The sequence below is a fragment of the Excalfactoria chinensis genome, chromosome 11 (genome assembly GCF_039878825.1).
Source record: "Excalfactoria chinensis isolate bCotChi1 chromosome 11, bCotChi1.hap2, whole genome shotgun sequence".
NCBI lineage: Eukaryota > Metazoa > Chordata > Aves > Galliformes > Phasianidae > Excalfactoria > Excalfactoria chinensis.
Genome location: NC_092835.1, coordinates 2,852,952 through 2,979,236, shown reverse-complemented (window position 1 = coordinate 2,979,236; position 126,285 = coordinate 2,852,952). Strand labels below are relative to the sequence as shown.

Genomic DNA, 126,285 nt, shown 5'->3' with positions numbered 1-126,285 from the left:
AACATGCTGATTCTACGAAACCAATCCCCCACCACCCTGCAATGTGTCAGTTCCACTTAGCATTGAAGAAAACAGAACAAAGGATGAGTGGAATGGTTTGCATTTATTTGATTTCTTGTTTGTTTCTTGATGAAATAGCAATAATAGAGATGTCGCTGGAAAGACACAAGTGTTACATCTTGTTATAGGTGTACTTTTTAGGATCCTGCACTATGGGACATGGCTTAGTGGGCACGTTGGTGATGGGTTGATGGTTGGACTGGACCTTGGTGGTCTTCTCTTTATGGTCTTTATGACTCTGTGAATAACCTGAACTCCTGAGTCAGATGGGCAGGTTGTATTACAGTCAGGCCCAGTCAAGGGATAATTATTTTGGGGCTGATAGGGAATACATGAGCAGAGGTTTTGGGCTGATAGAGAATACATGAGCAGAGGGGGTTCTTTGTTAAACTAGTGCAGACAAAGCAGGTTCCTCTGTTACCTTCAAGGAATGCAGGAAAGCGGATGTAATGGCTGAAGCTTAAGCCTCAGTTCTTCTTGTGGCCCTTTAGCAGACAAAATATGTTAGAACTACCCATGTGATGGGGTCAGTGGCAAGGATGTGGAACAGAATAATGAAACTCAGGCTCCCCAGATGTGTCTCAGTGATTGCCATTGTCATATATCACGCACCACAGCTGCACCTCTGTCGGTTGTGTTTTGAGCAGACCATCTGGAGCCCTACCTCCTTCAGTAATGAGAAAGGGACTGTGATGATCAAAAAAGGTTTTCCACACTGAACTTCTCTGACGCTATTTCTTTTGGAAAGGAGTATTGCTTTATTTCCATGTTTGTAGAAACATTTTATCTTAAAGAGATTCTTATTAAATGGCCTCCTACTGGGATTCAGTCAGAATTGGGTTATCTGAGCGCTCCAGAGTGATGAAAACAGAAGAAAAAGTTTCAATGTGGGAAAAAATACATGTCTGTTAATAAGTGTTAATATTAATTTTCCTTGAGTGTTGGACACACTGAGAATTGTGGCTGGTGAATTAGTTTTCTCACTAGCAATCTTCTCAGTAACTCTAAGTAGTCTCTCCATGCATCTGTTCCTCAGGGCCTTCTGGACATTTTCTCTTTGATACCAACCTTCCTGCCATCATCTACCCGACCACCTGTGGTGATGCCTTTTGGGGTCAGTTATTTTTAATGATTGTCAGGCTGGCTCACATTGCTGTGCCTTCCACTGAAAATACCTATCATTGTAAGAGCATCTTGTGATCCACCCACAAACAAGGATTCCTTTTTTCTGTAAAGCATCAAGGACCCATAGAAAAGTAGTTCCCCCACCAAGCAGCTCAGCCCTTGCTCTGCTCTATCTGCCCTAATCCGAACCATGTAATCTAAGATGGAAAATGAGCCAGGAGATGAGGAGGTACGGGAATTCTGCACATCTTCTCTTTTATCATTGGAGAGCAAAGAAGTGTGGAGAACCTGGTCAGGGACAACCCTGCCCATGGAAGAGGAGTTGGAGCTCTATGATCTTTAAGGTCTCTTCCAACTTAAGCCATTCTGTGACTCTATGATACTGGTCTCCTTTAAAGCCTTTCTCAAGGGCACTGCAAAGATCTACGAAGGAAGAAAACAATCGTTTAATCACTTGTGTATTCCTAAGGTAGCCTAAAAAACTCCTTATGCACGCGGGATAGGTTTCAAAGAGCTGCATTGTGGAGTTGGTTACAGCTGCTGAGGAAATCATATCAGTGGGGACAGACCACTGCCGGCATTAAGCTGCTCCTTGAGTCAGTGTGAATCCATAGCACAGCAAGGAAAGTGCCAGTGTGCACCACACAGCAGCAATGAAGCTGTCAAACTCAGTGCATGGCAATCCATCCCTTTTAGTGATTGTTTCTTCCTGAGCTCATCAAGTAGAACATCTTGACGGGCTGATCTTGCTGAGAAACACCATTTAAATTTAATAGAGACCCAGCATGACGCCTAACCTCCAACCATCTCTTTGTAACACTCTCTGCTTGAAAACTAGTTCGGGACACCTGGCCCCATGCTCTAGATTCATCTGCTCTTGTTTTCAGCTGGCATAGAAGGGAAACTCTGAGCATCACAAATGTATGCTTGATGCACTGAGTGGTTGATTTATTATGGCAAAACCAAATGTACCTTCTGGTGCGAGCCCAGGTAGAGGAGAGGTAATGTTACTTCTGAATCAAATTATCTTTCCTTTTCATACTTAATTAAGAACACGGTCTTGCTAGAGGCTGAAAAACATTGGCTTCATTTACAGACACATTGTGTCTGTCTTCCTGCCCATTACAGAGAGCTTTCATGTCTGATCATATAAATATTGATGGTAAAAAGCCTGTGGATTGCAGCTGAGCTGGAGCTGGTAGGTGCTGATCTTACCTGGGCAGTGTTCTTTAACAGATGCAGCTCAGTAATAATTCACATCGTTGAACCTAACATAAAACTGAATGCGCAGTGAAAAAGAAATCACAGCTCTGAGCTTGTTCTGTTCTTTTCCACTTAATCCAAAGGAACAGAAAGTAAGACTGGATGAGCTGTATCAAAACGTCGCTATTGTTTCTTCTGTACTTCATTGCTGAAATGAAGAGCATGATCTTTAGCTCTGAAATGGTGGGAAGTAACACAGAACCTGATCACTGTAAGACATTTTCTTTGATGTTGCTCCATTTGTAACTGCTGGAACATTACCTGGATCAGGAATCCTGGTGAAGTGGAAAAGCTTCTTGTTCTGTCAAAGAGAATAGCAAGGCTCCATCTCAGTGCTGGGGTATCAAACAAGATCTTGTATCCATCAGATGACAGAGGGATAGGAGGCCCTGCATGAAGAAATTGTGGAAATATGTTTGTTTCTGCCCACAGCAGCCTAATGATGCCTGGCCACATGGAAGCTGCAGGTATGTGACAGGTCTGCTGAGAGCTCACCAATTCTGTACCTGGAAAATCTGGGAGCTCCCTGGGTGGATCAGTGCTCTCAGCTCTGCCAAGTCTTTCCAGGGCTTCCTGAGCCCATCTCATATGCCAGTTCACAACCAGGCTGCTGAATCTGGAGCTCTCAGGTCCTTTCTGAATTGGTCAGTGGCTTCTGAATGGGTTCAGAAAGAAAACTGCAGAAGTCTCCTTACTCCTGTTTTGAAATAAGCATGGAAGGTTGAATCCGGCTGTGGCTTCAAATACTGAACTTCAGGATGTGATGTATGCTCTCTGTCATGCTTATAACACGAAAAGTACTCTGTTTAATAAGAAAGTGGACTGTTCCCATTCCAGCTTCCATATCCCTGATTCAATCTAAGCAACATTTCCTTCACAAAGAACCTTTCAAAAGGAAAGAATTTCAAACATGACCGCTATGAATGGTCCAAGAACCTACATTGTAGAGAAGTGCCCAAATGATCTACCCTCCTTGCACATTTGTTTGTTAGCTTGGGTTTCTTGGTCCAGTGATGGGTCAACTTTCACACACACACAAAAAGATCTTTTGTTGTCCTAAGTATGTGTGAGTCTTATTGAATCCTTTCAGAATGGCTTTAGTTTCAAAGTGTAAGATGCCAGAATTGGTTGCTTTGAAAACATCCTTGCCTTTGACATGTTTTGCATTAGGAGGATGCATTCCCAACCTAAAATTAATGCCAGTTTTCAGGAAGAACCAAAGTGTGTTCCTGCCTCAACATCTGTTGGTATAAATAATGTAGTAAAAGGTGAATTTGGGAGAATATTTGTGAATATCTGAGAAGGTGACTCGTTACTGGGTAGTAACTTTGTCAGCCTTCTTATAAATGCAGAGCTGCACTCAGTTCCAGAATCAATACTCTTCATGTGGGAACATCCTGGATCACAGCTGTAGATCGGTTTTACAAGTTGCGAGCAGATATAAGAGAGAAACTGCAGACTGCGTGGAAGCATCAGCAGGGAGCAACCTTGGAACTGGTTAAGCTTGGAAAGTTAAGTTCAAAGTCAGAGCTGTTTTTTTTGTTGTTGTGGTTTATATGACCAGTAAAGCTAAATTCTGGGAGAACTCCGGCCTGTGTGGGGTGTTTGTGAGCTGGTGAATGCAGAACATGGACTTACTTTCTCCACTCACCATATTTTAAAGCTCACCAGAAAAATACCCTTGCAGAATGGGAGGTTGTAAGCTGAGCATCAGTGGGATATCAGGGACAGCTGCATTAATGGAGCATCAGTTGCTTGGCAATTGCCCTAACTGGACTCTTCAAACTTTAAGATCTAATCACTGTCATTTCTCACAGTGCTTTGCAAGCTGATTTGGGGCAGCTCTTGGCAATGCATCCCATCCCTTGTTTTAATCTGCCCTGATGTTTCTATTGGAGCTCTTCCCCAGCACATCGTTCAGACTTTTACATTTTGGTCCAACGTGCACCAAAACCAAACTTTCATTGTTTCTTGTCTGGTTTGGATTTAAGAGGATGAACTCGTGCTGCTTTAAGTTAATTCCTCTTCAGTTCCTATATTCTTTTCCCATTGGGACACGTCAGCTTTTCTGGCTGTTCTGAAAGTAGCACTTGGCAAAAGTAATAAACCTTTCTTCAGACAACTTTATCTATCAAACTGGCACTGAAGGGGAAAAAGAGCACTGTTGCAAACAAAGGCTTGTGTATCTTTATCTGATCCCAGAAATGCATCTTCTCTCTTCACCCCCAGTATCAGGAAGCATGGGTCACACTTTAACATCGTTTGCTGCCCCATCACAGTGGGTTTTGTTCACTGAACAGAATTGTTAGTTGAATCTCCTCCATGTCCCATTTTCATGGTTCTTTTGGAGTACACGATCTCACCGGTCCCAATGAAATCACCAGCTGGGGCAAAAATGTGCTCAATGTATGACTCACTCCTATGTGCACTCGTGTAATAATCCTCAGATAAACTGATCAAGAGATTGTGCTGCTTAAAGACAGTGTTTATCTTTCCAAGCACTTAAGGCATTAAGTATCAGTACGAGAGGAAAATGAAATGTTGGCAGTGAGTGTTCAGAAACAAACACGAGCTGGAGCCTTAAGAGGTCTGGGGCAGGAGAGGCCAGCTAACAGATTTATTGTTTCAACTGACAGGTTGTGGTTTGTAAGAAAGCAAGATGAGGGTAACACATTTTCTTGTGTTTTGAATGTAAGGTGTACTACTCTGCACAGGTCATGAGTGAGATTCTCTATCAGATCACTCTGCATTTGCATCCATTTTATCCCAGCAGCAATGTGATTCCGGAGGCATAAGGGTTCTCCATTAGGTTTGCCTAAGTGTCTCAGAAAAATGGCACAGCTAGATGCAAGATGCTTCCTGCCAAACAGAGCTGAAAGGAAGTGCTTACTTCTGGCTTCACATGTTTTTTGTGACTATTTGGGATGTTTTCCATTAGCCGTGTGATTCGAGACTGTAAGAATGTCACAGTGTTGTAGAAAAGTCAAAACAGTCCCACACAGAATATGGTATCTGATGACACCCAGCACAAGGATATCAGAAACAGCAGCTCTTGGGGGTGCTGCAGGGAGTGATGGCACATCATTCAAAAAACCTGAATCCATTCCATTACAAAATCACTTTCAATGCACAAAGGAGTACAATGCTTCTCTCAGTCTCTGCCTTCACAGCAGACACCCCCGAGACCTGCTGGATTTCTGACTTTGGCCATACATCTTCCCAGGGAAACCAACGTCAGAATTAACTTCGGCGGGACGAGTTCCAACCCTTATTATTTTTAAAGCACGGTGCTAATATACTGACTGGAGCCTTGCCCTGGCTGCAATAAAACCTTGCTGAAATTGCTGAAGGGTTCAGCTGCTGCCTCAAACAGCTGCCTGGCTGTAATTTGCCAATAGGATGTATCACATCCTGATTACAGTTTCTGCTGAGTGATAAGCCAAAATTACAAGGCAGAAATGTGGCTAATCATGATAAAGGAGATAAGTCTATTCATCCACTGCCCACATTTAATATTTGCAGAACAGATGCTGTTTGTTCCCCTTCAGCTGTATTTACATGGAAACGCAGTTTCATTCTGGAGATGTCTTAAGGTTAATGAAAAACCTTATTGGACATTTTGATGGTGGAGGGAAGAAAAGTGAAATATCTGGGAAAGTTTCTCTTTGTTTCCCAGCATGGACAAATTCATACAAATCCATCGGTCCTTGTGAGCAAAGTGAGCTACTCCAGACCAGAAACATATGTGGGGAAAGCTGGAGAGGTTCTGTTTTTAGCATATGGATTGCCAACAGAGGTGCAAACCACACTAGCAAAGACCGTACACTATGGGAGCTAAGGCCCCCATGGGTTGTGAATGGTCTTTTATAGCATTTATTCCTATTGAGTTCATCATTCTGCAATTAAAACGTCTCTGTGTTTTGCCTCACTTGGCCATGGTTTAGGACTGTGTTAGCACCTTGCCCCCATCATATGCCAGTGAGGTCCCAGAGTGTGACATTTTGGGGTGGAGGGGATCTCAATAGAGGGGAGTTATGTTCCTCTTCTACAAGCCCATGGGTGTAATCTGGGGAAATCGGGGAGATCTCCTGGCTGCTCCCAGCTCTGTGCTCAGGGACAGCAGTGTGCCACCAGCAAACAGAACCATGGCCACCTTATCACACCTAGAACACAACCACTGCACTGACAGCCAGTAAACAAATATGGCCCTCTGTGCTGTGTGTTGTAACACACAAAATGTCTCACAGCTCCTCTTCACCCATTTCTGCAGCCCCTCCAGGGATGCTAAAGAACCACGAGGTCTCAAACTGGAGAGATTAGCTCACCCCAGGAGGCCGTAGAGCAGAGCCTGATTAACACCAGCCAGTAATCTGGCATTATGCTCTCTTTGGGACAGCACTATAAAAACCCAGGCAGAGCACGCCACAGGCCAGTTTCCATGGGGTTGCCTGATTCTGCTGTTCTCTGTCCCAGCCCCACTACTCCTCAGGGGCAGAATTTGCCCTCCATTGTGCTGCAACCGCCCTGACTGACAGCAGCCCTGCTTGTCCCCCATGCTCAAACCACAGTTTTGCCCTTTATTTCTGTCCAGTAGCCTCCATGGCCTCCTAACCCTCTCTGGGGACCAAACATTGACCCCCATCCCCTCCCATTATCTGCCTGTACTACATAAAAGCCTTCCCGCAGGGCCTGCTGGAATAAAGTTATCAACCTCTTTGTTCATCAAGGAGATGCTGGAGGATATTATGCTCAACCCACTGCTAAAAGTGGGTGCTGCCTGGTATCCATAACCTTAAGATAGGAATAGATGATCCTTTAGCAATGCCAAATAAAGCAGCCTCTGCTGTCTCAGGCTGCTGCCCTCCAAGCACAGCCCCAGCTGCTGCTGGAGGCACCCCCAGCCCCAAGCACATATGGCACATATGGCACTGCAGGCGCCTGGAACATGGCCCCAAAGCCTTTGTGTAGCAGAGGGTCTTAAAAACCCAATGGAGAGGCTGCTAAGGCAAAAACAGGTTGCAAATGCTGACTGGAGGCAAAGCGGGGCACTTCACCTTAAAAATGAAAAGGCAAATCCATGTCTCATAACTTCCAGGATGCAGTGTTATCAGCACAGCTCTGATAAGGGCCATGAATTCTTTCTTGCATTCTTAATTATTAACAGGGAAGGATGATGCAGGCACTGCGGGAAAGGCGCTTTTGTAGCTAAGAAGAGCAGAGCCCAGAGGTGGGTTTCAGCCTGCAGAAGAGGATGTGAGTTCCCCAGGCCCATCACCCTCTGCTTGCTGAGCTGCTCCCATTGCAGGCTTGGGAAGGGTTTGACTTCCCACCAATAATCACTCTCGTGAGGAAAGTAAAAATTATTTGGTATTGGCAAAGTATCAGCAGCATTTTATAAGCAAAGCCATTTAATTTCTGTGGTTTAGATTACTCTTACAGAAATCACTCACAGAGAGGGAGGGGAATAGCAGATTCTTGAATGAGATTTAGCCCCGGGTATTCCAAAGCAGCCACCCGGGGTGCATGCTCACGTGCTCTGAGCAGGGCTGGGGCTGGGTGTGTGCCCACAGCATTCTTTGTGACACAGCTAATCATGAAGTTGACTGCAGGTTTGATGAGTGTGGCCATGATTCTCTTGGCTGTCCCTGTGCTGCTGTTATTCAGAGCCTTTGCAGGACGGTGTGGTTGGGGTCCCACCCTGGAAGATGAAATTGAGGCTGAAAACAACAGAAAATCACTAATTGTGTGTTATGAGTGCTACTCATTGGGCTTGTTTTTTCCATAAGGACTTGCCCTGGTGTCCTATCACAAATGAGTTGTTCCTTATCTTCCTCATTTTTCTCTGAGCTATCTAGTGCTCCTATTGCTGAGCTCACACTGTGAGCTTGATCTTCCTGTGGTCACAATGGGACCGTGTGCATGAGGACACCCCAGAGGCAATCCAAAGAGCAATGTGGGATCTGTGAACTTGACTGACCGAGGTAAATGGGATGGTTATCATGCAGGTGTGCTCTGAACACCCACTGCAAAATGGGGAGAAAACACAAGGCAGGGGCAACTGGAGTGCCTCCTCTCCCAGCTCTATCAGCATCGGGCTGTCAGCCCTGGGCATGGGGTTGGATGGCCCCAAGATGAGTAGAGATTCTCAGATGTACCCCACAGTCTGTCATGTAAAAGTTTGTTGTGGCCACTGAAGCAGTGAGGCAAAGCCTCTGAGTGTCTCAGGCTCTCTGCAAAGCTCTCACCCTTTCGTTATGCTTCTCTTTGCTGTCGGCCCTGTTAAAATAGCCATTATTTCCCTCCTTTCAGTGCAAAGCTCAGTAAAGCTGGTCCCAGAATGGTAATGCCCCATGTAACCCTGTGTGGGAAACTTCCCAGCTTCACTCTAGAAGTGTCATTCTTGCTCCCAGATCTGCTCCTGAGCTCTCTACGGTTATTTTACATGGGTGTGAAATTCTCTTTGACCTAATTACAATTCCCACTTGGCATTTTGGTGCTGGAAATGTAGCCACAGAGCTGCTGAACAGAAGCGTGTCAGATGCACCATGGTCACCTCTTTGCTTTCAGAGCAGGCGAAGGCTGTAGGTACCGGGATCATTTTACATTTAAGCCAGTGTTTAATTCTCCCAATAGCACCGAGAGTGCAAGAGCTTATAGCCTTACACCAAGGATGAAGGGAGCTCCTAAACAGAGGGTTGTTGCAGGGAAGGTAGAATAACAACAGAGTCTCTGAGAACTGTTCTTGAAAAACATTTATTTCCATAATGGGTTTATAGCGCTGACTTCCAAGCCTCAGTACAACAGTTTTCCCCTACACGTGATTCCGGGGACCATTACCTTTGATGGAATAAAAGAAAGCCATACAGAGAAGCCCCCAGACCAACAGTTTGGTACCAAACAAACTGTGCCCAGGTCTGAGCCTGTGCTGCTGGGTGTCTCAGCCCGGCTGGGACAGAGCTCCGTGCTCCATCCCTCGGTCATAGTGCAGGGGGCACTGCCTGCAGCCCCACATCGCTGAGGCTGTTGTGTTGAGCTGCAAAGATGGGCTCACGGGCAGAGAAGGCTGTGAGGATTCAGCGGCCGCCATTTATGCAGACGTTCAAAAGGAAATCTATGCGTTTCAGTTTCACCTCCTGAGGCCCAGCGTTTGGAAAGTCAAATACAAACCCAGAGACCAAAGTACACAAAATAGCGAACAAATGTCCAGACGTTTCTAAGCTCCCCCCCCCCCCAGTTTACTGTGCCATGATACCTCCAAAAAAGAACAAAACCCCCACGTTCGGATCGCATTGGATCTTATTTCTAAGAGGGAGGAGTAGAGATGTAGCACGTAGCATAGCAACTGTCAAGCAGCATTTAAGGCAGATTTATTCCCATTTATTAAGAGATGAAGGTTTGCTGTTTTGTTCGCTTGGTTTTTTAAGCTGTTAGATCACTTCTGAGCTGGATGTTGAAGCTCAGGCAATTTAACCAAGGTTGGAGTGCACTCAACTCGTGTTGACCTGAGCCTGGATCAGACAGAAATATCATTCCCGAAAGTGTCAGTGAGAACCAATTAGAAAAGACAAAGAAAAGAACTGATGATCACAACACCCCCAGAACTTTCTCCTTTCAGAGGTTGAGCCCAACTAAATAATACATACACACACGCATGCAGATGAAGGAGGACAGGATGGCAAGCTGCTACAAACACAGTGCAGAATATGGACCAAAGCAGAGCAAAACCTAAATTCCACAGACGCGAGAACATGGAAAGAGTTATGAGTTAAAAAAAAAATAGGGGGGTTGGAGGGTGGAACAGAACCCCAGAGAGGAATGTTTGATGAGATGGAATGGAAAATAGAAGTCCGCTGTGTTCAGAGAAAGGGGGTTCTGAGGTGTGCACACAGAAAGCTGGGGGCTCAGCTGCCTCATCTCTCAGCTGTGTTAGTTTGCTGTGCCTTTCCCCTCCCTTGGAGATCCGGGTGTTGATGCCAGGAGGTTCCTGTGGTTACTCAGTCTGTGCATCATAATTAGCCCCCCCGGCCTTCTTCAGCTCGTTCTTGATGTAGTCCTCATCCAGCTCTTTGTGGTCACTGATCACAAATTCTTTGGCAAAGTTCTGCAAGAGGTAAAGAAAAAGCCTGTTAAATAGAAGACGCTTGTCCAAGGGCTTGTATAGAGATGCCCCATGCCTGGAGGTGTTGGAGGCCGGGCTGCATGGGCCACGGGCAGCCAGCCCACGGCAGGGGCTTGGAGCTCAATGATCTGTAAGGTCCCTTCCAATCTAAGCCATTCTACAATTCTATGACTTAACACTGAGTAATTTTACGTGTCTGCTTTTACAGGCACCAGCTGCAAGAGCTAATCCTGCCCTGTGCAGCAGCTTGTCCCAGCAAGAAGTGCACAGCAAGGTTAAATCAAGTTCCCTAAGTAACATGGAAACTAATGAGCTGACAGCTGCCACAAACCTTCAGCATGGTCTTGGCCATGTCACCAGTCCTGTTGGTGCCCCGCTGCTTTTAGGGAGCCCTTCTCCTAAAAAGAAAAAAGCCAGCCCTACAGCACAGTGCAGTGCCATACCCCCAGATGGAGGGAGGATGCTTTGACTAAAGGCAGAGCAGCGTGCAGATGGTACCAGGAGCATATAAGTCTACTTCGGTAGATTTACTGACCTCTCCTTTGAACTATCTAATTCACATCATGACCAAAACCAAGATACTGTCCTAGAAAGGCTTTGTTAATAGGCTCTGGAGTGCTCTGTGGTCTAATGATCCTAGGTGACCTTTAAGGACACGCTCTGTTAATGCACTGTGTACCGCAGGGCAGCTCGCTGGCTGCTTGAAGGCTCTTTGTAACAATGTGAGACAGGCAAGCCCTAGGCAGCATGCTGCTACGTGAGGCTGGGAACAGAGAAAACCTTTCTCAGAATGGATCTCTGTGACCAGGACTGCACAGTGCCTATAGCAGAGAGAGTTTCTAATTGGTTTCAGACTCTCAGCCATGAGAGAGCTCTTTATTTGGTCTCATCTTGAGGCCTCTGTTTGGGATTGCAGTTGAGTAAAGGAGGGGGTGGAGGAGGATGCTGCTTGAAAGAGCCTCAACACCTCTTTCAAGCTGTGGAAGAATGGAAGGGAGAGCGCAACAGCTCCCTCCCCATTAGACCCCATGCTGCACTGATTCTGTTTCACACCATAGGAAATCCTCATTACTGAAGGGTTGCTTAGGAAAAAAAACAAAAAACAACAAAAATAAAGGCTGAGAGCAGCCAGGAGGAGCCTTGTCTGCTTTGCTTCAGCCTATTCTGGCTTTTCTGGTGTCACAGGCACTCATCCATGTCTTAGCAGAGCTCAGGAGAAATGGGAAATAAGTGTTTATTTAGGGGGAAAAGAAATTGTGTATGGGACTACGTGGCTTCAGTGACAACTGAGTCAGACCCATAACCTTTCTGAGAAGGATTCCATGAAAAACAAATACTATAAAGCAGGGAGGGTTTCCTTCAATGCCTGGCCTGCAGAATTAAGCTGTATCTCAAATGAGGCTGCAAGTCCACTCATGCATGACCAGAGGGGAGCTACATTATAGGCACCAGCAATTATGATTACTCAAACACTGGACACTTCTCAACTGGACACCCAGATGATTCCTGGGTGATGCCCTATGGGTGTCAGCCACTATTTCATGTCAGAGCCACCAGGACACCACACCGGGTTAAAACAGTTTCCCCCCAGCAGCTGGTCAGATGGGTGATGTTCCCAGCCACTCTTCAATATCCTCTTAGTTGATGGGGCCACCTCTTGTGCCAGATTTGTGCCCTCACCGAGCAATCTGGGTCACTGCTATAAATAACACAAGTGTATTCCTTTCTGTTGGCAGGTGCTGTATGGGCTCCTTTGGTTCTTCACACACTGGCTCTCTGCAACCGCAGCGTCCCATCAAGCTTGGCCTCAAGGGAGAAGGTGCTTGGGGTGAGTTTACTGCCTAGCACTCCTGATTCTGGGATCGTGCTTGACCTTTCTCCAGCCACAGCCTCTCTCATTGCTCTGAACTGTCTGAGCTCTGTGAGGCTCAGCTTTGTAAAGGTTTGTTCAGGGCACACATCATAAGATGAAGGGAAGCACATAAGTGTTCTAAGACTGCTGAAAGCATCTGGTGACTCCTGTACCATCAGGGCAAGGTGACTGTGGCTCTCAGATTGGAGACCAAACACTTAAGGTGAACAGCAGCACTTCCCAGCCAAGGGCCATCTTAACCAGAGTTCACTCTTTTGGTTTGTGATTTTTTTTTTTGTCCCTGCTGAAAATGCCGGAATAAAAAACAACTCCCATCTGATTTAATTGGGTCTGATGTTAGCTGAACCAGGCAATGGTCCCTATTTGTCGTGACTGTCATCTGCAGTTATAAATAACTGATCACAGCAAACCGGCTCCGACAAAGCACAAGAAAAGACTGGAGCTTTGAGTAGCCAGCAGCAATGCCAGCAGCGACTTCAGTCAGCTTTCTGCTCTGCCACCAGACTGTCCTTATGCCCTTAAGAGCTTCTTTCTCTTAGGGGTGGGGAAAGTCCGTGGTGTCTGTTCCCTCACACATGCCATTATCTAATGCCTCTCAAGTGAATTGCGAATACTTGTAGCTGCCTAAGGCATGGTGCATAACTCTGATGCTTGAGCCCTTCCTTTGCTGACAAGCAGCTTCATTTTACCTCCTCTACTTCTTCTTCTCCCTCCCCTACCCCCAAGCTTTTTACAACCACAGCAAGCCCTGCAAGTGAATCCCAGCCTTTGTGTTCACAGCAGTCACCAGCAGCCTGCAGATAACTGAAACAATGACACCATTTATCACTCGCACAACATGCCAGTAACCACAGCACTATGCTTTGCCTCTTAAATCATTGAACGTGGCATAAAAAGTGCGATTTACACGTGGCTCTTCAATATACCAACCGAGCACTTGCTTTCCTTTGTGCCTGAGTAGCAGAGGGTTACAGCTAAGCAATGAAGTCTGCTGGGACATCTACGTGTGCCACTGTGGAGAGAAAGGGCTCTGACCACGCAGGCCAGGGCACAAAAGCAGAGCCTGAATCCCTCCCTGGGAGGTGTGAAATTTGTGCAGCAAGGTCTGTTCAGCCTTTCTCTTCCAGACAACTTTAAAGAGGAAAACAAAAGGGTGGAGTAGATTTTCTGCCTAATCCAGTCTCTGAATGTTTAGCATATGGGGCCATAAAATCTGCCTGGTGCAGATACTGTACCAAAATGATCTGCAGAGGGCATTATAAATCCCAGCATGGGTAAGCCTGCAGCCAGGAGGAAAATCCTTGTATCGTCTATAGACACAGGGGTTCTTAGCAGTGAGGAATGGTGCCAAGTAGTCAAGCAGCTTCCTCGCTGTGGCCTCCACTGATGTTCAGAATCCTCAGATCCACTCTGCTTAATGTCACTGCTCCCATCCATTGGATATTTCGTTTTCCATGCAGAAGGGACTGCTTCAGAGGAGCTGACATGTTTCTTTTCCAGCATGGTGTGAGTCCTAGACCTGAGATCATGTAGGAAAATAAGAAATGTGCTATTGCTGCAGACAGGGTATGTTCTAGCAGGGCTTTTCCAAGTGCAAGGAGAGCCACAAGGTTACATGCACTGCAGTACAGCTCCACTGCCCTCCACTCTGGCTGCACCCAATCTGGTGCTGCAGTCAGATACGAGAGTCCAAGCCATCAGCAAAACTCTTCCACTTTACATCCTTGCCAACTTTTACACACATCATTTCCAGCCACGGGGAGAAGCCAGCTCTAACCTCTGGCAAACACATCTCACAGCAATGGAAACTGCATTTCAGCTGATCTGCAAATTCTTCCTACTCGTTCTGCATCCCACTGGGGAAGTCAGAGGGCTGTGTTTCAGATGTGGGGTGATGGGAAGCTGCTTAAAGAAGTTACTTCTGTTACTTATAAAGTCACCACCTTCTCTAGACCAGGAGTAGGAGTTCTTGTACATCCATCTCCACTTGGTGTGGTCATTACAATAAACCAGAAGAGGAAAAACTGTCAAAAAGAATGATTCAGTTTGCCTTCCCAGCAGTCCCACATATCAGTTTGATTTTCTGATTGTAAAAAACAAAATAAAACGATTTAATCATTTTCTGTTTAGGTCAGTGTACTAACATGAGAAACCCAATGCACATACATGAAGTTAGCTATGGTCTATCTGCCCTTAGTGCAAAATAACCCTGTAAGTGGGTCCTTCATCATGGCGGAGCAGCATTGGAGCAGTGAGGAGCCCAGGAGGAAAGAGAAACAGGCAGCAAAGATCTGACAATGAGCTCCAGAGCAGGAATTCAGCAAACTTGTTGGCATCACTTAAAGTCGGGCAAATTCCTCACCAAAAATAATAATGAATAAAATGCCATGAATATTTGCTCACAGAAATGGAACTGTTTCACTTTGAATGTGATTTATGCAAATAAATAGAGCACATGATTTTGTGGGGGCCGGATTGCTGGAGAAAACAGAGAGGAGTCAAAAGTTATGGAAGGCAAACTGACAAAGGTCGGTCAGCCCCTTTGCTCAAACAGCTCTGCCTGGGAAGTCAGTCCCATCAGGAAAAAGAGCTCCACGCTGCCTAATGAAGGGTTAAAATCTGCTGGTAGGAAGTGCAGTCGTGAAGGGAAACGAGTTTGTGAAAAGGAAGCAGCACTCAGAGAAACAAAGTCCTGCTTTCAGTTCTTCAGCCTTTCCATCCCAACCCAGCCCTGCAACCATGGGGCCTGGGCTTGTCCTTACTCAAAGGAAAGCACTGCAATCTTATCCCTCTGCCTCTCCACAGAGCGAATGAGGCCGTTTATTGGGAGGCCTGACTCTCCTGGACTTAAACCCACAGTTGCCAGATTGGACCTTGCAGGAATTTTTATGGCTCAATTGCACCTCGTGGTAGCAGGCGTTGATAACAACACTGAGCAGCTCACAGCAGCCCTGAATTCTGGGCTCAGGCCAACCTGCCTGTGTCTTCCAAGTCTCTGGGATAAAGGAGCTGAGAACAACAGCCCTTGGAGTAGAGGGAGTCTGCTGTGCTAATGCTGAATGGGCATTGTGCACATAAAGAAGGCAAAAGGCAGAGACAGCCTTGCTGCCAGGAACATAAAAGGTGAGTTTAAGATCAGCTTTGGATGGTCTCCTTTGTAGCAAGCAGAAATTATGCCCAGAGTCTTTCTGTTCAGCTGGTATCTGCAGGCATCTGTGTGCAGCCTTGGCATGCCAGCTAGTGGCTCAGTGTATTCAAACAAGTGATGCAAAATGCATTTTCTCCTGCAGTTCAAAATAAATGCAGTAAATGCATAGCCTACTTTCCAACAACATCAAAGAAGCAATAAGGACACCCCCAAATAAGTAAGACGTGATTTTCAGCTACTACTATTCAGGGGAAACATATTTATTTGTACTTGATGAGATCCATCTCTATAATTGTACAGTAATTACAGCTAAAAATCAATTGTCCTTTCTTCCTGAGAGATCTCCTGGCAGCCTCCTCCACTGACAGCACACCTGCTCCCCCATCCAGGGGAGGAATACAAAAGCAAGGGCAACCCTGTTCCTCTCCTTGCTTTGTAACATCGCATCCTTTTGCTCATGAGCCCCTAATCTACTCTTCAACAGTTAATATCCCTCAGGTTTTCCTTACAGCAGGTGCTTCTGGGGTTAATAATCACCATGTGTGAACTCTCCTTGTCCTACAGATGCAGTGCTGTGGGTTTTGCTTGCTGGGTGGTATTCAGGCTGACTCTTTCCCTTTGAGCCTCTTGGTGGAAGAACAATGTTTGCTGGCTTTCGTTCAGCTTTGAGCAGAGCCCAGCAGCAACTCATCAATGCTTCTACAACATATCAGAGAATATAAAGCAGGCTCCTCTCACAGTGGTGCTTTGGTTGTGGATAAAAAAGCTTTTGCAAACGTTACAAGATGGCAACCGCCCTTCGAGTTTCACTTCTCCAACTGGAGATGTGTTGTTCTGTAATCCCAGCCAGTCTCTCCCATAGATCACAGAACTGGAAGCTTTTATCTGCTGTACAAAGAAGCCTCCTCACGAGCAGCCAGGGGTAGTTCATGTTGCATTGGATTCTTAACTCGCGCAATTTACCAGTCAAACATGAAAGGAGTGGAATTGCAAGTGATACATAGCAGACCCAAAGGGACAGATCTGAGAACAGGATTTGGGAATGCTACTCAGCCCACAAGGAATAACCTCAAGAGCTGATCTTATTTTAAATACTACTTCAGAATACATGTGCTGAACATCATCTTCTCTGCCTTTCTTGCTGCAGCTCTTTGCAGCCTCCCACCCTTCACATCTCTCTGGTAGTTGTTGACTTTCCCTCACTTTGACAGAGCTTGGGCACGTTGTTGGGGCATCCAATTCAAGCACAGTCCTTCCGAGGTGTGCACCAAGCACATTTCTCTTCTACCCTGATATGCCCACAAACAGAAGACTATTCAAACCTAGTTAGCTATTAAAAGCTGTTGGTTAATTGGTACTGCTATGAACCTTAGACTCCATTTGATTGTGTCCATGAATTCATTGTGCAGAGACAAAAGGCCTCGGGAGAAAAGCTTAAAAATGGACATAGATCTTTCTGTTTACTTTCACTTGCTTAACTTCTCTACCATTTGATGGCATGTCATTTTCTTATCAAGGAAAGGGATGGGAAACATCTCATTGGCAACACAGGGGAAAGCACGTTACCTCCTCTGGTAATAATTAAGATGAACTTAAGTTCAAAGGTTCTTTATGCCTGAGTTCTCGAAAGGCAGACATCAAGTTCTCATAGTAAGAAGACAGGCGATAAGAAACTGTCTTCTTTTTAAAGGATTAATCAGTAAGATGAAGCATGACCCAACGCTTCCCCCTCTCTCACCTCCTGCTGATGCTGGCAGAGCTAAAAGCAGTGAGAACTGGCTGAGAAGGGTTACCTGTACTACTTCTTTAACCAGAGTCTTGTCAGTCCCAGTTTTGGCTCTCTGCAGTCCGCTGACATCCTCTCCAATCCAGGTGATGAGGGCAAACTTGACTCGCTTGCTCATGGCATCACCGGTGGTGAATCGGACAAAGCCAAACAATCGAACATCATCTGGAGGGACAAAGGAACAGAAATAAGGTGATTAAAACCAGAAACATCCCCCCCTATTGCTCACAGATTAAAAACCAAGTCAGAGCACGGATACTGCACTATGACAGCACTGTGCTGGGCTAACAGGGCAACACAGGGGCTCTGCTCACATGTCCTTTGCTGGCAAAGAAGGACTGGGGGGAATCTGGTTTTGCCAACAAGGCCCATGCTGATGAGTTTGGAAATGGCTAACATACAGTCAGCAGGCAGTCTGAGAGCACAGAGCTGACCCAAGCTACACATTCAGCCTGATCACTCATAGGTCACTAGTCAAAAAGAGAAGCAAGTGATTTCCCAGCCTGTCTCTTAGAGGATAGCCAGATTAGGATCACATTTTATAAAATGCACCCAGAAATTGGCCACTGTGCAAATCTGATCCTTTTCCTGCTTTCCCTTCAGCGGTATTTCTGGCTCACTTGCAGTACGAGCTTGAAAGAGAAAGAGGAGGGGAGAAGAAGGAGCTAAAGCAAATCTGGAACTGCTTCCCCAGATGTGCTTTTCTGCTCTTTCCCAAGCCCTGTACAGGAAGGCCTTAGATTTAAAAAATGTTCTGATCTTTGCTTTGCAGCCAGTTTCTGCCATATCAGGCCAGGTGAGAGTTATTTAGTCTGGCTCTATGTGTAAAAAACTTGTACACTCTTTGTCTGGAGGCGTTTGTACTTCCATTGCATAGCAGCTCATCCACTGAGACTGCTGGACTCCTGCATGATAACAGACACTTGGTAAGCACATGACACCATCCATCCTATCCCAGCCTCTTTGGCACGCAGGATGCTGGAGCCTTACCCAGGACTGTGCAGAGAAGAAGAGCAGATGGACAGTTGTGCAATCGTGGAATATATCTAATCATAGCTACTGCATCTGTTACAGGGCGCTCAAGACCTTTTTAATGAAGTGAGATGACTCAAAATAGAAGAGCAGACTTGCTCTTTGAGAAGAGTCGTGCTCATTCCGGTTACACTCGTGACCTGCTCAATGTGTTTTGTAGGTACTCGCTGTCTCGACTGCTGCCAGGTGAGAGCACGGACTGCAGGTGCAGTGATACATGCCAAAATCCCACCCCTTGGGTCAGCACCAGGAAGGGTCAGGAGAGCCCTGGAAGCTTCAGGCAATGGGGAGAAGCAGCTGGGAATTGCTCATCCCCAGATGAGCTGCTATGGGAAAAAAAAGGAATGTTCTCTGAAAGCTGACAGATCTCAGATTCTTAAACACCAGCTGTCAAGTTTTAAAGTCTAAAAGGACCCGAACACCTGCGTTCTCCTGTTTTGTTCTCTCCCTGTTCTTTGCCACTGATAGAGGACTACTAGGGAAAGCTGGAAAACATACGTAGGGCTGCATGAGCCTGCTGGAGCCTTTCAAACAAACTCCTCCAAAGATCTCAGATTTGAAATGAAGAAAAAGAGAGATCTTACTCAGATGGATCTTGTGGCAGACTAGAAGAGCCGTGTGCACAGACAGCAGGCAAACAAAACTTCCCTTTCAGAAGCCCTATTACGGGCAAGTACAACAAACCTACGGTGAGACTCCTGCTCCTGACAATGAATCCTCTTGACAGATTGATCAGAGCCGTAAATGAACCGACAGCCAGGAAATACCCAAGGTGAAGAGAGGCAGTAAATCCCCAAACGTTACTAATAGCACTTCTATGGAAAAAAAGACTTTGCTTTCCCAGATCTGATGGGAAAGGAGGCCACGCTTTGCTATGAATTGTACTGGGGCTCCTATGGGAACCCAGTGCTGGAAAGCACTTTAATGTCACCAAGTCCTGTCCCCTGCAGCTCTGTAACTGTGTCACAGCCCTTCTTGTGGACTGATCACTTTCTACTTTGAGTGTGGAGGTTTTTGATCCCTGCTCCTTCTACCAAAGGCTGTTACAGAGCCTGAAGCCTGCTTTGGAATCTACTCCTTTATAATAAAGATAATGCAAATGTAGGATGAATGGGAAGAATCCAAAGTTTTCCAGCAGTGCTTTCTCACTGTAACATAGGAAGGATGTTATCGGGGATCTGTCTGTCAGCATGAACCCAGGGATCACTGGAAGCAGCAGGATTTGCTTCTCAGTGGAGTTTCTTAACCTGTCCTAAAGCAGCTTGATGAATGGCAGCACCCAGAACCAAACCCAGCAGTTCCATGTGGGCTATCAGAACACCTGGACCAGGTGTCTGAACAACTACCTCATGTTAAGGCCCAGTAAGTTTAATGAGCAGCTGCAGGTTAGATGTGGGCTCTGAGTCACTGCCCTGCTTGAGGCAGGATTCCAATGTATTCAGTACAGACTTCCAATACACGATGCTTTAACTTAGCATGCCAGTCTGTGACTGCAGTGGCCCAGGAGCAATTCAGCAGATGCAGATGAAGCCACGAGGGAAAGTGAACCAGAGCCCTCAGCAATCAGCCTGTCTCCTTTCCTATCAGGACAACAAGGACAGATGCGGGCTGTCTTAGCACTGGCTCAGCCTGGTTATGCGACCCTCCTGATCAAAATCCCTGAGCAAAAGCAGTTGAGTTTCACAGTGAGTCTGAAGCTTGTTCCGAGCGATAGCGGGATCAAAGCAGCAGTTCTTTTATGCTCCCATTTCCTCTTTCACAGTTAATGGGCTCTGCCCTGCCAGATCACCTCGCTGCAGCTGGGAGCCATCGGTGCCATCAGTGCTGGCTCTGCTCAGAACCTCAAGGCGTTAATATTCCTCCTCCCCACCATGTGGAATTTTGCTGACTGTGGAGGGAATCCAACAAATCACAGACAGGTTTCCTCTGCAAGAGGAAATCCTGCCCAGCTCTACACAACCACCTTCCTCATCGCTCAGCCATGAATTTCAGGGCAGAGAGAAGCAATTAAAGGATATTATTAATAGATCTGGGTAGAACGGAAATAGCAGCTTTATTTGAGAAGATCTCACAAGTTACACACAGCAGAAATTAACCTTAATTCCTACTGATATCACCATTCCCTTAAGTGCAGTTGCACAGCAAGGCAGGAGGGCTATACAAACAATTAGAAGTACAACAAATGCCTGAATGAACTTCAGTTATTGTTTCTCTCCCAGCCCCTTACGAAGCAGGATTTCCCAAACACACTGATTAAACTGCCCTTGGCTGTAAACAAAGCTCCATGCGGAGCTGCAGAGATTTCCTTGATGGCATTCTCCTCTTTTTCATCCTCTCAAACCCTTTGTTTCAGCTCTACACAAAAATTCCCCATTGGGTTGGAATGCACCGACTCATCAGTCAAAGCTATCAGCTGCAAGAAGGAAATCCACTGTCGCTTCATCATAGAATCATAGAATGGCCTCGGTTGAAAAGGACCACAGTGCTCATCCAGTTCCAACCCCTCTGCTATGCGCAGGGTCGCCAACCACCAGACCAGGCTGCCCAGAGCCACATCCAGTCTGGCCTTGAATGCCTCCTGCAGCGCTGAATGGAAACACTCTGCCTTCACCTGCCTGTTCCATCAGGGTGACACAGAGCACGCAGCCCATGGGAAGAGCTCTGCACTCCCCACAGTGAGTTACTGACTGTGCACAACAGGCTGTGTGAAGGATTTATTTTGTTGGGTTCATGTGAGATTTACTTGTCAGTTTTCCACCTCTCTGGCCACCCTTTCAGCTGTGTGGCCAAGGTGCAGACAGAACCCATCCCAACCTCTCGACACGCTGCTTTTGTCTCTAAGTTTTGCCTCCTTCCCTGAGGGGTGCATTAATTCATCACCCCTTGTGCATTTTTACAGCTCCAACCTAAGGTGCCAATGTGATCTTGGTGATCTCTTTCTCAGATCTTAACTCCTAAATTATACCAGCCAAGGTTTACAGGGCAAACTGTCATAAGCCCAGAGGAGCTCACATTTGTACCAGAAGATAGTTCCATTTCTATTTTCTTCCTAATTCTCTGTGTCAACCAGGAACGATTTTATAGGGCATTTCTTTCAGCCCAAAGATTTTCAGTTCTTCCTCGCGCTGAATGCACAGAGTGTTTTTGGTCTGATCTTTTCAGACACATGAATAACGATCCCATTTCATGCTGTCACTGCAATTATTTATCTGCACTGGGGCTTTCCAAAGAAAAGGCTCATTATTTCTTTTGTCAGACATGCATTGAGAAACAAGTGCTCACATGTGGCACGGAGGAAACAGCCTCACCATCCCTCTACTCCATAATGACAGGATGAAAAAAAGAAAGAAAGAAAGAAAGAAATTAAAATAAACTACAGACAGAGGCCATGCAATGCTCTGCTGCTTTGTGGTATGGGAAGTGAACCCAGCTGTCCACGCAGTCAGCTATTACTGATGCACCCGAAAGTTGAAGCGGATGTTTCTGCCCGATGGTTTGCCTTGGTATCTCGGCTGTAAGTCATCCTGCTCTTCTCAGCAACAGCAACACCAGCCCAATGATGAAACTTAAGAAACAATAAAACCCAGGAGCCTTAACATCCTTCCGTACAATAACCTTCAACTCTTATCTGGCTTTCTGGCTTCAAATTCACCAGCTCAGCGTTTTGCTTAAGTCTCATGTCCGTGTACTACTGAACACCAAATTAAAGCTATGCCTGGACCCAAGCCATCTGCAAAGGCAAAAGCTGTAACTGTGAAGTAAAAAAGGATCGAAAGCCCTGAATTAAGTCCTTGTTTAGTGCCGAGGTAATCTGTGCTGCTAAACCCAACCAAAACAGCTCTCAGCCAGAAGACACGGGGGGTGTCTACACTGCGTTTAATGACCCTGACGCAATTAATGCCCTCAACTTATGGTCTCCAGACTCTCTGGGTCAGCCAAAGGCCGGTGCAGTCACGTAGGCTGGTCATTACACAGGACTGCAGGAGGAAGTGCCATCAGCAGCCACCTCTAATCTCCTAATAAGGACTTGACTGTGTCAGTGGTTTATACCAGCCTGATGGCTTTAGTTTAGAAAAGGCTGGAGAGGTGTTCACACCTCTTGGGCTGCCGCTGGAGGACAGAGAAGACTAAAGCAGTGCCATATCCACCATATCCACCATGGGCAGATGTCCTCCAAACCAGCACAGAAAGCCGCCTTGCTCTCAGTGCCACATGAATTAGCACTCTTGGTGACACTTTGCACGCTGAGCGTTTCCAGCTCACGCTCTCACCTTCAACCACCAAATCATGCTCAGCTTCTACCCAAGGCAGCTGCAGCGCTTTGTGGCTTTGGGGGCAAAACAGGAATTTGAAACAAGGAAGGAAGTTCATTCTGATGTCAGGGTTGGTTTTTCATAATCCTTTCATCATGTTTTCCGAAGCTGTTTGTATCAGTAGCAGCTCTTCCCCCCTCTGGCAAAACATAGAAGGAGTTGAGGTAGCACCAGGAGGGAAAAGATGCAGCAATAGGAGGGAATCCTATCTAGCAGCTCTTCCCAGCCCTTCCTACTCTTCCTTAGTGACTTTGTGCCAGTAAAAATATTCCAACCAGCTCTTCTTCATAGCAACATTTGGCACCTTTCTTCCAGATGGGAAGGAAATGACAACTGCTGGTGTGAGCCCTGTTCTCAATTGAGTGGTCCAGACAAAGGGTGGCTGCACAGATGGAGGCACCACAACCTGGTCTCACCCTCTGCAAGTGCTGCATTAACTTGTGGGTGGAGGAAGTTCCTTTTGGGTGCTCAGCCAGGAGCCTGGGACCTCAGCCTGCCTGCTTCCCCTGGCCTGCAGTCATTGTGCTCCAGAGAAGGTTTTGGGGAGAACCTCTTGCCTCTCATCTACCAAGGAGCAGCCCTGCCAGGTACTGCATGAGAAAAGAGCAAAAGGAAGGGAACCCAGCTGCTGGAAGGGGGTGAGCTGCACATCAAAGGCTAATGGGCCACCTCTACCCCATGGATGCCCTTCGCTTAGCTCTTCCCATACTATGCCTATGCCTAAAACAAGTGCAAATCCCTTTTAGTAAAAACGCCCCAGTAGTGGGGCCAGCCTGCCACTCTGTTGGTATATATCAAAGTTTCCATACCCTCTGTCCATTTTAATACCTTGTTTTTTAAAGGTTTGTCACATGTGAGCAATGGCAAGAAAAGAAAACTGGCCATATTCCAAAGTGTAATGGATGCCTCCATTAGTTGTTCCAAGCATCCAACCCAGCCTGGCCAGCAAGTGCTCCCTGCCAAAGCCCCTCCTCCTGCTTATCCACACGATGTAAGTATTCCCATGCTATGGCAGAGACAATGAGAAGCCTTCCTGTAGAGGGTACCACTCCAGACCAAACATCAACGATCAGTCCAGACAAAATAAAGGTACGAGCTGCTGAGAAACAAGGAGGTGAAATCAATGGGGAAGGTTCCTCTGCAAGCCTCAGATGTCCTGAGACATTGGAGACACTCGGTTATCTCGGCCACAGGAGGAGACAGAGAACACAGCTCTGATGCTGGTGCTGCTGACCTTCCAGGAAAACAGCGGTGAGATAACATTGGGCTGAACTTCAGAAGCAGAGCCCTGGGTCCCCCTGCATGCTGGCAGCTCTTCTTTATCCCAGTGATGCACATTAAGATCTAGGTGGGAGGGAGTTTTTGCCACGTACGTCATCAGCTCTTCTGACATCATCTAAAGGACGATTTTGGGTTTTGAGAATCTTCCCTGCAGAGCTCCCAAGAACAGCTGGAACTGAGTATTAATCCTCATTTAAATCACTGGAAATCCTTCTCTTTGACCCAGTGAATGCAGCCAAGCCCTGGGGCGGGGAAGACCCATGGAATAGGCAATGGCATGTCTATGGATGTGGGGCTCTGCCTGCAGTGCCACAGGGCTCTGCGCACCTGGAGGAGTGGGAGATTGTTCAGCACCCAACTCCTCTGCGGTACAAACATCTAACTTAACAACACAGACAGCCCTAATACTTGCCTATATTAACTAGAGGAGGGAGGAAGCTTTGCCAGCAGTAGAGCAGCATTATCTACAATTCATTACAAACACTTCATACCGGTGTTGTTAAACAACAGGGGAGAAGCTGTCCCATATATCCCCCAAGAAGTTCTTTGGAGCAAAAAAAAACCCCAAAGCTTTTTTGTGAAAGGTGTTGAAAGCTGCGTTCAGGTGAAGTGAAATGACTGTCTGTTCATCTTTGGTTTTCCCCAGGCTTTGTTTCTCCCATTGCTAATCCACATCCAGCAGCGGAACAATCAGCTGCCACGTTTAAACCCAGAGCCCCACGGGTGGGTCGTGCAATGCCACAGCCCACCGTTCCCAGCGCATTGTTTGGGGCAGAACCGCTGCTCAGATTTCACCTTCTTAAGAAACCTGAGCAAGTCTTGTACACCGGGCTGCGTTAGCACCAGGAATGCAACGTGCGGGATACATTTATTGCAATAAGCTGTCCGAGTGCATTTGTAGGCACCAAAAGGGAACAGTTTTGTGCACGTCGGCAAGAGGTCACGCTTTGCTGAACAATGGGACCCTTCCTAATCAAACCTTTTGTCTTGGTGGTGGTGGAGAAGCAACGAGAAATTGTGCAGAAGGGCAGAAAAAGCCCCAAGGACCTTAAGCCAGGGGGTGAAACAAAGGAGTGGTTGGACTATGGACTTCGGGGAGTTGCGCTCCGAGGCGGCAGGAAACCCAACCGTGCAGGACGGGGGAAGCAGCAGCAATCCCAATTCCCCCAAGTTTTCTGCCTTTCTTTCCCCCTGTTGGTGCCAAAGGCATCGGGAAGGAGCTTACCTGTGCACTTCCTCTTAAAGGTTTCATAGTCTACCCCTTGGTCTCCGGGAACGATCGTAGAGCCGTTGTATTTAAACGTCACCCTTTGGGAAGGGGAAAAGAGAAGGAAGATGGTATTTAAAGGTCTGCATTCGGGAAGGCAGAAGAGGAGAAGGGGAGGGAAAGAGGGAAGAGGATTCGGGGAATAGGGAAGCATCGGTGGCCGTTTAGGAGATGCCGGCACCGCGGCGCACCTACCAGTTCACGTCGGTGGCATCGTCCCTGACGAGGTTGTACGCCTCCCTGCACGCCTCCTTGTCGATTTTGGTGGCCATGGGGACGTTGGGGGAAGCGGGCTGGCGGCCGCGGAGCGGCGCGGAGATGGGGCCCTCCGCCGCTGCTGCAGCCGCACCGCACCGCGCAGCGCCGAGCCCAGCCGAGCCGAGCCGAGCCCGCTGCCACCACCGGCCCGCCCCCGCCGCGCCGATGCTGCCAATGGCCTGCGCTGAGCCGGCCCGAGCCCGCCCCTCCTGGGGCCCAGGGGTGATGCAAGAGCCGGGGGGGGGGATGCGGGGCTGGGCGGGCGGAGGGCAGGGGGGCTCGGGCCCGCCGCGGTGATGCGCGGAGCGGCCGATGGTGTGTTGGCGGCCCGCGGTGTCCGTGTAGCTCCTGCGGGAGGGAGGAGGAGGAGGAGGAGGAGGAAGGAAGGAGGAGCGCTGCACAAGATGGAGCAGCGGCGGGGCCCCGAGCCGGGCCGGGCGCACGGCAGGTAGCCGAGCGGGAGGCACGGAGCAGCGCGGCGCGCAGGTAGGAGAGGGGCTGCCCGCCGGTGCCGGAGGATGCCGGCAGTACCGCCGCAATGTGCGGGATGCCGCAGCCGCCCCGGAGCGCAGGAGCCGGGCAAAGCGCTGCGGAGCCGCTCGGCACCGCAGTCAATGGGAGCCGGGCTCTGCCCGCTGCCGTCCGCGCGGGGGGACGGGGCCGCAGCGCTCCAGGTGCGGGCGGCGGGGCGGCTGTGCGCGGCTGAGCCCCATTCGGATGCGGCGATCTCCCCCTGCCGGGCTCCGCTTCCAGTGCTGGCAATACAGCCGTACATCAGTCCGCTAAAGAGAGAGCGCGATTTGCAGGCACGGCGGTGAGGACCGGCTGCGCTGTGCACACAGAGGCAGGTCCTTGGCACTGCACTCCCCAGCTTGGAATAGATCTCACTGGATGTTGTGGAGCAGAGTCTTAAACCCGCTCCCTGCACATCTCAGTGCGAATCCACCAACGCTTGGTCGCCGGATTTTGCAATTTTAATAATAAAAGAAACCATTCCATGATAAAAAGCATCCCATCTCTTTCGGAATGCCTGCAGAGCTGTACAGCTTGGGGGGGATGTCGATTATTTTGCTTATTGACATATCGTGTGTATAGAATCATAGAATTACATAGAATTATCATAGAATCTGTATAGACTGTAAATGGAAAGCCTGGACAATTAAGAAACCTCATAACCACTCAACATGTCCAGAGAGCTCAGGGTAGATCACCTGTGTTAAGTGTGGGATACATCACTGAATGCCATGCAGTGGGAAACCCCAATCCTGCCAGCAGTTTCCTCTATGCTCCAGAACGATGTGAGCTTTGCTGTGGATTCGGGGCCCCAGACATGATCTTCTTGCTGCAGTGCACGGCTGTGATGGAGGTGATGTCATTGGGAACAGAGGAACCTTTGGGAAGGCAGCACAGGTGTAGGATGTGGCACCTGGTTGCGCAGCACTCCATGCTGTATGGCTCTGGCTGATGACATCATAACCACACGTTAGTAGGTCTGAATTTCTATCCCTTTCGGAACACATTTTCTCTCTTTAAAAGGCCTTCATGCTGACCATGAGCTGCTCATAATAGTATTAATACATCGTATTACTTCTTAGTCTGCACTCATCACCCCTTGGCTGCTCCTTACTGCTATTTATACACGTTCCAGCTGCCTGTCCTTGTCTCTCCATGCCTGTTCCTCAGCTCCCCGTGTTTCCTGGGGTTGTGGTGGGTGACCGAAATGGCATTTCCCATAGAAGGAGAAAAGCTCCATTTCTGTCAGCTCTGACCCAGGAGCTGGAATGTTCCAATCGCATCCATCGGGTTGTATTCAACCCCTCGTATTCAATGCTTCCTCGTAGGACCAACCTCTTCCCTTTAACCTCTTTGCCTTTAACACGTTGTCATGGATTATTTTCCTTCCTTTTAACGCACGGAGGAATAAATACCGTGCTCAGTTTCCCCACACGGAGGGGGAAATACCCGCATTTCTGGCTTCAGCGAGCCCTGATACAGGAGTTTGGAGTCTTCTGTGGGTCTTTTCCTGCTGGGCAGGAAGCCGTTGGTTGGATTGGATAGATCTTAGCGGTCGTTTCCAGCCCTAACGAGTTGGGCACAGGGCGGCACGGCGCTCCCGATGCGGAACACCGGAGGGGCACCGGGCACCTCGCTGTGCCGTAACACCCACACGCGCGTCCCGTGCGCCCGGCGGCACCGCCGGCATCCCGCAACGCCGGTACCGAAGCGGCGCTGACGTCGCGATCCGGAGCGCCGGGACCGGGACCGATCCCGCCCCTGCAGCAGCCCGCCGCCATTTGCTCGCAGCGCGGTCTGCCCGCCCGCCCCGGGGCCGGAGCAGCCGAGGCTCTGCCTCCTGCCCGCCCCACGCCCGGCCCCGGCCTGCCCGGAGCGCCCAGCACAGCACCCAGAACCCAGCGCAGCACCCAGCGCAGCACCCGGCCCGCTCCGGCCCCGCAGCTCCGCCCGCATTAGCTGGGCGAGCCATGGCCGCGCGGGGCGGCTGTGCGGCTGCCGGCGGAGCGGGGCTGCCCCGCGGGAGCGCCGCGCTCTGGTAATTCCCTCCTTCCTCCTCCCCTTCCTCTCGGCTCCGCGGGCGGTGGCGGCCCCGGCGAGCCCGAGCCGCCCCCGCTGCGATCCCTTGGTAGGCTGCGGGCCGTGGGAGCGGGGAGGCGCCTTCAGGCTTCCTCGGGCCGGGGTCGGCGCCGCCGGGGCTGCCCAACCTCCCGAAGGGTGCGGAGCCGGGCGGTGATCCCAGGAAAGGAGCGGTCCTCACCCCGAGCAGCTGTGTCGGGGACCGGCGGTGCGGGTGAGCGCTGTGTCATCACTATTGCGTGCACCGCTCTTCGGTAATGCCCTGTAGCACGCAGCCAACTTGTTGGCACAACGAGTGTTGACAGAGAGAGGTAGGAACATCCGCCAAAGAACGGATGGTTTGGAGGTGTGGGGCTGTTGTAGCACGTTGAGATACGCTCTGCTGACCGTTTCTTTCTGCCTTTGTTCCAGAAGCTCCGCGGCTCGGCCGGCCATGGAGGGCACCAGGCAGAGCAGGATCTGCCGCCCGCACAAGATCAGCGAATCCTCCAAGGTTGGTTTGCGTTTCCTGCTGCGCGCCAATAAGTGAAGGCATCTCCTTCCCATGCACTGAGAGTGAATGTTCTGAGCCTTACGTGCAATAGCAGAGCTGTTCCTGCACGCCTCTTTGGTTTCAGAAACCAGTTGCTCCCTAATGGGTTTTTTTTTGTTTAAAGAAGGAAAAAAAAAGCAGCAGCAGCAAATGGGGATCTGCTCGTCGTGACTCATAACCTAAAAATGAAACCCACATCATCACAGCAGTGCTTGCTCTGCACCAAAGCTTCACTCATTCAATGAGATTTATCTGGGGGGTTTTGTGTATTGCTCCATCTCACAAAGCTGGGAGCCCTTTGCAGGTGTCACCTTTGTTGTGTAGGAGATGAGGGCCTTGATCCCACAAGCAGCAATTCTGCTGGACTCGGGGATGTTCCCTTAGGTTTGCAAAGGTCATTTTCTGTGTATGAGATGCCTGTCTGGAATAACCCATTGGCCGTGGTTGGGGATCTGCTGAAGGCCCTTCCAGGTGAGCTGCAGACAATGACCTCAGCTCTGTAAGATGGTGACACCAGCAGCGATCACTGCGTTCACTTTGTCTCACAGCACCAACAGCTGCCTTGTGGTTCTGCTGTGAGCAGCAGGTTACAGGCGCTGCAGGCAATGAACTGCCAGCAGCTGCTACAACTTTCATTGCCCGGATCTGTGTTATCAAATTGGAATGAATCAGATCTGGAGGAGTCCTGGTGCAGGAAGTTAATTAGATCTTTGACTCTGAGACCAATTAGATCTTTGAATCCAAAAGGTTAACACTCTAAAAGCTATAACAGCAAACAATAAACAGAACAGACCTTTAAATGCATCCTTGGCAATGCTGTCTTTTCCTGAGCGCTGGACCTGGCTGCCATTGAGGTGGTTTATTCTGAACGTACCAATAACTCGTTGCATTAAACATCACTTCACTTGGCAGCATTGTTTTGTTTCCTTGCTTGGACAGCGGCTGTCAATCTGTTAACCCTGTGCTGCTGCCTGTACAGCTGGTTGAGTAAATAGGAATCTCTGGCGACTCGAGCAGCCTGGTGTAATCTCGTTATGTGCACAGTGGAGAACATTAGAGGAATGATCAGCCGCATACAAAGCAGGGAAATATGTTATAGGTTTAAGCCGATAACTTTATCCTGTGAGTTAGACTCAGAACAGGGTGATGTTTATTGTCTCTTGTCCTCTGTCCTTTGCCATAGCTGCTTCAAGTGTTTGTCCTTTACAACCTTTATTCTTCTCATCTCCTCTCCTCCCTGACCTCTGCTTGGGCATCTTCATTTCTCAAGCTAAGAAAGATGAAGATAAAACCTTCTAAAGCCTGTGTATTTTTTTCTGGTGCAGCTCTTGTTACTGTTCTCTGGAAGTTACTCTGTTGTCTCTGCTGTAGTTACTATCTTAAGTTCAGAGAACACGACGAGGCAAAGAGGATGAGGAAATTGGAGAGTTTTGCAGTTTGGTGGGGATGTGGAAAGCAAATCCTTACATACAAGTTAAGTACCCTGGGTCTGTTTGTTTGGATCAGCTTCAAGGTGAGAAAGTTGAAGCTCTCGGGGATCAGCCATGTCCCTTGCAGGTTCTTGCTGGGGCTGCCGTGTGTATGTGGAGGGCTGTTCTTCTATGGCATTCAGGACCTGAACTGGAAAGTAAATGACCAGGGTCAGTTTTGCTACAGATGTCTGCTTCTATGTATGTCATATTAGGGAAGCATTGGAAATGCTGGAGCTTGGACATGCTGCTGCATGGCTAAACCTTCTCTATTGCAACACGTTTGGTTATTAGTTTGGGTTTAATCTTTGGCAGCCTGCCTACTGCTGTACCACAGCTGCTAAAAAGCAGATGTGGGAGGTCAGGCTCCCAAAACTGGCATTAGCTCTGGACAGTTGGCTGCCATCATGTCTGGACAGTGGTGAGCTCTGTATGTTAAGTATGGTAATCTTGTATGAAAGTGTGATTACCAAATTACACACACAGACTGAGTATCTGGAGTAAGGTTTGAGTACAGGGGAAAGAACTCGGCCTTAGGACTTGAACTTTCCTCATCCAGGTGGATAAAGAAGTTGTTCCGTTGTGATTTAACCAACCTGTTAATGGCTTAGCCTGATGGAAATGATTTCTGCTTAGGAATCAGGGGATGCCAAAGTTATTTAGGATTTCCAGAGCAGAAAGTGAGAATCTGTAGCCTAGGAAAGGAAAGGCTGAATGTCTTGGTGGCTTGAGGAGACCTCTGCCCATGCCTGACCATTCCCAATGTAGATAAAGGCTGAGGCACCTTTTCAAGGTGTCACTTCTAGGAATGCAGGCTGAAGAACTGGGCAAGATCCGTTCTTACAGCTGGTGCTGTTTAGAACTCGTGTAGGTGCAATAGAAAGACGTGCTTCCTTTCTACCTCAATTTATTGTACATGTTCTTACAGGCTCTACAGCTGTCTGTTTTGGATTTGGTAATTAAAGTTGTGAGTTTGCTTTTAACGTAACCTGGCTTTTATTAAGAGAGATCACAAGGTAACTGACTGTACCATAAGGCATTCGACTCCTTCAGAAGGAAGAAGCTCAATGTGGTATCCCTTGATACACTGGACAAGCTCTTTCTTTAAGTATCAGGCAGGACAGGTTCTTCTTAAGACTGGTAAGCATGCAAGAAGGAAGGGAACGCTGGTTGCCTCCAAAGCTCCATGGCTTGTACAGAGTAGTGGGAAGAATGCCTGGGGGCAGAACATTCCCAGAAGGGCACTTAGCAGACATGTTGTGAGGGCATTTTCCACTTCCTTTAAAAGAGAAATATCTGGCCTTGTTCATTACAACAAGAACTGCCTCGCTTCTGGAAGCACGCAGTAGTCTTATGGGAATGAGTTATCCACGCGTGCATCTTTGCACACAAATAAACAGGTATTAGTTTTGAATGCAGTGTGTGTGTGTGTCTGGAATAATACGGGAAGAAAGAGAGGCGTTGAGGAGGGGGTAGCTGTCAAGTAAGCACTAACCCAAACAATACACGGGCTGAATGAAAACGTGGCCATACTGCTGTATGTGTGTCTTCCTTAGCGAGTAGCTCAATTGTGTAGAGCTGTGTGAGGAGTCATCTGGGGGACAGGAAAGAAAGGAAGTGTCAGCAGCGGATCTTGAAGACAATGAATGGAAGAGCTTCAGAAAATTATGCCTGTGTAAATCATCAGGGAGGGCGTTTGGATGCGGCGCTGCGGAGGAAGTAGGAGTGAATTGTAACTAGAATGGAGAGTAGGAAGCGGTAAGAGCCTGCGTGCGCCATTCAAAGTGAGGTGAGGCACTCGGGCTTCCCGTGTGCTGTGTGCCAACAGTTTCAAGTCATAATTTGCTATAGAAGTACAACACAAGTAACTTTTTCTTGTGTGCGAAATGGGAAGACGCTTTGTGAATGCTGAAATGTATCGAGATGAGAATAACACGCCTGATCCTACGTGCTTGTTTCTTATTCCAGGTGTACAGATGGGATGACCACTCTAGTCTGGTTCTTCAGAGTCTGAATGAACAGAGGCACCGAGGCCTCTTCTGTGATATTGTCCTTGTTGTGGATGAGCAGAGAGTCCCTGCCCATCGCAACCTCCTGGCTGTTTGCAGTGACTACTTCAACTCTATGTTCACCATTGGTATGCGAGAAGCTCATCAAAAAGAAGTTGAACTTTTTGGAGCCTCTTACATTGGTCTCAAGGCTGTGGTGGACTTCCTTTATGGAAGTGAGCTGTCCTTGGATGGAGGCAATATTGATTACGTGCTCGAAACAGCTCATCTGCTGCAGATCTGGAAGGTTGTGGACTTCTGTTGTGAGTATCTTGAGAATGAAGTCAGCGAGGAGAACTATTTGTACCTGCAAGAGCTGGCCTCTATCTACAACCTGAAGCGCCTTGACTCCTACATTGACTCTTTCATCCTGCAGAACTTTGGCACGCTGTCTTTCACTCCAGACTTCCTGCAGAACATTTCCTTGCAGAAGCTGTGCCAGTACCTGGACAGCAGCAATGTGCAGCAGGAGTGTGAGCATGATTTGCTGCAGGCTGCTTTGCAGTGGCTTACCCAGTACCCAGAAAGGGAGAACGAGGCTTACCAGGTTCTGGATAACATTCACTTTCCCTTGATACCTAAAAGCGATCTCCTCCATCGAGTCAAGCCTGCTGTGTGTTCTCTTCTTCCCAAAGAAGCAAACTGTGAGGGCTTCATAGAAGAAGCAGTGAACTACCATAACAACGTCACTGCTCAGCCAGTGCTGCAAAACAAGCGGACAGCTCTGCGAACCTGTGAGGAAAGGCTCCTCTTTGTTGGGGGGGAGGTTTCCGAACGGTGCCTAGAACTGAGTGATGATACTTGTTTCTTGGATGTCAGAAAGGGGCAGTGGGTAGCAGAGACCCCTCTCCCGGCCAGACGAAGTCACCACTGTGTTGCAGTCTTGGGAGGCTTCATCTTCATAGCCGGAGGCAGCTTTTCAAGAGACAACGGAGGGGATGCAGCTTCAAATCTCCTTTATAGGTATGATCCCCGCTGTAACCAGTGGATAAAGGTGAGGCTTAAGCTGTATTATTTCTCTGTATGAAGTTCTTAATGTTCAGAGTGTTTTCGTCTTTTTGGTAGAAGGAAAGGGCCTGTTAAAATAGCGAATGTGCCAACACTTGGAAATGGAGAAATGAGTTCTTTTAGTGGAGAAGCAGCTACTGGAATCTTTGGTGGGAATGTTTAAATTCTGCCCTGAACTCTTCAGCTGCATGCATGTTTTCAAGCTTCACTTGGGATCTGGGCATCTAAGCAGTACAATTCCTGGTCAGTATCCACCTGTAACTCTTTAAGGAACCTTTGGGAACAATGCTAAAATAGACTGAGAGGTGATTGCGTAGTTCATCTTGTAACTAGAGATGGGCCTGATGCAAAAGGAAAACATCTCTGATATTTAACAGATGTTTCTGTGCTGCTTTAGAATGACTTTATTCACTTACAGTCCTGCCATAACACCCTGCGGGCAGTGCAGGATCTGTACAATATATTGTTCCTACTTTTTGAAGCAATCATCCTGTGAGGTTCAGTTGGGTTTCTTTTTGAGTGCTTTCAATGTACATTACTCATAGAGTTTGGGAAGGTCATCCATGTAAAACTGAAACATGTACAGAGTAATAAGCTCAGGTGCCTCCTGTTGTCTCCTTTCTTTGTAAAGAAGTGCAATGTAACATGCTCCTGCAGGAAGAACTACAAGTGTTTTATGGATATAATGGATAAAAAGTAGTAGCTTCTCAAATAAAAAGGAAGAAGCAATTATCCTCAGGCAGGACTCTGCATTGTCAGCTTGTTTGCTGGGTGTTTGAAGATGTCAACATGTCATTTCTTGGCAGGTTGCCTCCATGAGACAACGTCGTGTGGATTTCTACCTGGGAGCTATAACTGACATGCTGGTAGCTGTCGGTGGCAGGAATGAAAATGGGGCTCTTTCTTCAGTGGAGACTTATAGTCCTCAGAAGGATTCGTGGTCCTATATAGCAGGTTTGCCAAGGTAACAGAGATATTTGCAAAGCTGTCCTGTGTTTGAAGAATAGAGGGAGCTTACATGATAGTACATGATGAGTGGCTGTCCTTAGAAGGGAAGCAAGGGGCGGTATGACCAGCATGTTACCACAAGAAGCAAGCCCTATCAGCGTGTGTTATTTGTGCATTTTTTCCTGAGGTCTCTTGGTGTTAATTTCAGAGGCCCTGATTAGATGTTGATTGAAGCCTTTTATGGTTTGGCTTTACTTTGTCACTTTGGAGTGATGGTTGTCCTATAAGGTGTTTCTCTCTGGCTGCTTAGGTTGGCTGTTGCAATGAACCACATTTACCTATAATTCAAATACCAGATAACTCCAGCAGGTGTGACCCCTCCCCCATGTCTGCAGAGTTACAAACTTAGCTGTTTTACTTTGGGGAGGCTTTAGTACTGCAACTCTTACTGTTAGTAACAGCAGCTCAGGATATTGAATGAACATTTGTGTGACACGATAGCGTTTCATTTGCAAACAGCCTTTCAGGTTTTGTAGTGTTTCAGTCTTCAAAGTTACAGGGGTGCTGGCTGTATGGGTGGTATTTTCATGATATCTGCAACCTGCGGTACTTGCTTTCTTAGAATCACTTGAATTTAGAGTTCATTTTTTCTCCCCTTATTCCCCTTGTTGCAGAGCCATTGGCAGCCACTGGAGGCACAGAAGCCCGCTGCCCGGTTCTGTTTTGGGCAGGTGCTACAAAGCAAGTCTCATCCAAGCTAACAGCCGGGCTTGAGTGCTTTTAAGAAGCTGGATGTTTATTCTCTTTCCTAATGCCCACATGGGCAGGTGTAGCAGTTGAGTCTAAACACCACAACCTTTCCTGAGGGGCTTCATGTGAGAGTTATCTTTAGTTCCTGGGCCCTTCTGGTAGTTGGGATGACCTGTGAGATCGCAGTAACTTCTCATAGAAATTGTAGCACAGCTTTTCTTGTAACATTTTCAATGAAACGTGGATGTGACCTGAATGCATTTTATGTTGCTGGAAAAGCACGTACTTTGGAACAGATATGGGTATGTTTTTTTCCCAGCATTTAGATGGTCTCATGGAAGCCTGCATGGTTAGTTTAAGGTGAGCAGGCTGCAAGCTGTCTGAAAAGAGGCAGTCTTGTCTATGTGATCCCACCAGTACCTCTGTGTTGGCTTTGAGGATTTTGCAGCTGCAGCATTTAAAAGTGAACTTTGCTTTGGGGAGGTTGTTTTGTTTTCTTTTGTTTTGTTTTTTTTTTTATTAGGTTGCCTAAGCAAAAGTTCCCCTCATGGGAGAGATCCCACTTATGTTGACTTTGCTGGTTGATAAACTGCAGAGTTAGGCTGCGGGACTGCAAAGATTTTCAGTTATTGCTGCATCCCAAAGAAGTTCTGTGTTTTCTCCTGCCTGCTCTTGTTCCTTCATGCAGGTTGCAGAAGGCAAAATCAGTTTAGAGGTGAAAACACAAAGATGCATTTCTTAAATAGAGAGGCAAAACAAGTGTTGCTAGAGCTTGAGGAGAGGTGTGACTGGCAGTAGTGCAGGGCTGCTGGAAGGGTTCTGGGCAGTCCTTTGCTGACGTGCTTCAGGTGTTTGCAGACAGCACTGGAGGGATGAGAGACTTGTCTCTGCTCGGACTTTTTGTTTCCTCTGTTCTTCCATCATCTTCTCTCTGAAGAGAACATCTGCAGGTTTTTGTCCTCTTAGGCACATGGCCAGCAGAAGCAGGCACGCTGCCCATGGCTCTGGTGTTGTCTCTGTCTGCTCTCAGAAGAGGAATCATCTTCCAGGCAGTTGCTGGAGTGAAGGGCTCGTGTTAAATCATTGTAGGGTATTGGCTTACGTAGCTTGCTTTGAGCTGTGTGATGCTGGACTCTCAGAAGTTATATTTGTCAAAGATTCTACTTTGAACATACATAAAATGTAGGTTTTTTTGTTTGTTCTTGTGATTATTATTTCCTTTTATCCTTCTTGGAAGGGTTATTGCTTGCCACAGCAGCGGTTGCATCCTTGGCACACAGACCTCCACTGCCAAATCCTACATCCATGTTACTGTGTGCAGGAACAGCAATGCTTCTCTAAAGACCTTTTCAGGCTCTTTTATTCTTCATATTGCTCCCCAGCCCTTTCCCATGGCAACATGGTCAAAACAACATGTTGTTTTCCCTAACCGTGTCCTTGGAAGGAGTGAAGCTGTTTTGACTGAAGTAATGCTGTCTTACTGGAGAAGAAAGCACAACATCTTGAGGCAGATGCTTAACTTGGAAAACATTAGCCACGCTACCTAAAGGATGGACCTTGTCCAAATCTGCTGCAAGTGAGACCCACGTCTGTTCCAAGTGAATGTTGCCTGAATCTCATTAAGGCTGTGGGATATCCTTCCCATTCTTAGGAGAGGTCCTCTATTTTGTATCCGCTTTCCCAAGCTCTTTGGAAGCAGTTGCTGACACAGTTTCTAGCCCACGAGGGAACAGCAGTGACTGACGAGTTTGGCAGAGCAGAGGTTTGTGCAACGTGTTCTTGTTTTAGTAGGCTTTGCAAAAGTCTGATGTAGTCATTGGTGAAATTAATTGAGTGGCTCTAGGTTAAAGTTTGGCAGAACAACTGAAAGCAATTGTGCGAGGAGGTGTGTTGGAACAGGTTAATAAACGATGCTGTCTGTTCTACTGCTTGTGTCCTGAGTAATCTTGCATGGTTGCAACGGGTGGACATCAGGATTCTGAGCAAGCACAGCTCGCCAGGACTTTGCTTGGAGTAGGGGATTCCCAAAGCTGTATCAACTTAGGCCAAGTGCGTGGGGTTTCTTTTGCTTAAGAACATAAATTGTAGATAATGCTCACCAAATGGTGGTACTGTGACAGAAGCTGTAATTTTTGCAGCGTTGTATCTGGGAAAGAGTCAAAATTGGCACTTAGCTGCAATAGATAGTAGAATTGCAACTTCATTCTCCTCAATGTCTTTATCTTTTTCTGGCCACTCTTATAGATGGTGCTGCCAAAATACTCACTGCTTTCTGTTAGGGAATGTCTGGACTCGTGGTATTGTTGTGCTGCACACTTAAAAATGCTGCTGTTGAAACCACATGGCTTTTAGAAAGGATTCTTATTGATTGTTTTCAATTTGTGCATTAGGTTTCATGCAGTTTCTATTAATGCAAAGCTGTGTATGTACAACCTTGAACAGTCTTCTCATATGTCAGGCTAAGAGAAACACCTCTAAGCTATTGCAACATGTCATTTCCCTATACTGGAAACCAACAAATTGATGGCCAATTTTATGCTTCAGGTAGGATTGCCTTTTTCAATTTACTGTTGTAGCAATTGCAGTTCACTGGACGTGCCCATTGATGGAGGCAAAAAGGAAAGCAGAAGTGTTTTTTGTAGCTGTCTGTGCTGGACTGCCTGCATGCACTTGAGAGTGGAGTGCCTGTTTCTTACCTACATAGAATTCCTCTTTCTTGGTACTGTAGGAGAACATTTATCATACTTCTCTAAATGTCATTGAATATTTTCTTAACTTAAGGTTTTTTCTTTTCCCCTTACTTCCACTCTACCTTTTAAGACCCATCCCTGTGTATATAGAGAAGCATCTACAGCAACCTGATTCTATGCCACTGGAGACTTATGGTCCCAATTTTTGTCCCTGAGAGACCACACATAAGGTAGAGATGCATCTGTCTGCATTACACCTGCCACAGCATTTCTGGCAGGTGTGAAAGCAGGAATGTGTGTGCTCAGGGAATCCCTTGTCAAATAGACATCCCAAGCATGAGTGTTATTCTTCCACAGTTAGGCAGGTTGGGAGCTGTGGCATTTCTGAGTTGTCTTTTTGCATAACACTTTAGTCCTGTCCTTTTTTTTCCTGGGTGGCTAAATGGTGGTATCATCCTGAAGGTGATCAGCCCTTGTTAGCTGCAGCGTCTGTCCTGGCCGCTCAGCATTCTTAGGCCACGTATGTCAATGATTGTTGTGTTTCTTGAAGTAGGAGCTTGCTAATATATCTGATTCAGACAGTGGTCAGGGATCAGAAGCTTTGGTAGGCATACAGAATAATGAGCGTCTTGTAGCTTTTCTCCAGAGTATCGTGCTTTCAGGGTAAATGTGGGTTTTCTTTCCATTCCACCTATTCTCCTGGCATAACAGCACTTGGCACTTACATGTGGAAGAAGTTTGTGTAGCTGAGACAAACTCTTACATTACAAAATAAAAACACCTTCAGGTTCTATCCACATTGAATTTTAAGCATGTCAGGGCACAGTTCAAAAGCATTCCAGGCTAAAATAATGCTAAGGTAGGTTTGTCTGCCATAGAGGCTGAGTTGTTGAGACCATGACTACAAAGGATGGTAGCAGAGGCTCATGAGTGCAGCGTGAAGTTTATACTGTTCTGCAGCCCTGTAAGTATTAATTTGTTTGGGCTCTTATCAATGCATCTTCCAGTTTGCCATGGCTGGTACTGCAGCTACTTCTTTTGGAAAGAAAAGAGGGGAAAAAAGCGTGTAAAGGAAGGGTATGTTCAAGGAATTGAAGGCTGTCCCTCACCTTAGCATTCCTCTTCTAAGAGCTCCAAAGGGTTTGGTTACTGTCTTTAGTTACTGTTTATTCTCTTCAGTACTGGTTCTTGTTGAATGCTTGTGTAATGTGTGCAAGTATGAAGTTGGCCTGTTTCTGTTTGCCTGTCCTAGGTTTACTTATGGCCATGCTGGAACGGTCTACAAGGAATTTGTGTACATTTCAGGTGGCCATGATTACCAAATTGGCCCGTACAGAAAAAACCTGCTGTGTTATGATTACCGCACAGATGTCTGGGAGGAGAAGAGACCGATGATCACTGCCCGGGGGTGGCACAGCATGTGTACCTTACAGGACAATATCTATTCTATTGGTGGCAGTGATGACAACATAGAAACCATGGCTCGTTTTGATATTCTGAGCGTGGAGTCGTACAGCCCTCAATGTAACCAGTGGACCAGAGTTGCTCCTCTGCTGCAAGCTAACAGTGAGTCAGGGGTGGCTGTCTGGGAAGGCAAAATTTATATACTCGGAGGCTACAGCTGGGAAGAAACAGTCTTCTCCAAAACAGTCCAAGTTTATGATAAGGAGAAAAATAAGTGGTACAAAGGAACTGATTTACCCAAAGCGATTGCTGGTGTGTCTGCATGCGTCTGTGCATTGAAACCCAAAACAGAGGACAAAAAGAAAAAGACAAAAACAAAAAAACACCAAGATCGAGGAAGATGACTGCTCCTGGATAAGCCCCCTTTAACGGTGGGCTCCCAAAGACCCTCGTATTTATCATTTCTTTCTAACCCCGATTCTCTATTTTTCTTTTTAAACGGGGGGAAAAAAGGTACCTTCTGAAGCCCCACAGACATACAGTTGAATGTGTTTTTTGGATGAAGCTCACTTTTAAGGTAAAAAAAAACAAGAATAAAAATCCCCCGAATCTCTCCTGCTCGATAAGGGGTGATGTGGTGAGAGGTTACGCTGGGCTCCTGAAAGCTGAGGATTAATCTTTTGTCACCTGTGGTTCTTGGCATTTTCACACACATCCTATTATGCTGGCATTTTAAAATAAGGTTGAATCTTTGGCTGGGATTATAATGATAAAGGTGAGGGGCAGAGTAGAAAGTGATGAGTTTCAAGTTAAGGAGCAATTTAAAGGAGCCCAGAAGTTACTGCTAAGAAAAAAACTGGGTCTTCAATGTTGTAAATCTTGAGTGTATTTGTTTTGTTTCGGTTTGTTTTTCTGTAACATTAGATTCCATTTGCGGTACATTTTTCAGTTGTAAGTATCAGATTCCTGGAACATTTCAGCATTCAGAGAAAGTATTTCCTTAGGTGAATGCAGGTCAGATCAGCTTGAAGAGCAAGTAGCTCCACTGTACTCTTTAGATTAAGAAGGCCTTGTTGTGTGGCCAAAGAATAGATGGGGTCTGACTTGGGCTTGGATTGATAGCATTGTGAACTTTGAAATCTGGGGGAGGTGATATGAATTTTGCATCCGTTGTTGCAACATTTTCCTTATCTAGATAGGAGAGCAAGTTTTTATTAGGCTTTAAAACATGCCCTGCAATGAGGAAAAGGAACTATTAAAGCAGCGGAAAAAATATTGGAGGATTTGAATGGAAACTGTAGAGTTTGCATTGAGCTTTAAAGCAGTTGGAACTAAAAGAGTTCACCATGAGTTTGGGGACTCTCAAATAGTGTTCCAAGGAGTGAGGAAATGATAGGATTCTGTAGGTGAGCATGAAGCAAGAGCGTGTCCTTCCCCAGCCCTGCCAGGCTGTATGAGCTGGGATTTGCTTCATTTGACTTGGAGCTCGCAGTGGTCACGGCCAATAGCTGGTGTGAACAGCGGCCAGATTTGCCTTCTGTCAAACAGCAGAGTGAGCAGGGTGATCAGTCGGGGTTTGGTAATCCTGAGGAAGAGAAACTTGACTTTTTTACCTTAGCGAACAGCTCGTGCTTTCCTTGTCTTTCAAATTCAAACTGGCTTTCCCTGAGAATTGCCTTTTCTGATGGGGTTTGTCAGGATTCCAGGCCACGTTTCATCAAGCTCGCAGAAGAACACCCTCCCCAGCGAGGCAGGTCCCATAGGAAGAAACCTAAACTACGCTCAGGACTGCATGTAGGATCCAGACAGTAGGACTGAACTGCAATTGTCTGTTAGATCCTCTGTCTCACGCTGTTCTCTGCACACCAAGTAAAGAGATTTCTGACCCAAGTGTTAGTTCACCCTCTACAAACACAGCTGATTGTGCTGTAGATAATAAATTCCCCGACTGTCTGGCTGGCTTTCAGGCATTCACCCTGGGGCATTTTACCTCTGATTTGCAAGGAGTTGATCACCAGCAATCTGATACAAACACTTCAGTTATTCCTATAATGCCGGGCCACAGATTAATATTTCTTCTTCCCAAAAAAGTAAGTTTTTAGAGACTTTTTAAGAACTTTTATACTTTTTATAACGCATTTTGCTAACTCAGTCTTGTTTGCCGTGTAATATATTAGCACAGGAGCTACTGCTCTGTAATTGTGGCCCCATAGCTGCCATTGAGAACTCATAATTGGATGGATCTTTTAGTCTTTGTGTAGTTGGTTGGGATGTGATGCAGCTGTCAGAGCAGCATTTACATTCTCAGCATTGTCAGGCAGTCAGCTATAATTGTAACCATTGTACGGCCTCTTCACTGATAGTCCAGCTCACCAGACATGCTAATAAACACACTTTATTTTCAGCCATTGGGGATCTGCTGAGTGGTTTGGTTTAAAATTCTGCTGGGGAAGTATTGATTGTAGTTTTGTTTTTCAGTCCTCATCCCTCCTTTCACACCATTCCTGTGCACCATAACCATGTATTTCAGATTTGCCTTTTTCTTCCCATCCGGTGTGCAAAGAGTTGATATCCTGCTCATTTCCTGCTACACTCCCTGGTTACTGTTCATGGGATTTTTGCTGGTTGTTTTTGGTTGGTTGGGTTTGGCTTTTTTTAGCAACTATTTACCTCATTAATTGGAAAACACTAAGAGAACATTTTTGCACTTACTGTCATTTGAAGCTCTTGTAATTTAGAGAGCTCTTAGAACTTCCTTGTATTGAAAGATGTGCTTCTGAATGCACTTCTGGAGTGCAAGGAAGTGACCGATGTCTTCTTAGGTGCTCAAAAATGACTGAGGAAAATTAGCTTAAATGGCTTTTTGGAAACTCCTTGAGGTTTTGCATTTCTTATTTGTTTAAGGGGAAAAAAAAAAGCTGAAGTAGTTAATCTCATTTGCATTAATGAATTTGTTCTGAAGCCTTTGTACACTGCATGAGGTAATCTTTTCTTTTTCTAATTCTAAAACTAATTAAAATTTGGTTATGACAAACATGAATGAGTTGCGAGGATTTTTTCTTGACATCTATCTAAAATCCCAGCTATGTTGACTGAGAAGCTGTTTAACTTTACGGGGCATTTTCATGTGTAAGTACAGAAGAAATGTCAAGGAGGCGCTTTGTTTTTGTTGATGGGTTGCTTGTTCCTATATTTCCTCTGCCCTCCTACCCATTTAATTGTGTTTGTGTAATACATTAACGTCTGGAACAAAATAAATCCAGCTTAGAATATTGTATTCATAACTGTCTGGCTCGTGGATTGATTTAACTGTTGTTTTCCTTATTGACAACTTGGAAACAAGTAAATACGTAAATATTTGAGTAATTATTTTGAGTGGCATTGATAATGATGGGAACATTTCAGTAGGCAGGAGCTAAATACAGCAATTGGAAGTAGGAATGTAAATGGCTTGGCCAGTCCACCTTTTCTGCATCACACTCCAAACCAGGCAGGCAGAAATTAGTTGTTTCAAAGGTAGCGTTTATTGGGGAGTAGGTCACCACATTTATGACTTCATAGCATGAAACTTAATTGCATCGGCAGAATATAACCTCAGCTCTCATCAAAGTAAGCTTTACTTTCCCTGATCCATTGATCCTCTTTCCAAACTAAATAAAGGCTATAGATGAGGATGTGATGTCCCTGATACTATTGGATGTCACTAGTGTATCCTACCTGTTGTCGCTGTAAGTTTTGTCACCATTTGCAACTGCCAGACCTGGGGCAGTCTGCAGTGCTAAAAGCAGAGCCTGGCCCCTTTGCTGTGGACACTGTGTCTCAATTTGGCTCAGCATCACTTGGGAAGTGGTAGAAGCCTTTTAACTAAGAGCACATCATGCTTTAAAACAGCTGATGGTCCTTATTGCTGATCTGCTTTGTGAAATCGGTGCGCTGCAGTTTTGCACAATTAAAATGGAGGATACGTATGAATGAATGCCTGCTTCGATTCTCATAGTCCAGGCAGCCCTCTGTGCATATGTAGGATGGGCAGAGCAGAGTTAGTGTCCTACTGCTCTTACAGGATCAGCCTGGATCCGGCACCTGAACATTCCACAGCCTTCCAGCCTTCACCCATAAGCTTTGTACAGCATTTCTTGTCAGGAAGCACGTCTTTCTTCCTGCTCCGGGGGATAAAACTGCTGCTTTACCTCATTTTAAAGAAGGTTCCCGTTGCCAAATTCTGATGAAAGCTCATTTTACCTGACACAAAACAGCTGCCAAAACCCTCTGTTTCTCTCTTCCCACACTTCCACCACGCATGGATCTTGGCATCAGCGTGTCAGGGAGCTGCTGCCTGTTAGATAACAACGTTCACGTTAGATAACAAAAATCTCTTGGGATACCCTGAGGAAAAATTACACTGTGGTGTGAGATGCAGTTGTTTTGAAAGCTTGAGAAAGAAGTGTGAAATATTTCTGTTTTCAGGCTGAGAAAAACGTGTCTTTTCTCAGTAGGAGATCAGACTGCTTTTTTTTCTCCCCAAGTACTGGTGTGTTTTACCTGCTGTTTGGGATTCAGTATTACTGAGTGGTAGCAAAAAGGGTCTCATGCCTAGAGAATGTAGGGAAAGAATGTAACACTTAGTATCCTGTCACAGAAATGATCTGCCTTACAGAATAAAAACCCAACTTTGTGGATTCTATTTGTGATTCTTAGCTTGCTAATGTGTCTTAACTCATCGCTCAGATGTTTTCTATGGGGAAAAAAAGGTAGCAAGACAAATCTTACTTTCTGTTGTTTGTCTCTTGTAACAATTCAGTCCCCGTGGATGTAGTACTGAGAAGATAGTTACGGCTTCATGAACTTACAGCTTTGGGTTGTCTTCAAAGTCAGGGCAGACACACGTCTTGTCCAGGTGATGATGCTGTCTCTGCAGTGCAGGTTTGTACATACACCAACTCCTGCTCCATATGGTTTCCTTGTCCTTTCTGGCAACTCCACTCCTGATGAGGGAGACACGGCCCAATGTTAGGTTTGTGGATGCCAAATGCACTTTTTTGGTATCTCGTGGGCTTTTCCTGGAACTCCATATAGCTTTGGGGTAAAGGAATCTTGGTTCTTATTTTGATGAGTTCAATGACAAGTAACAGAACGTGGAAGGAAGGTAAGACAGAGAAGCAGAGACTGCAGCCCTGAAGTGGACTTTTGCATGAGAGGGCAGAAAGCTTGTATTTAAGACAAGCTTGGATGAGGCACAATGCAGCCAAAGGGTCTGCACAGGTTAACTGAAACACAGATATATTGAGTCAAGCATCCACATGATCTATCAAAGACCTGCCCAGGCTTGAAAATTGTTTCAGGCTAAATTGAACCAGTTTATGCTTAAGTTCCTTCCATCAACAAATGAAACGTATCTGTAGCAGTTTATCCAGAAGTTTAGAAATATGGATTTCAGAAGCGACATTTTGTTAGTGTTGTTTTTTTTCAGAGTAAAACCTCTGCTATTGGTGTCCTGTGCTACTCTACCACTAACCATTCCTGCTCTGCTGTATCCTTTGGTAAGTCCTAGGTGCCTGGTGCTGGTCTGTGCAATTTAGGTCATGGGAAGTTCAAATCTCATCATCATTCAGCTATCACGTTTCAGCACTCGTGATATTCTCAAGTGTGATGCTGTGGGAAAAGCCTCAGGAGTGACTGCCCAGTAGAACACCATCCAGTGCACGAGCTGCTGTCCAAATAGAGGTCTGACAACGAGGACCTAGGCAAGTTCTACAACAGAAGGAGAAGTGCTTCATCAGGGCTGTCAGAATGCTTTATTATCACCATTAGCAGCAAAAAGGAGCTGGTTTGGCAGAGACTCCTGTTCCTTCTTCGTGAAGCACTATATCATGTAATTACTTTTGTGCCCCCATGACCACTGTGAAAACAGCCGGATTTACCTCTGGCAAAGTTCATGAGGTCTCTGTGGACCTTATTCTGGGGAAGGGCTGTCACAGCTGCATTTCACAGACCGTACCAGTGTCATCTCTGGATACCGGCCTAGGGCAAGCTGATCTTCTGTTGAAAACTTAAGACACAAAAGGAGACAATGGACCCCACGCAGAAGCAGATGAGGTCCAATGAAAGTGCTTAATGTCTGCAACTGGATGGATGGAACTGAAAGAGCTTCCTCCCCAACACTGTTTTTGTGCCGCTTTGAGGCATGAGGCCGGTACGAAACATCAGACTCCTGGCACGTTAAGTAATATTTCTGACTTTTAATAACACAGCAGCCACACACCAGGCAGCCCTTTGATTTCTACAATCTTCATTTGTGATAAAAAAAAAAACAAAGTTACAAAATATCACAAAACGTGATAAAATTTTAACAGACTTTACGCTGAACGTCTATTAAGATAAAACTGAGGGTGGTTTAGGTGCTACCGAACTGACAGACAGCGACATCCTTTCTGCCCACATGTTCACTGTCAGCAATGGCTTTTAGCAGTAGCGGTGTTTGAAATAAGCCGTTTCCAGGTGGGAGGCTCTGTGCTGGTTTTCAGCCATTGGAAGGAGCAATCTTTCCAGCAAAAACCCATCACTTTGAATTTTGCCTTCAACCAGATGAGCTCCTGCAAGATTTTCACTCCATTATTTACCTTGTAAATTAGACTTTGGGGGTTGGGGATGCAGATGTTTGAAATGCTGCATGCAAAATCCCTGTATGTTCGTCTCCCTTTTAATATTAAACAGCCATTTTCACTGCTGGTTCTCCGCCTTAGGACAGAAGAGCAACACTTGCTAGAAACAAAAGAAAAGGGAGTGGTAGCAGGGCGTTGTCAAGTAAAAAAAGGGACAGAAACCGATATAGAAAAACCATTTACTGTGGTTCCTTCCCATTCCTGTCACACTTAGTGCTTCACAAAACCAGAGACAAACGCCTTCACCCAATAAAGACGGGGCTGATGTTTTCTCTGCGTTTACGGTGAACCTCAACCGAAGCCACAAAGTTGCCCCCTTCAGCTTTCAGCCACCTTCAGCTTTTTGTTAACACCGCAGTGGACTTTCGCAAGGCTCCGGGGGGGAAGAAATAAACGTGGAGTAAATTAGCGATCAATTGGACAGACTCTTGCCGGGGGCCGCAGCATTCCCCGATGACTCAGCCTTGTCAAACTCCCTCATGAGCTGAGTCACTGGGTTTGTTTTCCACACAACCTGCCCCTCGTTCCCTGCGCTGACTCGGGATGAGGCTGTTTTGGCCGCTCACACCTCTGGGGCGACGCCGGGCACGCGGCCTGCAGCCAAACGGAACGTGACGTGAACCTGAGCGCTGAGCTACTGAATGATGCTGCATTAACTCCTCGGGGCAAAGCCGGCTGCGTTTGTAACTGCGTTTGTAACTGCGTTAGTAGCTGTGTCTGTAGCTGTGTTTATTATTCAGCCGTAACCACGCGGGCAGGAGCCGAGTGCCGCCCGCAGCGCTCCAGCCACGAGGCGCTGGGCTCATCCCTCAGTTCGGGCCCGTTTCACGGGCTTCTCGCTCGCGGCATCTCACTGCCCTCAAGCGACGCCGTGGGGCTGCAGGCAGCGCTTCCTCTCGGCCTCGCCCTCACGGCAGCGACAAACTCCGCTTCCCGCCGCCCGCGCCCCTTCCTCAGGGCCGCCCCGCGCCCTCCTTAGCGGGCACTACGCATGCGCGCCCGCCGCCCGCCACCACCGCCCGCCACCACCGCCCGCCGAACACGCATGCGCACAATCTGCACCGCCCCGCCCCTCCCCTCCCCTCCGGAGCTGTGCGCAGGCGCAGTGCGCGCCGCCTGCCCGCCCGGCTGGTGCGTGTGAGAGAGAAGATGGCGGCGGCGGGGGCAGCGGCGTGAGGCGCACGGGAGACGCCGAACTCTCCACGGAAGCGGGCCGTCATGGCCGTGAACGGCGCCCAGGTACCGGCCGGCCTTTTCTTTCTAGCTCTGGGAGCCTCGGGGCCTCCTAGGCGGCTCCGTAGGGTGGCTGGGCCCCGTGGCGCGGCTCGCCGAGGGGGGGAGCGTGGTGGCCGAGAGTAGGCCCAGGGTGATTCTGCAGCTTCATTGAATCTCCTCGGCGCGGCGGGGGGGGCTCTGCTGGCGGCCGGGCTCCGGCGCTTCCCCTGCCCCGCCGAGCGGCCCCGCGTGCTGGGGGCGGCCCCGGGGGGGGCAGCCGTGCTCGGGGAGGGGAAGGAGCGGGGCGGGGAGCAGGAGGCGGCCCGGCGGAGCCCTGGGCGGGATGGAGTCGGTGCCGATCCCCCTCTCGGCCGCGACAGGAGGAGGGGGGTGGGGGGGGGGAGAGAAGGGGCTGCAGGCGGGGAGGTTCCGTAGGTCGGGCATTTTTTCGGTGGGGGGAAAAGGGGGCACGGCCGCATGGAAGCGATTCTATAATGGGAAGAGAATAAGGAGATTTGTAAACTAATCCTTCTCCTCCCTCCCCCCGGCCAAACACGCAGTGCTTTGGGGTGCAAAGGGCTGCGACGGGGAAGGGGGGGGGGGGGGTAGGGTTACCCCGGGGCCTCCCGGTTCCCTCCCCCACCCAGCGTGCGGCCGGGCGCGAGGTGTGCGGCCAGCATGGCACGGACGGACCGGGTGCGTTTCCTATCGCCTTTATAACGCGGTTTTTTGTCCTTTTTTTTTCCTTCTCTCCACAACCAGAGGCAGCGTCTCTTATGCCGAACTCGCAGCCGGTTTGGTTTTATCAAATCGTAAAGTTTAGGGGAGTTTCGCGTTTCAAATGAATGCTGCTGTTCGACCACGTGCTTTTCTGGTGGGGAATTCTTGTGTGGAATCGGAGCGTTTGAAACACACTGATGCATCATCTCGTGTCGTGTGCTTTAACGCAGGGAGCCTGCAGTACACGCGCAGTGGAGTTGTGTGTTAGGAACACTGACTGATTTTATTCCTCTAAAAAGAAGTGTGTAATTGATTTAAAGTATCCTGGTAGTTCTGCTCCAGCTTCTTTTATGCTTGAGCAAAGGGGCAGGACCTGGGTCTGGTACGTGGGTGTTTGTTCCCAGGGCAGCGGTGTTTCTGGAGTTACTGTGATGGCCTGGGATTGCACCGTTTGCTGTCCTTTAGCTTTTCTTTCAACCTGGAGGAAGCACAGTTCTGTGCATTGCCTGCCCTAATTAATGATAATTAGAATGCAGCGTATATGAAAAAGATGGAATGTCCCAAGCAGAGGCTCTTTGCTCACTGCCTTCTCTCCCTTCAGTACAGGCAGCAGTGCCTGAATCGCTTTGATAAGACTGACATTTTTGCTGCAGTTTTTCTCAATTTAGAAGAATAAGGGAAATTTTTGTGTCTGTACCTTGAAATGAAAGAAAAGAGCTGGGCTGATGATTTGGTTTGGAGTGAAGCACTGCGAGGCCATAATTAAAAGTAGATGGTACGTTCATCTTTAGTAGCGACTTGCTGTGCGCAGCCTATTTTATATTGAAGCACTTTTTAGGTAAGAAGAGAGATGTTGGTCTTGTGAGGATTGCAGTTTATATATAATTGAGGATGTGAATCTGTCAGTTATCTTACAGTTAATATTTTGTGTCATTGTTTTTCTCTCTTTTCCCTCTGATTTAAACAGCTTATTTAAGTTGCACAATGGAGGTTCAAATGGATGTCTCTATAGAGCAATACACTGCTATCCTGCTGAAGGAAGGTAGTGATGTTCCGGGCTCTGGGATGAAGAATCTGAAGTTCAGCAATTTTACACGTTTCCTTTTTGTTTTAGGAAGGTAGTATTGAAGATCAGTAGAAAAAATGGAATAGTTTTGCTGATGTGCTATATTCTAAGCACAAGACCACATAGTCTTTTCACACAGAGCGTGGTGATGCACTGGAACAGGTCACCCAATGAGGTTGTGGATGCCCCATCCCTGCAGGCATTCAAGGCCAGGCTGGATGTGGCTCTGGGCATCCTGGTCTGTTGGTTGATGACCCTGCACATAGCAGGGGGTTGGAACCAGATGATCATTGTGGTCCTTGTCAACCCAGGCCGTTCTGTGATTCTATAGTTTAGTTGCTATGTTTGTATCACAATGCTGCGTTCTGGGCCAGCGTTTTCCTATGTGATTCATTGGAGCACACCATAGTTGAGACGTTTGCTTTGCCACACGAGTGAAAAGTCTCTCTAAATAGTTAAAATGCACTGTAGGGTTTCTGCCAATGGATGGGTTCATGTAACAGTGTGCAGAAGCGCTCTGTTGGTTGCTTTGCACATTCTAGCAGATGATTCATGGAGCATGACCGTATAGTATATTTTCAAAGGAGGGATTAAACATGGACAGCCAGCTAGTCTGCAGGCACATCAGTGTGAGGTAACACAGTTCAGATAGTGCTGGTCTCTCGTGCCTCTGTATTCCATGCCATTATTTCCTAATCATTTAATGAGATATTGAAGTGTTGCTGTTGGTTTTCTGGGCGTATTCGAAGCGTATTCAAAAATTCTGGAGGCAAGCGAGACACAAACCAGTTGTATCACTACAGGTTCTGCATGGCGCTGCAGAGGGTGAGCTGATTAACACTGAGCGTAGTGGAAACCATTTCTCATCAAGGACGTGTAAGAGAAAAACTGAAATGTTTCCCTGTTTGGAAAAGCAATACTGAAGAGTTGTTTTAACCACGCTCCTATCGTTTTGATAGAGCGCATTAATGCAGACACTTCATTTGCAAATCTTGTGAAAACAAGGTAAGCAGAAGAAAGGATACGGTAGCAGAATGAATCATTTATGCTTGTTTTGCTCTGTCACCATTCGGGTGGTGTCAGATTAACTCAGTGCCATGTGAAATGCCCCATGTTGCCCCCAGAACCAGCACCAGTAAAAACCAGTAGGACGTGTGTTCAGGAAGAGCCAAACAAGCTTGTGAGCTGTGCATGCTCACCCCAGACCAGGCAACCAGAAGAACTAGAACTTGGCCTCCTGAGTGCGGCCAGGTCTGCACACGGGGCTGTGGGGTGAAAAAGTCTGCAGGCGTGTATCATCTCTGCAGTGTATGGCTGGGAGTTTGTGAGTGGTGTTGATTGGGAAATCAGCATCTCCAACAAAACAACAACAAAAAAAGGCTGTTCTCCAGCTGGAGGAGTTCCTTGTGTTGTCCTTGTGTCTGTGCAGATGTGTCTAGCACCGCGTGTCCTTGCAGGCAGAAAGATACGTTGGAAGAGGGGGCAGCATGGATCCTGGTCGTGTTCCTAAAATGGATGGCAAACTGTGACTTGGGTGGGGGCACTCGGGACGCAGCATGTTGCAGGAGGGGCATTGCCTTCTGCGGTTGGGCTTAGCTGAGTTTATGTGTTCTAAAGGACTGCTGAGGAAGAAGTTGGATTGGTGGGTCCTTTTTTCTGTTCTGGGACTCCCTCATCCATGACACAGGACTGGTTGGGAAGGTCCTGCTGCCAGAGCTGTTGCTGATGGAGCCATCCTGGACTTTTATGCTCTGCAGAGCTCAGGCTGCAGGCAGAGCTGAGATAGGTAGCCAGGAGGTATCAGTTGTCTCTCTGAAATGTGAATGGCGAATCCCCGCAGCACGTCGTGTGAGTGTGGGCTGGTTGGCTTAAAAAAGGAACTCTGGGAAACCTGACATAGAGCTTAAATTTGGAAGTGTGTGGCAGCATGCAAATAATAGAAATCCACGTTTTTTGTGAATCACTCCTATACATTCTTAGCACTGATAGTGAGACATTCTAGAGTGGAACCTACTACTTGCTTATTAATAAATACATTTTTTTTGGCAGTTGTGCAGACACGCTGCTTCCTCCATTCGTGTAGCTGTTAAAATAGCTGTGAAGTTAAGTGGGGTTTTGCTTATAGGTAAACGACATCGATTGCTGCTCAGTGCTATACACACAACGTGCTGCGTAGTACAAAACAGGCGAAGCTGTTGTAATAGAACTTGCTGGCCTTGGGCCACTGGATTATAGTCATTTGTCATCCTAATGCCATTTCAGCAATGTAGATGTTCATTTCAAAAGAATTAAACATGCTGGAACTGCAGTTTTCCATAGAGGTGGTTTATATGTGATCATTAAACACACAACTTGGGATTATGGAACAAAGAGTTGTGCTTCATGGTGAAAAACGTGTATGTGTGTCCATATGTGTGCACAAACACTCCATAGTGAAGAAGTTAGTAACTTAAAATTGGGTTTATAAACTTTGATTTATGACATTATAATTTGTAGGTTTAACTCTGCCTTTTAAGCATAATTTCCAATAATGGTGCCATGTGGATTATTACAAAAAACAAAATGCTTTTAAAAGGTATTGCCAGATCAGTGCTTATGGTGATACGTTCATTAAGTCCCTCGCAGTAAGACTTTGTAGTACGTTAGACCTTTTCATTCTGTATTTGACTCCCTAATGCCTAATGTAATTGCAGATGGTCTTGATGTTTTAAATACGTTCAAGAACTTTTTCTCCTTGTTTGACAGCGTAAGATCTGGGGCTGTCAGTATAAGAAAGATGCAGAGCTCTTGGAATGAATCCAGAGGGGGGCTGCTAAGATGGCCAGAAGGCTGGAGCGCCTCTCCTGTGAAGAAAGATTGGGGGAGCTGGGCTTGTTTAGCTTGGAAATAAGAAAGCTCTGGGGAAGACCTCATTGTAGTCTTCCAGTACTTGAAGGGAGCGTATAAACAGGAGAGGGAACGGCTGTTTGTGAGGGTGGGCAGTGATTGGCAAGGGGAAATAGTTTTAAACTGAGATGGGGAACTTTAGGTTGGATGTTAGGAGGAAGTTTTTCCCCCAGAGGGTGGTGACGCACTGGAACAGGTTGCCCAAAGAGGCTGTGGATGCCCCATCCCTGCAGGCACTAAAGGCCAGGCTGGATGTGGCTCTGGGCAGCCTGGTCTGCTGTTTGATGACCCTGCACACAGCAGGGGGTTGGAACTGGATGAGCACTGTGGTCCTTGTCAACCCAGGCCATTCTGTGATCTATTAATCCTCAGCACTAGTCTAGAGGTCAGGTTCTTTCACCTATAGCTGGACAGGAGGTAGCTTAAATCACAGCAGCGCTGACCAAGTGATTGTGTGAGGCTCACTGGCAGTGTATGCCTTATGGAAGAGCATAACAAAGGTTGACACAGACTGAGGAAAAGCATTCTTAGGTTCACATAATGGTCACAAAAGTTAGCATGGTATAAACTGATATTTACAAAAGTGCTTTGGGGAATTGGGCTGTTTGCAGTATTGCATTTGAATTAATGTATGGTAGTTTTAAAGAAGCGTTGTGTGTTGTTTGTCTTGGGTTTAGGTTTGGGGAGAAAGGTACGTGGGTCAGCTTCACTGCGTGTAACATTAACACAAAGTGAAATGGAGTTGGAAAATCACTTATGGGTTTGGTAACGGAATGGTACAATGATTGGGGTTTGGCTTTGAGCTGGGAGAACATCCCATCTGTGAAGAGTTTAATAGAGAAGCATCTCTTCAAAGGCTCTGAGAAAAAGATGTATGTTTTAAAAAGTCTTGTTTCAAAGGATTCTGCATGTGGAAGACTTCTTTTTTTTTCCCCCTTTTGTCTGAACTAAGCATAGCAGCAGAAATAGCAGTGCTGCATTCCCTCAGTGCAGCAGGCATGTTTTTTTGCACGTTCAGAGCCTGCTGCAGTGATTCACGGGCTGCCTGCATCGCTTCTCCCCTTCAAATTTGTTGGCTGGCAGACTTAGAAGTGTAATTTAAACCCCAGAAATCGTATATCCTTCATGCAAAGAGGCAGAGGCTTTTGTCATGAAAACGTTTTGTCTGGTTGGTGTTGGGATTCCTTCGTAGGTAGTGTAGCAACGTTTTCCCTATGGTGATCTTACAGTGTCGAGGTAATGTTAGCAGCATGGTGGGTGCTTAGCGGCTTTGCCATGTGCACATAGCTATCTCAGTGGGGACCTCTATATAGTTTGCTCTTTAGACTGTTGCAAAAACACACGTGTTTAAGGTTGGCTTAAAACCAGCTGATATTAGCAGGAAAGAGCCCTGAGATGTGGAGTGGATCCCCGCTGTCACATGGCAGTGAGTGAGCCCTTCAGTCACACTGACCTCTGTGCAAAGGCAGTGCTCAGTGCTGTGGTGCCAAGCGTGGGATCCTCTCTCCTGGTTGGTCAGGATCACATTTGTTTTAAAGGAGGAAATGAATTCACTACCAACTCTTCACAGAGTGGAGTAGGGAAGCTGCTGGCAGAGGGGAGGTGGAGATGAGATACTGACCATCTCCTCGTTTCTTGCTGTAAGAATTGGGATGGGTGAAGAGGCAAATAGAAAACACTGCATGGCTTAATGGTAGCAAAACTCAATGTTTTTGGATCGTGGTGTGATAAAAGGAGAGGGGAGAAAGAGGAGAGAGAGGCTGAAAGTCATGGTCAGCACTTCAGGCTGAATTGTAAGAACAGTCTATTTCTCTCGAGTTCAGTCAACCTTGGTCTACCCATTGAATCATATGGTCTCTAATAATAGCTGGTTGTTCCTAAAGAAAGAAGTGGTGCCGTAACTGTCCATAAAACATGAATAGCCTTACTTGCTGTTCCTTTGCTGCCTTCAGGATACAAAACCAAAGCTGCCACTGTTTGAAAGGTTCTGTGGAACTCTAGTTAATGGTTATGAAAAAACAAAGTCAACGATGACTTATTTAGGCAAATCTCCATACTCACTGTCTATAAGCTGTGATTGCAGGCTGTGTTCCTTTCACAGGTTAAACTTCTGTGAGTTGCAGATAATGAAAGGTCCTCATGAAAACGAAACAAGAAAGTGTAAAACTGATTGCGCTGTTAATGCGCTTTAATAGTGAGATACATAAAATTATCGTCCTGCATTTGCAACTGGCAAAGAACGTTGGCACAGCAGAATCCTAAGGAGGGTGAAAGAGGAATTGCCAGCTATCAGAGCAGGAATAAAGCTCTTGGGTTTGCCCATGTTGACAGGTTTGCTTTCTCAGGCTTTTGAATTTTCCCCGTGTCCCAGCGCCACGCTGGATTGAGGTGGTCACTCCTGCTGTGTGTCCAAAGGACTGCAAAGGGCAGAGCTGGTGTTTCAACGCTGTCTTAAACGGAGATGATGAGGGTAATGGGTGTGTATTACACTTAGAGCTAATGACTGTCATGTAAAGGCCATTATTTACTTTAATTGTGTCCTTAAAATAGAGATCTCTCAGACTTTTCATCAGCATTGACTCCAGGAATGATGAGGGCAGCTGTGCATGATGTTTTTAGTTTGCTTTGTGCTGCTGCTGGTAATGGCTGGTACTGTGCGTGGAGACTGTGCTGGGCTGTGGGAGATCCCATTGCTGCCCTAAGCTGCTAGTAGCTGTATGCTGGGCTGCCTGCGGTGTGGGCATGCAGGATTCTCATGGTAGCATGACTTCAGTTAGTCTAAATTCTGAGTTTTGTAGCAGAAAATCTTCATGCTTAGCTAAGAGCTGAGGTGTTTTACAGCAGTTTGCTTTGTGTGCCAATTTTTTTTTTATTACTGTTTGTGTTTCAAATTCATTTTATGACGGCCCTTAAAAAATGCCTGTGATTAGCGCACAAAAGCTTATTATGTTATCTTTGGAGGCTGCCTTCGAGTAGAAGAAACCAGCACACTGATCTGCTCACTGAGAAGCCAAATTGCAATGTTTGATAATGGCAGACCAGTAATTGGAAACTTGGTTTGTATTTTCTGTCTGTATTTACAAAACAGCCCGTTCAGACAATAGTGTGAGTGCATGACTGTATTTACTGAATGCTTTTATGGTTTCTAAGCATTCTTTTTTACTGCATTTGAGACCGAGGAAGTTAACATACACTCACGTTAGTGCATTCTTTCCAAATCTGCCTAAATTGGTGCTGTTGGGAAGCGGAAAGTCTGATAAATGCACAGTGTGCAGGTTGAAGTGTGAGGGTTGGGTTTCAACATGCCACTGGGCTGTTCCAGCACTGCAGATCAGGTGGCACCTGCTGCTGTTTATGTGGGGTTCCTGAAAGTGCTTCACTTCCTTTGCAGCGCTGGGGAGAGGATGGAGGAACCCAGGCTGCAGAGGTGAGGGCCTGAGCAGGGCTGTGGAGCTGCTGGGTTGGTGTTCTGCTTATTGGTGCAAAAGGGAAGCTGAGTGCTACCAGGAGACCTTGTGTAAGGGAAAACGTGATGCAACATCATTGTCAGTGATGTTCTTTTGAAACAAACTAGCTAAAAATGGTTTTGATATCAACAGTGTTATTATCACTCAGTGAAACTGCTGCTTTAATCGCAGCCAGTTTCTAAGGCTGCCATTTAAAAATAAGGGTGTTTTGCATCCTTACAATCTGGGATTTAGTTGTAGCGTTATATTAGCCTGTGAATTTGTTTGAACAACTGTCTTGTACATAAAATTGTGTTGTAAGTACTTAGGCAATTAAACTGTCCCTGGAGGAGGTGGCACACTCATGGTGTCCCAGTTTTCTTTTTAACTTAGTACCCCTGCAGAATAGCAAGAAGTCTCTGCCATGGGCAGTGCTGTGCTCTCTCAGGTTTCTGCCTGCTACCTCTCACATGTCAGGATGGGAGAGGAGATGGATGGCTGCATGTGTACTGAGAATCTAAACAATAGGTAGTGTCTTCAGTTTCTATCTGCCAGCAGCACATTTGTCATCTGATGAGCTGATGGAAGGGACCTGAGCTCCTGCAGAGAGACAACCAAGTAAGGACTTCTGCTCAATTACTGTCAAACTTAAGCAGTTGGAGAGCTTAAAAATATTGGGGAGGTAACATTTTTACTGTGGTTAGGCATGCTTTACTTCAGTAAGCCCCTTGTGTCATTTACCAATCTTTTTTTTCCCCCTCCAGATTACTGTTTCATTTTCAGCTGTTTCTCTGTGAGGTTATAACCTGTTTTTTACTGTTTGCAGCTGCAGAGGGCAAAGTCTCACTCCTTGCTCCCAGCCTCTTGGATCTTTTGCTTTGTATGGGCTTCTCACCTCTGATCCCCACCCTCAGCACAAAGAAGCAGCCTGGATAGCTTCCTCTGGCTGAATAGGATCATCTCACTGTGTGCTAGTTCTGGCTCAGGAGAAAAGGTTGGGTTGGGCTTATAGCAAGAGGAAGAGGAGAGCTAAAGCTCTGCCTATGGAGAATACAGTACAGCAGATGGTACTTGGTTTTGATGGTCAGGCAGTGCTTTCTCTTACTGCTACTGTTAAATGCATGGTGCCTTGCCAGGTTGTTACCCCTGTGTAGGCTCAGATTATCATTAGCTTCTACATTGTTTTACTGTCTTTTATTTTTGGTGGCTGTTGTGGATTTGATAGGACTTTGCATGATGTCAGGTTCATATTAAACTACCCAGATGAAGTTTCAGACAACCACAGTTGTGAACACTCGGCATCACAGCCTGCATCACCGAATGCCTTCAGAGGAGTCCTAGCAGCCCTGTTGGGTGGGCTCAGTTGCCTTCTGAGCTGCTAATCTGTGTTCCTGGTCAGGTTACCAGACAGCTAATTTTTATCTCACCTAATCTTAGCAACCTTAAATCCTACCTTGAGTAATTGCTTGTGAAAAGAGTAGTGTGGGTGACTTGTTCAGCTCTGCTGCTGTTAAGGCTGGATGGTCGTTTTCTACCACTATGGTTATGAAGATGCTATCCATTCTTTTCTCACATTTCTTTTATTTCCCAGTGTGTTTTTTAGCTTGCTTAACAAATTGGAAGAACAGTGCCTGGTGTAATACCATCCCCTGGGATGGGTCTGTATCGATCCTATGAAGTATTATTCCTTTGAGAAGATGTGAACAGTAGAAATGAACAGAACGCAGACAAATGAATGGGACTCAAGATACAAGCTGTCTTCATTTTTATGCAGCTTTGCATTTAAGTACTCTGTTTGAGAATTGTAACCTTTTAGTGTAATTTCCGTACCTTAGATAATAGCATGCCGCTGGAGTCCCATAGGCAGCGGCTGCAAGGTTAGCATCTGTAACTGCATTGTAGAGGGCATCAGCTGTTTGAGCTCATAGAGCAGTTCACAAGAGAAGGGAGCATGAGCTGAGATGCAGGCTGCTGTGGTTGGGTTACAGACACTTCTGGCAGTCATGCACTTGTGCAGCTGCAGAGTTTTGGGTGATACTTCAGCATTTGCAGAGGAGAGTGTTCTGACAGCCACGGATGAGTTCTTTCCATTTTTCTTCTCTGCTGTCCCCACTGATGACTTCTGATCCTGTGATCCATTTAACACTTGTTTCCTCCTCCTTGGCCTCATCAAGCCAATTGTAATCTCCTTAGACCACTCTAAAATGTGCTTATATTCAAACATGTTTAATTTCTTAAAACTCGGGGCTTTTTTGGAGATTTTCCTCCCATATCTCTACCTCCTTTTAAAATTCTTTAGTAACCCTGACAACGTAGCCCAAGATTAGAGGTATCAGGTGTTTGTTTTTTTTTCTTGTTCGTTCTTATTTTAAATCACAGGTTTGAAGGATGAGAGTTCCCTGTGAGGTAAGTGCAGGTACCACAAGCACAGAACAAGAACTTTCTGCTGCCTGGGTGCTGTCAAGCACCTTTGATGCTGGCTGGCCTGGCTAGCAGCCCTTCCAGGGTAGCCTGCCTTTGTTCTGGTAGCCATGGGCATCCTGCCTTGCCTGGCTTGGAATGTGCTGCTTCCTCCATGCTACAAACTGAAGCTGGTAGGAGGGAGAGCACATATGCTGCTTGTTCTTCCACAAGTGGAAAGAAGCTTGCTGGAAATGATCCTTCCCAGATCTCAGTTGCTAACATGCATCCTGAATGAAGTTTTTTTGTAAATTTCAGGGCAATATCAATGTGTATCGTATGGCTGGAATTGGGTGGGCTTGTGTGAGCTGTTCAAAGACAACTTGCTATTTAATGTGGCTGAAACATCATTCTCCAGATGTTTTTCCAATTTTACTGCGTTCTCAGAGCTTGGTTCTGCTGTAGGTATTTTGCACAAAGGTTACAGCCCTAATGATTACAGTCTGGCAGAGGAGAATAAGAGCTAACACTGAGGTATTTCTGCTGGGAAGCATTAGATAAAATTAGTGAGAGGTTGTTTTGACTGTCTCGCTTATAACAAAATAGTAGTTAGGCTGGCTGTGTTCTAGAACAACTTCATGTTCCAGCTTCACTCCGCAGTGCTTGTTGTGCTATAGTAAATCAGATTAACAATTATTTTTTGTTTTCATGATTGGGAAAGTTTAGATTTTGCACACTGATGCAGTAACAAGTTGAGTGTCAGCAGAGCACTGGACTCTGTGTGTGCTAACAGCTAGCAACCAGCTTGGAGCTGGTCTTAGCAAAAAGAGCTGTGAAGTGAAGCTGTAGTAGCCCTCCTGTCACTGGGGTGGTTGCTTTGGGTTCCAAAGTAAATGATAAAAGTACATTGTTCTTATTAAAAACAAAATCGTCACCTCTATCCTAGCATTAGTTAAAAAGTAAAGTAGCGGCTGTTGTTTTGGAGCCTTGTTTACTTTGCAGAAGAAAAATCTCCAGAGGGAAAAGCTGTGAATGAGAAATATGGAGGTGGCATTGATGAGACTGCCTTGCTTTGGAGGATGGATGATGAGTCTTCCCATGGGTGTGGAGGGTATGCTGCTCTCATAAAGTAAATGATGTCTGTGTAAGGTGGTGGGATGATTCTTATTCTACTCTACCTTTTCCTCCCTAACCATAGCCAGCTTCTTCGAGGTAGTTACTCCTTGCGGCGGCTGCTGTTTGTCTGAAATGGAAGAGCTCCACTAAGTACCTTATTTTTGGTAACAGAAAGAGGAGAGTACATTAATGGAGTTAGTTTTGGTAGAAGATGAGTTTTGGCAGATACTTTTATGATTACTGATCAATGCATTGCTCTTAAAATGTTACATCATTAATGAAAGCTGGTAGGAATGGAAGGGCACAGCCTGCTCTGCTGTTGTGAATATTTGAAATAGAGTCTTAATAATAAATTGGTCAGCTTGTGTTCGTGCTAGTCAGAGATGTGTGAAAAATGCCATACTTTCTCCAGCTGTGGGAGTTCTGTAATAACATCTCAGAGATCCTAACTGGCAAAAACGGGAGGGCGCAGTCATGCAGTGTTGGAATTCTTATTTATTTATTTTGTTAAGCCTATGATTGCTTAAATGGTAGGAAGGCAGAGTTGCACTGACTCATGGTCTGTGCTGACCTACATTTACCTAGCTCAGATCTTTCTCTGGGCACTGCCTGCGTTTGTTCATGTTCTAGTTCCAAGTTCCAGGCTAATGATAAAGGTTTTAAAGCTGGGCTAATTTTGCTTGCAATTCATTGGGTTTTCAGCTGTTAAAAACATTTATGTGCAGCCCCTCTGCCCTAAAACACAACTTTATTCTGTGGTTCTTTTTTTTTTACAAGAATGAACCATTTAATATTAAATAGTTGGGTTTTTTTTTGGTGCAGTCTTTCCAGAGGATATATCGGCATAGCATTTTTCTTTCCAGAAACTTATTTGCCTAAAATGCTGCTGTTTTGGCTGTGATACAGCTGTGAAGACAGCCAGTGGTTGATGTTAGCTCCTGGATATGGCAGCTTGATCGTTTTGTGTTGTGGTTTTTTTTTTGAGCACCTTAAGTAATATGTTTCATGGGGATTGAAAGATCAATATGCTTCGTGTCAAACAAGTGATGGTTCCCGTACGAAGATAAGACTTAAAGCATTTACAGCCTCAGAAAGAAGGAGAGCTGATGAAAGGTCCTTTCCCTTTTCAAGACAAACTTGACCAAGTGTGTGGGTGAAGTAATGGGTGTGAGAGAAGCACTTTATGTACTGGAATGGCTGATTTAAGAGCACTTTGTCTACTGTTAACACCCAGGTGTGTTCATACACACAACTTTCTGTTGCCACCACTGTCTGCAGGGGTCAGTTCCTTCCTCTGTTCCAGCTTATGCTGAGAACTTCCTCGAAGCATACTTAGTATTAAAGCCATCTCCGTGAGCGAGATTGTATAGCTTATGGTACAAATGAAGTAATTAAGTAGTTTATGTATATGTGAACTAGTTTTTACTTGTTCTGCCTTCTCCTTAGATAGCATTGAATTATTTCTTGCCACCAGCAAGTAAAAGCTGTATTTCTATTTTATTTTTTTTTTACTCTTGTGGAAAAGCAGTTGAAGTGGGAGCGTTTGCAATTGAAACTAAATTGACTGCAAGATCTGAAGCTGTTTGTTATCAGATGAAAGCTACTTTAATGCTGCTTGAAAGCAAGAGTTGACACTTCATTTTCCTAGCTTTCTCGTTGCACAGGTGATGCCAAGATGATGATGCACGAGCAGTGCTATTTCTACCCACTTTTCTAGGACAAATGCTGTGTAATGTGTATTCCTCCTCTGGAGGGGGTTCATGTGGCTGCACTGGAACAGCAGCAGAGATTGCATTCCCAGCAGGGGGTAACGTTTTGGAAGTGCTTAAGGGAAAGCACAGCAAAAAACCCCCAACAATCCAGTTTTGGTCCTCTGAGAATATTTTCCCCCCTTTTTGGAATGAGCTGCATTTCTGCTGCTTTTGTTTCCTTAGTTAAGATGTTGCTTGGTTATGGCATCAGTTACAGAGCTAGAACAGTGCTTCTGCTTTCATTACTGTGCAATGGAGAACGCATTTTTAGTGAGGATTTATTTGGTTAATTGCCGTTCTGTAGTTTGTGGTACAAACAGATGCAGTTAGCATTGAGGATTTAAAGGTGATGTCATTGTTAGAACTCTTTGTTCAAAACTGCATAAAGTCTGCTGGAATGCGGACATATTTCACGCTGTTGTAATCAAATTATAGGGATTAACTTAAAAAGGCCTTTCAGTTTTATTGTCCATTTTATTGGTGTTTCGAATGACAATTAAAATATCCTGGGAATGTTGCTCTAAAAGAGGTGTTTGTCTGAAGAACTTGGGGAGGCATGTACTTAATAGAGAAGGATGTGATCCCTGCCAGCTTCAGTGGGCTCATCCAGTTGTCTTAAAGAAGAAAAATACACTGGAAAAGTGATAGGCATGATAACTTATTATATGTCTGGCATATGGTCAGATTTGGTTGCAGTTGTGAGTTGTGACGTGGGACAGATCCATCAGTACTCCCCAGGTTTACTGCTTTGCTTTTCCATTCTAGGCACAGGTCTGGAAGCAGTGGTGGTAAAGTGGAAAGGTGGTAGAGGTGGTTTTGTTTCTCCCAAGAGTCTCACAAAGTCTCCTCCTCTTCAGCCCCCTGCAGGAGAGATGGTCGTTTTCCATCTGCTTTTCTAATATTAGCTATAAAGGGAAGATAGTTGAAATTCATAATTTGAGAGTATTTTCACACTGTTCTTCATTTGCGGCAGAAATGGAGCTCACCAGGCTTCCAAGTTATTTAAAGGATCCTTGAGTGCTCTTAATGCCGGGTTGATGGTTATTCTTTAAAGGTAGATAATCTGTGGAGCAGCAGGAGAAATGCAATGCAAAATACATGCTGCTGGAAAGAGAGAGGATTGGGAGCTGGAGCAGAAAGCTTGTGCGTAGGCTCAGGGTAGTTGGAAGGTAGATCAGATTTAACTCTGAATTAAGCCTCTTGGGGATTATCTATCTTTAAATGTAGGTCTAGGGGCAATGTTACAATAGGAAACTTTCACAACTCTGATGTCATGACAGAGCATTGTTCCCAAATCCGGTGTTCATGGAAGACCAGACCCTCCTCTAAGCATTATTCCTGCTCTACCTTGTGAGTTGCTGTTGACATCATTGATGGCATGCTCTGCAAGCTGATACCTGTTTATCGTTCTGAAAAGTGCTAAACTTTAATGTGCTCAGAAGCAAGCTTAATTTTTGTCTTGAAAAGAAATTATGTGAAGACGTTGGAGTAATGAACTTTAGCTTTTCACTGCTATAATCTTGTAATTTTGGGAGTATTTTCACATAGCCATATGTATTTTGGTTTATGTAGTATCCATGGTAATACACGAGCAAGAATGCAAGATCCTATCTCATCTCAACATGATTTTTTCATCTGAACTTCTCTTAGTAATAGTTTAATTTTTCATATCCTAACTTCATTTAAATGTTAATAATTACATGGCAGTGTAAGACACGCAGTTTCTCTGTGAGACCGAACCAGTTTATATCAGTGTTTGTATGCACTGGTATTGCTCAGGGAAATGAAGTGTAGCTATCTGTACTCTTTCTAGATGGTAAAACTGATGGGGTTTGGGGCTTATATGAGCTGACACAACTCCAGGGTCTCATGGTTTGCTGGTTTAGAATTGATCGTGGGTTGTACTGGAGCTCATGCTGTGTATTCCTCTCTTGTCTAAAGGAAAATGCATTGGGTAGCGTTTTGGTGGCTGAAGTTGTTTGCTAGAGACTTAGGGAGAGTGAGGGCTGGGATGCAAACAGGTAAGTTTCTGGCCTTCAACACCTGAGCCATCCTGTTTGCCAGTATCTTAAAATACAAGGCACTTTACTATGAATATACGAATTGCACAGAATGTAAGTCCTTCCTTAACAAAAACATTTCTTTCCTTTTTATTTCTAGTATATTTTTGGGGAGTTCAGCCCTGATGAGTTTAATCAGTTCTTTGTGACTCCACGCTGCTCTGTCGAGGTAAGATCTACTTTTTCTTATCAACATTTTAAAGCTGCACCTCTTGGCACATATTTAAAATAAAACTATACAATTTTTATCATTCTCTTAGCTTGGTAACTTACAAACTGAAGGTATTGAACAGGAGATGTCTTTTCATGTATGTGGATGTTAAGTCAATTTTTAGAACTAAGAAGTGGATTATTCTGACTTCTTCCTGTCATCTTTCAGAGCTGTAATAGCTGATGTTGTAGTGATAAGATGTGGGAAATGAGTTATTCACCCCTATTGCCTCCATTTGATTGCCTTTTTCTTTCCTATTTCTTAAGAGGTGGATGTAGATAACTTTCAGCAGTGTTCTTAGCTGTGAGTAAGGTGAAATTCTAAGTCTTTTGAGCCTTTTGAAGCTCTTTTTTGTGTGTTTTTTTGTTTTTTTCTTTTTAAGTATTTTCAAATGAAACCGATTATCAAACCTACTCTACAATGAAAAAAAAAAGGACTGTGCATGAGGTCTGAGAAATGAGGTGTACGACATTAGTAATACATCCTATAGCAGCAGTAGAAGTGCTTAGAGGCTGTGGGTGGTGGGTTAGAAATTGAAGGATAACTTCTACTTGCCTTTAGGGATAGTTTTGTGTCTTCTCTTGGGGGTGGGAAGAGGTGTAGACTAGATCTTCAGGTAAAATGTTGCTTCTGGTTTTCATTACTGTTTCCCCACCATTAAATACAGTAACAGCAGTGTGATCTTTGTGTCATATAGCGGGTATCCTAACCAGAAAACGTCAGATCTTGGCTTCTTTAAAGCTCTGACAAAGTATATTGAGGAAGCATGAGTCTTCAGTATCAAATGAAGCAGGACTGCTTCAAATACCTGTCTCAGGAGTACTGCTTGCTGGTTAGCTGTCAAAAACAAAAACTGATGAATGATGTTCCTTAAATTTGTCCTTGATCTGGTTCAGTTCAATGTTTTAATTATCTGGATGATGGAAATGAAGAGCTAGATTATGAAATTGAAGTGGTGTTTTTGACATACATTCTGTTTGGGGACAGTGCCAGCCCTGGGAGTCCCAGCACCTGTTGGTGCTGGTGTCCTTCTCAAGTCCCTTACTTACCTATTGTCAGAGGCAAGAGACTAATTAAAGCTGAAAGTTGTCTATAATTCTCTTCTAAAGTGACTTTTTGAACATATGTTTTATCAGATATCGGTTGGCTGAGTTTATTCAGATGACCCAGTTGCATGAAACTCAGAAATCTCTTTTGTACACATGGTGATGAATAACCAGATATATAGTTATCAGCAAATGGGCTGTTGTATTTTCTTTTTCTTTTTGTCTTTTTCTTTTCACTTGCTATTTTGGTAAGACATTGGAATCAGAAAAAAGGAATGAATTACAAGTTTCATTGTAAACTGTTGATTATATAATGTATGTGCTTAATAACGCTACTGTAGAAGTATTTTCTAGCTACCTCTGACACAGTTATCCACAGTGATTTAAATAGGTAGAATGTAAGGATTTTTGCTTCTATGGAAGCGAAGACTTCACTGGATGCTTTTGAAACTTGTTTTGCTGTTATATCAGTATTATAGCCCCATCAGACTGCCCGATGTATCCCACTGGAGAAGGAGTTCAGCTCTTCTCCAGGCAGCTGCGGGGGTGCTACATAGCAGTGGCAACCAGTTTATGGCAGGTGCAAGAGAAGGTATTCAGCTGCTGGGGAAATCTGGGGAGAGGCCATGGAGGCTTTAGAAATTGCCCATCTTAGATTATATGATAGAAAAGGTTCTGTCAATCTTTGAGTCCATAAAATGGTTACAGTCCAGATGGTTTGTGTGCTGGGGTTATGTTATGCTTAGATCGATCACCAGAAGAACTTGTTTTTGTTAAATGTATTTACTTCAGCATTATGTAGAATGTTGCCCTTGAAGTGTTTCAGCTAGTAGCTGAACCAGGTTGAGAGTCAAAAGGTTTAGGTGAGAATATCTTCTGCATAAAGCTCTGTTTTTATCCTTTCTCAGCTAATATGGTCTATCTTTGCTTCAGCTTTTACCTGAACAGAAGATTTGTTTCTTGTTTTTAAAATGGTGGTGAGTTTGCTGATGAAGGAGGATCTTGGTACTGCGAGGTGAAGTGGTTGAGAAGTTGATGAGCCTATGATGTGTAACCAAGATAATCTTTATCTTTCAGTGGTGGTGGTAATCTGCAAGGACACTTGAAGCTACAGTACGGGATTTGATAAATATAGAACCATGAGTTCAAGTCACTCTCAGAAAATTAGACCTTAACAGTGGGGTTATTCTTAAAGTATTCGGATGTTTCAAATGAAATCGTTATTAATCAGAATTTATTTCATTTCCTTTCTTTTTTAATACAGCTTCCCCCTTATAATGAAACAGTCTCATGCGGCATTAAGTCCACAGGTAAGTGTTTCATCATGGTGGGAATTCAACATCCACTCCTGAAAACTTAGTTTTGGAACTTTCCCTAAAACTACTACAGGCTCTCTTTAATTTTTTTTCTTTAGAACTCAGCAGGTATATCATCAGGTTGCTTTTTTAAGCCCATACGTTGCATTGTACTATTTGAAGACGTTGTGTTAAGCATCAGCTGATCAGCGTGGACATACTTCTCAGTCGTGCTGCCACACAATCTTAACATCCTGCTCAAATAGTGTAGAATGTAACTGTAAAAATATGAAGGACTGTAGCTTGCTGGTGATCTTGTACAGGAGAATCTAGTGGAGTTTCTATTGTGAACCTTAGGGAAGAGAAAGAAAGCTGAGTGTTACCCAGACAGATATGAGAATGATACAAATGTCATCTAGATCCTCTTCTAGTTAATCCAAATGTTTGACTGGACATTTCTCAGAAGTACTTGTGAAGGTCCAAATACACGTGTTTACAAACTCTGAGTTATTATGTTTAGCAACTTTGGCCTTGCATTTAAAAGTAAATAAGGTAGTTATAAGAGGGATGAGAGGCCTTGCATGAAAGCACTATTCTGCAGCACTATTGAAAATCAGGCAGCTTTTATGTGTAGTTTAAGACTAGTTTTAGGATCCAGAGTAATTTTAAGTAGGAGTTTGAGAAGTTCATTTAAAGGGCTATATGGTGCTGCAAACTGATACTGGTGACAGGGGTGCCCGGTCATACGCTGCTTTGTCTAACTTTGGATTTAAGCTGTGTTCTTTAAGACGTAGATTTTGATGTTAACAAGCTGTACAGAAAGTTGGTTTGTACAAATGTTTTTCAGATCATTCCTAGATCCTGAGAGAATCCCTCCCAACCCTGAGATTAGGTAATGACAGCGAATTAGGTTTTGCCTGAGAAGTGTCTTTAACAGGCTTGCACTGTACTGTGCATGCATATTATCGCTACGGTGGCTGCATAAGGAACCGTGGAAACTAAAATGGAATGCTGTGCTTATGCAGAGTATTTGTAATTATATTGAGATGACACGTACTGACCACATTGTCACCCTGTAGCCTAATTCTTTCTACTCTCAGTATTTAATTTTATTACATAATTAGAAGACTTGTTAATACTTACCAGGAATAATCAAATCACAGCTGAAGCTCTAATATTCACACTAATTAGTACTAAGTGTTCACAGCTTTGGTTATTGTACATAGACTTTGTCCTGGGAGTGTTTGTTGATGCTTGTTTCAATATGCTGTCATGTTGTTCCTGACAGATGCATCTGTTTCAGGCTGTTCACCAATTGTACTGTGAACTAGATTGAAACAGAATTGCCCAGAAGCCAAGTGGAAAATGAAAACAAACAGGAAAAAATTACCTCTTGTTTTTCGGAGGAGCTTTATATGATCTAATGGCAAATGGGCTTCTGCCGGGCTGCCCATGGACTAACTAACGAGTAGATACTACTGCTTATCATTTAATTCCTGCTGCAGGGTGTGGAGTTCAATTCCTTGCTTGCAATCTCCTAATTTGTATTTAATTCTGGAATATCACTTATGCTCTTGGTTAGATTTTGTCCAATGGAGTTCATGTTGTGCCTTCAGCTAAATTAACCTGCTGCTGCAATGTTCTGTTTTCTGCTTTCTTTTTGCCCTGGGTTGGCTCTTTTGATTGTCTAGTCCATGATAAGCTGATTAGTCCATCAGAACAGAAGAAAATACTCTCTTGGACTATTTTTTGCCAGGTTAGCTTTGGGCAGCACAGGTACTGGAAGCTTACAGGAGGAGCTGTTGAGGAGGGTGCACCTGAGACCTCTCACTTTTGGCTGTGGTAGACTTAACTCACAAAAGGGAACCCTTATGTTTGTTTCAATACAATTATAGTTATTTCTTTAAACTGAGATTTTGAAGAAGAACCAGAAGTCCCGAGCGTTTGCAATTGGTAGGAAATTGAAGTGTGCGTAGTCGTTCCTTCTTACTGTGGTTGACAGATTATCACACGTCTCCAGTGGTAGAGAACTAGCTCTTGGTTTGTGTGTGAACTAACAAGTTACTACAGAAGCAGATGAACTAATCAGCAATAGTTATGGTGTGGATCGGTGTCCTGTGTCTCTTAAAACCCATGCCCTGCATTTGCAAGCTGAACAGTGACTGGTTGTGAGCCTTCTGTCCTGGTGAGTCAGCCTGTGCGTAGCCCTGATGAGCCGGTTAGTGCTGCTGCTGAGCAGAGTGTTAGTGCTGCTGCTGAGCAGAGTGAGGTGACGTCCCTTCCCTCTTAGTTGGATGTCATCTTTCCACCTCCCTGCCTCTGGGCTGCTGATTCTAGAAAGAATTAAGCCCTCCCTTCTGCATGGCGTCAGGCAGCGATTGCAGAATTAGTTGGTGAAAGGTGACTTGACAGGCATGGTGTTGGCAAATGCATTCACCCAGGTGTGTGGGGAGGGCTGAGCAGGTCTGAAGTTCAAGCTCTTGTTAGCACTGTTTAGGGAAGTCAAATTATTAGGAGGCTTTTTTTTTTCTCTCTCTTTTCAAGTTTCCTTCAGTCAAACTGGCAGCAAGATTGAGACATCAGATGTGTTTATTTCACATTTGGATAATAATAATAAGTAATAAAGCATTGAGGGAAAAGCAGTTAACATCTGTATTTACTTTTTTTTTTATATTGGCATGAAATTATATTTGGAAATTGTATGAGATATTAATTGTGTAAAATATGATACGTTATTACTTGATTTTTTTGTTTGTTAATTTGTAGTATTTTGTTATTGCATGTATCAGGCCTCAGCACACACTGAGTGTGCATTACGCTTCATTGTGTATCATATAAACCTGTACGTTTCACCATCCTTTTTTTTCAGTTAATATTTTTCCCAGCTGACTTCTGTAGGTTGCAGTTGAAAGGATTTGGAACAGTTTTGTTGACAGTTACGTATCAAAATATTCTCCAGACTCTGTCCTTTCATAGGAAGATAACAGATAGCAGTCTTAGATAAGTCTTAGATGCTTGAGGTGTGCTTTTTAGCTCCCCATCTTTTGAGGGAACACAGGATGTAAAAATATCCTTGAAACAGTGACATCTGTATCGTAGAAAGACCTGCAAAACTAAGTGACCTGCAAGCACTACGACGTGGACTTACCTTTAATGCTTCTGAGATGCCAAACTTTCATTAGTTTTCTCTCTTCATGGAAGCAGTTACAACCAAAATGGTCAGTAGTTGCAGCACATGCATTATAAAACTAAGTTCTATGAAATTGCAATGCTTCGCAACTGGTAGTATATAGTGATATTGCAGCTTCCTCTGAGTATTTGTCTCATTTCTTTAATGATGTCAGGTTGAATTTATAAAACGTAACCCACCAATTTTTCAGCACTGATTGTATGTATGAGTTGAATGCTGGCTTAGATTGGAGTTTATCCATTCTGTGAGACTGATTTTAAGATGAAAAATGCATCGCACCGTCTGTAGTCATAGATTTGGCTGTCATAAAATTTGATAAGTTATCGATGAGCAGAGAATTCCAAGAGCTGCAATCACGTTTCCATTCAATTAAAAATAATTTTCAGTTAGTGGGTGTTGTAAAAATCTTTACATGCTGTGGAAAAGAAGTGTGAGATTTTTAAAGGCTTGTGCTTTCTAGTTTTCTGTGGAATAAGCTGGCTTCGGGAGAAGCATGGGGTTAAATATTGCAGCATAATTTGTATGCACTTGCTCAGTAATTAATTTAATTCAGAATATTGCTAACGTCACTGGGTTTCAGTTGCTCTTAGTGGGCCAGTTTAACAGGTGCTCCTTGCACGAGCAGTGCAGCAGCTTTGAAGATTGCAAACTCAGCTTAAGAAAGGCTCTGTGTGTTTCAGGAAACTGACTTTAGGCCTGATACAAAGAATAAGAATGGTGGTTGTTTGAGGGAAGGTCGCTTGTTTTCTGAGTAGCAGGAAAAGATGTATTTTTTTCTTCATTTTTTTTCCATGTTTTTTTGCTTGATGTCATTTAGTAACTCAAGTTTACTTTCTTTTCTCCAGGGGAGGAGTATCAGAGAATTGAATTTGGTGTTAATGAAGTTATTGAGACGGAGTCTTCTGTACTAAATAACACCGACTACAGTATTTCAAGCACTCTGAATCCTCAGGCTCCAGAATTCATTCTCAGTTGTGCACCTGCTCAGAAAACCCCTGATGTCAGCCTTGGTGAAACAAACTACAACTCAGTTGACTGCCAGTTCTCTGACCCTACCCTCACTCTCGATGGTGGTTCTAATGCTGAAAATGACGGCTTGTCTGGAGGCCTTGGACAGAGGGAGCGTAAAAAGAAGAAAAAAAGACCCCCTGGATACTACAGTTATTTAGAAGATGTCAGCGATGGCATGGCCCCCACAGAAGCTCTTGTAAATGGCCATGCAAATTCATCGGGACTTAACAGTGTCGGCCCGGAGGATACGGAACTGCCGGGGGAAATCCCCTCTCTGGCCACACCAAGGACTTGCAACAGCCCGGACAATTCTGTGGACTTCGTTCATGAAGCTGTTTCTGATGATTCTGTTTCTAGCGCACTAGACAATACCAGGACTGCAGGGCAGCCTGAGGTATGCAGGGTTACTAATTCTGAACAGTTTTGCATCCCCTCAGAGACTGGCAGAGATAGCCCTTTAAGGACAGCTGTTGTACAGCCTTATGCTGGTACTGATACTACTGAAAGTCTTGGCGTTACTAATGGACAAACACTTGAATCCTCTGGTGAGGACACAGCTGCCAATGGGGTAGAATTGCACACTGTGGAAAGCACTGACTCAGACCAAGCTAAGCCTGAGGAAGCTTCACCTACTACTGAGGCAACAGCCACGGTTGCAGGATCAGTCCCTGTTAATCAGCCTGCGAAATCGTGGGCTAGTCTTTTTCACAATTCCAAGCCCTCTGCTTCCACATCTGTGGTCTATGTTGAGACTAAGTATACCCCTCCTGCCACATCTACTCTTGTCCCTGAAAAACAGGTTGAAGTCAAAGAGGGACCTGTTCCAGTTTCAGAAGATCCTGTAGCCATAAAGATTGCAGGTATAGTTTTTACACACGAGTGGATGTTACAGTTAGAAGAGTGCTATTAACTTTGCTTGTAAACAGGAGTGTGCAGTATTGATAGAGAAGGTTCCTTTCCTAATGTTCTTAGGGTGAATGTTAGGACACAGGTAGGGAAGGGGTAAATTAAATAAGCTGTTTACCTGAATAAATATTGCAAGATGTTATCATTTGAGCCAGGTGCAGGAAAACTACTGCTGCTTTTCAAACAGTGTGCTTAAATGATCTGTGATTCCTAAAAATAATGGACTAGTTGTATTCAGCTTTGTGATACTGTAATAGGGAGGGACTGTTAGAAAAGCTTGTGTCTCATCCAGTACTTATGCTTGTGTATAATGCCTTGCAGCAAGGAGTGTCAATGCATTTATACCAAAGTAGCTGAATTTCCTGATGCTTACAGTAGCGTGTGATGGCTAAACGGGTTCTGCTTCAAGAGTTCCAATTCAGGAGACAGTAATTGGATTTATTGATGTGCTGCTGGAATGGTCCGTCTTGCAAATCTTGAGGAATTATCTTTAGCCATTTGAAAGTATGTTATTTTATTCAGAAACAGTGCTATTCATTGCCTGTTCAAAGGGGTAATCGTATGAAACTGTCCAAAGGGTACGTTCAGAAAGATTATGTGATATAATGTGATATGTTGGTATTGCCCGTGGTTGTAATGAGAAGTACCAGAACATGAATGTGATTGCTTTCCAACTGAAACTGCAAAAAATATGAAGAAAAATAGCCTGTTAGTTATATTTTGTCTCACTACACAAAAGTAGTTATTTTTAAATTGTGAAATAGTCCATATGGTGGAAAACCTTGTGTGAAATCCCACTGATTTATACCAGAAGTTAATTTATAAGCACAGCAGCAGCTCACGTGTGATGACATCAAGACGAAGCTCATTCATCTGCTATAACTGGAAGCTGACGTGAAGATTTCTGTTCAGAGCAGCCTGCAGCGTGTACCTGCCTCTCATCCACTTGCTCACTCAATGGTTTCACAGCCTACAACTGTCTACTGAGAGTAAAGCTAATTCTATGTCTCTTTCACTTGGGCGTCACAAACACAGTTGACTGTGTCAAAGTGTATGTACGTACAGGTGGTGGTTTGTAAGAACCTGTGCATGCAGCATACTTCATGCTTTCAGAAACTTAAGCTGTCAGGTGGCAGTGAATCTTAAAACTGTTTTGTGGCAACCGTAACAGCAGAACTGCTTACCACATCTGTAAGCTTGTCTGGGTTGCTGCAGCTTTAGCTCTGTAGACATAGACTGGTTCTGTACAGTTTTTTGCCACCAGGTGGGAGCAGCGCCTCTTCTTTTGTCTGTAGTATATTGAAATAGCAATATTCCTATGCAGTTTTCTTTTGTACTTTTGCTGTTGAGGAGGAGTAGTATGTTAATCAATCCTTCTCCAGTGGAAAGGAATCCATCTTCTTATTCTGGTTAAATTAGGTGGGAATCATATTCTAGATGACACGCACCTGGTTTCACTATAATACAGTTCCCTGTATACAGTGCCTTGCTCTGAGGAAGGAGGAGAGTTTCTTCATTATCTTCCTTTTTTTAATGCTAATCTTGTTTGGAAAGAAGTCCATCAAGTGCTTTGCTTATACATGAAGAGGTAAAAATCAGGCATAAATTGAGTTCAGTAAGCAAAATGAGCAGGTCTTCTGATAGTGAAAGAGTACAGCTTTCATTTGAGAAGGGTGCTCAAGACACGAGAACACAAATGTCTTTCCCACAGACAGATGAGTTTCACCAGTGATTACAGGGGGATTAATGGTTCACAGGCACCTTGAAATTAATTTGCTGCTATTTGATTCAGCCTGCAGAAGTCTGTGACTTCTTAATCCTCAAATGTGAATGAAAACTCATGGGATAAAGAGGTGAGAATCAGGGCTAGAAGGTAAAACACTTGAATAGACTTCATGTCACTCTTTGTTGGGGAAGAGTTACTGAACAGTTTTAGTAAGCAGCTACACGTGATGTGAGCATCTGGCAAAGAGTCGATGGGTGGTCACTTAACTGTGCTCAGGTGAGTAGGAAAAATTCAGTGAGGGAATCTAAGAAGATATTCAGAATCCTGTTCCCTTGCACTGTTTCTGTTGTGTAGGTGATGGAATTAACAGTGCATATAAAGTTTGTTTTGCCACAGGCAAAAATTCACATAAACAACACAAACATTGAAAACTTGAATAAATCCGGAGTGCTTTTAAATTAAAAGGGAGGTAAAATCCAATACAGATAAGTGTGGGAAGATGTGTCAGAACAGAAATAAGTGCATGCAGACAGTATCAAGGGAAAATGGTTGGTAATAGTAGTAGGGAATAAGAAACTTTCCTTGTGATTGTAAGTATATTTTGCCTTATGATGCTCTTGTAAATATTACTGCCTAATTTTAGATGCGGTTCGAAAACGTGGTACAGAATGTAATTGCGAAAAGCATAAAAATCTTTGTGTTGCAAGAAAACTCACTGCAGTTGCTTTAGACGTTGTTTAGAAATCAGTTTTATGACCACAAGAGGATGCTAAAGTCATAGTAATACTTTTATGCAGTGTGACGGGAGATGAGGAAAAATACATTTAACCTGAAAAGGTATTGGTTGACGCTAAGTAAGAGTTATTCTAATTGTCTTTGTCCTAATTTTCAACAGCAGTTAATTATATTAAGAAGATTGAATGGTGTGGGCAACCCATTTAAACTTTGTTCCATTAGTAATGTATTCTGGAATACTTGAATGTTAATAATTTCATGGCAGATGTGTTTCAATGTGGAAGAGTTTGTGCCCTTTCAGGTGCCAGGTTCCTTGTGTAACAGAGCACTGAGATTTGTCTTCTAGCTTTAATCAGAACTGCCACCGTCAGCGGGGACCAAGGTCTTAGAAAGTGGAAGCAGAAAGACATGGGCTTTGTGATTCTGCTACCTACTTTGCTTGGTTATTGCTTTATGCTTTATCTAGTGAATGGTACCAGCTCTACAGTTCCATGCGGTATATAGCATGACAGCTTTAGAATCACAGAATGGCCTGGGTTGAAGAAGACCACAGTGATCATCTGGTTTCAACCCCCTGCTGTGTGCAAGGTCGCCAACCACCAGCTCAGGCTGTTCAGAGCCCCATCGAGCCTGGCCTTGAATGCCTCCAGGGATGGGGCATCCACAGCCTCTTTGGGCAACCTGTTTCAGTGCATATCATCCTCTGCATGGAAAACTTGAGAAGCCCTTGTGTTTATTATAAAACCAAATAATCCTCCCAGCAGGCAATTGCTATGATTATGTGATTTTTTTATTTATTTTTAATTTTTTTTGTGAAGTTTTGCATGTGCAGCTTATCCATCTTTCCCAAACTTTAAATGTGCCAAATTCAATATTTTCCTTGAACAGTTTTTATTTAGATACCCAAACAACAGGTCAGACTTCTAGGAAAAGCTCCCCTGGTTGTTCTCCATTTCATAACTCTGACAGACTTCAACTTACGTGCTGTGGTTTCTCATTTTTAAACTTGTGCCTTTGCTGATCTATTAAAAACTGGGAAAACAGTAAGAATTATATTATCATATAATCCTGTAGGTTTTAGAAGCAGTAAATAAAACACTGTTTAGAAGTGTATGCTAATATCTGTCTATTCTGTTCACACTAAGATATTTGTGCTATAAGATTGTGTCCACTGTCATCTGTAAACTGATGTTACCGTATCAGCTTTATTTGCTAAAGTTTCTGGGAATCTTGTTCACAGATGTGTATTATTTTGTAATGCCTCAGCAGATTGTTTTGATCACTAACATGTGCATTTAATTGATGCTAAACGTACCATTTTTTGTTCTGCAGAATTACTGGAAAATGTAAAGCTAGTACATAAACCAGTGTCTTTGCAACCTCGAGGGCTGATCAACAAAGGAAACTGGTGCTACATCAATGCTGTATCCTTACCTTGGGAAAATTAATGCATAAAAATGTGCTTAATTTCTCTCCATGTTTTCCTGGTTTGACCTGGTAAGTTTGCTAGAAAAGCCTTTGTCTTCACTTACTGTTGCTGCTGTTGTTCAGGTATTTAATGTCAGTATCTACAAAATCCAAGGGCTTGATGTATCACTGAACACAGCATCCAGGGTTCCCTGCAGCTGGTTGCTGTCTTCTTCGTGTTGTGTTATACCTCTGTCTAAATAGTTCAGAACTGTAATTGTCTCCTGCCCGGCTTGTGAATTCTTGTTACCTTTACTCTTTGTAGTTGACTGAAGTGGTTCTTTTGTACTTAAAGGAGGTATTCTTCCTCTCTGACTTTGTTTTGGCAATTTGGTAGATTGATTTAGTTTTCTATTGACTTAAGACAGTCACTGTGTAATACCGTAATAATCTACTGGCTATTGGCGTATCATCCTTGTGAATGAAGTGATTTAAAATGAGCCCTTTCAGTGGGATGGAAGACTGGCTTGCACTTGGAATTTAGATGTCATTGAAAATGTTATGCGTTACAAATTGCTGGCATTTTTTAGTAGGATTTTTGTGCATTAGCAGCTAATGTTGTGAGAAAAGCCCATCCGGTGGTGGTTCCACTGGAGTTAGTGGATTAAGAATTAAGCTTACTTATAATCTTTAATATAATTGAATATTTGGTTAATATGCATGTTGCTTTCTGAATGTTTCCTTAATGCCACTGCTTAGACCCTGCAAGCCTTGGTTGCTTGCCCTCCAATGTATCATTTAATGAAGTCCATTCCAATGTATTCAAAATCACAGCGGCCGTGTACGTCGACACCAATGATAGACAGTTTGTAAGTAGCTCCTTTTTAAAAAACAAAAAATAAAAATCAATCTGTAATCTGATGAAGCTCATTAAGAAATATCTAAGAAATGATTGTTTACTGTAATTAATGAATGCTATTGTATATATACACAGAAGACTGCCTTTTTTAATGATACTTGGCTTTCATAATGATCTTAGTAGTTGTGAAGGCAGATACTTCCTATTGCTTTAGTATAGTTTTTTAAATAGTGTTCTGTGTGCGAAAGTGAGCTGTGAGAACTTGCTTCCCATATCAGCACGTTAGCAATGGTCTGGTTAATTTTTATTTGGACTTCTGTATTGGTAGCCTAGGATTTTTGGCTGTCAGTAATAAAAATGACCTAATCTTGTTTTTTATTCCCTTTAAGTCTTAACATGCTGCTCATGTGTAGTTGTTCCTTCCGTTCTGTTTCAGTGTTCGTTTAATGAATGAGTTCACTAATATGCCTGTACCTCCTAAAGCAAAACAAGGTGAGTGGGAGGAGGGGGAAAAAGTCTTAAAAGCACGATCAGAAAGCTTTGGGGTAGGGATCCATATTGCTTGGTGTGCTTCAGACCTTTAAATGCTGATGCTTGATCCCTCTGGGTCTTCAGCCTTTCAGGTTTTCTTGTTATCTTTCAGTTTGCATTTAGTTTCCTGCCAGCATCTTGTTCATCTTTATTGGTGTTTCATAATCATGTGTTGGGCTTTGTAATTGGTGACCAAATGTACAAGCACAGTAAGAATAGGCCTTTATTTGAGGGTTTGTTTAATCAGTACGTCTTCTGAGAACATGCCCTTCCTAAAAAAAATTGTTTGGTATTCACTGTGTTTATTCAATTTCCTTCCTTATGCATTTCCAGCTGTTTTGCTTAACAGCTTGCTCAATTGTTTTCTTAACTATTCAGCACACACATGACTTCAGAACAAGGAAGGACCATAGTAAATCTCTTCAGTAGTTAGGGATTGCCTGCAGGCAATGGCTTTTAATTCCTCTGCATCCTATATGTGTACTATAGCAATGTGAAAACTTAGTATATTGTTCTCAATAATATATGTTTAAGGTCAATGACAGTTATGTGGTGAGGAATATTTTTCAGTGCAAGTACGTTATTATAGGTCTCGTTATTCTGTCTGTGAACCAAATCTGTTATATTACAAGCTTATAGAAATAAAAATCAGTTTCAGGAATGTGTTTATGTAACATTATAAGAAAATACCACGAGGACTTGGTTGCTCCAGTGATTTCCAAACAGTTCAGACATTTCTGTGGTTTGTTGTTTTAAAGTTTTGTTTCTGTAAAACAAATCTTACTGTCTTATGCAACTTATTTTACTTCTAGGTCATTTTAATTGTGTTTTAGTTTTCAAGTATATTTTCTGATGCCTTGTATTGCCATTAGGTTGAACTTTTATGTCAAACAGGTCATACTGTCTCTTGGTTTTTTATTCCTTTTTTTTTTTTCTTCTTGCAAGAAGGAAAAGTGATCATTAGAATTATAAACACTTCTTTAAAGCAGAAAAAATTAAATAGAAAAAACATACGTAGAAGGAGAATTCTTTGTGTGTGTGTGTGTGATGTTATAGATATTCTTGTGATCTTCATAGTTGAATATAAAAAGCGAGTTTTGAGTTTTCCAGACCATGAGTAAGTTGGTGCAGAATGCTGCTTTCTAGAATGCGTTGTGGATAGGAATTGTACCTTAGGGATCCTGAACTCGGGTTACATGGCTGAAACCGTAATAAAACTGTGTATGAAAGATGATGTTGAGTTCCAAAATCTGTAGCATTTATTTCACAAGTCACTGGTAGAATGTAGAAAAGGTTCTGCGTGCTGCTACTTATATGTACTTCTCTTTGTCTTACAGCTTTAGGTGATAAAATTGTGAGGGACATCCGACCGGGAGCTGCCTTTGAACCTACGTATATTTATAGACTTCTGACGGTTATCAAGTCAAGTCTGTCAGAGAAGGTGTGACTTAAAAAACTTTGACTTCTGTAGTTGTATCACAAGACAATCACTATTGTAAAAGACATACATCAATTTCGTGCCTAAGTATCTCTAAAATCAACTGTTCGTAGTAGTTATACTGGATTACCAAGGGACTTGCATTGTATGAAGGTGTTTATCAGATAAGTTTCACAGTTTGGTGTGTCAGAATTGTGAGAGAAATGGAACAGAACAACCTCTATTTTTATAGAGGAGTTAACATTGGTTTTTATTTTAGAAATGTGCAGTTGTTTATTTCTGCTTGGGTTTCAGCGTGGAATGGTTAAAAATCTGCTGAGACTTACCCTACTTCAGGTTTAGTTTCAATTTTAATGACTGATAATGACTCAAACCGTCTTTTGGTTTGGGCTTGATTGCAACTGTTGGTGTTAATTCCAAAGGAAGTTGCACAAATATGAACTTGCGTGTTACATTTATTAAGTATTTGCTGTCCTGGTAGGTTACTAACTCATGCTGGTTCTTTTTGAAATAGGAATCAACAGATATTACAGTAAAATTTAAATATTCTTTGACTTTCATAAAACACCATATCCTAAGTAGCTTATAAATTTGCAAAATTAATAGGAAAGCCAGAAGTTGAATGCCTTATATCTGCTTCTATGTTATATGGCATTGTCATGTTTTCGATTACTGAAGAAACATTTTATTCAGGGCAGACAAGAGGATGCTGAAGAATACTTGGGATTTATTCTCAATGGACTACATGAAGAAATGCTGACCCTAAAGAAACTTCTCTCTCCACATAATGAAAGTTAGTTTTCTTTGTTGCAAACTTTATTTCATTCAAGTATTTGTCTGCAAAAAATGTTTCTCCTCTTTTTATGTTAATTATGTAATATAGAGAAGTTTTTGGAGTACACGTTGAGACAGGGATGGAATGCCATATTATCAAGGATTCATTTCTACATTAAAATGGTTTACTGGGGATTTGGCTGTCTCCGTGGTAGACTGAAAATAGAGGTTCATTTTGCCACTGTTGAAGATGATCTCTTTTTGGAAGTAGAGACTTCTAAACTAATTCAAAACAACATAGTAAATGATTTCAGAAGTCTTATTGACAAAGATGGAGGAAAGTTTTCTTGGAAGGAAGTGTTAGGACTGGCATGTAGTCTAAAATACCATTTTATTTTACAGTGGCTTTATGTTTGGGTCCCCATTTAAAAATGAAACAAAACACAGTTAACCTTAGCCAAGGGTAGAGTTCAGGTCACCAGTTACCAATTTCTCTTTAACAGAGTAGAAATTTTTTATGATATAAAATGATCATTCAGTATTTTGTTCTCTGTGTGCTAAGCCTTCTTTAGCCTCCTGACTTTGGCACTTGAAAAGAAAATATTTGCGTAGCCTTGGGTTCTCTGTAAAATATCTGTGCAGAAAAGGAGTTGTATTTAATAATGCCATAATTATGCATCCAGAGTAATGCTTCACTTTCTATTTTTCTACTCTATAAACTTATAACTAAAAATATATGAAGCTTTATTAGAAAACTGCATCTATTTACATACAGTCATTAGTGAGCTGCATTCTATTGATACATGGATATGCCCAGGTGCGAGTGGGCCAGGAATATATTCATTCTCATTAATGTTTTCAAATCTGTGCTCTGTGAAATCTGGGTAATCTCTGAAAGCATTTTATCTACTGAAAATAATTAATATATCTTTTCCTTCTAAGTTCGGTGTCTGTTCGCATGTTTTATTTGAAAACAAACACAAAACTATTTTTCTTCCCTTTAAGAGCTCTCTGTTTCCAATGGCCCTGAGGTTCAGACTGTTCATGAGGAAGAGGAGCAAGATGAACAAGGAGAAGGCAGTGAGGATGAATGGGAGCAAGTGGGACCTCGCAACAAATCCTCAGTCACTCGACAGGCTGACTTTGTTCAGACTCCGATAACTGATATTTTTGGTGGCCACATAAGGTAGTGCTCTTATTAAAACGCTGGTGAGACTGTAGCTTGCTTTGCCCTCATGAATAATTTCTACCTCTGCTTTTATTATGTTTTCCACAGAATAAGACAGTGGTTTTTTTCGGGCTTGAAAGATGAACATTTCTACTATGAAGCACTTGTTAGCAAGTGAAGCAGAGATAGGTCAGAATAATAAACAAATTGATCCAAAAGATTCTGTGAATTGTCACAGAGTCTGTGTATCTTTTTAGTGAACAAAAGCCATGAATTGTTTACAGAGGTAGAGTTTGAAACGCATGCTTTGTGTGTTATGTTAACATTTAAAGAGTTCCAGAAAACAAGTGCACGCCTGTCCAATTCTTGTGGCCTCACTCCATGCATAGTAAGTTCAGTTAAGAGTTAAACCCAGTCTGTAAAAGAATTGAAGTAATAAGAAGAATTGTTAACTTCTGGTTGTTTAAACACATGTGCTTCGCAGAGGCACAGCAGTTACACATAATAGTTAATAAATAAAACGCTAAAGACGAAGGAAGCTTGGAAAAACGTAAATGGCTACAAGATGGTGCAGGAATGAAAAGAATGTGGGACATGACTTATATTCAGGTCTGATGCCAGAGGAAGGCAGAAAGTAGATAGTGAAAGAATATTTTTTTGAAAGCTTTTCCTCATTACTTGTTTGGAGGGATGTATAATTTAAATCGAAAGCAATGTAAACACATAACTAAAAGCATATTCCAAAACAAAAATGCTAGACTTGAAGAATTATTTTTAAATTGGAGGCAGACACTTAATTGCTGGTGTTTGACTCCATGTGTTGCCAGATATTCAGTTGAGAGGTGTGAATAATGTGGGCTCGTACCTTCTGCCTATGAAATGTGCTGAAATTATTCCTTAGGGATTTGAGTCAGACAGCTGGCAAATAAAACCATATTTTCCGTAAAAGTTGGCAGGCAAGCATTTTACCTATTGCAATTCCACATTGATGGTATCTTCATATACCCAACGTATTGTTAACACTCATAGTAATTTTTATCATGATTGGAATCGGGGTCTATGTATGGTTTCGTTAGCATTCTCTACATATTCTGAATTTAATATACAGTCTTCTGCAGAAATCCAGAGAAAATAATGCGGAGGTAATACTGAAAAAGGCAAAAACTTGCAACGAGCGACAGAACCACATGGTCCACTCCTACATCTGTTGTCTGCTTCCACCACACCCATTTTATTTAGCCTCCAAACTAGGTCACACCATTTACCGCAGAAACAGTATCTCCTGTTGTGATGCTGGAAAGCTTCCTCTTCTGAGGCTGAGGGTGGAGATAGAAAGGGTTGAATGCAGAAATGTCGGTACAAATCTACCATATGAAAGCATCCGAAATTGGAAGGAATGAAATGGAAAAAGCCTGGAATGAGAAACATGGCGTGGATTGGCATCTTCTGGCCTGGGTGACTTTAAGCGCTCCTTGGGTCTTCATTTGACTGTGAGATTCTTGTTAGGGTGTAATTGTTTAAAGAATTTATTTTTTAAAGCGGGGTGAGACTCGAGTGTAAGCGTGCAGATGCAGTTTGGTCAGGAGCTGGTTTGGTAGTGTGTTGAGTCCTGTTTGCTTTTTCAGCTTGTGTGAATTTGAAGTATATTACATAATATATACTCACAAACCAGTTAGAGGCCTGCTGAATACTCCCATAAACAACACCAACTCTTCCATTTAAAAGAAAGAATATATAATATATAACAGGAGAGCAGTGCCTGTTTTCTTTAAGAAATAATAATAAACTGCTGACTGCAGAGCTTGTACAGTATGTGAGATTGACAGCAATGCATTTTCTGGTGACCAATAGGAATTCCTAATTATTCTATTAAGTAATTAATCATAGAATCCTAGATTGGCCTGGGCTGAAAAGGACCACAATGCTCATCTTGTTTCAACCCCTCTGCCATGTGAAGGGTCACCAACCACTAGACCAAGCTGCCACATCCAGCCTGGCCTTGAATGCCTCCAGGGATGGGGCATCCACAATTAATCTGTGGAAAACCAAAGACCTATAAAGGTTTTGCTGTCCAGTCCATTCCTGTATAACTTTTTGAAGAAACTTTCGCCATAGTTACTAAAAGAAAAAAGAGCTTTTCATTAATGCTATCTTTTCAGAATATCTTCTGTATTAGTAATTTAATCTTTAATACATGGCCTTGGTAGCAGTTTTCTAGTGATCATTGCACTAAATAGTGGTTAGCTTAAAAAGGGGCTGGGAAATGTATCCAAAAGCAGCAAGACTTAAACAGTGCAGGGTTTGTTTATTGAAACACTGCTCTTGCCATGTGTTGAAGGTTTTGTCCTTAAATATAGCCAAGGAGGAAGCGCTAAGTGAAATAAACATGGTACTGTTTTTCATATGCTGTCTTTCCTCTGAAGAATATGTATGTGCCAGTCTAAAGATGCATCGACTGCGTGTTGCTGCTTTGGGGTATTGCCAGAGAATTGCAGGAGCTCTTTTGATAGGAGTTGGCAGTAATCACACCTTTATGTTAACATTTCAGACATGATTGAGAGAAATTTCAGCCTGCCTGCAGGAATTACGGCTGTGTTAATTATCTCATTGCTTTCAAGCTTTGTGGGACACTGTAATGAGCTTAAGAATATAATAAGCAATTTATTTCTTCAGCTGTGTAAAATCCCTTTTTTTTAAACAGCTGGGACTTTTTAATGCAAGTACTGCTTTCAAAAGAAAATAAATTCTTGAGCCGTGTTTGATAGTTTTCAGGGAAAACAGGAAGAGTGCACTTAGTGCAGTGATGCAGCTGAAGTTGAAGCCACGTTACTGAAAGGCTGCAGCTGAATGCCCTACAAAAAAATATCTCGTGCCCTGTGTTTCACCACTACAGTTCTCCCAAAAGTCTCCCATTTCTCTACAGAGGAGTGTGTGGACAAAGTCTGGACATGGGAAATGTTGGAAGGAAAAGAAAATGCTGATCCTCAACAGAGGATAGTTTGGATTTCCTATAGCCAAATCTAACCGAACAATTTTAAGTGACCATGAGACTGGACACGGTGAAGTGACTGAAATAGTCACGTGTTTAATTGCATAATCTGGACTTGGCCGTAATTTTTTACAGCAAAGCATAAATTAGAGATGGATCCGTACTTTGCATTTCTGATCACATGTTTATTGAAGCGTAATTTCAGGAATCTGATGTGAGCAGAGATGATTCTAAAGTCTCCCTGCAAAAAGAGCTGGCTTCCTAACATACTTTCCAGACGTATGTATGTTTCCTAGAACAGAGGTATTTTTGTGGTTAGCAGTATATTAACAAAAGATAGAGGCCAGGGTAGGAACGCAGTTAGGTAAAGCTTCATAAATCAACTTTGGCTGCGCTTTGCCATGAAATACAGAAATGTTTTGGGTTTTTTTTTCAGTTCAGAATAAAAGTACAGTAGATCACAATATGTTTTAATGTGTCCCGAGTTGAAGACTTTTAAAGGCATGGCCAAGCACTTCTTTGCTTCGAGTTCTTTTAAGTGACGCTTATCCAGAATTGTTTAAATCCTTGCATAAATAAAATAATGGAAATATAATTCCATACAGTATGCTCTGAGGAGTTATTAAACTGATTTTACTCGCATTGAAGTGGATACTAGCTATTGAAGCTAGTATTTGTATGTTTTGTTCAGGCTTAACTATCTGCTGAGTTCGTGAGGTGGACGCTGATTTATTCTTACTTGAAGATTTTGTATTGTTGAAAATTACTTTCCTTTTTTACATTCAGTTTTTCCTCTTTCCGTAGATCCGTTGTTTACCAACAGAGTTCTAAAGAATCTGCTACGCTGCAACCTTTCTTCACCCTGCAGCTGGATATCCAGTCTGACAAGATACGCACCGTCCAGGATGCATTGGAAAGTTTGGTGGCAAGAGAGTCTGTCCAGGGTTATACCACAAAAACCAAGCAAGAGGTGTGTTCTGTTGACCTGTTTTTACAGTCAAATATTAAAAGTTCTTTCAAGGGTTTTCACTCAGCTCTTGTTTTACAAATAGTTTCTTGAACTCGTACTCCTGGTGTTAATAAAAAAGGTGCTAACCTTTTTGGTGTGTTGCAGCAGTAGAACATAATACATTTGAATACATACAGTGAAAGGCATTCAAGGAAGAGAACCAGCTCTTAAACAAAATTGCGCCTGTAAATTAGAATGTTTTCTGAAGATTTTACTTGAGCATATTATTAAATTAACAGGGTAAACTGTGATAATAATATGTACTATTATAAGTAAAATGGCTTTAGCTTGTCTTAACATACTGATTCCTGAGGATTGCCAGGACTCTTACTAAAAGGAGCAGCTCTTCAGAGTGTTGCTTGAAAGCACGCTGTAGCAGAAAAATCTTGCAGTAGTTTTGCACCCTCGTGATCTCTGCTGATTGCTTATTATATTTTGCATATATATATTATTATATTTTGCAGCATAGTACAGAAAAGTAAGAATTACAATAGAGAAGTACTACATGGGAAGGAAAATAAACTTCTGGCATATTCCTGGAGAACTTGTGATATGGGTTAACAAATTAAATTTATTTCCCATGTTAGCTGTTGTCTTGCTTCTTAAAGCATGTATTAGTCAAGAACGTTATCTCTGGTGTGCATGGATTGCTCGTATGAAAACATTGCATATAGGTGTTGTAGTTGCTTTCAGTAGGCAGGGGTAGAAGGAGGTTCTGCAGTTGTAGTTGTTCTGTCTGACATTTCATTTCTGTACCTGTTAGGCTTCTAAATGCTAAAATAACAGTACAGTTAGATTGAGAGAGGATGAGCTTTGAAAACTTGAGGATGGATAGCTGAAATTCTGTCTTGCTTGCTCAGGAGTGAGTGTGAGTTAGGACTTACTTCTCCAGTTGTCTTCTATATAGAAGACAAAGAAGAGCTGTTCCTATGTTACAAATTGTAGTGAAAACACTGAACTCAAAGAATTACTATCTGCAACATCCTGAAAGCCAAAATCTGTTGTGAAGAAGCATTTCATCTTCATTTTCTTTACAGGGAACTCGGAAACTGTTGATGAAGCTAAAAAAAAAAAAAAAGTCTGTTATTTTATTACTCTCGTTTAATTCTGATTTTTTTGGATCTGAATTGTATTATTATCAAGTTGTGGGCATAAGCCATAGTTACAAATACAATCTTTCAAATGCATGAACGATTTCTTAGTTTATTTTTCTAATCATAAGAATTTTGTTTTAATATAAGGAGGAAATCATCAGTCTCTCATGCAGTGTTTGAAAATAAATAGGTGTTTTATGCAGGTGTTTCCTTAGGTGTTTAAAGAGGAATGACATTCTATATGCCATTATGATTCTTTCTAGTCTCTCAGATCAGTTTAAGTCTTGAATGTTTCAACACCAAATATATATAAAAGCTTAATTTTTAACTAGAAGTGGCTTTTTTTTCTTATTTGCAGACCTGTTCACATTTTGTAACAGTAGTGAAGACTTGAGTTAGAAGCTAGCCTTTCCTCGTTTACTTTTCCTGCTTACCTTCCACAAACTCCTTAGGAGTCTTCACATTCTCTGTAGTTCTCAGACTGCTTCTTGAGGCTTACACAAATATTTTCTTGGGACTCTGACTCAGTGTTCACTAAGCAAATGTTTGGAGCACTTCTTGCTGGTGATGTTGCTACCAGAAACCAGGTCCCCTGGTGGTCAGGGTAGCAGGTTGTGTGCTGGGTCCACAGCCTGGCATCAGAGCACAATGCTGCTGTGATCTGCAATCTCAGCTGAGATTCTTGGTGAGGCACAGCTGAGTTGCAGGCACAAGTTCCCAAACACTAGCTCAGTGACTGAGAGAACAGCAGCTGCTTAAACCACTGCACTGATATTCTTCTGTGTCTTCCTGTCTTGGTCTGGGCTTGGACCTGTGAAGTTTTTGGGGTTGGTTTGTTTGTTCTTCACAAAGTTGAATTCAGATTTTAGATTGAGAAGACTCAGTTCCAGGAAAATATTCAAATAGTGATAATTGTCTGAATCAAGAGTAGTTTCTCTTTATATAAAGCTTTTTCGGATTTGCTCCATGAAAACAGCCACTGTTCCTTGCTAGAACACATGCAATATGGAAACTCTCCTAAGTTCATAGGAGAATTGTGTGCACCTCTTGTCGCATCTTCTCTTTCAGAGTCTGTCTTAGAGTTTCATTTTCTGCGTGTTATTCCTGGAAGATGGATGGGTGGGTGCCAGCAGGCACTTATTGAGTGGAAAAGAACAGGGCCCTGTTTGGCCTGCAGGTTTAAAAAAACAACAGAAAGCACACAAAACCCCTCTCTTAAGGCTCAGAGAAGCTGCCACTGTTGCCCAGTGGTTAGATGGTTTTTGGATGCAGAAAGGCATATTTTGAACCCTTAAGATGTAGGTGAAATTTTACAGTTTGTAGAGACTATTTCTGTTTCACATGTTAAATTATTTCTTGTAAAAAGTATCAGCTCAAATCCTTGAGGAAATCGTGTACCCTACAAAACCTGCTTGCTTTCAGTATCATGAGAGCAATAAACTTTAGTATTCAAGCTTAGAAGAGTTTTTCCTCAGGATTTTCTATTCCATGCTCAGTAGTAGAATCAGGTCCTCTGTTGGAGTACAGTATGCTGATGGTTTACCATAAAGAGGATACAGGTGATTTTTTTTTCCTAATCTGGAAACTTAGAGAAGCCTAAAGCAGTTACTTGGACAATTTTTGTTCTTAGTTCAGAATTTCTAGGAAGAGGAAGCATTTTTTGTTCTGCAGTTCGGAGCCCAATTTCCAGACAGTAACTTTTTGGGCTGCTTGGATGTAACTATATAAAAGTTAGTATTTAGTAAATAAATGTGACTTTAACTCATAGTTATTTATCTGTATTTCCTTCAGGATCTTTAGAGAACCTGGTATACCTTTTTAACAAAAGAAACATCATTCATTACCGAAACCCTCCATAACTCCTGACCATGGTGGTGCTCGTTTTTAGATAGCTGATTTAACAGCTCGCTTTGGTTTTTCAAGGGAATTCTTGAACATCAAGTATCTCATTGATTTTAAATAGTTTTTAAACTGTTACATTACTAGTATCTTACTGTCATGTATCGTAAGCTGTCTTATAAACTACCTTATGCTTTGCATACTTTTTTTCTTTGTGCGAGTGTCTCTAAAATCAAATCCTTCCTCTTTTTAAGTAGTAATTCTGAGCAGCCAATGGAAGTCATTTTTAATTCGTCTTTGTTCTGTGTTTTTAGGTGGAGATCAGTCGAAGAGTGACACTAGAAGAACTCCCCCCTGTCCTTGTTTTACACCTCAAGAGGTTCGTGTATGAGAAGACGGGCGGATGTCAGAAGCTTATCAAGAATATTGAGTATCCTGTTGATCTGGAAATTAGTAAAGGTAAAGAAGATTCCCCTGTTTTGGGAAGGGGTAATGTTAACTCCTTAGCTTGTTGTACCTGTGTGTTTCGGTTCTCTTCTTTGCTTCCAGCTTTGTGCACAAGATTTCTTCTCTGTGGAGGGTATTGTCACCTAGAAATTTAGTAATTTTGCTGAATATCTTTTGTGCGTTTTTCCTTTCAGAAAAAGAGTATGTTTAGGAATTTGGAGATTGAGCCTTGACAAATCTGACATTGCCTGTATGTTGGTTTGAAATAAGAATATTGTGTATTTCTTATATCAGGCAAAGAACTTTATGGTGAAAGATCTTATAACCTTTGTCATGTCCTAGACATTGAGTTGGCCACGTGAGAGCTTCCTGCAGACATAAGGAGTAAGGTGGTAGGCTGATGAGGACAAATACTAGGAATGACCCCTGAGTGAAGGACATGTCCATACTTAGGGCTGTTGCCAAACAATGCTGTGTGTTTTTGTGTCAGATTTCACTTGGAAGTGGCAAGTTATCGTAATAAACAGTGCATGATGAAAGGAAATAAGAATTTTATGGAAAATACAGACTGAAGGCAGGCTAGTGACTGCCAGTATGCTTATTATTTAATATTAAAATGTCTTAAAGAATGGATAGTTGTAGAACTGGTTTATTCTGCCATCGCTGACAACAGTTGCAAGATAACTTGGGACCTGAAACTGATAGTTGTATACATTTTAGATGAGCTTTCTCTGTTAATACTAATGTTGATTTCTGTTAGAAATAATTGATCTCCGTTGAAACTGAATTTACTGACTGTTGCCTTTGTGACTCTTTTTCCTCCTCCAGAGCTACTGTCTCCTGGCGTGAAAAGTAAGATTTTTAAAGGCCAAAGAACCTACCGGCTCTTTGCAGGTATTTTATCTACGTTCCTCATGTCCCTGTATTGCAAATACCAATTCTACACATAGTGTTCTAGAAACCTGGATGACATAATATTTTCTTATAAATTATGAAATTATTTTAAAGTTGAAATAGTTTATGGGTGTCAGATTCTCTTATTTAGTGATTTTTTTTGTGTGTGTGTATGCTCATATACCCCTGTAATGCTGCATCTGTATTTATATGCTGACTCTTCCAGCTTGAAACTCACACAAAAAGTTATACAGTTGATCTGCACTGAAAAAACTAATAGATGTGAAATTGGTAGATTGGTACTTCAACAGAGCTTGGTTTCAGAATGAAATTCTCACTAAGAAAAAATGAAAGCATGATAATGGTTGGAACAATTGGCTTTATAATTGGCATGATTTGAACAGTGTCCTGTTCTGCTGTGTAGCTTAATGTCTTCTTTTTATCTTCAAATACTTTGTTGGCATATAAAAATGCTCTACAATTGTTTGCCTTGTGGACTGTGTTGTAGTCTTTGTTCGTAGGCATTCTTAGAGTCATGGAATCACTCAGGTTGGAAAAGATCTTAAGATCATCGAGTCCAACCACAGCCCAGCCATCCTACCCTAACTAAATCATGTCCCTGAGCACCAAATCCAAACATTTTTTAAGCACATCCAGGGATAGTGACTCAACCACCTCCCTGGGGAGCCTATTCCAGTGCTTGACAACCCTTACTGTAAAGAAGTTTTCCCTGATATCCAACCTAAACTTACCCTGGCGCAACTTGAGGCCATTTCCCCTTGTCCTATCACCAGTGAGAAGAGACTTTATAGTTTTCTTTAATAGACTGTTGTGTAGGTTGTTCAGATTTTTTTTTTTTTTTTTTTTCAGTGAATTGCTTAATGTGTTATGGCACTTTTCATTGTTAATTTACTTCAGTGTCCTTCAGAATCATTAGATTTGGTAATGTCAGAGAGACATTATGTAGTACTGCCTGGTTGAATCATGGGTATTTTATGAAGAAAGCAGAATGTGACTTTTATTCTGTGCTTTTATGTGGCAGTGGGTATTCATAGAATTATAGAATGGCCTGTGTTGAGAAGGACCAAAGTGACCATGCAGTTCCAACCCCCTGCTGTGTGCAGGGTCGCCAACCACCAGACCAGGCTGCCCAGAGCCACATCCAGCCTGGACTTGAATGCCTGCAGGGATGGGGCATCCACAGCCTCCTTGGGGCAACCTGTTCCAATGTGTCAGCACCCTCTGGTTGAAAAACTTCCTCCAAATATCCAACCTAAACCTCCCGTCTCACTTTAAAACCATTTCACGTGTAGTGTACAGACTCATCACAAATTTCTCTTTTCACAGTTGTTTATCATCATGGAAACAGCGCAACTGGTGGCCATTACACTACGGACGTCTTCCAAATCGGGCTCAACGGCTGGTTACGCATCGATGACCAGGCAGTGAAGGTGATCAACCAGTACCAGGTGGTGAAGCCGTCTGCAGAACGCACAGCCTACCTCCTGTACTACCGCCGAGTTGACCTGCTGTGAAACTTCTCCCTCTTACGCTGTGTGTGCAACATACCTGCTTTGTAGAACGCCAACTATCACTTATCTTTTTTTTTTCCTTCTCCTGTAAATGCTCTTTTGAGTGAATCTCTTTTTTTCTTATCTTTTTCTTTTTTTTTTCCCCTTGCAACTATGGGATAGAGTGAGAAAGGAGACTACCCTGGGTTTGTGCACAACGTAGTTTGCGTTGACGTTGACTTAGCAGAATGGAGTCGCTGGGTTGAAAGACTCAAGTTTCATGAATCACAAAAATTTAAAAAAAAAAAAAAAAGGAAAAAAATTAAAAAGAATAATTAAAAAAAAAAGATGCAGAATTAATGCTGAATCCTAAGATAATAAACAGGGGATTTGCATTTGATTCCCACTTTCTAATTGCGTAGTAGAAGAAAACCCTGCACCAGCAACAGAACTTGTAGATTTCTGTGAAAATGTTTTATCTTTACTTAATTAAAATTAAAAAAATAAGAAAAAAAAAAAAAGAAAAGCGCTCTCTGCTCCCCCCCCGATAGTTTTTGATAAGTGAGTAAAATATGAGCCAATGTGTATGAGATGGAGGTGGTCCTGTGTGCTTCGAAAACGGACAGACGTACCAAATGCAGAGTTGCTGGTTCCTAATAGGAAGACACGTTTTAATAATTGTGTGATGAGAAACTGCTTAAGTACACATTGCAGATCAACTATTTGGAGTTCAGATGTTAGTCTATATAGATGGGTGATCGTAACTTTATTGCTATTATGAAATTTCAAACTGCATTTATGCTTCTGTGTACATGAAATTTAAGAAAAAAAAAAAAAAGTGGGCAAAATAATTAAGGTTGATATTTCTTTAAGTCTGCTTTGTTTAATTTTGCTGTCTGCTCTCCTATAATGTTGAGTTCCTAATTGTACACAGTTTAGTGATATCTAGAAGTATAAAGTTGTCGCCCATCAATAAAAGTCACAAAGTTGGTTTAAGGTGGTGTGTGCTTGTGTGGGTTTTGTTTTTCCTCCAGAGTAACTTCTAGCCTTGAAAACTAAACATTGCTTTGTTGCTCTTTTGACAGGGTGCAGGTGGTGGTGCTCAAATGAAGTGCAGATGCTTTTTGTCTTTAACAGCTCATTGGAACTTCAGAAGTGTTCCTATTTGGCACTGAGATGTAACCAACCCCAAAGGAGAGGCTGCAGCCCACGGGGAGTGAGTCCTCCCTGTGTCCTACGTGAAAGGCTGGCAGGGATGCAGGGATGCCAGCCTTAATGGTTCTGTGGAAGGTGATGTTAGGTTTTTCAAGAGAAAGGAAGCAGCTCTGTAAGTGCCTTAGGTTGCAACACTTGTTGACGTGGGCTTCCCTCTTGTGTTTTCTGCCCAAACAAAGTAAGAATTAGTCACCTTTCAAAAGACAGGAAGCTTATTCATGGCTGCTTCCTGCAAAAGAGTAAAGTGTTGGTGAGTCCAGATGCATTTACCATGCAGGGCTGTGCTGGTGCATGCATAGCTCCTACAGTAGGAACCAATGAGCTGCTGGGGCAGGGCAAGCCCAGCTGATGTGTACAGGACTTTTCTATGCTGTTCCCTTGTAGGAATGACTGTTGCTCAGTTGTACTGCAGAACTCCTCTTTTTGTGCTGCCGGAAGATGGAGTGCATTCATCTGGTATTCATTTGCATCTCCAGCAGGTTGTGAAATGGGCATTTCTGGTAACATAGACTTGCTGTGCTCTTACCATTGCAGTGACTGCTTCAGAGACACAGTGGCAGCAGCTTCGTGCAACACTTCACCTTGCAGTGCCATGGCACCATGAGAAATGAGGATCTCACCCATCCATACGTTCCAACTGAAAGGGCAGGTGATCACTAGTTGGTTGTGGGTCCTTGCAACAAAGGGTGGTTTTGACCAACGTCCCTCAAAACTTTGAGCTTGTGGATAGAATGCTAGATAACCTAAAGCTTTTCTGTTCAGAAAAGGCCCACGTAGGCCTGTTGTCTATATATTGTGTCTAAACTAAGGAGCTGGGGCTCCCCTTAGGTGTTAAATAAATGAATGCAGTTGGAAAATATTGAAGGAACAGAGAATGCTGTAAAAAAAAGAGCTCTCGTCTTCAGAGAGAGCTGCAGAAGTGCAGTTTGCTCTGTCTCTGTGCATTTGGTTGTTACAGACAGGTTGCAGGTGTTGTTAATTACGAATGAGTAATGACCAAGTGTAAAGGCAAGCACTGAAATCCTTGGTGAGGAATGGAGGCTGTTCAGATGGTATTAATTTCTTTGGTTTTCGGTAAGGCTGTTACGAATGCACTTGTTGCTGAAATCTGTCTTTCTGCAGAGTGTTACTCAAAAGGGGAAAAAGCCTGAGCCATGGGGCAAAGTCTGATAAACACACACCACCACAATTTCTTTGCCTTATTAAATCCTTCCGCCTTTCCAAACTTTGCAGCCTTCTGATTATTTGCTGTGTCTGCAGTTATGTAAAAGAAGGAAAACCATGCCAAACTCCCCCGGATGAAAAGCATTGGCTGAGGTGTTGTTAGAAGAATCTCAGAGCATGAATTGGGAACGGTTTGATGGGCTGGGGGAGAAAAGCTTCCGATACCTGGAGCTCTTTGGGAACGAGAGAAGTTGTGCCTTTTGTTTTGCAGTTATCTACGAGATTGTAGCTTTTAATAATTAAAGAAACTGTGCTTCTTTCTCACTTATTGCCGAGCAGATCCCTTCTGATAGGGCTCTCCCACCTGTACATGTATGCAGACCACTGCAGAGGGCAGTGGTGGCACACCCGGATGGTTCCATGTGTGAATGACTCCATGCATCTGAATGTAGCTCCTATGGCACGCTGTGAGTGTTCCCCCCCACATTCAGCAATTGGCTTCCTGATATTTCTGTGGCTTTTCTTCTAATTTCTTCGTCTTGCTGACTGACGTTTTTGCATGACCATTGGCTGTATGGCACGGAGTATGAAGGTTCAAGTCTTGAGATATTTCCTCCTATTGTTTCTCTCCAGCTGTGTTATCCCATTGCACCCCTCAGTGCTGGAGCCAGATATTGCAGGTCTGTACCGTGACTTTGGGTCTGTTCCCCATTCTTCACTTTGCTACAGTCCTGGTATTGCTGAGCCTGTATTGGAATAAGAAAGAATGGGGAATTTAGGTTGAAAACCAAGACGTGCTGTCTGCGTGTTCAATTAGGGGTGAATAGCAAAATCTGTGTTTCTCCCTGTTCATTGGATATTACATTAAAAGCGTCCTCTCCTAATATGTACTTACATATACAGCCTGCTTTATGTGGCTTTTACCACACATGAAACCGAGACGTTATAATCAAGGCTGTAATAACGCCGAGTGATTAAAAGCAACTTCTGATTGTTTTGGCTTTGGTTGAATGCAGGACCTGAAAGTGCTGACTCGCAACAAAATGGGATGAATGGAAGCTTCATTTGGAGCTGTGCTCGTCCATGAACAATGCAGGGCATGTGGAGACTGCATGGGTGTATGGTAGAAAATACATCAAACACCAAATATTTGCATGGCAGCGGGGCAATGGAGAATTGACATAGGACGGTTGAGAACTGGAAAGGCCTCAAATTGGGCCGGGAGAGGTTCGTGTTGGATATTAGGAACAATGTCTTCCTCTGGGTGAGCAGTGATGCGGTGGCACAGCTGCCCAGGGAGTGATGGGGTCACTGTCCATAGAGGGGTGCCAGAGGGATGTGGGCATGGTGGGGTGGGCTGGATTTGGTGATAACAGAAGTCTTTTCCAGCCTTCATGATTCTATGACTAATTTCCAATAGGAACGTTTGTGGAGATGACAAAATGCCACGTTCCTGAGAGAGCTGGAAATAATTTGTGTGCTGCTACATGAGAGGTTAAATGAGCAGCTCAGCTTTCTGGCAAGCGTGGTGAGAAGCACCTCCAGAGGCCATGAGTCAGCACTGCTGGAGCAGCAAGAGTGAGCATCAGGAGGATGCAGAAGTGTCAAAGCAAAGCCTGGTTTTATCCTTAGAATGGCCCACAGTTGGGACAGCATCTCAACCTTTGAGAGAGTGAGCAGCCCAAGTGGCACCCTAATCTCTACCCTCAAGGACCATGTAGGAAGAACTGGGTGCTGTCGTGGCAGCACCCCACCTTGCAGCAGCAGCTGCTGCACGGGATGCTGTGATGCACTCATGCAATTACTCACGGTACCATTTTGTTTTTCCTGTTTGATTAAAAGGAAAAAAAGAAGAAGGAAAAAAAAAGTAAGATCTTTTTGCTCAGTCATTTCCTTTCACAGGATATAAAACCACGTTTCAACAGTGCATTTGAGGCTGACACCGCAGGGAAGGATCGTGCTGGGAACCTGTGCTGGGCTCTTGGGGCATCCTGCAGCAGAGGTGAGCTTGCAAGGTACTTTGCTTGTTCCTGCTGTTCCTGCTGACAGCTGTGTTTGTGTGCAGGGAACATCAATGCTGAGTGAGCTCTGGGAACGGACCTCAAAGGGTTATAAATCTGCCTTTGCCCAGCAGATGCCTGACTAGGGAAGAAAAGGAGTGATGCAGCCGGGCTGGGGCATCGCTGGGCTTTTCACATAGAGCGCTGGGAATTGCTGAGCCAGCAGCCAGGAGGACGGAGCTGGCTTCTGTCCCATGCAAAAAAAAACCAAACAACTAATTTGGGTGTTTGTTTTTTTTCCAAACTCATCACCACTGAACACCCGTGGCAGAGAGCTGGGCAGCAGCTCTGCCTGCAAGCTGACTGCAGGGAGAATGAGGGTAACCCGGCTTATATGGGGCTGCTGCACCACTGCTGCCTCCTCCTCCTCCTCCTCTCCTTGCTGGGTGTTGTGTTACAGCCTTTGGGAGGACGGTCCTAATTTTCCTCGCCCCAATGAGTGTCTTCCAACCGCGGTGCGACGCTGAGCGACACTCCTCCACTCCTTGCTCCTCCAGCTTTTTTTTTTCCCTTTCTGTTTTACAGGCTGGTTGCCAAACGGGATGATCCGGAGTTGTCCTCTTTGCCTGGAGAGCATAAATACCACTGGGGAGCTCTGCGAGACCGCAGTTGGTGCTCGCAGCTGAGCTGAGACCTCACGTCCCCGCACCTCCCCGAGCTGCCTGCGTCCTTTTCCCCTCCTGGCTGAAAGACTGCAGCTTTATAACTCGTTTCCCACCAGCAGGCTTGGAGGAGCAGCTTCTTCCCAAGAAGTGCTCGGCGAGGTGAGTGCAAGCTCCTGAACTGTGCTTTGGGGTGGGTGAGTGGGGTGCGAGGAGTGCCTCTGCGCAGCCGAGTTGGCACAGAGTAACTTCTCCACAAAGCCATCCGAGCGTGTGATTTGCAAAGGGTGATGAAGGACTGATGTGCATGAATCCCTAATGAATGGGGAGGGCTCGTGTGGAGGGGAAACTGACCGACATAAGGGATGCTGCAGTAATTGGCTGCCCATAGGCACATCCATTCTGCTTCAGGGAGCTGGAGTTTTGTGTGGCTCTGAAGTCCCATCTAGAAGGAATTTCACGGTGTTGTCACATGGTGTGTCTGTTCCTAGTGGATTTTTCATGTGGTTTTGCATAGAATCTCACCCACTTGGGCTCCGTGGGAGTGGACTGCAATGGCAGAGCCAGATGTTTCCATGTGGCCTTGAGGATGCTGAATCCAAAGAACTTGCCATCCCCCTCTTCTTTTGAAGCCAGGGCTGTTCTGTAAAGCATTAAATGTGTGCATCTCAGTTCTTGCATGAAGCGCGTTAGGAGTTGGACTCAATGACCCTTATGGGGGACCCTTCCTAGCCAGGTTATTCTGATGCTACTGTGGCTTTCTCACTCAAGTTCTTTGCACAGGAATCAGTTTGACCCCAGGTGGGCTCCCCCTTTGCTGCTTTGGGTGCTAGCAAGTGTGTTTCCCTACAGCATCAGCCTGTTGCACACATAGCTCCCAGCTCTCGGGATGCTTTGGCTGCAGATGTTTCCCATATGGAGGAGCAAAGCCCGTTTGTGTGCTCCCCAGGAGGCAGCTGAAGATCAATAGCTGTGCGAGGGTGAAGCAAGGACGTAATGAAAGGCAGAAGGCAGCGCTGCTGCCAGCCCCCAGCTCCTCTGCTCCTTGTGACATGCATCTCCAGCCCTGAGCTGGGGAAATAGCTTTCTATAAATACTCTTTTCCAAAGTCCGGTGCTGCTTTTTCACTTCCTCGGAGCCCAGAAGAAGCTCCTGCTGTCCCAGCTCAGGCATGCCTTGCAAAGTAGCTGGGAGCTGCTTTCTGCCGACTCACCCACTTCTGAGCGCTCCCAGATGTGTAGCTGGCACCAGCATCAGGAGCCTGGTGCAGTTAAAGGGCAGGCTGCATAACGCTGCTCCCAAAAGCCTTGAAAATAACAGCAAAGCCTCGCTCAGCTGACTGTCAGCTGAACGTTCTCCCTGAAAAATGTCAAATCTCATCCCAAAGGCATGAGATCTCAAAGGCTTTCCCTCTTCCCTAATGAGGAGTTCCTATTGTAGACTGGAGGCTGTGCCCCAGCGCTGGGCTGGCTGAGCTCTGACACATGGAGCAGTGTTTGGTTGCACCTGGACGTGAAGCTGTTGGGGGGAAGGTGGGGGAAGGGGGTTGAGAGATGGACATCTGAACTCAATAAGAGCTGAAATGTGAGCATCTCTCTGCTGCTTTCAGTTTAACCTTTGGCGTGGGGGCTCTTTCAGGTTGGATACTGGGAAAAATTTCTTCTCCAAAGGAGTGTTTGGGCATTGGCACACGCTGCCCAGGGAGTGCTGGATCGCCATCTCTGGGGTGTTTCAGAACCATGGAGTTGTGGCAACGAGGGATGTGGTCAGTGGGCATGGTGGTGTGGGTTAGGATTGGACTTGGAGGATCTCAGGGGTCTTTTAAAACCTTTATTATCCCATGATTCTCTTTGCTTCCATCACCTCACCCTTCCCTTGGACGTCTCCTGCTCCTCACCTGCAGCCAAAGCATGGGAATTGGCTTGAACACCCAAAGTGAATAACACTGCTTAAACGACCCAATTTTAGGGAAATGCAAAGCAAGATACAGGGAAGGACATCACCAGGAATAATGCACCATTTATTGCAGAGCTCCAGTCAAACCCAGCCACGTTGGCTTGGCCCTGGGGCTCTGCAATGGGGCAGCAGCTGGCTTTCCAAGCTGCCCTTTCTGTAAGTTCAGTGTTCACCTTAGATGGGTGGTGGGTTTGGGCTCCTGTTTAGCCGAGGGCGCTTGGCCAAATGAAGGGGTATGACGGCAGCCTATGTTGGCTTTCTGTTCCCTCCTGCTCTACCTACAGGGCAGGCTGCAGGGAAAACCGTCGGTCCTAAATGGCTGCATTGTAAACGGTGGTGGCAGAGCATCTATTTTTAAACTCTTAGGGAAGTGCCTCAGAGTAGGAACAGTTGCTGCGATTTGGGTCAGACAGTCTAGTGAAGCGACGGCTCTGCTGCCCCGCTGTTAGAAAGTCGGGGGAAGGCAACACTCAAGGCTGGGATAGGAATGAGTTTAAAGCTGGGGTTGCCCCCAGGCCACCGAACATCCCAGCCTTTAGATGTGCCTGGGGACAAGCAGTGTGTGTTGGGCTCGCTCTGCAGGAAACAGTGAGCAGCTGTTACCTAAACTTAGTAAATGTATTCCTGTGTTGTTCTACCGTGGCAAGGGCTTAATGCTCTGCCTGCAGGCAAGCTGACAGCAGCTGGTTTTCATTCTGCCTTATTACAGTCAAAAGCCCTGAACAGGGACTTCTGCTCTTTTGTGTAGTTGTCCTGCATATTCTCAGGGCTTCTCAGTGGCTATAGAGCTTTTCCACCTGAGCAAAGCACATTTGTGTTAGCTGCTCTGCTTTGTGGATGCTGTAGGTTCTGAGGAAGAGGGGATTTGGAACTGTGTTCAACCCTGTGGCACCAGACTGAAGCTTTTCCAATTGCTCCTGATGATTTGGGTATGCTCTCAGCATATTTGTAACAGTGTTATCAAAACCAAATCCTGATGTAAAGGGTAGAGATGGGGAAGCTTTCTTCCAAACTTTAGGCTAAAGGAGAGGGACACTGTGCTCTCACTGTCTGCACGGGTACTTATTGCCTCTTATGGACAATAAGGTTTGGATATTTGGAGAAGTTTATCATCATCATCCCGGGAGGCATTCGGTGTGGAGAGGAGGCACTAAGAGACATGGTTAATGGGCATGGTGGGGGTGGGTTGGGGTTGGACTATATGATCTTAGAGGTCTTTTCCAGCCTAATGATTTAGTGATTCTAACTCTGTTCTGGAGGCTCTTACATCCCCTCCTAAGGAGGCCGCAGAGCCATACAGCAGCCTGTGCTCCCTTCCCTGAACACTGCCTGTGATCTGAATAAAGCCAGCCAAGCTGCACAAGGTTCATTAGACAGAGTGTGGGGAGGGAGAGGAAGGGAGGAATTCTTGGAAAACAGCAGGTGGAGGCTCACAGATCCAGCATCTTGCCAGAAGGGGATGGGGATGAAACACAGCCATCAAACTGCACAGGTCAGCCCTAGAAATGCCTAATCTCCTGCTCAGGAGAGGCTGGGTGCTCCGTCTGCTTTCCTCCTCGTCATAAACTCACCCACTGGCCATGCTCCCACCTGCCGTAATGCACTGTGGCAGCGTCATCGAGCACCCTGGTGCGTCATTTGCTAGTAGGAACTGTGAGCGTTCGGCGTTACGATGACATTTCACATAAACAGCCACTTGCATGGAGTCTGGCAGCTGCTTGGCTGCGGTCTCTTGGCAGAGCAGGGCCTCCAAATAGCTCCTGCTGCTCTCTGACCTCGGCGATCTGCCTCGCTGGGAATTATGCTTTCCCTTTTATTCAGATCTGTTCTCCTCTTTAACAACTGCTCTTGGGGGAAATAGCTTCAGTCATCTCCTTTTTGCGTCTGCAGAGGGTCACAGATGGGGTTATTCTGAGCCTTTGGTGGATAAGCACACGGCACTGTGCCCAAGTGCTTCCCAAGCAATGCTCCCAACCCAGCATCATTGGGGAAATAAACTGAATTCCCATCACCCGTGGTGGTGCTCAGTTCTACTGGCCCTTGAGTATAACAGTAACACTTTATGCATCTTCTTCATACAAAAATCAGTGTTGTGTCGCTTTCCTCAGTGGGGATCATACCAAGGTCTTCTGTTCTGACTGCCTGTTTCTCCCCTACATCCAGATCTGTGCTGAGTCACCGGGTGAGACCCTGAAAGAAAACTATTCTGCTGCCTTCATTCTAATCCTGCCTGCTGTAAAGGAGCCATGGATCCTGCCCTGTCTTGGATCCTGCCTCTTGGATGTGTTCTGCTCCTGGCAAATGCAGCCCACTGCTTTATCTTGCCCAACTCGAGTCACCTGGAGAGCATTTTGAGCAAATATCAGGATGGGGAAGCTCATTCCAGATCCAAAAGAGCCATTTTGTTTTCAGACCGACAGGAGATATTGATGCTCCACAATAAATTAAGAGGTCAAGTGTATCCATCAGCGTCCAATATGGAATACATGGTGAGTACATCTTCTCGTACCTAGCTTTATTTCTACTATTTTGGTCGTAGTGCAAGAGGTGCAGGGTTTCCTCTGAAGTTAGCTTTTCTCGAGAGGTTTCCTGGTGCTACTTCATTCCAGAGTGAGCAATGCTTTAGATCACTGGGTTGTTTTGCTTGGAGCAGGCAGCAATAGGGTCATCTTGTCCATCCACTGCATAGTTTCAGGACTGGTTCCATTATTCATAAACTAACGTCTGGCCCAGCCCTGGACACATATCCAGCGATGGCAATTCCACAGCTTGCCTCAGCAGGTTCTTCCATTACCTTAATGTCATAAAAGCATGAATTTTTCCCTACTATTTAACCCGTGTTTTCCCTGTTAGAGCTTTCATATTGTTGTGACTGGTGTTCTGGGATGGCATGTCCGTGACACTGTTGGGGATTTGCTCAGCCCTCAGGGCAGCAGTGCTGAAGGGATGTGATCTTTGAGGTCCCTTCCAACCCAATCCCTCTGATTGTTCCTTTCTGTGATTCCTATGTGGCTCCATCTGCAGAGCTCAGTCCCTGGAATTTGCTTGGCACGATTCTAGGGAGCTCAGAGGTGGATGGGTCAGCACTATTGGCTTTCTGTAGCTCAAGAAACCAAAATAAAAGTTTGGTCAGTGGATTCTCCCACTTCAGAGGGAGAACTTAGAAGTATTGGTATGAAACATGCCTTTACCGTCAACAATTCAGATTAATAGTTTGTTCTCACCTGATGCCAGAGACCCTACTTTGAGCTATTTTAGACAAGCCCTCCAAATATTGTGGGGCCAGAAAATGATGTAGGCAAATAATTTTTTGTGTGTGTGCTCGCCTTATCCCAATGTGCAAATATAGTTATGACCGAAGCTAGCCTGACTTCAGCCATGTGCTCCTGCTGACAGATTGGATGAGTAATGATTTGTTAAGACCGTGTTTAAAAGGGTAGAAGGAATAGCACTCGTAATGTGAAGTCGCTTGCCAGCTGTGCTGAAATGAATACTGCAAATGGAAAATTCTCCCTGCAGTGACTGTAGGGGAAAGGAGAAGAGAAGAGAGAGCAGAGGGCAGTAGGGAAGGATGATTGTTCTTCAGTGGCTTCCCCTGAGCGGTCGCACCGCTGGTGCTCCATCCCATGTCAGAAATCACATGTCTTTCTAAGAACCGCTGCCTTGTGCCTCTCCTCCTCAGCAGGCAGCCTGGAAGGATGCTGCCAGAGAAGAGGTGATTTGATTAATTTCCAGAGAGTAAACACAAGGCATGAGAAAGCCAAGCGTGTTTTGGTTGGCTCGGAGGATCTGAGAGGGTTGCAGTTGCGGACAGCCCACTGGCCGACTGCTATTTACGCTCGCAGCGCGGTCGCGCTTTTATGTTTGTCTTTGCTCAGTGTGCTTTTCTAGTGGCTTTATGGCCGATTGAGGGCAAATGAAAGGGCCCTATATGCTGCGAAGAAAGAAGCTGAGTATACGACGGTGCACCTTGGAAAGGCTATAATCAGTCTTTCATGTTGTCGTGTTTACCCAACGTTACTTGGAAATGCAGTGCGCATTCTGAACGTGAATTTCACTTTAATCCTTTGTTCTGCGTAGGACATTTCTCATTTGGACTTGTTTAAGAGGATGGTCTGTCTTTAGCTCTGTATATAAACTTTTCTCTTACCCTTTGGAGCCAGCGTGGAGCGTCACAGGCAACGTGCTGTGCTAATTTGTGGATAACGAAGTAGAACGTGTTCCTGGCCATCAGCCTCCAAACGTTGCTTTGTGAACGTCCCAGTTCTGTATATGATGCATTTAAGTGACAAAGGGAGCTAATATAAACCAGGAACAAGACATATTTATCTGCTACTGTGTGAGTTTCAGTCAGAGGAGGCTGTTAGTAAGTAGGCAATGCACAGTATAAGTCCCGTGACTTACCCAAGGATCAAAAGAGTTACTGCATATGCATATAGAATAAAGGTAAATTGGAGGGAAGGAGTGGAGAAAGAAACAGTTTTGCTGCTGGGTTTGTATAATTAATTAAAAGCCAGCACATACATTCTGTATTGGTGGAAACTGAAATACAGACTTTGTCATAGGCCAGGAGTGAGCAGTGTTTATCTTCCCAGTAGAGTTTCTCAAACCCTACAGTAGCTCTATGAGCAACACTTCCATTGTGGCTTTGGAGTATGTAAGAGTGGTGAGCAGGAGCCAGGACCACAGCAAACTCCTTGTTAATGAACCCAGAGTATAAAGAACACAACAGTTCCTAAGACACCCTGACCTTTTCAGATGGCTTTCAGCAGTGATGAAAGACAGAAATCTTTCCTCTTGTGGATGCCCAAAGACCAATGGTTAAAACAAAATTGTTCTCAGTACAGACTGCTGGAAGAAAAGGAGTTCTTTGTGTATAAGGTATCCATTCTTCCTCTTAACAGTAGGGTAGAGGCTTCTAATTGCGTTACAGGATTATTGCATTATAAGATGTGGATGCAATGTATATATTTTTTACGTGTAGAGTGCATACCACATGTTGGAAGGCAGCTTCAGATCTGCAGGAGTAAGTAGGAGAGTCCATGTGCTAAATCACTTGGAATCTTGTGTACCAACAGGCTCTAAGAAACCCCTGCTTGAGAAGTCAGTGCAATGGGCTGGGTGGGCGTCTTCCAAGCAAGGGAGTTGCTTGTGATCAGAGTGGTCTGATAGCAGAAAGCCTCAAAGGAAAAGGGGAGAATTTGAATGCAGTCTTACTTAGCCTGACGCTTGGAATAATTTCATGCCATGTGTTGTCCCCCAAAGAGCAAGAATCTGCTTTGCCAGACTGTTGCAGAAGGGATGTAAGAAACTGCGTGTAGAACACACCACCCCTCTGGCTTTGGTAGTCTTCATAGATACTGCTTTGAATATCGACATAAAGAATTCTTGCAAGCATAGCTGGGAAAGTCTGAAATCTCCCTCTTTTTTTTTTAATGTTTATTGCTCTGAAATTATTCCAGGCTTCTGACCGCATTCACGTCTAAGAAGAAATAGGCAAATAACAGCCCTAATTTAAATGGGATGGCTTTGTAATCTGACGCCTGCAGAAATGAGCTTCTCTACTCACCAAGCACAAAGCCATGCAGAAACGTAGCTTGCTCCCGATTGCCTGTTGAGTGTCTTTTGTCCAACCTCGTTTATTCCATCCATAGGCATCAAAGGAAGATGTAACATGTGTTCACATCAATTTCCATTTAATAGCCTATTGCTCATAATGTCTCTGCATTAAATTAGGAGACTTGGAATGCCTCTGCCTTTGAGGCTGCAGAGAACAGTGCTCTGCTAGAAAGTCTGAAGTCCCAGCAGCGCGTAAGATCTTGGGAGAGTTTCTGTGGCTTGTGTGTTGGATGGGAAGGCGGACTGTGGCCAGCCATTGCCTGTTGCACAAAGTGGGAGACCACAAAAGGCTGTGTGTCTGGGCACAATTGCAATAGTCTGCTCTGAACAGAGGCTTGGAAATGTGGATGCGGTGGGTCGGATCCTATACACCTTCAAGGAGTTGGAGGGCTGAGATGGAAAATGGTTTCATTCCTGCTGTTGGAGCTGCGTCCACACGGGGTTTTGCAGAATTTGCTTGGCCACTGCTCAGTTCAAAGCCAAGCTGTTGAGCTCGGAGCAGCGCTGGATGTTGCTGGAATTCAGTTTGCTGAGGAGGCTTAAAGATAAGCTCTTCTCAGAGGTGTGGGCTGTTAGCTTGGTTCAGTGAGCTCATCTTTACCTTCTGCAGATGGCATAGACACACCAAGCTCCAGGTGACATGCAGTTTACTATTGTTCCATGTCCCAGTTGGAGCTGCTCGAAACTGTGCTCAATTCTTGCTTGATAGAAACACTCAGTATTTTTCAAATGTTAGTCTAAATGCCTTCCGAGTGGTTTCTGATAGCTCCTTTAATATGGCTGAGATAAGAGGTTGCTTTTCTCATGCAGAAGGTAGGACTGGGAGGGATTAGAGCTGGTTGCAGCATCTGAAGGGGTTGCAATCTGGCCCTGGAGCTGAATGGTCTCTCTTCATTTTGCTTTTATTTGTAGGAATGTGCAATAATGTTTTAATCCCGACAAATTATCCTCCTAGGACCACTTTGAATAGAGCAGCAGTCAGAGATCACACAATGAATTCAGAGCATTGTCTACTGGATCCATCAAGTCTGGCCTTTAAAACAAATGCACTCCTGGATAGTGAAGCCAAGGGAGTCTGCTTTCGTGTTTGCTGTTGGATAGCATTTGAGCTCTCATTTGGCGTGTAACTGGGTGATACTCAGTGACGTCTGAGGCCTTTTCCTCAGTGAGAGCTTCAGTGGGATTTGTCACTTCTAACCTGATGCCGGTTTTAATGAGGGTAATCCTGGCTTAGAAGTGTTGGGATTTTGCAACCTCTGAGTTTCGCTGTGTCCATCGGTTGGCTCAGCAGTTACTTGGGGAGGAAGAGATAGGAGCAAGAGGCTCAGCCCTGTGCTGGCACAGCAGTTATGTGCTCATCCTTTGCTTAGGGGTGTGTCCATAGTGGGGAGCAGGAGCGCATTCACTGTTTGGAGTCCCAGGGGGTGAGAGAGTAAGGAAATGTCCTGATGTTATAGACAACAGATGGGAAAATCATACACTAAGGCACTTCTTTGTGTTGTAAATCTTGCAGATGTCAAATATAGGTGCCATGAGGAAAACACTAGAATGTCTGGTTATTTATTTCTATATTTTTTGACTGGGTTAGAAAACCACGCGCCAAGAATGTCTTGCTGTATTTTAGGGTGGATTGTCTAGATGAGTTCTTGAGGTCTTGCCAGAGCTATTTGTTACACTGACTTATGCAGAGTACTTCCTAAGGAGCACGTCATCGAGCAGGAAAAGTAATGGGTCCTGTAGAGCCCTGTGCTTCTGTGGCAGGGAGATGTCTTTAGAAACGTGTTCTTAGGTATGAGTACATCATTGAAACGTCCTGACATCACAGTGAGCTTAAGAGGATGAACTGACCTGTTCTTTTCCTTCCCCTCTTCCTGTAGACCTGGGACGATGAGCTAGAAAGATCAGCCCATGCCTGGGCTCAGCAGTGTATCTGGGACCATGGGCCCAGTGCCCTCATCAGATCCATTGGACAGAACCTGGCAGTTCATTGGGGCAGGTAAGAGCTGAGAAGTTCCCCACTAGTAGCTACTGCCGCTGCTTGAGAACTCATCTAAATCTTCTGATTTTTCTCTTGCCATATTTCCCATAAATATTTGCTCAGCTCTTAATTTGTCCTCATTGAAACCACTTTGCACATTTATTTATTTTTTTTCATCTTCCTGGGGAAGGTTTTCAATCTAGACTCATTAATCCAGCTGGGAAAGATGAAGTTAAGGCTTCCAAAGGGATTTGCTTCTTCATCCTATTGTGAAATTTGCTTATTGTTATGCCCCTGTCATTAAGTCTTTATAAGCTAAGCCTACTTTGTAAAGCAAATATCTCGTATGTGCATGGAAACTTTACTGGATCAACACGTTATGCTATTGTAGATCAGGTACAACTTGATTGAAAGTAATGGAAATTTGCTAGTGTGAAACTGGCCTGATACAAAAAAAATCAGGCTCGTTTGTGTTGGCAGAATATAAATAATGATTGGAAAGTTGAGTGGTTAATCCACTGGAAACAAAATCAAAAGATCAGGCTGTTCTTGGCTGTCCTACAAACACTCGAGATGGCCATGGGTTATTGATGGTGGTAGATCCAATCTTGCTCCCACTGCAGTCACTGGGAGGAAAAAGAAATCAGATTTATCTCAGTGCTTTCAGGAACGGGCCATAACTTGATTGCCTCGATTTCCTCTTCTGTAAAATAGAATTCGGAAAGTATTCGCTGAATGACATCATGAGGTTCATGTTTTTAAAATACTTCTAATGAATGATTTTTAATGAAGAGTTGGCTGGAAGAGCAAACTGCAGTTGGTAATGATATCATTTGTATTGCTGGCCGCCTGCTGCTTCGTGTGAGCTGATGAAAGCAATAAAAAGTGTTTGAAGTGCTCTTCTCCTTTGAGACAGAATTTGCAGATTGCTCTGCTTGCTCATTGTGTACATAGCATGCAAAATGCCAACGCATTTCTCCAGATAGTTTTAACACCATTCATGTTCTCCTGGGCAGCACAAGTGACGCCAGCGCTGCCTCAGTGCAAAGCATTGTGCATAGTTTGCACTGAGTACATGTAGCACTTGCAGGAGCTTGCTGCATAGAGAAATAGCTGCAGTAAGGTGGGGAGCATGTGCAGTGCCCCAGATGCACTGCACTACCCCTCGGTGTGATGGGAGTAGGAAAAGCTTGCTTCCTGTCAAAGGTCTTACAGTAGGGACTGCTAATGGACATCCAGATTTAGCAAGTGGCCTGGTGGTGAAGTAGGTACATGGTGGGTATGGATGGGTGAAGCTGTTTGGCAAACCTTCACTTCTGTTTACTTTCAAAACACAGTTTTCTGCCAAACGAGAAGTTTTATGTAGTTGGGTGGAAAAGGCAGGGGGACATTTCAGGTCAGCGGTGTTTGAAGGACATGTCAAGCCTATAAATAATACAGAAAGTCAGACCGAGCTGTGAATTCTGGGGAAGAAATCATCTTTAACGTTTTCAGTGAGATTTTTTTTCTGACCCTTAGGCCACGTTACAGAGTTTTTTAAGCAACACCTTCTAACTGAGACAAACTTGCCTTAAGAAAGTTTGTGTTTAAAAACTGAGAAGCTGCATTGCAATAAGCCAGGAATGCAAAAGTGCTGTTGGATGACAGAGGGGTTGGTGATAGCTTGAGAGGTGGGTGTTCTCAGCCCATGCCTGTGCTTTGCTCCTCCAGGTATCGCTCTCCTGCTTTCCATGTCCAGTCCTGGTATGATGAAGTCAAGGATTACTCATACCCATACCCACATGAGTGCAACCCGTGGTGCCCAGATAAATGCACAGGCCCCATGTGCACGCATTACACCCAGGTAAAAGAGATGTGTTTGTATCCATGCCCCGCATCCCCTCTGCATCCTGTGTCACTGCAACACGTGCCCATGGCTTGCTCATTCTCAGTAAGCACATTGTCCTTGCAGATAGTCTGGGCCACCACAAACAAGATTGGCTGTGCCGTGAACGTCTGCAAGCAGATGAATGTCTGGGGAGAGATCTGGGAGAACGCTGTCTACCTGGTCTGCAACTACTCACCCAAGTAAGGCAGATGGGCTGGGCCCCGATGCTTTCCCAGACCCTGTGCTGGCAGGTTACTTAACTAGCCCAGGATCTGGGGAAGAGATTTCAGGCAGTCTAGACTGGTGGTTGTGGCTTTAAATTTTTACTTTAGACTGCAGCACGGAGCTGGTTCAACACTGCTGAGCGTTGCCTGGAAAAGTGAAGGAGGGGCCGGGGCCAGGCTGGAGCTTTGATGTTGCTGCCATGGCAAGGAGAGCAGGAGATGGCGAGGTTGGAGTGGAGCATGCTGCCAGGCGAAGCTCAGCAGCTGGAAGGGATGAGGCTGATTAACGCTGCTGCCCGCCCTTCCAGCAGCAGCCTCTGTGCCCCAGCTGCAGAAGGAATAGTAGATTTGCTTACAGTATAAAACTCAGCAAGAAAAAAGAAAAAGAAATAGGGAAATTGCTGTGTGTGACTCAGAGCCACAGGAAGTCATAGGGCAGAATGATGCTGTGATAAAAGGTGTGTGAGTATAGGGCTAGCAGCCAAAGCCAGAGCTCGCAGCACAAGCCAGGCAGTGCCCATGGGTGTGTTGCTGAAACCCCCTTCCCAAGTTGGCTACTGATGCTGCTGGGCATTTTGGTGGAATCTAGCAACCTGCTCCTCATGTGGAATCCCATTGTTTCCTGCAGAATTCCCATTGCAAGCTGGGCTCCTCTGCACACCATCCTGCTGGATGGAAAAATACTCTCTTTCTGCTGTTTCTGCTTAATCTCTTCACTTTGGCATCTGTGTGCATTGTCCTCATCTAGCCTCATAGGTGGAGACGGCTGAAAGAGCAATAACCAAAGGGTTCGGAGCCACGGGCTGAGCTCTGGCTCCATTAACCTCCTCAACCCCATAATGCTTGCAACAGTGAGGGCCAAGGAGGGCTTCAGCTATTGGGTACTTCCTTGAGAAAATGCAGTAATCCACTGAGCTGAATCTGCTTACTGAATCACAGTATTCACAGTGGAGTTTAATGTAAAGGTGATATTTCACACTGCTCATTTAAGGAAACTACTAAAATCATCATCTTGAAGGTAAAATGAGGAAGACCGTTTTCCTTACAAGGCTTTGCTGGGCAATTTGGTTGCTCTTTGCTTTCTTGCTCTGGGATGATGTTTCTGTGACCTCAGAAGCAAAATTGTAGGCAGGGCTGGGCAAAGAGGAAGGTGCAGTGCTGCTCTGCTTCTCAGACTGCAGTTGTTGTGCAGGGGAGGAGGTGTGGATTTCTGCACCTTGCTCTTGGGGATGGTTCCAGATGGAAAATGGAGCAGCTCCTCAATGGCAAGAGTTGTGCTCCTACCTGGCCTGTGCTGCTGCATGGGGGCTGCAGATAATGATGGGAGATTGGTAACTTGGATGGACAGGATTGCTGAAAGCAAGTGTTGGATGGATAAGAGGACAAGGTGTCTTTTCCACACTTAGCTGTGCATGAAGAACAGAAACATCCATTTTCCCCACACACCTTAGTGCCAGTGGCTGAAGAATGTGGGACTTGGGGGGCTTATCTGATGGGCATGCATTGCTCCTGTGCTTGCAGAGGCAACTGGATTGGAGAAGCCCCATATAAGAACGGCCGCCCCTGCTCTGAGTGCCCCCCCAGCTATGGGGGAGGCTGCCAGAACAACCTCTGCTACAAAGGTACGTGGGGCTGGGGGTCAGGGTGCTGTGCAGGAGCCAACTTTTAACAGGAAGCATTTCATTAGGAGCAGTCATGGCTTTTAATTACCCACCCTGACTAAGAAGGCATCACGGTGTAGTGGTAAATTACCAGCTAAAAGGCTCTGATTTGCCAGGATTCAATGTGAAAATGTGAGCGATCGCAGGATGGAGGAGCTGCATGGGTTTGGCTGGGAGCTGGGGCAGGACTTGGGGCTGGCAGGCTGCGGGCAGAAGCGCTCCCATCCTCACAGGGTTTGTTTGGGAAGGGAATGTTCCTCCAGCCGCTTACTGGAGGCGACGTGGGTGGGCAGATCCTGGCCAGGGATGAGCGATTCCTCCTTCTTTCTTTTTTCTGCTTTTTTTTTTTTCCTCACTTTGGTTTTCACGGCTGCAAATCAAACACAGCAGTTCGTGTCTCTGGGAGGAGAGGAGGAGCTCTGTCGGAATAGCGGTCGATAGACACGGAGTGACAAATATTATTGCTGCTGGGAAATCTCCAGTGAAGCAGCACTGCTCTCAGAGCATGCGGGATTTTCTGGGGTCATGCATCAAGGGCTTTTTTTTTTCTCCCTTGCCATGTGTTTTGCTTCATGAAGAGCTGGGATTTTAGAAGCAGGCAGCTCCCTGGAGGCTTGCCCGAAGCAGAGAGTTATTTTGCTGCATTGATCTCTTTCTACCTGGGAATGGGGGAAGTCCTCAGGGTTCAGATGGGAACTGCAATGGGTCATGTCAGTGCTGTGTTGGGAGTCTCTCATCATCCATTCCTTTGCATTGTCCTCCTCCTCATTGCTGAGGATGAAAACAGTGTAAGGTTTTGGCCAAGCAGAATGATTCTTCTGGCTTCATTTCCCAGATCCTTCTGCTGAGCTGCAACAACAGGTGGTTGGTTATGCAGGGGGAAGCTTTGAAGGATGGGGACACTATGGGGGAATGGGGGCTCAGAGGGATGGAGGCACCGTGGGCAACTGAACTGGGACTTGACAAGAGCCGAGCAGGAGCTGTGCTTCACTGGAGAACTGGCAGAAGCACCGTTCTAATAGAGAAATCTGATTTCCCACTTGATGTGAACACTGCAATGATTTTTAATATTTTCTCCTTTCTAACAAGATTATCGTTATGAAGACCCCTACATCACCGAGACGGATGAGACCAATGAAGTGGAGACCCCACAGCTCTCAGAGCAAAAACCTGTGTGGTTCCATCCTCCAGAGAACGAGCCCAGAAAAACCATCAAGCCCAAGAAAACCACCTCCAACTCCTACATGAGTAAGGCAGCCTCTTGCTTTTGTTCTTTCAGGAGTAAGCAGCAAAACTTTGAAAAGCCACCTGCACATCAATGTGCAATGCCCATCTGTTCTTGAAGGATCCCTGAACCACAGAATGGTTGGGTTGGAAGGGACCTCAAAGACCATCCAGCTTCGATCCCTGACTTGGGCTGGGTTGCCACCCCTAAATCAGACACCTCAGACAGCACATAGCCCCATCCAACCCAGCCCTGCACACCTTCAGGGACGGAGTATCTAAAGCAAGTATTGATGAACCAAAAGTCTTCATATCAGCAGTCAATCTAGGAGGCATTGATTTCATTCTCCATTTAAAATTATTTATATTCAGCATTTACCCTTTTTGCAGTTTTCTGGGGGATTTTAGTTTGGTTCCTTTTATTTCTTGCTTGTAAAGACCTTTTGTGGCGGGGGTTGGAACCAGATGATCTTTGAGGTGCCTTTTAATCCAAGCCATTCTATGATTTCTGTAGTGATATGTGCTGTTGGTAGTACTTAGTACTTACAAAACAAGGTGAGGCAAGCAAATGCTTCCTTTTCAAGTTTACCCATCAGCATCTCAAGAGTCTGTAATTAAATGGAGAAGTACTGTCTGCAGACTTCAGGCTGTAAATCAAAGCCTTTGACTGCCAAATGTTTCTTTGCTGTTAATACTCCCAAAAACACCTGTCTGGGGCGAATAGATCAAGAGGTACCAACAGCTCCAGGCTGCTTGGTCTGCACTAAGATTTAACCTCACTGCACCAAAGACCACTGGGAAAGGTGCCTGGTGCCCAAAGCAGGGATGTGGTGGTCTCTTTCCTCTTACAACATGCTGTTTGTAATTTGTACTGTGTTTATGGGGTTTTTTTGTTGTTGTTTTGTTTGTTTTTAATGTGAATTTTTGTTTTTTCTTCCTCAGCACAAGTCATTACCTGTGAGACCAAGATGAGAGACAAATGCAGAGGCTCAACATGCAACAGGTAATGATTTTATTGATACCTTTTGGAGCAGCACAGGAAAAAATGGGCTAAAAATATTGAGGTCCTTGCAAACAAGACACAGTCTATACTATATTTATCCTTGTAACTAAATACATCTCTTTGAAAAAAGCCTTTTTTTTTTTTTTTTAATATAAAGCCCTCAGCCAAGCCTAGCAAAAAGTGACTCAGTTTTTTATGCAGCCATCACGACCCACACAGTTCCAGGTGTCCAAAATCATTTAATAAATGTTGGCAGAGTCACTTCTGAACCTTTCTTGTGCTCTCCGCTGCTGTCCAAGCCAGACCAATAATTCATGGCTCGTCCCCTCCCAGGCAGTCAAGAACTTTTGGTTGAGGTTTCTGCAAAGAACGGGACAGTTTATCACTTGGAGAAAAACCAAATCCACAGAATCTAAATATTGGTCGGGTTTTTTAAGGAGGGTGGAGAAAACAGTTCTAAAAAGTAGTTATTTTGCAATCTTCTTTTTTTAAATGGAAGAGTTACGTGAAATGAATGGAATGACTATTAAATGAAGTAGAGTCAAAGTCTGTTTTTCTTGAATTGTTTTCTCGCCATCCTCAAAGATATATATCTTCACTAGGTATCTGTGCCCAGCTGGCTGCTTGTACAGTAAGGGAAAGATCTTTGGAACATTTTATTACGAGAGTGTAAGTACTTTTTAAAAGATTATAGATGTAATTTGTGGGAAGTTGGTGGTAATAACAGACATGTGAAACGCCGATGATTTTAGTGCAATTTGGCTTTTCGTGTCCTCCAGTTGTGGTGCTGTAATTGGGTGTTAATAAAGACTATCTGTATTTTCCTCATCTTAGTGATGGAAAAAAAGAAGCAGCATGGAAAGGCAAAGTGATTCCCATCTTGATTCTGTCATAAATGCCCTCAGTGTACAATAAAACCCATGGGAAGTGATGGATAGGGATCACTAGGCAGCTCTTACAAGGGTCTCCTCTTTAGTGTGGTCAGTCTGAACAGAATCTTCACACTACAAACACCAAAACAATGAAATACTTTGGGATGATTTCCTGGATCTTGAGCTAGCGTTTCCTTCCCATCAAAACTACTTTTGGAGTGAAGGAAGGTTGCAGATAAAAGGCTATTTGTGCCTAGCATGGTTGCTTTCCCCATTCTTGCCATTGGTGTGTGACTACATGATATATCTTTGCCCTGCAGCTTCTGTGATTGCAGATATCCTCCTCCTGCAATTGGTTTTAGCAGAAATATCTTGAGTTTGAATGTTCTGTTGAGAACTGGAAAGATTTTGTGCTGGTAGAGAATTTCCAGTGATGCTTTTCTTCTAAATTATATCTCAGTGTATGTTTTTTTTTTTTACTTAAAAATGTTTTGTCATTCAACCAAACTGTGCTTAAATAATAGTAATAATCAGAAAATAATAAGGTTGTGTCAGGAGAGTAAGATTTAACAACCAGGTTCCAAAGGGTTGTATCAGGTTATTTTCCATTTGGCTCTTCGGTGGTTTTGTTTCTTCATGTTTTGCACAGTGGTTCATCAGTGCTGCTCTGTGAATGATATTTATTTCATGTATTATTTGCTGTGCTCCTCTCAGTCATCAAGCATATGTCGGGCTGCAATTCACTACGGCATCCTGGACAACAAAGGAGGATTGGTTGATATTACAAGGAAGGGGAGGACGTCAGCCTTTGTGAAGTCTACCAGGAACGGTGTGGAGTCTTTCAGGTATCACCTTTGGGAACAAGTTTTTGTATTTGCTTTCAATACGAGCAAATGTTCGGTTGTCTTTGTTACTCGTTTATATTCACAGTGATTCAAGTAAATTTATTTTGCATATTTCTAAATACGTTTGTTTTTGTTTTTTTCCCCTGCTTGTTTTGCAGGAAAAATAAACCTTCCAATGCATTCATGGTTTCCAAAGTCACAAGTAAGTATGAAGTTTGTCAAGTCTGTCACGTTTTTGAGCAAATCTTCCTCTTTCAAAGAATCATAGTTTTGATTCAGCTTCTAGGCTTAGTGATTTTACCTCTCTGATTTTATTCCCACAGCACAGACATTGGATTGCTACACCACAGTAGCTGAGCTGTGCCAGTTCAAAAAGCCTGCGACCCATTGCCCGAGGTAAGCGTGTGCCGTGAGCAAGTCTGTGTTCCATTGCAACCTGCCCTGCTTGGGAGAAGGATTGGTGGTTGGGGGAGCAGGGCTGCTGAGATCCCCAATCTAAGAGCCCCAACAGGAACCAAGGTTTTCTGGCCAGATGAGTCAGGAAGGGTCTGCGAGCTATAAGAAAATGCCATGGAAGATAAATCCCTCTTTTACTGCTTCTATTTGAAGCGATGCACTATCTACCAGAAGTCATCTGAGGGGAGCCAATAATTAGATTCACTGTTGCCACCTGCAGACCAGATGCAGGCACTTGAAATCTCCTAAGAATGCAGCTTTCTTTCCTGTTGAGCTTTGACATGGAGAATAAATCTGAATAAATTGTTTTCTAGGATTTATTGCCCAGCCCACTGTAAAGACGAGCCATCCTACTGGGCACCGGTGTTTGGCACAAACATTTATGCAGATGTGAGTAATGCTTCTTTCCTTGATGGCCCTGTGTAATGTGATGTCTGACAAGGGGTCACTCTGCAATGAAACTTGTCATGGTTATCACGGTGTGGGCATGAGGTCAATGTGCATGAAGGAAGAAATGGCACCAGAAAAGCTTGGGAGTCCCTTCCAGTGTTTGTCAATGACTTGTTCTGGGATTTGATGAGTCATTTAACCGCTCTGAGCCTGGGGAGTGATGGATGTGAATTGGTGGTAGTGTTTGTCTTGTCTTACTGAAGTGTTTTGAGACCTACAGATAAATACCGTAGGGCTTGTATTATATACTCTACATACACAGCCACGCTGTGTTGTTGGCAAAAATAGCTCATCTTCCCCCTCCTGTCCTCTTTCTGGGAGCTGAACAGTGTTTTTGAGTAGTCAGAACACAGCGCGGAGCAGTGGAAAGAAAGCATGCAAGTTGGTTTTATTGGTTTGTTTTTCTAAACTCTGATCATGGGGATGAGCAGAGACTTAATGCTAAAACGAGGCAGAGAGTCATTTTCTTGAAATCTCTTAATATTAGGCCTCTAAAAAACTGGGTTTCAACATTTTTCCATCTGCGGGTGCCTCGTTTTTTTTCCTGTTGAAGATTGCCTTTGGAAACGCCAGCTCTCCCAGGCTGGTGTCTGGTCTTTAGGAGTGTGCTTTGGGGGCTGTTTGTGGGTCCCAGTGAGCTCCTATGCTCCTTATGTGGGGCCAGCGTGGAGCTGTGCACACTCCTGAGCAATATTTCCTATGGAAATCATACAGTAAATGAGGGGAAATCTGTTGAGAAGGTGATTTTTACATGTGTTTTTTACATTTTACTCAAGCTGCACAACCTATTTTGCTCACATGGAAATCCATTGTACAGCTGCTGCCCTACCCCTCCTTGCATGCTCTGGCCTGCAGGAAATGGGAAATAGTTTTCTCTTTCTTTCACTACCTCAGATTACCCCTGAACAGGGCCTGCAATGACAGGGTTTTAGGTGAGGACCAGCATCCAGGCATTTCATCCTGATCTGTAATGACGCAAAAGGATTAGAGGCCTTCAATGAAGCCCAAGCTCCATTTCCTACCATCCCCTTGGGGATTCATAAACTGGGTCATGGACCATGATTTGGGAAAGGATTAAGGAAAAAAAAAGAAAGGAAGAGAAAAACTATTTGGTCGCTCCTTAGTTGGTTAACCTTTTTCTGGGCTCCTGTGCTAACAGTGTGGTGTGGGTGTAGGAGAAATAGGAGAAAGGAGTTTGAGGGTGGTGTGAAAGGTATATTGGAAACGGGGGGAGGGATGGATACTGATAAATGCTCAGGATGGAAAGCTGTCTAGAGAAAGAATTTGGGCAAGGCCTTTTGCCACTGAGTGCAGACAGTGCAGGATGCTCTTCAGGAAGGGGATACTGTGAATTAACCCCCAACCCTGGCTGAGATGTAATGAAAGCAGACGGTGAGCTGGGTGGGATGAGTGCTTGTCTCCAGGGCCATGAATGTGCACATCTGGAGTGGCACCTTCGTGACCCTGGGGGAATTGTGCTCCAGCTGAGTCAAATTCAATGAGTTATCTAAAAGAAAATGATTTGTTTTGCACTGCCTCTGATCTGTGCTCTTCCAGGTGCTCTCTGGCCTCTTAGCATCCAGTGCCTGATCTAGAGGCTGTGACTTGGAGCTGTGTGAACACCTAGGGAGCTTTATCAGGGCTGTATAAGAGCTTTCACTTTCTGGTAGACACTGGCACTTGTCATTCCGCCTGACTCTGGAGTGCAACGACTCCTCAATCTCTGCCCAGGAGACTTATGGATCTGGGAGGGAAAACAGCTCTCTGCTCCTGTGATAAGGCCCTTTATCCACAACTGTGGCGATTAGCTGGAGAACTGATCACTTACATAACAAAGGGAGACGTTTATCACCCATACAAACCAAGTTGGGAGGCTCAACCCTCTAGAGATAGGAACTTAATGATTAAACCAATCCCACTAATGAGGAAATTATGGGTGAAGTCCCAGTCTCAGTTTCTTGCTAATGGCTCACTATAAATAAGTATTGTTATTTTATGGTGTATGCTTCAGAGTCCACTTCAGCGGGAAAAGCTCTCAGAGCATCCCAAGAGACTTGCACGGTGCTGATGCGGACGCAAAGGGGCGATGCAAAGGGGCCACGCCATGGAAAGTCATTGCGTTGTCTGTGTGGGTTGTCGTACTTCTGGTTTGAGAGGAAAGTCCTTTATTCTCATAATGACTCATCATCCAAAAGCTCTGTGTGCAGTGCATCAAAGCAAAGCTTGGACAGGGATGGAAAAGGGCAGTGATCCAACGGAGTGATAAGAGGAGGATTTGGGAAGGCAATAAAAAGCCTTCTGGTCAAAGCTTTGAGCAAGCAGCAGAACAGCAAGTCCTGGAAAAAAACAGAAGTACATCGTTTAGGATGTCTCCCAGTGGACAGTGTTGCAAATTGATTCAGGACAGCTTAATTTTATGAGCCAATTTTAGATTTGCAGATTTCCCACTGCATACTTGGGCGAATTTGCAGCATATCTTCTAAACAGAGTGTTCTCTTGCTCCCTTGCCCATTTATAGAAGTAAAATACCAAATTGGCACTCAAAACTCGGGGAGCAGCCAGGAGATAGGCGATCCAAAGTGATAAATATATAGGGGACAAGGCAAACCTGCCAAATATGGCTGCAAGAAGGAACGATCTGTATTGTACGTAAGTGATGGGAACGTTTCTCCTTGGCACTGGTTTTGTGGTAGTTTGGTTTTTAGCCATCAGGGAGTTTATGGGGTTGGGATTTTCACCTGCTGCAGTTCCCTGTGCAGAGCTGATTTTTGTTTGTCATTGCTCCAGCTTTCTGTATGTAAATCCTTTAGAGAGTTGATGGCCAAGTTTAAACTATGCCTAAACCTCCTCTGCTTTTGCTCCGTTTCCTGGATGCTTTGGGAACTTAGTCATCTTTTTTTCATGTTTGGTGTTCCTCCTACTCTTCTGACTCTGCACATTGAGGAGAACAGAGAGATGGGGAAATCTTAATCTTTTCAGAAGTGTTAACATCCCCCTGAGCTCAGTGGAGCCTTGTGGGCAATGGGGCTACCCAACTAATGGGGCTGTTCAGCTACCCAAGGCCTACACCACTCTGTGGGTACAGCCATTCTGTCTTTCCTAGAAAGAAGGATGTGAACTCTCTTGGATAATTTGAGGTCATTTAGCTTATTGAAGGATGAGTGTCTGCTTTTCAAGAGACCTGGTGAATAAGCTCTGCCAAGGTAGCTGGTCAATAGCAAAGAGGTCTCACCACTGTGGTTTCTCTGGTGCAGACAAAAAAGTCACTGGCTGGAAATCTGCCCTTGAGTCAGCTTTGGCCCTGGACAGTGTCCCAGGCACAGCTCTGCTGCAGGAACAGCTGTTTGTCCTCTGCAGCAGTGCTGGATTTTCTTGCAGCCATTTCACTTCTGCGTTTGAGACCTGGGCTTACGATGTGCCCACAAGATCTGGTCCATGACCATCTCTAAGAGTGACAGAATCGTTTCATGGCTTTTTGACTCCACTCCTTTTTGTTCTCCTTTTATTCATGATGCTGATGAGGAAGGTATAACTCCAGATGTAAAATAAGGATGTTTTGTAAGTGAAAATGCTGGCATATTTTTCAGAGCTCCAGTATCTGCAAAAGTGCGGTGCACGCCGGAGTCATTGCAGATGAAGAAGGTGGTTTTGTGGATGTGATGCCTGTAGAAAAGAAGAAGAGTTACGTCGGCTCCTTAAAGAATGGAGTCCAGTCGGAGAGGTGGGACGTTTTTCTTTGCACTTTTCTCTTAGTCTCAATTGTGCATTCAATTGTACGTTCAATTTTATGTCAAAGTCAGCAGGTAATGGCTAGCCAGGCTGGTGGGGTGGAAACACGGCTTAACAGCATCACTGTGAATATCAAGATATTTCAAGCAAATAGAGCGTGTTGTCCTGCTCTCACCTTCCACAAGTGAAAGACTGCTCTCAGATCAGTGCAAAGAGTGTGAAATACTGCAAAATTATATGCAATAAGCAATTTATTTAGGGGTGAAACACTGTTAATACAATTTGCCCTATGTGTATATCATTAAGATTTGCTCTTATAATTAGTCTAGCAGGAACTTAGGAAGTAAATTCTAAAGAAGAAAGTACCCAAACTTGTTTATCTAAAAGATAAACACAGGTGTTTCTGCAGACTGGGTAATGCTTTAAGACTGATTGAGATTTCCATTGAACTCTGGTTTATGGGATGTGTTTCTACTTGTTAATTGATTTCCTTAATCATCGCCATGAGAAGAATGAGTAAATTAACGTCTACAGAGATGATCAGACAGGTTTAGAAGATGGATTTTCCAACCTTTGTAATTCTTCACAGCTTATTCTAGTGTTTGGGTGAAAAATGGCAGATCAGTGCCTCTAAAACTCTGCACCTCCAGGGAGATCACAGAGATGCCACTTTAACTCTTTTAGTCCTTTATAATTTCCTATTTCTGGTTCAGTTTGTGATGTACTTTTTCACATATTGGTGTGATTTCCATGTTGTAATGATCCCCAGATACAAGCTAGCATTGTGAGAGAGCCGTTTGCTTCCAGCCCCCTTTTGTGGGCATTTGAATGTAGTTTTTTTGCTGAAAGCATAAACCAGATGTGAGCAGATAGATTTCTGCCCCTTCTTTCTCACCCTTTGTCTTTTTCCTGCCCTGCAGCAGCTCCTGCTGGGACCGAATCAGTGTACCTCAAAGAAATTCAGAGGTGACTGCAGGTCTTTTGCACCACAGCTCCTGTAGTTACCACGCCTGCATTTTATACATTTGATTTTATTTTATTTTCAGCTTGAGGAGTCCTTCAGATGGAAATGCTTTCCGAATTTTTGCTGTGAAGCAGTAGATCCCTTGGGAAGGTGCGAGTTTCTTCAGGAGAGCGCTCCGCTGATCTCCAGAGACAGGAAGGCTCCTCTTGACGGCATCAGCTCCGAACATACCCTCCTTGCCAATCTCTTTCAGGGAATTAGAAAATTAAAGGAAAAAAAAAAAAAAAAAAAAGAAAAAGGAAAAAAAAAAAAACACACAAAAAAAGAAATAGACACCAGGTTCTGACTCAGCTGTTTGCATCTCATCGCACCGTTCAGCGTTGTATCTTTTTGTTTTGCGTTGTTTTGTTTGTTTTTTTTTCCTCTAGGGGCATTCAGCAATGATAAACTGTTCTTACTTTCAATTTAAGAGCGAGGTGTGCTGCACAGAACTGCAGTGGCTCAATGTACAGCAGCCATAGGGATCTCGACCTGGCCCTGGATGCCTCTTTTTGGAGTGCGAAGCATCTTCTCTGATGGACATGATGATATACGGACTCAGAAGTGAGAGACTGTCCAAGCGCTGGGCCTTCTGAGATGAGAAACTGTTGTAAAAGCTGCATCTTCTGGGGAGAGATTGGGCTGTGACTGAGTAGATTGAGATTTGTGTATGTTTGATGATTCGTGTGCAAAAGAAGAGAGCATTTGGTATTTTCCTAATGAGGTGAGGTGCATCGGTGCTGCCATGTTGGCTGCTGCGGTGTTGCACTTGGCCAAGTTGTATGGAGGGGGAGAGGATGTTTCTGTCGATCAGACGTCGGGGATTTCTGGGCACTGGAGTGGGGCATGAGATGGTGGCAGAGACCCTTGCTGCAGAAAATGAGGCCACCCCGTAATCGTGACGGCAGGTTTAATGTTTGCTGGTCAAACATTTGCAGGTACTTTGCAAGTCTGGTAACCCATGAGAAGTCAGTGAACTGGGGCTCCTGTGCTGGCACATCTCATATTATATAACATGCCATTTACAATAAAATTTCAGTTAAATGCAGCGTATTTATACAGCAGTGCTGGTTGTTTTATCTGTAGTAGTAGAGTAGAGATAATAAGTTAATCTTATTTTTGCTAGGAATGGTTGCATCCGTAGGAAACATGTTCACTTTACCTTTGTGAAGCTCTTTGTTGTTCTGTGTGCAGTTCTGAGACTTTAAAGGTATGACAGAAGTTGGGATGGATGAGGTTTTTTTTTTACACTGTTTTTGGCAATGATAGATCCCACCTTTCAGTGTAAATGCTGTACCCTTGAGCGTTTAACATCCACGATGCTGTTTTGCAAAACCCATAGATACTTTCATGACATTGCTTACTGTTTTATTACTGATGTCTGAACACGCATCCAAATGCATTTCAGAGCCAAGAAAACAGCCTGGCCTGAGCTAATCTTTAAGGCTAGAGAATTTTCTTTGCTTCAGATAGGAAATTTATTTTAGGCTTGGAGTAAACACAAGGCTGGTTGTCTTTTGATGCACAAATCCAGTAACCTCGTTGCTCGTGAGAAGGCAACGTAAACTTTAGGTCTTCAGTGGTTGTAAACAGAGAGTCTCTCTGCTTGTTAACTTGACTATAGTATTGCATAACAAATTGGGAAATATTTCACGCTACTTGGCAGATGTCTCCTAGCCATTCTTAGGTTCGGGCTGTGTTCAGTTTAATCTAGAAAGATCTAAAGGCCACGTCTTCAAGCTGTTTCAAAACACGGGCCAAAAATTAAGCGCTTCTTAAATTGTGCAAACGCCGTGAAATCGGCAAAGAAATTACATTTATCACTCAATTTGTCTCCCCATTGGGGTTTCTTTCTCTGTGAAATCTGACCTCTCGTAAAGTATGAAGTTGGAACTGCCTTGTGTTGTCTCCAAACATGCTGCACAGCAAACTACCTTTGGGGAGATACGGAGAAATGACTTTGTTTTGCCTCTGTTTCTATGGCGTTGTCTTCCAAGGTGTACAGCTTTAGATAGGAAGAAGTAACACCTGTATTTTCTCAGTAGGTAAAATGATGTTAAAATTAGCTGGAACATATCATAGGAAAACTGCTGATTGGAAGCATTTGAGATCTTGGCAGTGAGATAAGGCTTCCCTGTTCGTGCCCACTGTGACTAATTGTGCTGTATGCGGTCTAGCTCAAGCCCATTAAATGCTGCAGCATGAATCTACAACCAGCAAGGGCCAAATGGCAGCCACTGTGCCATTGACTGAAGTAGAGATGACATTAGGTGTCCAGGGGTCTCCTTCCCACTGACTTCATGCAGATTGCAAGAGCACATAAAATGCCTCAAAATCAATGTAGGATCCCACCTCTAATATGTTGTCCGTGACAATTGTGTATGCTGTAAAATGGTGGAAATAAATGTGAGGGCTCTTGGAGAAAAGCCTAGAGGATTAATGTAGAGCACATACAAATCCAGATAGCTTGGGATGCATCTACCTGATGGAAAAGGAGAAAGGTAGGAATTATCATTCCAACAGAAATATCCTAAAATGGTTAATTCAAGTTAAAGTTGCATATTTTTATCTTCAGCCAACTGGTTTGGGTTTTTAGAAACTGGTCTTAATTTAAGTCTGTCTGTTTATTTTTGTATTTGTTGTACAAAAGAGAAATTGTGACTTTACTACGCAAATATTATTTGAGGTCCTGGGTGCTATTAATTTAAACATACCTCCACCAGAATTAGGTGCGATCAGGTCCTCCAAGACGGTAATGATATATCACTCGTAATCACGTGTGCTAACTATTCACCTATAGGTGGGACAGTACCAGTTTTTAGCCAAATATTTACCGATTTTACTTCTAATACCAAACTGTTTCTTAGGCTAACATGTTTCTATGCAGCTTAAAGACACAGCAGGTCTTTACATCTCCAGACACGTTCCTCCTTAGACCCTAGCTCAGCAGATTAGTAAGCACATGCCAGCTTGAAGCACCTGGGTGCAGCCGTGCTGAAGCATCCGGTTAAACTCATGGCAAAGCTGATGCTGTGTGGTTGTTCTAGCTCACCCAGCTGCCAGGGTGCACTCAGGTCTGCTAGCTCCATTAACTTCATTTTAAGTCATCAGCAGTCATTCAGCCAACAGATGGTTGAAGAGCCTCTAATCGCGTACTTGGGTCAGTTGTGCAGTCTATGTATTTAGGGCCAGTTCATAGAGTTGCTTTCTTTTTTTTAATTTTTTTTCTTTTTTTTTCTTTTTTTCTATGAAAAATGATGTATTTTACTACTTCCTATGTATAAAAGTTTCTTGTAAATTTTTTGTGTGCCTTTGCATGTTTTTCGAGGGGCTGTGTGTTTGTTTATAAACTATATATATATTTTTTTCTAAATACAGAATTGTAAAATATCTGTTCCTTCCCCTCTCCCTTCCCCTCCCCGCCCCCCATTTTCTTTTTATTTCTGAATTATTTGTGAAATAAAACCTCCCCCAAAATGAATGGCACCCTTGTCATCAATGGTTGTATTGAGAAGACTGAGCTGGAGCTATTTGGGTTTGCTCCTGGGAAGCAGAGTTAGAATACCCAGAGAGCCCATGTTGGATTGAGATGTTCAGGAATTGTTCTGCAGGCAAATAAATAAACCCTTCTGGTGCCAAGACATTAAAAGTCAGTCTTTACCCATCAGGAATAAGGTATATCCTTCCTTCACAGCCTAGGAGGAAAGGAAAATGCATGTCTGTCTATTGGGTCCCTGTAATACAAGACCTGAAGTAGGTGAGAGTGTTGAATAAGAGTTGTTAATGAAGTCATGCTGCAAAATAAGAATGAGATGAACTCTCCCTGATCAGGCTGTTAATAAATGTGCTTTTTTTTTTTTTTAAGGGAAAAACATATAGATTGGAATTTTCTCTTTCTCAACCGTGCCCGCAGTCCCACAAATCAAACCAAGTTGTTTCATACCCATTCAATACCATCTTGGTTAAAAGAATAAGATGACAGGGAGGTTTTATAACCCTGATTCCAAGCAATGAGCACCAGATGGCTTCTGACCACAAAGGCAGGCTGAGCCACGGGAGGGAGAGCTGATTGACAAGAGGACCATGAAAACTAATACTTTCTGTTACAAGTGAAATAAAATCAGCATAAAATACAGCAGTGTTTGCATTAGTCCAGGGCTGCCCAGTTACAGGTAGAGCTGAACCAATGATGGACAAGGTCAGCACTGCTGAGCCGGTGATTTCTGCAGAAGGAGAGTTGCACAATCTGCAATTCCAAGCTGCCCATTTGGACTTGCTCACGCTCATTTCTGCCTGCTTTCTTGACTGTCTCTGTGGCGAAAATCTCTTATTACTGGAAATGCTGGGGAAGATCAATAGTGAGCAGAAACCGGTATTAAAACTCAAGACAATGCTTGGATTGCAGAGAACGTGCTGCTGATTATGGCAGTTATCCCATTTCCCATTTGCTAGTGCTACAGGAAACCCCATAATACTCTTTTTTTGGTCAGAATTTAGGTTCTCATTGTATTCAACATATTAAAGCTGAAGGCTGGTATTTTCTGTGTATTGGCTCCTGCCACTGTGATCCTCTTTCTGATTTTGCTCATTCTTGTCTCCTGTTTGAGCTTAATCCTAGGCTCATCAACCCAACAGTGTGACTGGGAGTGGGAATGACAGTGCAGACAGCTGTGTTTTCATTCCAAGCATCAGGCGTGCAAACCAGGTAAGTGAACACTTGGAACAGAAGAGGCAGGAGGGAAAAATGTGTGTTTTCATTCAGTTGGTGGTAGGGTTCAGGTCTATGGTTTAATGAAGTTGTAAAAGACGGAAGGCTGAACATAAATGGTAGAGAAGGGAGGGAAAAAACATGTGGGTCCAAGAGAAGGTAGAGGTTGAAAGAAGGAGACATGGCAGTCCTGGCTTCCCACGTTATACTTCTGGTTTAGAGCTAAACGCTGCCTCAAAGTTTATTCCGAGGTGCAGTTGGATGCAGGTGGTGCAGAGTTTCTCTTTGCTCACCACTCTGGGAGAAACATCTTGTTGCCTATCTGTCTTTCTGCCTGCCCCTCACGGTGCAGAGCTCCTCAGAGGCTATGTATAGCATGGGCATGCCTTGGGATGGGTGTTCTTCCAAAAACCCGCAGACATTTATAGGATGGATGCAGGCAATGTTTTCACAGCCATTTTGCAAACGACGGGGTTGGTTCTCATTTATACTAAGGACCTACTTTAAGGCACTTAGAAGACATTTATGCCACTTCAGGGTGTGGATAGAGCAACGTAAAGGAGCCTCAGTGTAAATAGAAACCACCCTTATATCTTGTTGACAGTGGTTAAAATAGGGTTACGGAGTTAAATCAACAGACAAGGTCTCCCTTATGCAGCACTCGTCTCTGCAGTGTTTGCTCCTCACCATCAGTGCCATGGGAGCAGGCCAGGGCTATATGTAGTTTCCCCCCTCATCCACTGCATAGCCAAGCACTTCATCATGCTATTAAGTGTCAAACTGAATGCAAGCTATTTATAGAGAGCTAAAAGTCAGGAGGCTCAGGTGGAATATTATAGCCAAAAAATGAAGGAGATGATGGGAGCACAAGCTGCTAACATAAATTTAGTGCTTAAGATTGCCTTATTCATGAGTGTTGCTTCTCATAGGCTCAGGGCTCCTCTGGTTTAAGGGCTGTGGGTGACCGTGACCCCAGGAGGGGATGTGCCAATGCACACAGCACGGAGAAGTGCCTGGCAGAACCTCAGGGTTTTTATTTCAGAGGCTTCTCTTTCAAGGCACGTCCATCTTTTGCACATGTGAAACAGAGCAAGCTAAGAAAATCCCATTTCTAGCTATGCCAATGAGCAAGAGGACCAGGGTTGTTTCTTTTCTTTCTTCTTTTGTTGTTTTTTTTTTCCTTATTTTTATTTTCCTTCCCCTAAAAGCTGCCTTCCGGGGCAATTCTGAAAGTGAAACTTCTTTAAGCTGGAAGCGCCTGCCAAGAATTCCCCAGGAGCCATCCTTGAGCCTGATGGGCCTCAGTGCTGAGCACAGTAATCACTGCTCCTCGGCAACTGGGGAAAACACACGCTGCAGGATGGTGTGAACTGATGGACTCAGGCTGAGAAATGAGAGATGAGCCTATAAAAGGGAAAAACCTCGAGTGCTGGGCAGATGGCAGAGCTGTGGGCAGGTGTTTGATGTGCCTGTTGCCAGAAACAAGTCATAAAAGCAGCCTGATTTCCTTTTCAACCCAGCTTAGCAGCCTTGCAAGTAGGACAGAAGGGATAATGTCTAACACAGATCGACTGGACGAAGTGTACCATCTCACCTGACATGCTTGTAATCAAAATACGGTCCTGATGAATGCAAGGGAGATCCAAAAGTGCATCTGCATCAGTAATGGTATGTCTGAAGAGTAATTCTTTGTGGCTCAGTTTAAATCTTTTTCATTTAATCTGTTCATGGCTATTGAGAGCGATCCTCTGCAGGTGTGATTTCAGACTGATTCTGAGCAATGTTTTCATTGATGATCTTTGTAGTAGAATAGAGATGACTGTGGTTATTAAATGTCTACTGGGCTGGATAGCATGGTGCTGTGAAGGACTGAGAGTGTGGGCAATAACTCCTAAAACCAAGATAGTTACTGCTGAATCTGTTTTGAGCAGCATATGGACCAGATGCTGTCTTGATGGCCCTCCCACTTGTGATTTCTACCATTTCAAGTCAAAAAGAAGCATGGCAATGTATAGGATATTTGAACCAGTGTGGTTGTACAGTCATGGATACAGATGAAGACCTTGTGGAAGTGCCCTGGGTAGGTGTGTGCAGCATCTTACCAGCAAGTGTTGAGGTGACAGAAGCAGTTGTTGCTGTTATCCAGGTATTTTTTTTCCCCTCTTGGTCTTTTGGCAGACAAGTGAGCGATGGGATCCTGAGATGGATACCCTGACAGACTGCTGGGCCTCCTCCTGCCAATTCAGAAGTGAAGTGCAGGTGAAAAACCTAGAGAGGCTGTCTGAAGTGCTGGCGAGCGTTGGGTTAGGGCATGTCACTGACATGTCACTGAGTGGACAAATAAAACCGAGTGTTGGTTGTTGCAGAAGATGGTTGCTAAAATGGTGGAGGGATCCTGTCCTGTCCCAGACATGTAGCACCATCTGAGGACAAGGTTTATATGGGAAGATGAAGAACATGGATATTTTCCCATCTTCAGAGTCATGAAACAATCCCAAGCGTCTGAGGGCAGCTGGCCAGCTCAGCAGGCTGCGTTTGCCTTTCCAAATACACGAATGAAATCAAGCTGCCTTAAATCATTACAGCAAAGCAGACACGCGGAGCTGAGGAGCCTGCTGCTAGTCGAGAGATTTTTTGGTTAACAGCTTCTTTATCAGAAAAAGATGATTTTCTGAGATCCCAAACCCTCAACCAAGGTTTTGGTTTAGTTTGGGTGCCAACCATTTTAGCAAGAGCAATACAATTACGAAAGCACTTGAATTTTTATAAGGTCAACCCTTTGGTCTAGACGAACACAAGGCGTTTAAAAGTCAACTCTATTTAATAGTGTGGACAGCTCAGGATACAGCTCCAGAAATCTCATGTGCTCCTTTTTCTTCAGGATAACTGCTAGACCAGGTCATGCTCTGTTCCCTTGGCGGCTGGGGGTGGCACTTGCACAGTGTGGCCTGACTATGAGTCCTCTGCACAGGGGGAACCCTGCTTCCCCCTGATGCTGATGGAGAAGGAGCTTGTGTGAGGTCTCTGCTCTCCTCTTATATAATCTGTGACTTCAGATAAAATTAATGCCAAGTACCCAAAAAAGGGATTGTGTGTGCTTTCTTCCAGCATGTTCCCGTAATCTCAACACAGCATTCGACTGACTCTTTTGCCAGTAAAAGAGAGGTTTTGCCTTTGCCTTGAGAATCCAGATTTAAAATTAGCTGCATCTCAGCAGAGCCATTGGTGGAGATGCTGGCAGCCTCAGTACTCAGTGTCAGAGGTTTAGGGCTGTAAAAGAGCCCCGCAGCCCAGTTTGAACAGCAACCAGCAAAGTTTGTTCAGGGAGGGCTCCCTGGCTGTTAACAACAGGAGCCTCCATTAGCTCCTATATCGAGAAAACTGGCCAAACTTTACAAAAATACTTCTTAAAGTAAATGTTAGTGAGTCACAGGTACTAAATATTAATAATTCATACACTGGGGATAGAAATATTAGCAGGTATCTGTGACACAGGCCTTTTTTACATGCGGTGTTATAGAACCAGGTAAACGTTCCTCTTTTTCTTTATTTTTTGTTTATTTATTTTGCTTATTTATTTATTGCTTTGCATGAGCCAACCTTTCACATCTGAGATTCAGCCTTGGAGCGGTTCCGGAGTCCTGGGTTAGCAAAGCAGTTTGATGGCTGAGCACCATGAGGCTCCATACTTGTAAATTGCAAATAGATGACAGCCCTTTCAGACTTTTTTTTTTTCTTCCCTATGTTTGAAACTGTGGATTCTTAAGGGTTCATTGGCGCAGAGAAGCACCGATGGAAAATTTTTTATGTTTCTTGTTTGAATTAGCCGTGGTACGTAGTTGGCATTTGCTGGCTCATGGTGGAGTCTGAGGTGTTGTCTGGGTGTAGAGGGAGCAATTTTTCTGTCAGAATTGAGCAATCCCAGAGCAGAGCTGTCAAGGAGAATGAAATCTGGAGGAGCAGAGTGGGAGGGCTGTGACGTAGGCTTAGACTGGAGTCTAAGACCTCATTTTTGTCAAAGCTGAGGGCAGTTTGGCGACGGACGTTGAATACAAGCCAGTCCCCAAAAGCCAGTGAGGTGAGCAGAAATCAGGATGTGAGGTGATCCCACTGCTTTGAACCACCACAGACACATTTTCCTCTTCCTCTCAGAAGCAAAGTATTTTATTCTGCTGGTTATGAAAGGCTCAGTCATTGTCTGGGTGTAGCAGTGCTGGCCTAGCATGGCTGTAGGGAGCCTGCTGCTGCTTAGGTGGTCCCCAGTCCCATTTTGTTTATTGCTCTTAAGCTTCTTTCAGTCAGCCTACAGCTTTGTGAGGACTCACTGTGGGAACATTTTGCTCTGAGCAGTTGGTGCACACATCATAAGTTCCTCCATCTGCAGCTCTTGGCTAGAGCTTCCTGGTCCCAAATGGCAATGCAGGTGAAGGTCCCTTCCTGGGATGGAGAATGGAGGTTCCTCCTCAGATTTTGCTTTTGAGCCAATATTTGTTCCAGTATGAAGAGAAAGGGCACATTGTTGCTCAATGGTAACTATTCATTACTGAGCTAAGAGCAGCATTGGCACTGAGAAGCCAGTAAAGACCCGTTGAGACAGTTTTATCTTCCCTCTTAGCCTGGGGCTGCCAGAGGATTAGGAAATAAATCTGTGTCTTCCACACCTGCTCCAGACAGTTAATACTGAAATATCTCACAGGTGAGTTTCTGGTGCTGAAACTGTAAGCAAAATAATACATTTCATCCTTCCCATGAAAGCATTTTCTCCCCGTTAACTGGCAATAGAATGAGGAGAAATGGCCTCAAGTTGCACCAAGGGAGGTTCGGATTGGATGTTAGGAAAAAATTATGCTCTGAAAGGGTGGTGATGCATTAGCACAGGCTGCCTAGGGAAGTGGTGGGGTCCATCATCCATGGGGGTATTCAAGAAGAATAGGTGTCATACAAAGTGACATTGTTAGTGGGTATGGTGGGGATGAGTTGGGGTTGGGCTTGGTGGTCTTTTCCAACCTGAATGATTCCTTGACTCAATGCTTCATGTGGAAGAGTGTCACCATCTGTTCTGCCATCTTCTGTGAGGTACCAGACAGCAATACTTTGCTTCACCCAAATGCAAAGAGAGGGGAATATCTCATGAGGTAAGAAGAACCATGAGCAGCCCAGCTCTTCCTGAGGGACCGTTTTAGGCTTCTGGAAATTAATGCACAGTTTTCCAGCTCAACGGGTGGGCAGTCAACATGGTCATTGTTTCTACTGCTTCATACTGAGGGCTTCCCGCTGGGCC

At 44.4% G+C, this 126,285-nt stretch overlaps 4 protein-coding genes across 6 annotated transcripts; 3 read left to right on the top strand and 1 right to left on the bottom strand.

Moving 5' to 3' along the window:
* Positions 1 to 9,182: 9,182 nt before the first annotated feature.
* COTL1 (coactosin like F-actin binding protein 1) lies at positions 9,183 to 26,041 on the bottom strand. The gene is made up of 4 exons (XM_072346727.1): positions 25,463 to 26,041; positions 25,226 to 25,308; positions 17,382 to 17,539; positions 9,183 to 10,549 (listed from the first exon to the last, which is right to left on the bottom strand). Exons 1-4 carry the CDS (start codon positions 25,537 to 25,539, stop codon positions 10,439 to 10,441), a joined length of 429 nt encoding a protein of 142 aa, XP_072202828.1. The 5' UTR covers positions 25,540 to 26,041; the 3' UTR covers positions 9,183 to 10,438.
* KLHL36 (kelch like family member 36) lies at positions 25,885 to 42,248 on the top strand. 3 transcript variants are annotated; one of them, XM_072346722.1, is made up of 5 exons: positions 25,885 to 26,011; positions 28,529 to 28,610; positions 32,087 to 33,160; positions 33,981 to 34,138; positions 38,815 to 42,248. In XM_072346722.1, the coding sequence occupies exons 2-5, from the start codon at positions 28,551 to 28,553 to the stop codon at positions 39,368 to 39,370; spliced, it is 1,848 nt and encodes a 615-aa protein (XP_072202823.1). In that variant the 5' UTR covers positions 25,885 to 26,011; positions 28,529 to 28,550; the 3' UTR covers positions 39,371 to 42,248. The 3 variants fall into 3 exon arrangements, with proteins under 3 accessions (XP_072202823.1, XP_072202824.1, XP_072202825.1); XM_072346723.1 differs by lacking the exon at positions 25,885 to 26,011 and adding an exon at positions 27,915 to 28,076; XM_072346724.1 differs by lacking the exon at positions 25,885 to 26,011 and adding an exon at positions 28,097 to 28,428.
* Positions 42,249 to 46,717: 4,469 nt separating this feature from the next.
* On the top strand, positions 46,718 to 89,369 carry USP10 (ubiquitin specific peptidase 10). The gene is made up of 14 exons (XM_072346673.1): positions 46,718 to 46,867; positions 62,389 to 62,457; positions 64,810 to 64,855; positions 68,876 to 69,901; positions 73,741 to 73,832; positions 74,575 to 74,684; positions 75,111 to 75,166; positions 76,543 to 76,646; positions 77,337 to 77,436; positions 78,423 to 78,603; positions 82,379 to 82,544; positions 85,831 to 85,975; positions 86,792 to 86,857; positions 88,205 to 89,369. Exons 1-14 carry the CDS (start codon positions 46,847 to 46,849, stop codon positions 88,390 to 88,392), a joined length of 2,370 nt encoding a protein of 789 aa, XP_072202774.1. The 5' UTR covers positions 46,718 to 46,846; the 3' UTR covers positions 88,393 to 89,369.
* Positions 89,370 to 93,323: 3,954 nt separating this feature from the next.
* On the top strand, positions 93,324 to 116,525 carry CRISPLD2 (cysteine rich secretory protein LCCL domain containing 2). The gene is made up of 15 exons (XM_072346813.1): positions 93,324 to 93,571; positions 97,529 to 97,854; positions 102,862 to 102,980; positions 104,673 to 104,805; positions 104,914 to 105,029; positions 106,575 to 106,675; positions 107,804 to 107,962; positions 108,881 to 108,941; positions 109,544 to 109,610; positions 110,528 to 110,658; positions 110,817 to 110,860; positions 110,982 to 111,054; positions 111,429 to 111,504; positions 115,152 to 115,285; positions 116,340 to 116,525. The coding sequence occupies exons 2-15, from the start codon at positions 97,612 to 97,614 to the stop codon at positions 116,392 to 116,394; spliced, it is 1,512 nt and encodes a 503-aa protein (XP_072202914.1). The 5' UTR covers positions 93,324 to 93,571; positions 97,529 to 97,611; the 3' UTR covers positions 116,395 to 116,525.
* Positions 116,526 to 126,285: the final 9,760 nt, after the last annotated feature.

Coding starts and splice junctions, on each gene's coding strand:
- COTL1 (XM_072346727.1), bottom strand. CDS start 25,539: ATGGCCACCAAAATCGACAAGGAGGCGTGCAGGGAGGCGTACAACCTC. Junction 17,540..25,225: donor CTTTAAGAGGAAGTGCACAG/GTAAGCTCCTTC, acceptor TTGTCCCTCCAG/ATGATGTTCGATTGTTTGGC. Junction 10,550..17,381: donor TGGTTAAAGAAGTAGTACAG/GTAACCCTTCTC, acceptor TACCTCTTGCAG/AACTTTGCCAAAGAATTTGT.
- KLHL36 (XM_072346722.1), top strand. CDS start 28,551: ATGGAGGGCACCAGGCAGAGCAGGATCTGCCGCCCGCACAAGATCAGC. Junction 28,611..32,086: donor AGATCAGCGAATCCTCCAAG/GTTGGTTTGCGT, acceptor TTCTTATTCCAG/GTGTACAGATGGGATGACCA. Junction 33,161..33,980: donor GCTGTAACCAGTGGATAAAG/GTGAGGCTTAAG, acceptor ATTTCTTGGCAG/GTTGCCTCCATGAGACAACG.
- USP10 (XM_072346673.1), top strand. CDS start 46,847: ATGGCCGTGAACGGCGCCCAG. Junction 78,604..82,378: donor ATTTTTGGTGGCCACATAAG/GTAGTGCTCTTA, acceptor CTCTTTCCGTAG/ATCCGTTGTTTACCAACAGA. Junction 82,545..85,830: donor CCACAAAAACCAAGCAAGAG/GTGTGTTCTGTT, acceptor CTGTGTTTTTAG/GTGGAGATCAGTCGAAGAGT.
- CRISPLD2 (XM_072346813.1), top strand. CDS start 97,612: ATGGATCCTGCCCTGTCTTGGATCCTGCCTCTTGGATGTGTTCTGCTC. Junction 102,981..104,672: donor CTGGCAGTTCATTGGGGCAG/GTAAGAGCTGAG, acceptor TTGCTCCTCCAG/GTATCGCTCTCCTGCTTTCC. Junction 105,030..106,574: donor GTCTGCAACTACTCACCCAA/GTAAGGCAGATG, acceptor CTGTGCTTGCAG/AGGCAACTGGATTGGAGAAG.